The sequence below is a fragment of the Tenrec ecaudatus genome, chromosome 13 (genome assembly GCF_050624435.1).
Source record: "Tenrec ecaudatus isolate mTenEca1 chromosome 13, mTenEca1.hap1, whole genome shotgun sequence".
Lineage (NCBI taxonomy): Eukaryota > Metazoa > Chordata > Mammalia > Afrosoricida > Tenrecidae > Tenrec > Tenrec ecaudatus.
In genome coordinates, this window is record NC_134542.1 from 19,058,575 (window position 1) to 19,188,699 (window position 130,125).

General features: G+C 57.7%; 4 protein-coding genes and 1 long non-coding RNA gene across 11 annotated transcripts; 1 reads left to right on the top strand and 4 right to left on the bottom strand.

Annotated features, from left to right (window-relative positions):
• Nucleotides 1-6,977: 6,977 nt before the first annotated feature.
• Nucleotides 6,978-13,717, bottom strand: GMPPA (GDP-mannose pyrophosphorylase A). Of its 2 annotated transcripts, XM_075529387.1 has the most exons (13): nucleotides 13,636-13,717; nucleotides 12,794-12,848; nucleotides 12,580-12,677; nucleotides 11,409-11,512; nucleotides 10,984-11,170; nucleotides 10,647-10,706; nucleotides 9,314-9,444; nucleotides 8,306-8,440; nucleotides 8,128-8,225; nucleotides 7,950-7,996; nucleotides 7,690-7,782; nucleotides 7,427-7,595; nucleotides 6,978-7,245 (listed from the first exon to the last, which is right to left on the bottom strand). In XM_075529387.1, the coding sequence occupies exons 1-13, from the start codon at nucleotides 13,636-13,638 to the stop codon at nucleotides 7,145-7,147; spliced, it is 1,281 nt and encodes a 426-aa protein (XP_075385502.1). In that variant the 5' UTR covers nucleotides 13,639-13,717; the 3' UTR covers nucleotides 6,978-7,144. The 2 variants fall into 2 exon arrangements, with proteins under 2 accessions (XP_075385502.1, XP_075385503.1); XM_075529388.1 differs by lacking the exon at nucleotides 7,690-7,782.
• A 642-nt stretch (nucleotides 13,718-14,359) lies between these two features.
• SPEGNB (SPEG neighbor) lies at nucleotides 14,360-16,114 on the bottom strand. Its single transcript, XM_075529443.1, has 4 exons — nucleotides 15,987-16,114; nucleotides 15,377-15,684; nucleotides 14,644-14,785; nucleotides 14,360-14,498 (listed from the first exon to the last, which is right to left on the bottom strand). Exons 1-4 carry the CDS (start codon nucleotides 16,112-16,114, stop codon nucleotides 14,360-14,362), a joined length of 717 nt encoding a protein of 238 aa, XP_075385558.1.
• Nucleotides 16,115-18,405: 2,291 nt separating this feature from the next.
• On the bottom strand, nucleotides 18,406-70,128 carry SPEG (striated muscle enriched protein kinase). Of its 6 annotated transcripts, none has more exons than XM_075530029.1 (43): nucleotides 69,993-70,128; nucleotides 68,949-68,991; nucleotides 67,982-68,011; nucleotides 67,405-67,494; nucleotides 66,985-67,321; nucleotides 62,590-63,866; nucleotides 59,882-60,025; nucleotides 59,399-59,581; nucleotides 49,344-49,519; nucleotides 49,047-49,135; nucleotides 48,055-48,230; nucleotides 45,546-45,806; nucleotides 44,243-44,401; nucleotides 43,950-44,139; nucleotides 43,622-43,845; nucleotides 40,550-40,669; nucleotides 40,175-40,279; nucleotides 39,495-39,701; nucleotides 39,038-39,161; nucleotides 38,772-38,947; nucleotides 36,478-36,590; nucleotides 36,025-36,193; nucleotides 35,796-35,892; nucleotides 35,474-35,674; nucleotides 33,953-34,010; nucleotides 33,276-33,353; nucleotides 32,998-33,176; nucleotides 32,541-32,567; nucleotides 32,014-32,166; nucleotides 31,642-31,684; nucleotides 30,677-30,745; nucleotides 28,477-30,430; nucleotides 28,123-28,254; nucleotides 23,830-23,946; nucleotides 23,527-23,694; nucleotides 23,316-23,438; nucleotides 23,003-23,170; nucleotides 22,293-22,881; nucleotides 21,718-21,957; nucleotides 21,405-21,628; nucleotides 20,184-20,259; nucleotides 19,849-19,998; nucleotides 18,406-19,352 (listed from the first exon to the last, which is right to left on the bottom strand). In XM_075530029.1, exons 1-43 carry the CDS (start codon nucleotides 70,023-70,025, stop codon nucleotides 19,160-19,162), a joined length of 9,465 nt encoding a protein of 3,154 aa, XP_075386144.1. In that variant the 5' UTR covers nucleotides 70,026-70,128; the 3' UTR covers nucleotides 18,406-19,159. The 6 variants fall into 6 exon arrangements, with proteins under 6 accessions (XP_075386144.1, XP_075386143.1, XP_075386145.1 ...); XM_075530028.1 differs by having other exon boundaries at nucleotides 62,590-63,869; XM_075530030.1 differs by lacking the exon at nucleotides 67,982-68,011 and having other exon boundaries at nucleotides 62,590-63,869.
• LOC142424659 (uncharacterized) lies at nucleotides 69,201-77,254 on the top strand. Its single transcript, XR_012779381.1, has 3 exons — nucleotides 69,201-69,325; nucleotides 75,082-75,651; nucleotides 76,810-77,254. It is a non-coding gene; the product is annotated as an uncharacterized LOC142424659 (long non-coding RNA).
• A 10,823-nt stretch (nucleotides 77,255-88,077) lies between these two features.
• Nucleotides 88,078-95,282, bottom strand: DES (desmin). Its single transcript, XM_075528857.1, has 9 exons — nucleotides 94,534-95,282; nucleotides 93,639-93,699; nucleotides 93,429-93,524; nucleotides 93,149-93,310; nucleotides 92,939-93,064; nucleotides 92,361-92,581; nucleotides 90,816-90,859; nucleotides 88,980-89,065; nucleotides 88,078-88,865 (listed from the first exon to the last, which is right to left on the bottom strand). The coding sequence occupies exons 1-9, from the start codon at nucleotides 95,115-95,117 to the stop codon at nucleotides 88,824-88,826; spliced, it is 1,422 nt and encodes a 473-aa protein (XP_075384972.1). The 5' UTR covers nucleotides 95,118-95,282; the 3' UTR covers nucleotides 88,078-88,823.
• Nucleotides 95,283-130,125: the final 34,843 nt, after the last annotated feature.

The following is a 130,125-nucleotide window of genomic DNA, read 5'->3' on the forward strand; positions in this document are numbered from 1 at the left end:
GCTTGTCTCTCTCCTCGATCGTCTCCTTGTGGCTTCCCTTATCAGCACCAGCACAGCTGTCAGCCCCTGCGTGTGTCCCTGCGAGCGCGCGGGGAGCGAGCACTGCTCCGCCACGCCGCGCAGCCCCAGCCGCTCAGCTCAGCATGTGCTCCGGAGCCCACCCCGCGCTTAATAATTCAGGACATGTCAACAGCGTTTCGCTGGCGGCCGGGTGGCAGGAGCCCGGGCCAGGAGCAGCCCCCAGCCCAGGACTGGGATCCCCCGTTGTCCCTGCTTGAGACCTCTTCAGGCTGCCTCCCAAACTCTTGCTACACCCTAGCCACTGGTGGGGGACCCCACTTGGCCCCACTCCCAGGCCACCCAGGGGAGACTGCTGCACCCAGTGTCCTCAGTTCCTCTTGGTCGTTTTCTGGATCCCACCCTGCGAGGGTCTCTCTGCGCCACCCAACCCCCCCACCTGGCTCCCCCAGACCCTGTCTCCAGCACCCAGCCACCACCTCACCCCATTAGCCCACTCCCAGCGGCTTCCAGGAGCTCCTCAAGAAAGCCACTTGTTTGAATGAGGCAGGGGAGACAAGGTGGACAAGGGGACACCTCATGGCACCACCTCAATTCTCGCCTGCCCTGTGGCACCCTTCACACTTCACCATGCCCTCACCCCCTTGGGGAGACTGGCCCCACCCCTGCTCTCCAACATCAATCAACCCTGATCTCAGTCACCCATGCACCAGAGACAAGAGGGTGACCTCCTGACTGACCCTCGATGTCCCCAAGTCCCTTGTTACTGCCAGGCTGGGGAGAGGGTGAGGAGCAGACCCAGGAGTAGGGGGTTGCATAGGGGGAGCCCCATGTGGGGAGAAGGATGTGTGGATTGGAGGGAGAGGAGTAACTCAGGTAGAGGCACTAGGTGGGAGTGGTGTACTGGGCTATCCCAGGAGGGGGCTATTGCTCTAAGGAACCAGATGTTGGGGTGCTGGCTGCCCAGCAGCCTAGGATAGGGGGGCCCTGGGAGGCTGTCTTCCTGGGGAGGGGTAAGAGCCCAGGCAGCGGTGGGCCCCCCACCCTACTGCTAGCCAGGAGGGGCTGCACCAGTTCTGGGGTGGGGGGCAGTAAGTGAGCAGCTGTGCCCTGGGGGAGCCTCGTGGGAGCTGTGAGCCCTACGGGAAAGGAAGTGGTGTCCCTCAGAGGAAGGGGGTGCTGATTAATCGGGGCCCTAATGAGCAGCAGGGAGAGGAAGCACGGAGGGGTGGGCGGGGGAGGCGGCTCCATCGATCCAAGCCGCGGAACCAGCAGCTGAAAAAAAAGTGAGAAGGGAATCGATCTGAGGGAAACGGCGGCTGCTGGGGCTTAGAGCTGAGGTCCCCCCCTCTCCCCGCCCTGCCCACCGGCCACCCCTCCCCTTCGGCAGGCTCCTGGCTTCCACCAGCAGCAGCCCTGGCCTGGCCAAGGGGGAGGCACCCAGGGGACTCCCCAGGAGGGGCATGGAGCCACTCTGCCCACCCAGGCTGTGAGGCCAGGTCAGGTCCCTGACCAGGGTCACCAGGCATTCAGCCCACCCACACAGCCAGCCCTGGCCAAGCTTGGCGCCCTGCCTGGGTTCACCAGAGCACTCATCAAAGTGGTCCTCCAGGGGTCCCACAGCTGGGCTTCCCCAACAAGTGTCTAGAGGAACCTTGGTCAGCATCTCCTCAGCTGGGATGAGACCCCTCTAGGGTAAGAGGCAGCACGGGGCTGGGCCTCAGCCTCCCAGAGGGGAGGGAGGTGGAGCTGGCCGGAGGGCAGCCTACTGAGTCAGCTCTGGTGACTCAGATGGCGCCCTCTGCCCAGCTGTCCCTCCAAAGGTCCCCAGTTCCTAGTGCTCCCCGCTCCTCCCCTTTTTCCCCTTTCTCCCAGTATTGATTTTTCTTCACTGTTTTTCTTAAGGTGATTTAATTGCTTTTTTAAGGTTACTTCATTCTGGGGCTCTGCCAAGAAAATGGGGAGCTGTTGCCCCCCCCCAAGCTCTCCCCAGCACTCCTTGCTGCCTTTGAGCCTGCACACACCCCCTGAAAATCCCTGCCAGCCATGGGCATCTTGGTGTCACCCACTGGCCCCCACTCTGGCTTTTCTCATGAGCCCACATCACAGGCTCCTGCCTTCCGAGGGAATGGCCGGACCCCTCCAATCGCTGGAAGGAATAAAGTTGGGTGATAACTGGGCATGGGAGGGGGGAGCTCTGGCCACTCAGAAATGGAGCGGCAATTAGCCACTTGTAGTGCCCCCACCCCCTGCCCCACAGCCAGCTGTCTCCAATTGTCCCCAGTCCTCATCACCCAGTCTCCCAGGGACTTCCACAGTGGCAGCCCCCTCCCCCATCCTTCCAGCCCATCTCTTGGCCTCCCCCACCCACCCCACTTGTCCCAACCTCCCCTGGACCCCTCCCTCTCCCTGTACACCCTCTGCCTCTGGCCCCCATCCCCACTCCCCGCCCTCTCCCCGCTTCCCTGCCTGCCTCCCTCTCTGCCCGGCTGCAGTTGGGTGATAATCTCCCTCATTTAGCCTCCCGGCTGCTTCCCCGGCTCATTGCCCAGCTGGTCCCTGGGGCCCGGCCCAGCTTCTTCCCCACCCCCAGCCCCATGCCCTGGCTCCCCCATCCCCCTGCTCCACCCGCCCAGCCCCCCATTATCCCCAGGGGACCAGCTGGTCACGAGCCCCTTGCCATTGAGCTTCCAGGCTAGTGTGACTCAACCAGAAGTGGGAGTGGGGGAGGGGGGTTAGGGACCTTGGGCTGGGGGCGGGGGTGATCCTCACACACTTCAGGGTCAGGGTGTGAAATCTCAGCCAGGGTTCTGCGGCCCTCCAATTGTTTCCATTCCTCAGATTCGTCTGTAGTCCGACTCTACTCACGACCCCATTCCCGCCTGGGAAAGAAGGATGGAAGGGCTAGGGACAGAGTTTAGAATGTCCCCCACACTATTGGGTTGGTGCTGGCAGGGGTGGGAAGGGGGTGGGCAGAGGGTGGTTTAGGACCAGAAGCCAGGCGCTCCTGGCTCGTGCACCTGGGAGTGGTTTAGAGGTTTTATTTGGGCAACATTCCCAAAGGGAGACCAGAGACACCCCCACACACACACACACACACACGGACCCAACTTGGGGTTCCAAGGCAGCATTCACAAACCTTCCAGCACCCTGGTTCTCAGGGGAGGGTGCTTCTCCAGCACTGGAGCTACAACTCCCCCACTCCTATGAGTGTGCAAGCCCCTCCCCCATACTTGTGAGTGCCAGGCATGGAAAGGACACAGCCCCCTAAACACCAGAGGGCATTCCCTGGTCTTCAGCATCCTGTGGAAACCAGGGACTCTCCTGTCACCTTTTCAACCCATACACCTGTCCAGGACTGGTCTGGGAGCAGGAGAGGGTACCAGCCAGTGTGGGACAGACACAGACGTGGGCGGCAGGAAGGGACAAGCGTAGGGGGGGCCGGGGATGGGCCTGGCCTGGCTGGTGAGCGAGCGGCGGTGACAAACGGGCTGTGCGGGGGCCGGGGGGCGGACGGACGCACGGCGGCTGATTTATCTGGGTTATTTATGCCGCAGACGAGGCAGGAGAAGTGGTTAATGAGAGTCCCGGGCGAGGGGTGGGGGGAGTCCTGGACGTGAGCTGAGGCGCCTGAAGAGGGTTAGCGTCCAGCTGCTGGGCCCTGCCCCCACCGTGCGCCTGCACCTCACACACGCCACCCCACCTCCCAAGGACAAGGCCCACCCCCATCCTACCTCCTCTCAGGCCCTGCATCTGCCCCTCCTCATTCAGGTGTATTTCCAAGTCAAGGCAGTGGGTTATCAGGGTTTTTGGGAGGGGCTAAGAGAAGAAAAATCCCTGGACCCAAGTATCGGGGCGGCTTCGAGGGAGGGAAGGGATGATGCTGCGGGAGGAGGGCAAGGGGTGCCTGGCGCCTGGTCTGTGGCAGCAGGAGGCTGAGTGGCATTGCCGGGTGTGGGGAGAGGGGGGCGGTCAGGGAGCCAAGAGCCAGGGAAAGGAGGGGGAGAGCATCCCGAGAAATGGTGGGGGGGGGGGTGCGGGAGGACTTTGAGCAGCGAAAGCTGCTGGGAGCAGATAAGGCGGCGCCGCAGCGGGAGGGATTAAAGCTCCTAGGGGCCAGGGGGTGGCTGCGGTGCGTGGGACACAGGAGGGGGATCAGGGGAGGGCAAGACACAGGCCAAGGAGCTGGAAGGGGGGGTTGGGGCTGCGGACCTGGGGGCGGCCCTAGTGCAGAGGTGGGGTGCCTGTCGTGGCGCCCCTTGCCCTGCACAGTGAGGGTGGCAGGGGAGGTGCCAGACCCGAAGGGCCGGAGGGGGAGCCCAGCTCACAGCGCCCCCTGGGCGTGGCCACTGGTAGATCAGCGCGTTCCAGAGACTGCCACGGGCAGCCTGTGCGGCCTGGCAGTGCTCCTGGGGCTCCGAAGGGGGTGTCTTGTGGGGAGGTGTGTGGGCTTGGAGGAAGGGCACGTGGCATCACCGAAGGCCTGAGTCTTGGTCCCCAGAGTCCCTCCTTCTTGGCCCCTGCCCCCCACCCAAGGGTACACTTGGAGTGGGAGGCCCCCAGCTTCTTCCAGATGACAGCCAGGCCGGGAGGGTGGGGAGGGGGTGTGTGCTCAGAGGTGGCTGCGGTGGCAGTGGGGAGCGAGGGGAAGGAAGGGGAGGAGGAGAGGGGGCGGCGGGCGGGGCAGAGTAATTGCGTGTTTGTCGGTTCTCCTGTCTGCGCCCGAGGGAGCAGTCTGTGCACTGGTGGGTGTAGCTGCACCTCCAGGAGTGTCTGTTGGTGGAGGTTCCGTGTGTCTGTCTCTTGGCTCTGGGTCCTGGCTCTCCTTTGCCCCCCATTGTGTTTTGGGGAGCATGGTGGCTCTGGGCACACCCAGCTGTGCTCCGCTGATGCGGCAGATGTGGTGGGGCCCCAGCTGTGCCTGCTTCCTGGAGAAGGGGAGGGGGCTGCAATCTGCTCCCCCATAATGGCTGTTCAGAGGCAGGGGAGAGGAGCAAGCTGGGGCCGGGCCGTATCCCTGGTACCCCTGTCCGGGCCAGCCTCCCCCATTGATGTTCTTGGCGCCTGAAGCCCATCCAGATCTCTTGGCCAGCGTCTGTCCCTGTCCCCGGACACCCTCCCCCTACCGCCCCATCCAGCGTGGTGCCAGGGACCCACCCCCCTCCCCGGCCCCCAGCTCGCTCTCCCTCTCCGATTTTACAGATTCATCTTTTTATAGAAACCGAAAAAAAGCTCTAATGGAAGGAACGCACCCCTCCCCCTGCGCACCCCCACTCTCCTCCATCTCTCCCACCTCCACCCCTCTGGGGTTGTACCCTTCTACCCTGTGAGGCCAGCCCACTCTGTCTTCTCTGGAGGAGGTTCCTGCATCCTGGGCCCTGACCCCTCAGAGATGGGTGGGGCCTCAGGCCCCCTCCCATGGCAGCAAAGGGTAGAAAGAAGGGGTGTGTGTTACAATCTCCCTTCTCCGTAAACAGCCCCCCACACTCACACAGAAATGACCCCTCTAACCTGAGGGGTGGGTCATGTTGCAAAGACCTCTTCTTCACTGTGCCTCCCCCACCCCCCTAACACCCTCTCCCCTTCCAGTGCCTCTCCCACCCATTCCCCACCCCCACCAGGCCTAGGAGTAGGGTCCTGGGGGCCAGGGCCTGACACAGACTTATTGGATTTCACGGTGTTTTGCTGAGAAAATAATTAAATTATCATATTTATGATGGAGCTGCCATGGCCTCTGCCAGCCACTTGGAACAGAAGGGTCAGATGCGGGGAGGGGGCAGAAGGGACCCAGTCCCTGGCCCTGGGGCCCACAGCTCCCTGCCCCTTCCTCTCTCAGGAAGGAGCCCGCAGATCCTGAGGCAGCATCTGTGGGTCCTCCCAGCCCCACATGAAGATGGAGATGATGGAAGGTTAGCCTGGAGCTGGGGACCAGGACACAGAGGAGAGGCTGGGTGGAGTCAGATTTAGAGATCGGAACTGCCAGGCTCTGGGTCACTGCGCCTGGGTCACCCACCTGCAGGACCAGGAGCCAGCTGGCCAGGTCCCACTGCCGTTCAGCTCAGTTAGCTCCCAGAAAGCACATCTTCCTACCTGTCCCGCCAGGAAGTCATGACATCCTGGGCCCTAGACCAGTCCGGGTGCTGACTACAAGGCTCTAGCACCCTGCTGCCTGCCACCCCTGCCTGCTTCCAGGACCCCCCTCCGTCTCACCCACACCCTGCCCCCCCATTCTCTTCGGGTAATTAGATTCCTCTCAATTAGCAGATTACGATCATTACCAGCTCATCTGGCAACCATGCTCTGCACCCACAGTTGGGGAAGGGGGGCACCAAGAGGGGCACAGGGCGGTCACGAGCACACGATGGATGAGTGAGTGGGTGTCTTAGGGGCTTCTGGAATGTGGAGAGGAGGACTGAGACCTTCGTGGTGGAAGGTAGCTCAGGGCTGGCCTGCCAGGGACACAGGAGGCAGAAACATCCCCCCCTTCCTCTGGTGGGGAGCAGCCCTATACCACCAAGAGCGAGGCTGGGAGCAGATGGAGCTGGCAAGGCGGAAAGCAGGCCAGGACTGAGGCCGGCTCCCGTCTCGGGTGCCCATTTCCTGGGCCCCACCACTCATAGCCCGCCTCCCTGCTGAGTGGAGGCCCACCCTGCCTTGGGAAGGCTGGCCCAGAGAACTTGAGCCAGGTCCAGTGAAGAGGAACAAGCGGAGTGGGCTGTCGAGGGAGGGGAGGAAGGGGCGGGGGCAGGAGGCTGCCTTGCCTGGAGGCCAGGCCTTCCTCTGAGCCTGAGGCTGAGGGGGTGGGAGGGGAGACTTACCCTGGCTTGGATTCATTATTCATGAGCCCGCAGCTACGACTCCAATTTAAATGCTAATGTGGGGGGGCCTGACTCAGCTGCCCCTCTTCCGCCCCGCCCCCAGCCCAAGCCCGAGTGGGAGTCGGGAGTCAGCACCGGCTCCAAGGTTCACGGGTTTATTAGGGAGCAGCAGGAGGGAGGCCCGGGGCCACCCACACAGCTCCCAGCATGTGGCTCCCCGCGTGGCTTCCAGGGGTCTTTCAGGAGGAGTTATGGGCCAGACCTGCAGGGCAGGAGCTCCAGGGGGCCGGGGAGCAAGAGTGGGCTCCTCAGAGGATGATTTGGTTGGTGAAGCTGCGGCTGAGTTCCTTGTGCGGCAGAACAATTGAGTTCAGGATGAGCACCTCGGCGGGGATCCGTACGCGGCAGCCTGCCAACAGAAGGGCAGCAGCCCCAAGGTCATGGCCCTGGGGTGGCATCTCCAGGCGTGGCACAGGGCAGGCCCTCAGTCAGTTTGTACTCAAGAGGTGCCTACTGAGGGTGGCCAGCACCTGTGGAGAGCTGGGGAGGCTGCACCCAGGCCAGTGACGGCGCCTGGCCAGGGACCATACCCAGGATGGTGATGGCTGGCAGTAGCTTCCCATCCTTGAAGAGGCTCTCGCTGTCCATATGGGCTCGAGGGTCGTTGGGGTTGGGGTCATTGGGGGTGCCCTCCACACGAGCCCAGCGCCCGACGGTGCTCCCCCAGCCCACAATGCTGTGCAGCACACAGGTGTGCTCCTGCAAACAGGACAGTGCATGGGGGGTGGGTGCAGATACAGAGCCTGTGGGGTGTCCTCGGGCCCCGCCCTGCTGGCTGCACCCCAGCCCCTACCTGTAGTGTGGCTCCGTGGAGGACGATGCTCTCTCGGAGACGTACCCCCTCGCCCACGGTCACCCCCTCCCCGATGGAGACGTTAGGGCCCAGCTGTGGAGAGGCACGTGCAGAGCGTGACCCTTGGAAGGGCTTCAGGGGTCCCTCCCAACAACAGGTAAGCAAGAAGTGAGCTGTTTAGGGTCACCCAGCAGGTTGTGACAAAGCAGAGGCCAGCACCCCGCCACCCCACCTCCCTGGGTGCTGGGTCCTCCACTTACCACAGCTGATGGGGCCACCTTTGCAGTGGGGTGGATATAGACGTTTCCTGAAAGTAGAGACAGGGCCTGGGGGAAAAATACCCCCACATTGGATCCTAGAGGGGACAGGGCGGACCTTCCGCTCTGGGCTCCCAGTTGGAGGTGCGGGCTCAGAGGGGAGGGCTGGGCAGGTGCATACCTCGGATCCTCGGGCCTCCGGGGCTATGCTTGGCTAGCCGTTCCGGATGAGTGGACTGGTATCGGCCCAGGTAGAGGCGTGAGGCATAGAGAGCTGAGCTGGGGACCACAATGTGGAGGCCTCAGGGGTCAGCAGGGCCTGTGCCAACCACCCCAGAGCCCTCCGCTCACCCACATACCCCGCAGACTTGATCTGGCTCCAGATGCCGTCAGTGAGGTGCACGAAAATCTGGCCCTGCCCAGCCAGCGCCGAGAACACATCCTGCTCCAGCTGGATGGTGCCCGCCCCGGGCCAGAGGCCTGGCGAGTCCTCCCTGGGGGAGAGGAAGGGCACAGTCCTGGCGAGGGGGTGGGGTAGGGGCAGCTGCTTCTGGGACAGAAATCAGAGGGGTCCCCAACTCGCTGGACCCCTTCCCAGGACAAGACGGTACACCTGGCCTCCAGATCCTGGCAGGCTAGGACACCACTATAGGGGACCTGGGGACTTACCTGCTTCCCATGCCTGCCCCATGTCCAGGAGCTGGACCAGACCTGGGTCCCCACCCCCCACTACGCTCACATTCCGCTACCCAGTCACTCCTCTGACCCCCTCCCACCACCCTCTCCATCACTGGATGAAATGACACTGGGACAGACTCACCCCAGAGCAAGGCAGCTGGTGAGGCAGAGACAGTCACAGGGGGAGGGAGAGAGAGGTGGTAGAGACGCCAGCCCCAGAGAGACAGAGGCAGAGGCCAGGAGAGAGAGCAGAGATGTGGGAGTGAGAGGGGGGCTCCGAGTGGATGGGGCTGGCGGTGGGCTCACAGGGAGGGAGAAAGGGGAGGCAGAGAGGGGTGCCGTCCCCGCAGGGAGGGAGGCACCCTGGGGCGCTGTGTCCGAGGGGGCTTCAGCCCGAGAGAGAGCACATGTGTGTGCGCCCAGGTGTGTCCTCCCAGTCTGTCCCAAAGATGTCTCTGGGGCACTCAGGGCTCCAGAGAACGAGGAGGGGGCCGTGTGACAGAAAAGGAAACGGGATGGATAAGGAAGAGGGACAGAATGAGGTTGGGAGGGGAGGGACCGCGCTAGAGATGACAGAGACAGGAGGAGCAGGAACAGCCAGGGGAGCAGGTGGAGATGGAGTCTACAGACTAGGGGTGGAGGGTGGGCATCTGTGACAGGGGTCCTCGGGGTAAGGGGGCCCCCCTCACAGTTGCCTGTCCTGCTGGTTACGCTGGAAGACATCCCGAAGGGGCCTCAGGGCTTCCGGAGTAAAGAGGTAGATGCCACAGTTGATGATGTCACTCACAAAGGTGCTGGGCTTCTCCACGTAGTGGAGGACCTGAAGATGGGGTGGCAGGGTCAGGAGGGTAAGGGGCCAGGGCTACGACCCCCTGCCCCTCCGCCCTGCAGCTGAGGGGGTCTTCCTGAAATGCAGAGCGCACCCACCACCACCACCGCCGTCCCCACTGAGTTGAACCCCTGCACAGCAGCAGCCCAGTAGGACAGAATGAATTGCTCCCCGGGCTTTCTGAGGCTGCAAACCTTTCTGGGAGCAGACCGGGGTCTTTCTCCTGAGGAGCAGCATGTGCTCTGTTACCACCACAGCCTGGCTGGACTGTGGTGACTGTGAATGCGCCCTTTGCCCTCAAGAGGAGCCCCCCTGGGCTCTGCCCCACCTTGCCTGCCAGCATGGTGACATCCAGTTTGCGGGCCAGGAATGCCCTCTCCTACCTCTTCATTGGAAAACTCATCTTTGAAGCCTGGGTGCCCTGGGCCTGGCCACACCTCACAGTGGCACCTGGGCCCCTTGCACTGGTTGGTTTTCGGTGGGGGTAGGGGGATGACTTGAGAACTGGGGGTGGGGGGCTATGTCTTTTGGGGACAGTTTCTATCACACGTAGCTGCTATCTAGCGCAAAACTTGACACACCGGGACTGGGGGACAGTGGGGACGCAGCTTCAAGTTCCTGGGAAAATACCGGTCTTTTCATCTCATTTTTCCATGAACCTCTGAAATCCTCTCTGTATGCACATGGATACATGTATGCAGGTATGTGCATGTCCTGACGTATAGTTAGATAAAGGGGTTTATGGGAGTCAGGCTCCAGGGCCAGAGACAGACCCGCTGCCTTGTCATCAGATAGGGCTCCACCAATGTCGTTTAGGAGAGGCTATGGAATTCTGGAAGGAGCCCTGATGGCATCATAGTTATGCTTTGGGCTGCGATCTGCGTGGTCAGCAGTTCAGACCCCCAGCAGTGCCAATGGTTCAAGTGCTCCGTGGCTAACTGTGAGGTTGGAAGTTGGAGTCCGGCCAGAGGTGTCTGGGAGGAAAGCTGGGGCGGTCCACCTCTGAGAAACCCCCATTGCGAATCCCATGACACCCGGTTCTACACTGACACCACAAGTCATAAGATGCTCGAGATGAGGGTTCCTTTCTGCGGTTCACCCATCACCCCACACCACCTTCATTAGAGGGTGAGGGCTGGGAAGGACAAGCCCCCACCCCCCATCCAACCCCACCGCCCCTCACCAGATCTCACCTCATGCGTCTGTGGGTTTTCAACGATGCAGCCATAGTTGAGGGACTGTGTCCTGTTTGCCTGGAAGAGAGACAGCCATTACACCACGGTGACAGTGAGTGACCGGGGCAGCCAGGCCTGTTTTTTCCTTCTTTGGCCTGTAGCACCAGGCACGCAGATCCCACTGACAGGCTTCCACAGGAGTGAGAAGTGACAGCGGCCCTCCCCCTCCCTGCAGCAAACAGACAGAGGGCTCTTACTGAGGGAGTGGGGTCGGGGGAAGGTCCTGCACCTCTCTCCCCAGGCTGCCCCGTCTCCCAGGAAACACATCCACACATCCAGCCCCTAGCCGCCTCACCGTGGTGCCCAACAATAGGAAAGGGTGGGGTTGGCGTCTGTGGGCCCCCAGCATAGCGCTCAAGGGGAAGTCGGAGCAGACATCAGCATTGAGCACGAAGAAGGCCTCAGGGTTCCCAGCCAGGATCTGGTCCCGGAAATGGTAGAGGCCACCTCCTGTGCCCAGGGGGGCAAATTCCTGCAGGTACCTGTGCCCAGGGATTTCAGAACCATCTGGTGAGATCAGAGGAGATGGCTAGCATGTGCCTGGTCACCTGACCCTGATCCCCAGGGGGACTCCTGTCCGGAGCCCACAGGACATCCACTACTCAGCCCAAATCTGAAACCTCCTGGTATAGGAAGCTGAACTCTGGGAAACGCTAGCTCCACCCACTGAAAGCCCCCAGAGGCCCAGGCACCCCACTATGCGTGCATGTGCACAGACACCTGATCGGAAGGTTCCACTCGTGTTGGGCAGCTTCTAGAAAACGGGTAAGGGACTCATCAGGTTGGTAGAATCCAATGAGCAGAATCTCCTGCATTCCAGGGACCTGGGGACAAAGCAAGAGTTTGGAGAAGCATTTGGTAGGAGGAACTCCTGGGCAGACCTCTGGAAGCAGTTTCAGCCTCAGCTGCAGGGGGCTTAGCCATCAACATGCTGGGCTGGCTTCTCTTACTGTCCCTTCTCCATCCCCCACCTGAATTCCTCATGATTGTGCCTACGAAGCTGCATTAAAAAATAATCTGTTCCCTATGTTCCATTTTTATTATCTGTCAACCTGAGCCCAAGATCAGCACAAGGTAAGAAAGCAACCATTTGCCACCCAGTACCTGAAGACCAAGGCTCAGAAGGGCCCCACAGCAAGGATGTGGTGGGGCCTACATCTCAACGCATGCTTACCTGTCCTGATACCAAAACAAACACCAAAACAAACACTGCCATGGAGTTAATGCTGACTCACCGAGACTACCCTGTGGGTTTCTGAGACTATTACCAAAAGCAACACAGAAATGAGCTCCATGTTATGCGAGGGTATGAACTCAGCTGGTCAAGCCCACCAGCTGCTCCCAGGGAGAATGATGAGGCTTTCTGTTCCCATAAAGAGTCACAGCCTCAGAAACCCAGGAGAGGGGGTGTTGGTGGGTCTGGTGTACCCTATAGGAGCCCTGGTGGTATAGTAGTTACAAGTTGGGCAGCTAACCTCAAGATCAGGAGTTCAAAACCACCAGCCTTCTAGTCCTGTAAAGATTCAGTTTCAGAAACTCCCAGGGGCAGCTCAACCCCGTCCTACAGGGTCACTTCGAGTTGGCATTGACTTGATGACAGTGAGTGAGAAGTGAGTGAGTCAGAATTGTCTCAATGGCAGTGGGTTTGTCAAATCCCACACTCCATACTTTCAATACAGGGGTGAAATCTGAGAGAAGGGGTCAGATGAGAGAACAAGTTCAGGGGAGAAGGCAGCGGCATGACACGCCTCCAGAGGGCACCACTCCTACTGTCATCTGTGCGTGGTAAGAGCCATGCCTGGTGGAAAGAGCTCACCTTTGGAAAGGGAGCAATGTGGTGTGGGAGAGATGAGCAGGAGGTGAGAGGGAGAGGGAAGCCTTGTGGGGTTACCTGAGCGCAGGCCTCTATGTGGTGCTGGATCATGGGCACCCCGGCCACAGGAAACAGTGGTTTGGGCACTTCAAAAGACAGGGGCCTGAAGCGAGTCCCTGGGAGAGGAAAAGGTGAACATTACAGCCTCCTGTTCCCCATCCCACCCTCCCCACTGTACCAACCACACCGGTCCACTCCCACCCTCATTGCCACCATCCCTCTGGTTCCTCACCCTTTTGGGGGCCTCCAATCAGGATCACAGCTTTGAGCATGATGGTGTACGCTACCTAAACTTCAAATCCCAACAGAAAAATCAGGCTCACACCCCGACACTCAGCCCTCTCCAGTTCACTAAAGTCAAACTCAGTTTGGGACTTCCCTGGACAGACACCCCACAAACCTCACCCATCTTAAATACCAGCTGAGACTCCAGTTCACTCCCAAACCCTACAGTCATGCCCCCAAAACTCACCACACAATTTGAGCACCGCCCCCCTCCACCAAAGGCTTCCTTCTGGCCATGAACAAATTCAACCTACTCCTCAATTCTGTTCAGACGGCTTCCTCAAGCCCCCAAACTCAAACACTGAAGTCCCTTATACAATGGTCCCCAAATCTTTGTATCCCATTCTAGATCTCAAAGCCTGCAACCCAATAACGAATCCTGAATATTGAACTTTAAATCTTGAGGAAGCCCCAGATATTTCATTTAATCTTTAAGTATTGAACACTGATATGCATTGGATGAACCCCAGATTCTAGCTAAACCTCTGTAGATGAAAATGATAAACCCCAGATTAATAATAATAATAAAAGACTAGCTCGCTGCTGTTCCAGAGAGTGAAATTACCAAACTCCCCAGCCGTAATAATAAGGACTGGTGCTGAACATCTGGATTCCGAGGGTTGATTACTACCGACCAGCTGAATCTCAACACTACAATAAACCATCGCGCAGTGTAGCCGGGGACCCTGGATCAACGCTGGCGCAGACCAGCGGAGAGCCAACTGGGGCCTCCTAGCCCGCCCTTCCTCTGGGGGCCGTACACCACCCCTTAACCCCTCGGCGCCCCACCATCAGCTCTCTTTACCACCAGCACCCTTTACGCCAGGTCTGCCTTTCGTTTATAGCTTGCTCCTTCCGCACACGTGTCTTCTCGCAACTCGCGAGAACTTCGCAGCGTATGCCGGGAATTGTAGTTCTTAAGGGCATCACCACCACCCGCCCTTGTGCTAACGCTAGAGGAAGAGCTAGGTAGAGCTTATGGGCGTGGTCAAGGGGTTCCGGAGGCGGGTGTAAATGAGAGGATGGTGGGGGCCTCAGGGTGGTGGCTGGAACCTAAAGTTAGGAGCAAGCCCAAGTGTTCAGGAATCAGCCCGAAGCAGGAGCCTAAGTAGAGATCTAGGTCCCGGGCGGGAGAGGGGGGGAGAAGAGGAATTAGAGGTAAGAAGGGGTGGGGCCAGAACTCAAATAGCCACCAGTGGGCGGGACTGAGTGGACGAGGTCACAGCTTCCACTGCCCGTCCCCGTGGAAAGTGAATGCCTGCGAGACAGTGGAGAAGCCCCTGCCCGCAGTCCTGACGGTAAAGCGAAGCACTGGGCGGGCACTCGCCTGCCCCACCCCTCCGTGACCTTGGGCTGGAATATTTGTGGGTGCCGGTGTGTGCGGTGGGGGAACGGCAGAGCTAACAGAAGAGACGAGGGGGTCCGAGAGCAAGCTTTATTAAGCAAGATGGAGGAGCGCTGCGGGCCCCACTCGCCCCCGGCTTGTTGCAGCGGAGAGGTCCGCCGGCCCCGTTCAGGCCACGTCCACGCGAGCGAAGCTCTGGTCCATGCCCAGGCTGTTCTCCACGAAGACCTCGTACTTGCCGCTGTCTTCAGGCGTGGCCCGCCGGATGGTCAACGTGGTGTTGGTGCTGCCGATCTCGAAGAACACCCTAGGGGCCGAGCGGGGCCTCGGATCAAGTTACCAGTGTGTTCTTCGCCTGCCAGGGTCTCGCCCCCATCCCTCGCCCGCCGGGCTCCAGGGCCCCGTCCCGCCCCGGCTGCAGCCCCAGCCCCGATCGCAGTCCCCGCCCTTGCCTCTCGTCCTCCTCGATGTCCTTTCCGTCCTTGGTCCAGCCCACGTCGGGCGCAGGCTCGCCCATGATCTCAGCGCACAGCTTCACCGTGGTGCCTTTGCGCGCCTTGGTGCTGTCCGGTCCCTTTTGAATCTTCGCGGGGACTAGAGCAAGGGAAGAGGGACACGGCCCAGTGGGGGACCTGGAGGGCAGGCGGGCGCGGCTTGTCCTCCCAGATGATACCCGGTCCTACACACTACATGCCTTGAGCTCGCAGTGTGTCAGTGGACACACCATTAACCTCCGGGGCTTCGCCGCCACAACTGTGGTCAGGATTGATCGTCCCTGCCCCGCCTACTGCAAAGAGTTGATTAGAGGCTCGGAGGACAAAGATTGCGGCAAGAACGCGGCGGAATCTCGGTTCACGGATCGCGCGGGGCCTTGGAAACAGCTCCAGGTGGTGGAAATTACCCTGGATCGGGGGGGCGGGGGGCGGGGGTTAGAGCACTTGGGCTTGGCTCTGCCTTGGGTTCACGTTGTGACCTTGCGGCTCACTTTGTGACCTTGGGGCCCTGGAATCGAGTGATGGAAGCCCACAGCCACTTCTCAGCCTGGTGGGGCCAGACCCCAGAGAAAGACGTGTCTGGCCGGCGCGTCTCCGCCCGAGACTGGGCGCGCCACGACCCTATTCTAACTGGGCTAGGCCGGGAGACGCTAGCGCTGGGTGGAGCTGCAGGTGCGGGGAGCCTGGGTACCTTCCACAAGGATGCGCGCCGAGTCGGAGCACTGGCCGAAGGGATTGGTTACGTTGATGCTGTACTGGCCCAGGTCAGCCAGCTCGCCGTCCCGCACCACGAGCGCCACGACGTCGGGGTCCTCAAAGATGTAGCGGTACTTGGGCCCGTCGCGCAGCTCCTTGCCGTCCTTGCTCCAGCGGATGAACGGGTCCGGGAAGGCGGAGATGCGGCAAGTCAGCTTGGCCGCGCTGCCTTCGATCAGCATCACGTCTTTCAGAGGCTCCAGCACCCGCGGCGGCCCCTTCTCGCGGAGCTCCTTCCGGGACCTACGCGTGGGCCGAGTCAGGGCCCAGGGCGTGCCCCCCACACAGCTCCGGCTGGCTCGCAGCCCAGCCCGCCCTTTCGGCCCAGCGGACCCCTAAGAGGGGGCTGCTCCTGCCTATTATGAAAGCATCCACTCTGCTAGACCGCTTCACACCCCAGTAACTGCATACACCCCGGGCCTCCCTCAGGTCCAGTGACCCGGGGTGCGGGGGTGCGGTCTCCGTGCGCTGCCTCCCCGCCCCTGCCAACGCGGGGGCAAGTCCCTGCAGCTCCAGAGTCCTCCCTCCCTAGGGCTCCCCCTCACCTGTGGCCCCGGTAAGAGGCCTGGATGCGGATGGCCGCGCTCTGGACCTGGGGGTCGTTGATATCGATCGTGCAACCCGGGGGTGGGGCAGAAGGTGTTGGTTTTTTGGCGGGAGCTGCCTTGGACATCTGAGGAGCGGACAGCAAACAGGGGGTCCAGGCTGAGCATGCCTCCCCCACCTTCGGTCCTGCCCCAGCCAGGGTCGAACCGAGGCCTGGGCTGAGGACTGGGACTCACCGTGGAGGGGGCGACTGGGCACTTAGGTCCGCGGACTGGGCTGCAGGCTGCACGGCGTGCTTCCGGATGGCACAAGAGGAGCGCGGGCAGGTGCTCAACCCTGGGCCCCGGTTTTATACATCGCTCCCCTCCTTGCCTTGTTTGGCGTGGTTGCCCTAAGCCCCCCGGGACCCTAGCCTCCGCCCGCGACCCACGCGGGTTCCTTATTTAGCCTGAGGACGCCTGGGATGCTGGCTCAGCCGGAGCTGCAGACCCGGGAGGGGAAACCCGAGCGGCTCTGGGGTGCACCGCGCGTCAGAGCCGGACAGCTGCGCGGCTGGACGTGGCCCCATTCCCTCCTTTTGTCATCCCACTCCCGGAGGGCCAGGCCCGGCCCCTAGCGGACAGGGCTGTCAGCCCACTGCTGGGGCTGCTGGACAACCAGGCCAGTCTCCGGATAGCCAGCCCACGTGTTCTCCAGGGGACACCGTCGGGTACGGGGGTAAAAGCATTTGTGGGGTGTCCCTGAAAGGAGCCTGATTATCCGCGGGCTTCTCTAACCATATATTAACCAACCACGAGACGACCACGTGGCTGCCTGGACCAATCGGGAAGCGCCTTGCTTTCAGGGTCGTCCGCTCCAGGCTGTGCCCCCTGGCGGTAAACTGAGAGACATCCAGCAAGGACCCGCAAGGCTTTGGAGAACCTGCGCCCCTGCTCCACTTGCCCCACTCGCTACGACGTGGCAGGGTCCCCGGAAATTAGCACTGCTCCCAACGGCCCAGCTCTAGGTCTGTCGTTGGTACATCAGACCCACCCGGTGAAGGCTCAGCCGGCTTCCCCGAGGTGTTTGTCTGCCATGCTCGGACACCGTCGGGCTAGGAGCAATGTTCCAATTGTAACTGCCCACCCAGGTGTGCAGCGCTGTCACCTTTTGATCAGAGCAATTTTGACACGGCTCTAGTGACATAAATTACCTTTGCTCCTCCGGGCTTGCAACAAGCAGCTCACACGCCATTTCCAATGGCGAAGGAAAGTCAGCTCAAGATCCGAGGGTGGGGGACGGGGGAAGAATTTTGCCATTTATCAAGATATGAGTCCAGGCACCTCATTTTTATATGAAAACACTTGTAATAGTTGGGGGGGGGGACACGTGGAGATCCTCACAGGCAAACTATATATCTTCATCGCTAACATGACAGGTGGGGAGGCATCCTCTGGTCCTGTCCAGCTGGCTGGTATTTTATGATGATGGGGCTTGGCCCTTCCCTGGGGCTCTGTGAAGCCAGAGAGGAGGGGCCAGGCTGGGAGGGAGGCTGAGCCAAGGGAGACTCAACCACAGCCAGCAGCACACAAGGCGCCTGCTCTTCTCCTGGTCCTGGTTCAGGCTCAGTCTCTTTTCACTTGCCAAGAGCAGAGTTTTCAGGGGGGGGTGGGTGGGTAATGTGGAGGAATGGTCTCTCTGGGAAGGGGGCTCTGCCTCCACAGCCCCCCCCCCCAGCTCTTCTCAGAGCAGGGTGGCTCAGCTTTAAGACCCTCAGTGGCACTCCAGGGGACAGGGAAGAGTCAGGGTGCCTTGACACCAATAGGTGGCTGGCCTTGAGGACAAGCAGCCCAGGGTAATGTTTCTCCACCAGACAAACAGGAAAGGGTCTGCCTGGAGCCCCCAGGCAGCAGACAAGTTGGGTTCTGATGCCAGCAGCAAGGGCTTGGGCTGCCCTGGGGCCCTCCTTAGCTCTCACCAGCCGCTGTGATGAAACCTCGTCAGCTCCCGGGCTCAGAACCAGAGCTCAGGACCTGTCTCCTGGGCAGAGTGAAGGTACAAGAGTGGGGTTTGCCCTGGTTCAGGACAAAGGTCCAACATGCCTAAAAAGGTGTATTGAGGGACATGAGAAGAGTTGTGTGTGGGGGGGGGCAGCTACAAGACTTTGCTTTGAAGGTTAGGGGGGAATTCAGTGATTCTGCCAGGATCCCAGAAACTCTGAGGAGCAGGCCAGGGAAGGGCTGGGGGCCAGGGGAGGACATAGAGGACCCCAGGGGCTTAGCTAGTAGATCCCAGATGTATGTGGCCAGCAGGCCTCGGTTTCCTTTGGCAGAGAAAAGACAAGTGCTGTCCCAGGACTCCATGCTGCCCCTCTAGCTGGTCTCCTCTCTGCCACCCCCACCCCACACTGACTCCCCACAGACCACACAGAGACCCTGCTTGCTTGCCATTTTTATTTTCCATGTGACAGACAGACAGCTGCGAGGCAGCTGAATGGCTGGGGAGATGGTCAAGGCAACATGGACAAGAGGGATTGGGTGGAAGGGAAAACTTCATAAAAGTCAATAAATAAATAAATACGAATGGGAAGAAGGTCAAAGGCCATGAAGGGAGCCGTGGGGACATCCCTGGGCCAGCACTGAGTGCCAGAGCCCGAGGGCCTGAGTGGTCACCCCATCCTCGATCCACCCTCTGGACTTCTCCTTCCTGCAGGCCAGCAGCTGGCCGCCCCCCAACCCACACGTCCTCTCTCTTCTCCACCCCTGCCTGTCCCTCTTCTCGGTCCAGCTCTGGCTGAGTCCTGTCCCTGAGTCCTGTCCCAGCTTCCTTGACATCTCTCCCCAGGGCACCGGCTAGCTACCTGGTGGCCCTCCTCCTGTGCTCTCCCCACCACCTCCTTCCGATCCCGTCTTCTTTTCTTCACTTCCTGATACCCTTCTTGCCCTTCTTCCTGTCCCCCCCACCCCACCCCCCAGCATGGTCAAGGGCCCTCCCGCTCTGGCAGGGTGGTGGCAGGCCCAAGCCCGGGCCTCTGTCCCCAGGTCCATGAGGTAATCGCCTGGCCAGGTGTTGATGCTGGTGGTGTCAAAGCCTCAGGCCCACCCGGCTCAGCGTGGGCCCTGGAATGTCCGGCGTCCTCCATCAGTGGCATGGGAACCGAGGTGAAGCCCCAGGCCGGCTGTGGTCCTCGCCACTAGGGGCAGCCTGGGTAGGAGCGGAGCAGCACCTTATGGCGGGTGGCGGCCTCAGCCCGGCGGCGCCGCTGCTCGCCCAGGAACTCCTTGAGCCGGTTGGTGGTGAAGGTGAGCGTCTGGCGGCGCAGCTTCATCAGGTAGGCGTCCTGCAGCCAGGGGTGTGCTAGGCAGTCCTGCAGGGAGGGCCGGCTCCTGCCCAACGGAGCCAAGATGGGTGAGCCGACAGGGCTGGCTACCGGAGCCTCGCCCACCCTGGCTACTGGGGCTCAATCTCCCCATCTCGGGTGTGACAATGGGGATTCTACCTGTCTCACAGGTAGGTTCTACAACCACTAGTAGCAGCTGGAGTAAATCACAGGGGCATGGAGTGGATTCTGATTTATGGAGGTCCCCTATGTGTGACAGAGTGGAACTGCACCCTCTCAGGTTTTCCTATGGCTGTGACCTCCAGAAGTAGGTAATCAGGCCTTTCTTCTGAGGTTCCTCTGGATGAATTTGAACTACCAACCTTTGGGTTAAGGGCCGAACACTTAACCACTGACACCACTCAGAGAGTCCTAGTAGCAGTAGTAGCCGCACATCAGCGGGGCAGGGAGGAATGAAGGGTCTTTGGCAGGGCTGGGAAGGGCAGTTGCAGGCTAGGAAGGAATGCTTGGGACCTGGCAGGGGGTGGGTGGGGCCAACTCACCAGGGATGTACTGAGAGGACCTTTCGCAGGAAGAGGGTAGCGCTCTGGGATGTGTTGGGGTACAACTGGAAGGCATCAAAACGGCCCCCCACGATCCGAGCCTCAGTTTCTTGGGGGTCTGGCTCATAGAAGGGGGAGCGTCCGCTGAGCCTATTGTGAGAGACAGTTCAGTGGGCACACGGGTTGAGGCCCACACCTGGGTGAGAGGAATATGAAGGTGGGGTGCAGAGAGTAGCGGAGCTCAGGAAGAAGTGGCCCCATGCCTGGTGTGTGGGGAGGTAGGAAGTGGGAGGAGGGGGTCCTGGAGCCACAGCGGGCAGGGCCTGGGCACTCACATGATGTAGGTGAGCACACCCGCGCCCCAGATGTCTGTGGCAGAGCCGATGGGTTCTCCCTTCACCATCTCAGGAGCTGACAGGAAACAGAGGCCAAGCTGACCCTGCTTCCCGGTGGCAGGGGAGCCCCTGGGGGCCTGAGAAGCAGGGACAGTGCCTGGGTACTACTGGAGCAGCAGGACAGGAGGCAGGTGGCCCTCGGAAGTCTCCAGGGTACCCGAGGAGCCACCCCAGCCTAGGACTCTATGGGGAGCTTGAGAACCAGGGCCACCAGCTCCCTCTGGTCAGCTCCGGAGAAGGCAGGTGCCCATCACATAGAGTGTGCTCACACCCAGAATTCAAGGAAGCCTTGGAGCCTGCTAGCCCTCCTTGCCTAGCCGGGGACCCTGCTGGGGTGCTGTACTCCACCACTCTGCAGACTCAGCCTGCAGACCAGTGCTGAGTAATGCAGCAAGAGCTCAGCACGTAGCTAAATGGCAGCTTTAAAAAATTATATATATGTAAATTACATATTTAAATTATATATATGCATAATTGAGTCCCTCCAGCTTCGAACATGCGGCTCTACCGTTGATAACTGTCTGGTGTTGAACAATCTATTGACCCTCGCATCACCTCTATTGCTTCATCTGTCAAAAAACCAAGCCAGTTGCCCTCGAGTGGCTGCCGGCAGTGGCGGCCTATGTGTGCAGTGCATAACTATACTAGGGGGGCACACAAGCCAGACCTTTCTCAGGACACCCTTCGGGGTGGGCCAATTCGAACAGCCAAGGTTTCAGTGCCCAGCTGAGCACATGAATGTTCGTGTCACCCAGGGACTCTTCATCTGTCAAAGCCAAACCCCAGCCCACTCCTGGTGAGCTGATTCTGCCTCATAGCTCCCCAGGATGGGGTTTCCTGAGACTGTCAATCTTTGAGGAGAGCAGGCGCAGTATCTTTCTCCCGAGGGGCGGCTGGTGGGTTTGAACCACCGATCGTGCCATGAGTAGCCCAACGCCTAGCCCACAGAGCCACATGGGCACCTTTCATCTGTAACAGAAGTTGATACTGAGGCCAATCTCGGGGACTATTGTACAGGTCAAGGGAACACACATCCAGTTGGCTGCAGAGTTCCAAGGAAGTGCTCTGTGCCTGGCTGGAGGAGGCCCGGTCCCGTGTGTACGTGCAACTGCCCCTCTTGCGGTGTTCCATCACAGGCCGACAGCAGCCTGGCCCACTCACCCATGAACTCCAGCGTGCCTGTGCGGTGGCCCAGGGGCCGCAGGGCCTGGGGGTTGTAGGGCTGGGCACTGCCAAAGTCCACGATCTTGAGGGCATTGTCGGCGGCCAGCAGCAGGTTGTCCGGCTTGATGTCCAGGTGCAGCACGTGGTGGCCGTGGAGGTAGTCCAGGCCTTGAAGGAGCTGCACCACGTAGGTAGCCACGTCGTCCTCCGAGTACCGGAACCTGGGGGGAGGTAGATAATGTCCCAACCCGGCGGGGTAGGGGGAAGCCCGGCCCGGCCCTGCACACTTCCCGGTGGTGGGGGCCGCTACCTGTCGCTGAGCCCACAGAGCAGCTCTCGGTTGCCGCAGCTCTCAGCGATGAGGACGAGGTAGCGCGGGGTGATGTATGCCTCGTGCAGGGACATGAGCCGCTCATGGTGCAGCGTCCGCAGCACCTCGTACTCCTGCAGCGCCCGCTGCTTGCCCTCGGCCGCGTATGGCACGATCTTGGCCACGAAGGTCCGGCCTGTGGTGTTCTCCCGGCACGTACGCACCACACCAAAGCGGCCCCTAATGGGGGAGGCACCCAGGCTCAAAGGTCAGGGGTGGCTGGAGCCAGAAAGGAAGGCTCCAAGCATGGGCTTGGGTTGACGCCTAGGCCCCTGGGTTCGAATCCCAGCCTCTCTAGCCTCAGTCTCCCCATCTGTGAGCGGGCGATGATAATGTAGCCTCCCTGTCTCAGTTGGAGGGAGAAGGGGACGAGATCATGAAGCTCCGTGCAGTCGGTGCGGTGCCTGGCTCCGAGACCAGCACTGGCTGCCCACCCCACCAGGGCAGCCCTCTGGCTCCTGAGTCATTCTCCCCACCACCACCCTGAGTCCCCTCCCTGCCCCTGCCCCTCTTGCCTGGCTTTCTCCTCCAGAAAGGTGTAGGGTTTCTGAGGGGGGCCCTGTCGAAGTGTGGTGTTCTCTAGCGCTGGAGAGATTGGGGTGCCACTTCCAGGGGAGCTGATAGTGTCCTTGGATGGGCTGATGCTCTTCACCGTCACCTTGGTGGGCTGAGGAGGGGGCTCGGGAGCAGGGGGCTCGGGGGCTGGGGGCGCGGACACAAAGGACGTCACCATGTACTGAGGAGTCGTGGCAGACGCTGGTTTAGTCCCTCGAGGGGCAGAGGCTGGGGCTGGGGTCCCCAAGTCAGGGACGGAAGACTTGGGCTCACCAGGCCTGACCTGGCCATTGGGAGCGGTGGGTTCTGCCACTCGAGAAGCCAGCAAGCCCCTGTGCTTTCGTGGGGGAGTTTGGGGCAGTGGGCCCCCAGCCTTGAGCGTGGACAAGGATGGGCTGGGGGAAGTTGGGGGAGGTGAGGGGCTGAGAGGAGCTGGAGAAGCTGGGGTCCGGGGAGGGGGCGAGGGCAGTGAGGTAGGAGAGTCAGGAGGAGGCGGGGCCCTGGCTGGCCCTGAGGTAACAGGGGCTTCTGGTAGCGCAGCGGAGGAATCTGGTGGTGAGAAAGAAAACTTTCAGCTTGGCACCTGGAGGTGGGGGCAAGCCACAGGGCTCCAAGGAAGGGTGGCCCTGGGCACAGGCTCCCAGCCCTCCCCTAGCACCCATCCTCTTACCTTGAGTACCTCTGACAAGGACCTTCTCAGAGGGGTTGCTGAAGGGGCCCTGTCCAGCTCGGTTAGCACAGGCCACCCGGAACCTCACGGGCACGCCGATGGGCAGATGCGTCACATTGTAGTAACAGTCAGGGATGCCTGAGCCCACGAGGTGCCAGGCGGACTCCCCTGCAGGAGCATGAAAGGGTTCAGCCTATGGCAGGGCAGGGGGAGGGTGGCTGGTCCCAGTGTGTGGGAAGAGCCTGGGGAGGGGACTTCCATCCTGTCTCCCCCTGCGCCTCTCCCCTTTCTCTTGGCCCGGCCCCACCCTCACCATCCACGCGCCGCTCCAGTGTGTATGTGCAGGGTGCTCTGCTGTCTCCGGGCTTCCACAGCACCAGTGCCGTGTCCTGGTAGGTCTGGGGGACCTCGGGGGGCGGGAGTTTCCCTGGGACACCTGGTGTGATGCAGGGAGGCCCAGTGAGCCCCATGCCATACCCTGAGGCCCATCCCAGCCCAACCATCCCTGCCCCATTGCTGCTCACGGGCCACGGCCACAGTACAGGAGCTGGTAGTACTGCCCAGCACATTTGTTGCCGAGCACTCGTAGAGACCCGCGTGCTTCCTGCCCGCCCGGGGGATGCTCAGCAGCTGCCGTCCATCTTTGCAGGACACGATGACCACCGAGGGCTCAGCCCGCAGGGACTGCTTGTCTGTGGGCAGGAGGGGCTGCTGAGCGACCCCACCACAGCGCACCCCCGAGTCCCACCCTTCTGCCAAGGGCCACCTGTCCTGTCCCCAGGGTCTAGGCCGTCTAGCATCAGCCTTGGGCACTGGGGCATGCTCACTTTTCATCCAGGAGATGTGGGGTGTGGGGCAGGCAGCGGGCAGGCAGAGCAGAGTGGCTGCTTCTCCCTCCAGCAGCACCTGGTCCTTGAGTTTGATGTGGAAGACGGGAGGGAAGTCTGGAGGGGTGACAAGGGTGGTGTGGGTGCTCAGGGAGCCCTGCCCACCCAACCTCAGAGGAGAGGAAGGGGGGGACTATCATTGCCCACAGGGAGCAGCATGATGTGGGGAACGAAGCCCTCGGGGCACCTTCCACCCGGCATTTTCCTTGGGGTCAGCACCCGTTTCCCAAGGTGTCCTGTGTGGAACTCTCCATCCTTCAGGGACTACTACGGAAGCCACTCGGGACCGACCTGGAGCTGTCTGTACATGACTCAGAGCAAGGAGCACTCAGTGAGAGCTATGGAAGCATTTGTGAAGGAAGACAAGAACAGACAGAGCCTGGGAAGCTATGCTATGCTGGTAGAGCTCCGGCGAAGCCCACTCCCTCTGGGGCAGCGTAGGGCAAGAGAGAGATGCAGGAGGAGAGAGCGGCCTGAGTTGAGATGGGCTTTCTGGAGACCAGGAGGCACAGCTTGGGCAGACAAAGACCTCCCCACCCACCACCACCACCACCAGTGTGTCAGCTCCCCCTTGCCCTCCTCTGGGTCAACCAAGGACCAAGAGCTGAAAGGGCAAGAGATCGCAGGGGCGGGGGGCCTTCAAAAACTCCATTATCTTTTCATTTCATTTTCCCATATGGTCTTCAAAGGCCCCTTGTATCTTCTGTATGACCCCGGACAAGGCATTTGCCTTCTTAGAAGCTCCACTTAGTGAAGGCTGGGAGACATGGGGAGGAGTACCCGGTAAAAGGCAGCAAAGGCAAATACTGTTAAGACACACCACCCTGACGTCCTGGGGAACGACGAGTGAGTGGATGCATATCTGAACAGGTGTGGGGGAGAGAATGGAAGTCTATGTAACTACAGATCAGACCGACAGGCTATTTGTAGATGGGCATTTAGCATTGCTATAAATGCACCCATGAACAGAGTGGAACATACAGGGGCCAAAGTTAAGAAAAAGTCTTAGACCTAATCACACACCTTGAGGGTTTGAGGGAATGAGTCAGGGGTAGGGGGCGGGGGCTGGAGGCCCAGGATCACGGTCTCTGGGACGCCTGGGTCAACTGGCTTAATGCAGCCGACAAGGCCAATATTCTACATCTTATTTTGGGGAATAGGGTCTGGGGTCTTAAAAGCTCATAGCTATCTAAGGTGAAAATACCTGGAAAGAGGAAGTCCAGTGGACTAATGGACCATTCCATCAGCCTCCACAACCTGACACCAGAAAACTAGATGGTACCCGACTCCCACCACCAACTGGCTGGGATCAGACAAGCCTGGCTAGAGTGGAAGAAAACTATGGAACAAACCTAAAAATCATCTGAAAGACCAGGTTCATGGGTCAGAAAAGAGCTTGGAGGAACCCTTGAGACTGTGACCTTTAATCAGCCTTCAGTCTGACAGAACTCATGCGGCAGCTCCATGTTCAGTCAAGCAGTAGACAGGTCTCTAAGACACTAAGGAGATACAGCCACCCTAGAAGAAGCAACCATTTGAGCTCAACCGGGCAGCATTTACTCCCAGACATTGTTCCAAAAGGGTTAAGAAACAGGAGCACAGGGAGGGAAGAAGTGGGCTTTGTTACGTTGTGGGGATGACAATCAATGACATGAAACAACGTGTATGAATTGTTGACCGGAAAACTGATTTGTTCTGCAAACCTTCACCCAATTCCCAGTAACAAGTCTTTTTTTTCTTTTAAGCAGCAGCTCCATTTCTTGTAAATTGAGGGTGGTTATGAGAATTAAAAGCAGCATGTAAAGTACTTAGCGTGTGTCTGTCATCCAGTGAATGCTAATAAATGATGGGTCTGCCTGTTATTGCAGGGAGTTATGGTGGTGGCATGGTTAAATGCTTCGGCCCTCACCGAAAAGACTACCACTGCTGATCAAGTCCTCCAGCTACTGGGCAGGAGGGTGAAGTGCCAGGATGCTTCCCGACAGAAAACCCTAAAGGGACAGCCCTACTTTGTCACACAGGTGGCTCTGAGTGGGAACACCTCACGCTACTGGGGTGGTGGTTCTGGCTACCATCTGGGTAGGAAGCAAGTGGGGGAGGGGCTGTCGGGGGTGGGCAGCTTCTGAAAGAGGCTGTGCCAGCAGGCTGGGAGCCCCCTTCCCGGCTGGCTAGTGTGTGCTGGGGGCTCCGCACTGAGGGGGCCAGTCTTCACTGCAGTGCAGCTGGTGATGCCCAACTGCCACAGGGAGTTGAGGCCATGCTCCCTGGGAACACCTTCTAGAACTGCCCACCCCTCCCCTAATCTTGTCCTGACCATGCCCAGGAGAAAGGAATTTTAGCAGCATGCTGACAAAGCTGGGAGACTCAGGGCCTTCTGAACTTGGCTGCCGGCAGGCCGTAGCACCCGCTTCTGCTGTCCCACTCTGCCCCAGTGAGGGGCCCCCAGAAGGAACCGTCCCATCCCTCGTGGCCTGCAGGTTCAGTGAGCATTGTGGGTGGGAGCAAGAGAGGAAGAGGAGAAAGAGGATGAAAGGTGACCCCCCCAGCCCAGTTGGGCCAGCCCCACCCCCATTCTCCCAGGGGCCAGCAATGCTGGGAGGGGGGAGAGGATGAGGTAAGGGGACATGGCCTGGCCTCTGCAGGAAATCCGCTGCACCAGCAAAACCGAGCTGAGCCTGCAGTGGGGGAGGGAGGCCCCAGGTGGGCAGGGATCAGCTGTCCCCAGGCCTGCATCCCAGCTTATTTCTCTCTTTCCCCTCCCCCCTCCAGCTGGCCTCTCCTCCTCCTCTTCACTCATCCCAGAGCCCACAGGCCTCTGCTGAGCTGCCCAGCTCCCCAGACACTGTCCTCCCAGACCCAGTGGAGTTGAAGCTGGAACTGGAAGCCCAGAGGGCTGCCTTGATCTGCCCTGGCTCCTGACCCAACTTGAAGCCCCCACACTTTGACTCAGGCTTGTTCCTTTCCTGCAGGCCTCGGGTGAACCCCCTTTTCAGATGGGGAGGCTGGGGGGACCCAAGTGGAAAATATCTCCCTCCTGTGGTCCTTAATACCCTCACGGACCAGGGCCACCTGTTTTCTATGGGGGGAGGGGAGCAAAGTCCCGGTCTCCAATAGCAAAACCCCTACAAGGGGGCCAGGGCTCTCCCACAGCAGGCAGCGAGCCAGAAAGAGGCCTACGGACAAGATCCTGAAGCCACCCAGAGACCTGCCTGCAGAGGGTCACACAGGACACTCCACTTCCTAGCTCTGGGACATGGACAGCTACCCTGCCTCCTTATGCCTCTTGTTTCCTCACCTGTAAAGTGGGAATGGTGATGATGATCACAGTTCCCAAACATTGTGTGTGTGTGTGTGGGGGGGGGGCCTCAGAGGAGACCTACCAAACCTGCTGCCACGAAGTCGGATGTAACTCATAGCAGAATGCCTCATCCGCTCACTCACTGATGAGCCTCATGCAACAGTTGAGCACAGTCAAGGCGGGAGTCGTCAAGGACTTCCATCTTGCTTGGATCCATAAACAATGTTGACGGAAGAAGAAGTCAAGAGATCAAAGGATGTGTCGCACCAGGTAAATGTGCTGCCGGAAGACCTCTTTAAAGTGTTGGCAAGCAAGGATGTGTCTGTGAGGAAGATGGTGGGCCTGGCCCAAGCTATGGTATTTTCAATCGCCTCCTATGCACGTGAGAGTTGGATGCTGAATAAGGGAGACTGAAGAAAAACCGATGCATTTGAACTATGGGACCGGTAAGGAATGCTGAAAAGTACCGTAGACTGTCAAAAGAACAAGCAGATCAGCCTTGGGAAGAAGTATAACCAGCACGCTCCTTAGAGGCAAGGGCTTCGTCTCACATACTTTGGACATGTTGTCTGGAGAGACCCGTGCGTGGAGAAGGACAGTGTGCTTGATAAAGTAGTGTGGGCACAGAAAACGAGGAAGGCCCTTAACGAGATGAATCGACACAGTGGCTGCAACAACGGGCTCACCCAGAACAGGTGTGAGGATGCCGCAGGACGGGGCTGTGTTTCCTTCTGTTTTACAAGGGTTGCTATGGGTCAGAACCTACCGACAACACCTAATCATGACTGCTATTGACTGAGCTTCCCTGATTGCCACAGACCCCGGGCCTTGCTGTGGCTACCCAGGCTCATTAAGGTGGCCTGTCATGCCCACCCCACCTTCCAGAGGTGGGCTGGTTTGCTGGGTGGGGCCCTCACCCTTCAGGGCCCCATTACCTGAGTCACTGCGCACGTACTGCTGACCCAAGTCCTCCTGGATGCTGGCAGAGAGGTTGGGCTGGGACTGCCCCTTGTCCTTCCGCAGACGAGACAGGCCCCAGCGGAGCCGGCTCCGGCCTTCCCCTGAAGCTGTGAAGACCCAGGCCCAGGAGCACAAGCCTGCTCAGTACCAGGAAGCCCCTGCCCTCTTCCCACCCCCACCAGCCTGGCCCCTGCAGCCCCCCACATCTATCTTCAAGGCTCCAACCAAGGCCTCGACAATACTCTACTCCCAGAACCTCTTTCCCACCCCCACGCCCCCTCCCTTCTCCGGCCTCTGCACCCTCTTCTCCCTCTATCCATATTCCTCACCGGAGGAGCCTGAGGCGGCACTGGCCTCGGAGGCCAGGGACTCCGCTGATGGCGTGGTGGCGCCGGTCTGCGCAGCCAGCTGGTTGTGCGGGATGCCCAGGCGCCGCAGACTCTCGCCCTCCGACGTGGCCCTGCGCAGCCGGCCGAACAGCGGAGTGCTGCGGCCCGAGCCGCCGCCCGAGTCCTCGCTGCTACCGCTGCGCTGCAGCCTGCTCGACAGCCGCTCCAGCGTGGAGCTGAGCCGCCGGCGCACCGCGAGCACCGGGGAGCCCCGCGCCGAGCTGCCGCCCTCCGAGCTCTCCCCGTCGCCGCCGCGGCTCTCCCAGGCCGGTTGGCGCTGCGCGGGCGGGGTCCGCCGTAGCCGCTGGGACAGCGACAGCGAGAGGCGGCGGACCAGGCCGGGCTCCCCCGCAGCCCTGAGGTCCTGCACGGAGCGCGAGCGCTCCGGCCGTCGCACCAGCTCCAGCGGGGTCCCAGCCGGGCTGGGCCGGTATATGCCGTCGTCTTCCTCGGCCCCGCGGAAGGGACCGCGCTCCTCGGAGCGTGAGCGACTCAGCAGCTTCAGCCCTCGCGACAGCGGCGACTCACGGCTGCGCTTGAACTTGGCTTCAAACACGGCCTCTGACTCCAGGTTCTGGATGCTGCTGCTGAGGCTGCTGCCCGGTCTGGGGGGCACCGTGGGCACCCGAACTTTCTCGGCTACATCTGGGGTCACCCTGACTGATGGCACGCGCTTCTCGGGGACCCTGGGGGTTGGGGAGGCCACTCTGGCAAACACTGCCGCGTGGGGTTGGGCCTCCTGGGGGGGCGCTGGGGCGTGGCCGGGCACTTGGAGCGACTGCATGATGTGGGCATAGGGTGTGGGCAGAGGCGCGGGGCTCTTGGGGGCGGCAGGGGGCTGCGCAGCCAGGGCCACCCGGACTGGCTCCGGGGTAGGCCCCGGGGTCTTGTCTTGGGCGGGCTGGGGTGCCGAGGGCGTCGGGGCGTCTCCGGGCGTGGTAGTTGGGGGTTCTGCAGGTTTGGGGGCACTGGGCTTGGAGGCCCCCGACGACGCCGGGCTGGGTGGCTGGGCCTCGCTGAGGGCCGACAAGGAGGGGGACTCCTGCAGTTTCCGAGCCCCAAGACGAGCCACAGGGATTTCCAGGGGCGCCCCTGCGCGGCGATGCCGGCCCCGGGGCTCTGCCTCCCCCTGGGAGAAGCTGCTGCTCTTCTGCAAGCCCCGGGCCTCAGGCGGAGGCTGGTGGCGGGGTGCCGCCTCGCTGGAAGCCGCCCGCGCCAGCCGGGGGTCCCGGGCTCGGCCTCCTAAGCTCTCTAACAGGGGGCCCCTGAGGCCGCTGACCTTGCCGTCCTCGGGGCCTCCCCGAAGTAGCCGCTGGCGCAGGGCCTGCAGCCTCTGGGCATACTCGCCCTCGCCCAGGCCGCCCCGGGCCAGGCGCGTGGCCCCCGGGCTGGGGCTCCGGCGCTGCGGCAGCTCCACAGACGCCGCCTTGTGCAGGCCCCGGCCCGGTTCCCGCGGCCCGGCCTGGGGCAGGGCGCTCTCAGCCGAGCTGCCCCTTCGGAGCTCGCCCCGCCTGGGGATGGGCCCAGCAGGGGACTCCTGGCCTGGGGAGGGGAGGGCCTGGGGGCTGGGGGTCTCCAGCTCCTCAGAGGGGACCTTTCCATGCTCCTGCCAATCCATGGGGGCCGCAGCCCCCACCTCTGGGGTCACCAGGGCTTCATCCTCAGTGGGAATGTCAGTGAGGGACACCCGGGAGCCAGAGAACTCCGGCTGTAGCGGGCGGGGCACGGAGGGCAGCTCCTCCAGTTCTTCCTCCTCCGAGTCCGACGAGGAGGAGAGCCCCCCACTGGGGGGCGAGCGTCTGGGCACAGCCACCCACACCCTCTCCGGGGGTGCCCGCAGCAGCTCGGGGATGGAGCGCAGTACCAGGTGGCACTTGTAGCTGATCTGGGAGCGCTGGAGACAGGGCACTAGAGTCAGGTCTAGGACACCCCAGGGCAGAACTGACCCACCCAAGGACACCCTGATTCAGACCTAGCCCCTGGGGAAAAGGTCTAAGTGAATAGGGGGTGGAGCTGGGAACTGAGGAAATAAAAATGGGGTGGGGGCTAGATGGGTTGGGGGTGGGGGCACAGGAGGGCAAAGTTAGGGAGACCCAGGGGAGGGTGCAAGGGGCAAACGCAGGGCCTGATCCCAACTCACCTGCCACCTGCGCCGGGAGAGGAACAGCTTCAGGTGGTCTGTGCTAACCTCTGCACCTTGGGCCTGGGCCTGTGAACCCAGGGAGGAGGGCCCCTTAATACCTCCAGGGTGGCAGTGGACAGAGAGCAGTGCCCAATCTGTGCTCCATGGGGTCCTCTGTCCTGGGTCTGTCATGACAACTCTAAATTCCCCACTACCTTAGGCTGAGGCTCCGGGGGTGGGGGCATGGGGGGGGCGCCTTCTTATGTCCCACAGGAAGCTTCCGGCAGGACTCCAGGGGCTGGGCTCCCTGGGATCTGATGCAGGGGTGTCAGCACATTGGGTAGACTCCCAGCCTGTCTCCTAAGACCATAGCCCCAGAGCCATCGGTGGTCCAGAGCAGGCCACTGACTTCCCTCAGCTGCCACTCAGCGCTCTTTTGGAATTAGAGGGGGCTCTGACTTCAAGGACTGGAGCCATCGAAGCCTCATCCTTCAGCTGACTGAGCACCAGGCTCAGTGGATAGTCTGTGCAGTCCCTGAACAACTGAGGTCCCAGGGTGCCCGGGGTGTGCAGGCAGCACCCTGCCCACGAGGAGGTGCTCACACCCAGCCCAACAATCCCAGTGCCAGGGGGCCAGGGCAGGACTGCAGTGGGCGCACAGGACTCAGGAGCTCCAGGATTGGTTTGGAGAGTGGTAAGCAGGGGAAACCTAATGAGAATCCCCAGAATGAAGCCTGGGGCAGGGTTCCAGTCCAGACCGTGTCCTTTAGAGGCCACGACACCCCAACTCAATCACGGATTGGAGTCCCAGCTTCCTTCTCAACCAGATGGCCATGATAAGGGCCTCTGCAGTGTGATCGCAGAGTTTATAGGTCACAGGTGTGAGGGCCCACCCCTACCCCCCCCATGCTCAATCCCACCAAGCTGTGAATAAATTCTCCTCCACCCTATCCTTGTACCCCCTACTTTTTCGAGGCACTCACTTTGAACCATGGATGCTCCAGAGTCTCCTCTGCTGTTGGCCTCCTGGAGAACAGGAAGGATTAAAGGGGCTTACTCACTCATTCACCCCCTCACTCATTCATGCAGTCAGTTACTTATGTAGTCAGTCACTCACTCATTCATTCATTCATACAGTCTCTAACTCATTTATGTAGTCATTCATTTATTCATTCATTCATACAATAACTCATTCATTCATGCAGCCAGTCACTCATTCATTTATTCATTCATTCATGCAGTCACTCATTCATTCACGTACTCACTCACGCAGTCACTCAAGGCATATTTGTGCAACCGTGGCCGCTGAGGCACTGGGAGAAAGGATGGCTAAAGGGCAGAAGGAGGGGACTCACAGCTGGTCCTGCACCAGCACTTTGATGAGGAAGCCCCGGGCCTCCCTGCTGAGGCTCAGGAAGGTGATCTCCTCAAAGGCCACATTGTAGTTCCGGATGTTCACCAATGTCGTCCGATCATTTTCCCCAACAAAGGGGGAGATCCCAGTCAGACTGCAGGGGTGGAGAGGCTGCTGTGAGGGCCAGGCAGGGAGGCAGCACTTCTCCCAGACCTGAGCAACTAGGAGGCATGGTGTCTGCAGGCCAAGGGGATGTGCCCACCTAAACCTGAGGCACCCCAACTCTGGCCCAGGTCGCGACACTTGGACCTTATTGTTTCCCACCTACCCACCCCTGCGCCTGCACAGGCATCTTCCCAGCAGCCCCGTGTGCCCACACCAGGCCCGAGGGGGTAGCTGTTTCCGGGGGTATGGAGCACAGGCAGCTGATTGAACCGTGATGGCCCTCTTGCCCCTGGCCCTGCAGATGTTAGGATGGGCCTGTGGGGAGGTTGCTATGGGAAGGGGCCCCAACTGTAAGGTCCTTACCAGAGGAAGGCCATGACACCCACGGGCCTGCAGGGAAGGAGAGTGGCCGGGTAAGAGACGAGCCCCGCTCCTGCTGGGCAAGCCACTCTGCCCGCATTAGCCTGAGTGCAAGGAGTGCAGAGATGCCTCCTGCCCCCAAGTCCAGACAGGTCTGCAGGAGTCACGGGCCACAGCCAGGGAGTCCAGGGCCGGTGTGACCATGCCTTTCTCATTGGGGGATGCATAGCAGCTGCAGAAAGGAAGGCCACCCCCACCCAAAGCCCAGCCCCCAGGGGAGACAGGAGTCATGGGTATAGGTCATATGGGCAGGAGCCCTGAGAGCACTGCTACCACCACACTGTTGGTTAGAGCAGATTTTCTTTGCAGCCAGCAGGGCACACCACCCCCCACCCCTGCCCCCACAGAGGATGGAGGGCAGTCCCTTGGTCTGCCCCATCAGCCAGCACGCCAGCGTTACCAGATGTCAGTGACTCCGGACACAGGGGTCTGGTTGACAATCTCAGGCGCCACAAACTCGGGTGTGCCATACTGGCAGTACTGGGGCTCTCCCGGGGTCAGCTCCTGGGCGTTCCCGAAGTCACAGATTCGCACATGCTCTTCACCCTTCGCCCCGTCCCAGACCAGCAGGTTCTCAGGCTGCGGACACCAGCAGGAGGAGGAGCGAGGTGAGGAGGGGGCACCTGGCAGCCCGGCTCTCACAGGACGTGGCCACCACTGCCCCTACCTACACCTCACCTTGACATCCAGGTGAAGCACATGGTTCTGGTGCAGGTAACCTATTCCCTGAAGCACCTGCCGCATGTAAATCCGGATCTGTGGAGTCAGGAAGGAGCCAGTGTCCAGCGGGGTGGGGGGAGGTCGGGATGGGGGACATCAGGATATTTCGAGGGGGCTTTGTAAATGGAATGACAAGATGATGGGGCTGTATCCATGAACTTTTTAAAGTCCCTCCTTAGGTCTGATCACTCTCAGAGTGGTGACAAGAGGCCAGGCCAGGCTGAGGGATGGCTGGGGGCAGGAGCTGAAACACAGCCTTGAGGCTTCTGAAATCCAGGGCCACCGTGTACAGCTAGCTTCACAGGTTGGACACAGCGAAGGTCTAGGGTGGAACCACATGCACTGTCCTATGCAGAGCAGTGTGACTGAGAGGGCATGAATGGGAGGGGCATCCTTCTGGAAGAAACACCCAGGAAAGACTTACTTGGAGACAAGAAAACCACAGGGTCAGAGCTGGGTTTACAGACGCTGTGCAAGCCCTGAATGTGGGAGGCAGGTCTGTTCCCTAATGAGGTTCTCCACCCCATCACCCCTGGCTTCCTCCAGGGCACAGAGTGGTGTGTCCTCCCCTAGGACCCACCCAAGGTGGGGGAGAGCTGGTGCCCAGCCTGGTCCCTGCTTTCCTCTGTCCTCACCTCAGACTCACGCACGGTGGGCTTCCTGGCCATTCTCTCCAGCAACTCTTCTGTGCAGCTAGTCAGTCAGGATCAAGGAGAACAGAATCGCCGCACTGCCTGCCTGGTCTGTGCCCACACCCTGCACTGGGGTTCAGGTTCACCTTCCCGTAAACACCTCTGATACCAGCCAGAGACTCGCCTTCCCCCACTACCGGCTGTTGTCTAGGCACAGAGATGGGATGGTGCACAGGTGTGCGGCGCACACACACACACGGGTTCTTGGGCAGCTCGGATCTGAAGCAGGGAGCTCGCCTTCTCTCCTGCCCTCCCTGGGAAGGATCCCGAGGTCAGGTTCAAGGGGAATTCTGGACTATTTGAAAACTGCTCTGAAGGTCAACGGCATCATCGCTTTGCTGAGGGCTGGATCTGAGCAGAGCAGACCGGGAGGGTGGCGGGCACCACTCACTCGCACAGCTAGTGAGTGTACCAAGTTCACTGCCCAGCAGCTAGCTGCACCTCCGGGTGCCTGGGTTTGACCACAGCTCTGATGAGAGAATAAGACTGGTTCTGTGTATCAATGGCAACTCCCAAATAACATTTTGATGCTTCCTCTAAAACTCTGCCTTCAAGTTCATTCCGAATCATAGCGACCCTACCGGACAGGCTAAGAACTGCTCCTATGGGTTTCCAAGGTTGTAACTTCATAGGAGCCTCATCTTTCTCCCTAGGACCACCACGGTGATCACCAAAGAGCACCCCCGCCCCAAGAAACTTCTGAAAACAAACTTATTGTCTACTCATAGTGACTCTATAGGACAGAGTGGACCCGCCTCTGTGGGTTTCCGATGCTATAACTCTTGACAGGAGTAGAAAGCCTGGTCTCTCTCCCGCTGAGCGGCTGATGGTTTCCTTGCAGTTAGCAGCCCATCCTGTAACCACTCTGCCACCAGGCGATCCCAGGGCACTGCGTGCTCAGAGACTGCTGCATTTGGGGAGGGAGACACATGCCATCTACTAGCTGGGCGGGCTCAGGCAATTAAATCCCCAGCTGCCATTTACTCATCTGCAAAACGGGGACAAGATGAGCCCATGAGGGGCATGTACATGGGAGTCAGTCCCTGGTGGCTCAGAGGACTCAATGCACAACTGTGAATCAAAATGGGCGACAAGAGCACAGCAAGAGGCGCCCTGAAAGCCAGGCCAGGGGAGGGACCTGCTCTAGCTCTCAGTTGTGACAAGCCTGTGGGGGGACAGCCCCGCTCTGCACACCCACAGTCACCATGAGTCTGAAACAGAGGGCTAGCTGGCCATAGGTATGGGTTTTCGGTCCAAAGAAATACTACCTGCAAAACCCTCAGACCCACCACCAGTCACACAGTAGGTGCAGAGTAAGTTTGAGCCGAGAGGAAAGACAGAAAGAGGTTGTGGGTCTTCACCTACATCTCCAAACTTTGAAACCTGTCAGACATGTTGCCAGCCAGACACACATCCCTTCCCCCCTCCTTGCCTCCCTCCCAGTCCTCCTCCCTCTTGGGATACAGCTCGGTGACAATGACTAGCCCTCGGCGCCGTTCGAAGGCCTCGTGGAAATAGATGACAGAGTCGTGCTGCAGCCTGGCCAGCAGCCCGGCCTCCCGCCTCGCTGATGCCTTCGGCTTGGCCCGGCTGGGGATGAACTTGGCTGCAAACTCCAGGCCCGAGCTCCGCTCCACCACACGGCGCAGGTAGGAGAAGGCACCCCTGGGCGGCACAGGGAAGGGGCCAGGGTGGGCTTAGCCATCACCGCCCAACCAGCTCTCCACCCCACCCCACCTCAACCTTCACCCCAGTCCCCAGACACGGTCCCTGCCTGGCCCCACACCTGCCGATCTCCTGGTGGATGTCATAGAAGTCACTGAGCCTCCTTCCTCTGGGTTCCTCATCCTCCCCAGCCCCCTCGACTTCCATAGCTGTTGGGGCTTGGGGAGAGAGAGCTGAGGTTAGGTGGTGAGGGTGAGGGAGGGCCCCTATAGGGGCAGATGGTAGAGAGAGGGACTGTGGCCTGCATTTTGCAGACACCCCAGTGGTGGGTGCCCTCGAGCCTAGCTTACCTGATTGCACAGTCAGTTCGGCCTTGCAGGAGACCTGGCCCGCCAGGTTGTGTGCGGTACAGGTGTAGACGCCCCCGTCCTGAGCCGAAGCGCTGACCACCACCAGGGACCATTCATTCTCCTCGTCCACGAAGCTCACGTGACTGCTCTCCTGAAGCAGCGCCTCTCCCTGAGGAGCCAGGTGGGATGCGGGACTTCCAGCCTCAGTCCCTCAGGACCAGGAGCCTCCCTACCTCAGGTCCGTCTCTTCGCCACCCAGGGTCCCCCAGCATCTCCTCTGGCTGCTACAGGGCCCGAGCTCCTGCTCTGCAGCTATCTCCCCCATAGCCTCTACTCCCAACCCTTGTTTCTTAGCTCCTCCCACCCTCCTCTGCTGCTCCCCTTCCCCCGAGCTCCTCCCCTCCTACCCCACAGGATGCCTCATCCCCTCCAGGGCAAAGCCATCACCCAGACCTTGTACCACATGACGTCTGGCAGGGGTTTCCCCTCGACCACCACGGTGAAGCGCGCGGTCTCCCCAGTGGCCACCTCCACGTCCTCCATGATGGATTCAAAACGCGGGGCCTCTGGAACACGTGGGACAGGGTGCATGGGAGGGCCTGTCTCATGGCCCTGCCTGAACCCCACTCTGCCAGCACCCCGCCACTGGAGCTCCCCAGCGCGGCCCGAGACCCCTGCTCCCCGCCTGGGCCCCGGGGTGTTGCACCCTTAAGTCAGAATGTGACGTTCTCCACATCTCAGAACGGAGAGGCAGAGTGCTTGCTCCTGCTTGCTGTGACAGCCAGCGTTCGTTTGTCTGCTTTAAAATTAGGCGATTTTCATGCATGAAAGACATCGGGATTGACTGCAGCTCCTGAGAAATCGGGCGGCCCTCCTGCGCCCGCGCCCAAGTCCGCCTGCTTCACCGCACGGATCCTGGCGCGGGGCGGGGGCGGCTCGACACCGCCCCCTGTGGGCTCTCGCCCTTCCCTGCAGTCCGCGCCCAGCGGCTGCGTGCCTGCCCACCCACCTAGGACCCCTGCTTCGTCTTGCAGTTTCTCTCTTGAATCGTACTTCAGTGTTCAGAGGGCCTTCTCCCATCTGGGAGCCAGCCAGATGAACACACAGGCGACCCCCAAGAGTTAACCCCAACACCCAGCCTGTCCCTAGCATGGCTATAATTTCATTTTTTTTGCACTGAGAGCGTGGTCACACTGTGTGCTGGTTTGGCAGCTTCTAATTCTCATCGTGGGGCTTGTACACATTCAAATAGGTGTTGTGAAGGCGCTCCTGACTTCTAGGAACCTTACCCCCCCCCCCCAGAAGAGGAGGAGAGGGATGGTGGAAAGGAGGCACTGCCCACCGGAGGAACCAGCTTACTTTTACAGCGAGGTGGAGGGCATCCTTTGGGTCACAGAGACGCTACAGTAGGGGTGTGGGGGTGTAGGGTGTGTGTGAAGAAAAGGGGCCCGGCCTGGGTGGTGGGTGGATGGGGCAGAGAGAGAGGGGGTACCAGCTGTAGGCCTGCCTGGTAGAGAGGGATGCTCCCTGTCACTGCTCAGGAGAGATGGACTGCAGGGCTCCCCCAGACTCAAGGGCTCCTCCTGCATCTGGGGAAACTATGCAGACCTGCAGATGGTGTTGCTAAGGGGGCAGGGGGCACCAGAGCAGGGCACGATACCAAACCTCACAGAGCACTGAGTTGAGGGAAAAGCAGAAAGACGGACTGGGACCCATGTGTTTGTCCTCCCAGCAGGGCCAGTAGATGTCCCATTGGGGCCCCAGACTCCCCACCTCCACCCCACACACACACCAGTGCCACTTCTCGTCCTCCCAGAGACCACCCTCCACTCTAGGAGGGGTGCTGGGTAGCGTGCCCACCCACATACAGCTGGTTCAGGACCCGGGCCTCTGTCTGCTTTGTGGTGGTGGAGGTGGAGATGGAGGTGGTGGTGGTGTGTGTGGGGGGGAGGGGGGCAGTCTATGAGGACCAAAGCAGGAAGCTCCTTGCCAGTGCAGACAGTTTAAAAGGAAACCGAGACCACCAGCAAGCAGCCCTTTATCCACGGTCAGACTGCCTGAGCTAACGAAAATGTCACTTTCTTTGCGTTTGGTCGGCATTCTAGCAGGTAACCCTGTTTAGCTGCAGCTGATCTGAATTTCGTATCGGCAGTTACATATGTCTGGGTTAATTAACACCCTGCAAAACAAAACGATTACTCCCGAATGCATACTATAGTTCAGGAGACGGCATCTTCAGCATTACAGAGGGAAAATGACTAAAGGCCAGGAGTCCGGTTGAACGGGCTTTGGAGAAAGGGCAGCACGGGGTCCTCAGAGCTGGGAGTCTGGGGCTGCGAGGCCCTCCTGGGGCTTCTGCCCCTTTGGGGAATCTGTTTGGTCTCCCTCTGCTGCTTATATCTTAGTTAACTCAGGAGCCAAGAGCACGCACTGGCTAAGTCAGGCAGCTGGACTTAGACCCCAGCTCCTCTACTTACTAGCCTGTGTGGCCTTGAGCCAGACACTCAGTTTCCTCCTCTGTAAAATGGGAATAAAAACAGACTCCAACTCAAAGGGTAGATGTACATATCCAATATTGTGGAATATAAGGCCAAATAAGTTTGGGCCCCTATTCAGTGGATAGACAGGGCTGGGGAGCAGAGGGAGGACCTGGGATGGGTTCCCCAGTTATATGTGTCCCCTGGGGGATGCCAGGAGGGGGCAGGGCCCTCAAAGGGAGGAACAGGGAGAAGGCCCACCTCACTCACCTGCCAGCTCCAGGGTGACAGAGCAGGCCTGCGTGCCGTGGCGGTTGCGAGCCGTGCAGGTGAGGGGTCCCAAGTCCCGGCGGCTCACCCGGCAGATCCGAAGGCAGTATTGATTGTCATCTGGTTGGCTTGGCTCGTACACACCTGCCCGGGCCTCCAGCAGGGCCCCACGACGGCTGCGGGCCAGGTGAGAGGGAGGTTACCTGGGGCCGGCCTCAGGGAGCTCGGCCCCCTTGGGAAAGCAGGGTACGCAGGGCAGGGCCCACCTCCTCCAGACGACCTGGGCCTCCACATGGTTGAAGGTGACCGTGACACTGGTAGGCTGCCCTTCTACCACGTATACGATGTCCGGCTTGTCCAGCACTGCAGGGGCCTCCTCCAGGGGTGGGCCTGGGAGGAGGACAGCACAGGCTCTTGCTGGCCTGGGTTTGGCTCCTGGGCTCCCAACTACGGACACTGAGGCTCTGAGAGGGTTGGGACTTGGTCTAGGCCACACAGTCAGAAAGCAGCAGAGCTGGGACTAGAACCCATAGCCTCGGCTTTGTCCGACTCAGGCAGTGTTGCAGAAGTGACAAGGAAATCTCTTGGTAGGTCCAGGTTCCATCCAGCTGCTCTGTCCCCATCATAGCTGGCACACCCAAACCCACCTGGGCCAGCACCTGCGTGGGCCCCAGGGTCTCCTCCCCAGGACCCAGATCCCAGCACCAGAACCCCTGGGCTCACCATGCTCCCGTAGCTGCACGGGCTCGGAGGGGGGCGAGGGCTTGCTGCTGCTCTTGCCGCTGGTGCTGAGGACCCGGAAGATGTGCTGGGTGCCCTTCCGCAACCCCGTGGCCGCCCAACCAGGCTCCCGTAGGCCCGTGGCCAGCGCTGTCCACTGGTCGGAGCCCAGCACCTGGTGCTGTACCGTGTATGTCAGAGAGTCCGGGTCTGCCGAGGGGAGGCAGGCGGCAGCTAGAGGCTACCAGGGCTGGAGGGCACCAATTCCGCTGGCCTGGGGCTTGGGCTCAGCTGTATGTTCAGACCTGCCTCAGTTTCCCCTGCTGCTGCTTGTTGTCGACGCTTTGCTAACTACAAACCCAGCCAAGGGCAAGGCCCATGGAATATGCATTGGGGGTTCAGTTTCCAGCACAGAGACTCGCTACCTTAGGTGGGAAGCTAAGACATGGGCAGGAAGCGGGGGGTGGGGGGGCACCCCTAGGACCAGGACCTAAGCAGCCCATCCCTCAGAACAGGAGCATGCCTCCTCACCCACAGGGAGAGAAGAAGGGACCAGCTGATCTATCCACTCGGTCCCAGTCCACAGCTTCCAGGGCCTTGTCCCTGCTCCCCTTGGTGCCTGCTATCTGAGCCTGCCCCATCAACACCCCTCCCACCTCCCAGCCCTGGGAAGCCCGACCCACCGATGGCCATGTCCAGACTTCTGGGGGGGTTCCACTGGAGCTTGATCATGCGCCCGGTCACAGCCACCACCTGTGGGGCCCCGTCTGGAGGACCTGGAACCACATCTGGAAACCACAGGGTGGATGTCCACCGGCTGCTTCAGATACCAAGGTGATGCAGGCCCACCCAGCCTCCAGGGCCCAGGGCCCAGCCACAGGCCCAGGGTGAGGCCGACTGGCTCCAAAGAGACCATACTGCTCACCTTCTTGTCCAGAGGGCAAAGGAGAGGGTCAGGGCCTGTCCACACCCAGCTCCTGGGGCTACCCCACCCCTTGGCCGGGCAGGGCAGTTGGGGTCTAATAGACACAGCTGGCCGGGTGGGGTGGCTGGCTCACCTGTTACATAGAGGTGAGCGTAGCAGGCAGCTTTTCCCAGTTTGTTGGCAATGACGCTCTTGTAGACGCCGGCATGCTGGGGCCCCACAGTGGGGAACACCAAGCGGTGCACGTCCCTGTCTGAAGGGGGGTGCGACAGGGACACTGGGCCTGAGCTGGATGGGCACTATGGGAGGGAGTCCACCCCAGGCCTAGCCTCTTCCTGCCACCCAGTGCAGAGGGTTGAGGGGGAAAGGTGGGGCCCGCCACCAGAAGTGTGCTCAGGGTATAGCAGACCCTGGCACTGCAGGACCAGCTTCTCCCCTACACCTGCAGCCTTGGTCCCCTGGGGCGCCACTTTCACCGTCCCTCCAGCAGCTCTTCACGCCCACCAACTTACCATCTCCCCTCGCACCCCCCACCAGCCCACCCTCTGCAGGTGTCTAACAAGGTCGCAACCTTTACCTCCAAGTTCTGATGAAGTCTCCTCCCTCAGTCCCCTCTCCTCCGTGCCCACTGTCACCACACAACCCCACCTCCAGCCCGAGCCCTAGGACAGTGGGCTGCCAGGGTGGCCTGTCTGCACGCTGTCTGCCCGTCAGACAGTTTTGCACTAACAGGGCAGCCTCATAAGACACTCTCTCCAGCCCCCGGCCCTGCAAACATCCCTTTGACATGAAGATGACAAGCCGGGGGCTCACACACTTTGGACACTTTGAGGGAGAACAGCTTGCTAAAAAAGGAGAGTGTGTTTGGCAAAGACTCGGCTCCGTGAAAATAGGTTGGAGCAGAGGGGTCCGCACTGAGGTGGCCCGACACCACAGCCCTGCAAACTGTGAGAAGACGGCATGGGTCAGGGCCACGGTCCATTCTCTCTCTCTCTCTCTCTCTCTCTCTCTCTCTCTCTCTCACACACACACACACACACACACACACACACACACACACACACACACACACACACACACAGTCACCGGGAGCTGACACCGAACAACTCCAGCATGGCCCCCCAAGCCCTCTGCTCCACCTTCCTTCCAGCCTCATCTCCTACAGCTCACACCCCAGCCCAGGTTTCAATCCCGACAAATCATTGAATCCCCAGACAAGCCAGGGGAGCCGCACCTCCAGATCTTTGCCCACATCAACCCCTCCCTTCTGGAACAATCTCTTCTTACTTAGGGTCTCCTTCTCCTTTGAGACTTAGTACATGCCAATGATGGGGAGGGGTCCCCTCTCCACTCCCTCCCTAGGACCTTCGGTCCTGGTGTCCAAGCCTCCACCATACACCAAGCCCAATTGGGATGGGCCGTCTCCTGACTGAACTTGCACAAGTCAGAGTTTCTGGGCTGGTCTGCAGGCTCCTTCAAGCCCGGGCTGGCATGGTTCTCATCCACTGGCCCCACCAGGGCCAGCAACCTATTGCCTTGCATGCAGACGGTGCCAAATACTTGTTCTAAATTGTATTAGATTAAGAGTTACTTGCTCATAAACTCTTGCTCTCTTCCTGACTATGCCAGGTCTGGGCATGCATTTTTCACCCCTAGTTCTCCCAACCACCCCGTGCAAAAGGATCCTGTTGATCAATGAGCTCAGAGATAGTAATTGACTTGCCCTAGGTCACAGAGCTAATAGATGACATTGCTATGGTTTCTACTTGGTTCTATCTGGTCCGAAGCTCTTCACGCACACCGTGCTCCCAAGTGATGACAGGACAGGGGTGGCAAGGGAAGGGGGCCTGCATCGTCTTCTTCCACCTCCTTGTCAGAGTTGTCCCCAAACACCCCTCCCACCCCTCTGCTGCTATCTCCCCATGGTACAGCCAGCCACTCCTTCACTGATCTCAGCAGACACTATTTATAAGGAAGAGAGGCCAAGGGCCACCACTGACCCCAGATAGGGCAAGGCACAGAGACGCCAGCTCTGATGTGCCAGAGGCACCCGGCCAGGGCCTCTGAGCAGCTCAGGAGACAGAGAGCCTGGAGTTGGGGGAGGACAGACATGGGGGATGCTGAGGGGAAGGACAGACATAGTGGGGAGCCCTAAGGGGAAGGACATACATGGTGGCAGCCCTGAGGGGAAGGACAGACATGGAGGAGCTGAAGGGAAGGACAGCCAGGAGGGGGCTACAGGGAAGGTACAGGCTCACAATGGCACTGGCACTGGGTGGAGAGAGGAGGGCATGGAGGCTGTGAGGGTACCTGGGCTAGCATGCAGCTGCCAGACTCAGACCCCAGTCTTTGCCCCCCTTTACGCCTGATTTCCTCATTTTTAAATGGGGGTGATAGCACCTGCCGTGCAACGTGGGTTAGCTCATCCTGCAGCCCTCGGGCACATAGTAAAGGTGAGACTTGGCCACCGTGTGGACACTGCTGTCTCCCACTCTGGCACGGCTAGAGCCCAGACGCTCCCATGGGCAAGTACCCCAGGCTGAGAGTACAAGTCCCAACCTTGTTCCTCTGGTCCCTGCCTGGCTCCTTCCACATTTGCCGTCCACAAACACTCCCAGACACAACCTTCTCCAGCACTGCGTTGGAAGATGGGCCCCACCAGGGGTAGGGCAGGGGCTGGGGGCTGGGAGGTGGAGAGGGTACTCGGCGAGCGCACCAAGGCAGTGATGACGGCTCCGGACGGGCAGAGTGCTGTCATACAGCCAGCAGGTCTCCATGAGTGGGAGCCGGCTCAGGACCTGCCAGGAACAGCCTGGACCCAGCCAGACATGGCCTGCACTAGGGGTTTCCACACTGTATCTCCCAAGGAGATTGGCGGTAGCAATGACCCCAAGGATTCCAGTCACGGGGGCCTGACCATGGCCCAGCTCGGGCTCAGAGCCAGGCACTTCTCCAAGTGCCTGAAGGGCCCGTAACAACCCTACGACAGATGGAAGTGCTGAGGCAGGCCCGGAGAGGTTCTGCCCACTGCCCTAGGTCCCGCTGCTGGTCTGGGGCACACCATACCACCTGTCCACTAAGGCGGTGGCTGGCCCCTGCTCTGCCTCTCTCTCTGTAGTTGGGAGCTGGAAGAGCTGGAAGAGGGAGGCAGTGCCCTCAGGAACCCCCCCTGCCCTGCATGAGCGGGAGGCCCTGCCACACGTACACTGCATCATGCGCCGATCCTCGCTGCTCTGAATGCGGTGGCCGTTGTGGAACCAGCTGATGGTGGGGTACGGTAGGCCAGTCACCTGGCACTCCAGCAGGGCCTCCTTGGCCAGCCCCACTTCCAGATCCTGCAGCGGCCGCAGGAAGTCAGGCATGGACAGCCGCTCCAGCTCACCCTGCTCGGGCTCCTCAGGGATGGACGGCATCTTCTCCAGCTTCGAGCTGCAAGAGCCACGTGCTGTGCCGAGCCCAAGGCACGCCTCCCACCCCAGCCCACCCCACCGCAAGGGCAGCCCCAGCAGCCCCCAGGGGGTCCGAGCAGGTACCTGGGGCCCGAGGAGGCTGTCCGAGGCTCCTCCACGTACAGCTGGGCCGAGCAGTGGGCCTGGCCGTGCGTGTTGGTGGCGCTGACTGCATAGAGCCCCTCGTCCTCGCTGCCCACGTGGGCGATGTGTAGTGAGTGCAGGCCCCCGTCCTGCCGCAGACGCAGGTTCTCACTCTCCTCTACAGGCCGACCTGGGTGGCAGGGACAGAGTGGGATGAGAGGTAGGCACAGCACGGCGTCCCAGCCTTGGGTCCTTGGGATCCCCAAGCTCTACGGGGGAAGGGGGTGTCATACCAAAGTGAGTCCAGGAAACCGAGGGGGGTGGGGTGCCACTGATCTTGCAGTCAAAGCGGGCCGAGCGGCCCTCCAGCACCTCCAGGTCCTCCAGCAGCCGTGTGAATAGGGGCGCCAGCGAGGGTTGCACCGTCAGCCGGGCACTGCATGTCAGCTCATCTGGGGGACAGAGGGGGGACGCACTGGCGCAAGGCAGGCTAGGGCACCCTAACCCCTCCCATAGCAGGTCTGAGAGCCGGAGCCTTTGCAGTAGGGCAGCAGCCACAGAGCCAGATTGGCCCTTCTCAGCCAGAGTGGGCAGCAGGCCGCCACAGTGGGCAGGGGAGATGGACGGAGCCCCAGGCCTGGCCCTCCTCCTCCCCGCACTCCACCTCCGCTGGCCCTCCTCCTCCCCCTACCCCACTTCCTCTGGTCCACCCAGGAAAAAGCCCAGTCCCGATCTGAGATAGGCTTCTAGAAGCCGAGTCCGCTGTCTCCCCACACCCCCTCCAAGTCCCCCCGGCCTCCCAGAGAGTGGCTGGGCTGTGCCCTCAGCCCTCCAGCCCGCCTCCCACCTAGAGCACAGGCCCTTTGCCGGACTCCGTGACCCTGTCAAATCTCCCGTGCGAGACGCCACAGCCTGGAGACAGGCGCCGTTATCTCTGCTCTCCGCGAGGACGAGCGCGAGGTCAGAGACGCCATCCATAATGATAATGGCTGGCGTCCGTGAGGCGTCCCCTCGGCAGGTGCTGTGTGTGCGCTGTATGCTGGTTAACTCATTAATCCTGCCCAGCGCCCGGCAAGGTGAGCGAGCGTAATAAGCCGGCGGAGACAAATGGTCTAAAGCTCTCAGACCAAGTGACTGGTCCGAAGTCACATGGCTAGAACGCCAGTCCAACTTGGTTTCCCACACCCCCATGGGCACGTCCCCGAAAGTAAGGACAGCGTCTGGGGCCAGGCATGACTCCCAGCGCTTCCCATGCCACTGCTGCTCGTTGCCACGGAGTCGATTTCTACCCTCGAAACCTGGAGGGTGGGGCAGAACTGTTCCCTCTGGCTCTCAAAGCCGGGACCTCTAGGAAGCAGATTGCCAGGCCTGTCTTCCGAGGGACCGCCTGCTGAGTGGGTTAGAACTGCCAACCTTTCGGCTCATAGTTGAACCAGCAACCATGTGTGCCACCCAGAGGCTCCATGCATTCCACGTATTAACTCATCCTATCGGCAGACTGCGCGGGTCCCTCCCCCCTGCACCTGCTCTGGGAGATGGGGCAGGCTGTCACACAGGCTCGGGGGCGGCCCTGCGGCAGCCTGGGTAAGCGAGTACCTTTGGCTGTGCTGAGTTTGCAGGTGTAGACGCCGCTGTCATCTTCGTGCACCGAGGTCAGCAGCAGCTTGCATTTCCGGCCGTCGAAATGCATCTTGCATTTGAGCAGTGCGGGCTGCAGCAGGCGGCCGCGGCACAGCCAGTCCACCTCCACGTCGGCAGGGCCCACCACCAGGCACTCAAACAGTGCCATCTCCCCGGCCCCCACGTCCACGTCCTGCAGGGGGGCCAGCACGGCCAGGGACCGGCTTTCGGGGTGTGCTGGGAGGAGAAGGGTCACGGTGGCACACACAGAGCAGAGACACACAGGGCAGGGGAGACACACACACAGGCACACACAGAGAGACAGACAGAGAGAGAGATGCATTTTGTTCCCCTGGAGACAGGGAACACCTGCCCATCCAGCCAGGGCAGCAAGGGGCCCCCAGGCCTGGCTTCGAGCTGGCCACCCACCCTGGGTCAGGGCAGCAAACTCTTGGGAGGCGAAAGTGACTTGAGCGAGGGGAACCCTAAGGGGCCGATGGCGGCAGAGATGGCGGCGGCGGCGGGGGGAAACACACATACACCGGTTGGGTATAAACTGGACTTTATTTGAGCTAAGAAACAGGGGTTTTCAAATAGCCCCATGCCCACTCCAGCAGCCTCCCTTCCCCCAATCCCCCTGCACCAAGGCTGGCCACCCTCTCACGCCCAGCAGGGCCTGACAGTGGCCATGGGAAGCCTAGAGGATGATGGGCCAGGGCTGGACTGGGCTTCCTCCGCAGCCCAGAGCCTGGGGCGTCTGGCTTTTGATATTTTGTACAATAGAAAGGTTTGTGCCCTGTGAAGCCTATACTTGGAATGATCCCTGGGAGCCCTTCCCCCCTGGGCCCCTCCATCCTGTGGACCCCCTGCCCTGCCCTGCCCTGGGTCTCACATTGCCTCCGAGGCATCCTTCCCTGACTATCACAGACACACAGACAGACAGATAGACAGACGGACAGTGGCCTGTAGCAGCAGTAGCACATGCACTCGCTCAGTGCTCCCCTGGGGGGAGGGACTGGGGGGTGTCTTGATACCCCTTGTGGCTGCCCCTTCCCAGCACAAAGTCCATCTGGGGGCCTCCTGGCCTGCCCAGCCCAATGTCCACTTGGGGAAGGTTGGTCCATGGGGGCCCATGGGGCATCCCAGGGGCCTGATGGGAAGGTGGGGTGTGGGAGGCTGGGGCGGGAGTCCGGGCCGGCGGGCCGGCTGGGTCTGTGGGCAGGAGGCAGTGAAACACAGCGAGGTCCGAGGTGCCTGAGACAGGGGCTGGCTCGGAGGGTAGCGGGGGGGAGCTCAGGCGGCCCCCTGAACTCACTCGCCTGTGTACAGACAAAAACCTCAGTCAGCAAGCGGCAGGTTAGTGCAGCGCACGCACACACGCACGCTCACACGCACTCACAGGCACGCAGACCTGCCTAGGGCCCCTACACCAGAGCTGCCTTAGACTGCCAGATGCCACTATCATGTCCATGCCACCCCCACTTCCAGAATAGCCCCCGGGTGGGGGCGCCAGCCAGAGACTGGGTCTCCGGGTTCCGAGCACCCGAAGCGTGGAGTACTGGGACTGTGCAGACAGAAGCCCTGAGACACGTGCTAACACGCAGAAGGCAGGCGGAGGCAGGCCTGCCAGGACGAGGGGGCCAGCTGGGGCCCAAGAACCGAGACACCATGAAGGTGGTCACATGGGGGCAGAAGCCTGGGGCTTGGGGTAGGGGCCTGGTGGATCCTGGGAAGATCTCAGAGCCGATGCCAGCCAGGCTTAAGGGGCCTCATAGGAGCCAGGGTGGACAACGCTGCGTGCAGAGCTGGGGAAGGGGTCTGAGCCATGCCCGGGACAGAGTGCGGTGGGAGGCAAAGTGAGCGAGGGGGATGCCATCCCCTGGCAGAAGGTGCTACTGCCCTGGAGGAGCCTGCTAGGTCCCAACCTCCACCATCAGAGAGGGCCCCACCCTTATGCCACTGGGTCTGGGGCCCAGCACTCTCCACACTCCATGGCCATCTTCACCCTGCCACCCATGGGGCCCCTGAGATGCACGAGGCCCAGGTCACCCCCAAAGTTCCTCCGAACGGGTCCAGTCACTAGACTCTCACTGCTTCCCCTCAAACCACAATGGCTCTGCACAGTAATGGGGAGGGCAGGAGGGGTGCAGTGAGGAGGGGCTTGTGGGGGCACAAGGTGACAAGGCTGAAAGGGGGGAGGGCAGCAGCCGCAAGCAGGGTCTCTGGCTGATGTCTGGTCAGGCATGATGGCCCAGGGAAGGACTGCAGTACTGGCCACAGAACACTAAGTGCTGGTGGCCCAAGGCCAGTCACTGCCCCTCTCTGGGCTTCAGGGGAGGCAGCTGGACTTGGGGACCTCTCCGACAGGGAGGTCCCTGTCTGAGACAGGCCTTTCAGGCCAGCCTTCTCCAAGGCTCTGTGAGCCTGGGTAGTCAGAACCCACAGTCAGGGAGAGGCTGCACTGAGGGGACGGACAAGGACTCACCTCGGACCTCCAGGCGGGCCTCGCACTGCCGGGCTCCGTACTCATTGACTGCTTTGCAGGTGTAGAAGCCGGCATCGCCACGCTCCGCCGCCAAGATCCGCAGCCGGCACAGCCCACCCTCTGCCTCCTCTGCGAAGCGCCGCTGGTCTGGGCGCACGGGCTGGCGGTTCCTCAGCCTGTGGGGAGGTGGTGGGCCATGAAGCTCAGTGTAGGGGGTGGGGTGCCCAGGACCCTCCTTCTAGCCTGACCCTGACAGCCACACCCTTGGCTACAAGGCTACCCAGTTCTGCCATCCCTCCTGTCTAGAAACTTCCAGACCATCCGTGCCCACCTGCGCTTCTCCCTTATGTGCCACCTCACGTAGAGAAATGTCCCCGGGCTTTGCTGATTTACCATGGACAGATGGCATGCCTACTTGCCCCCAAAGGTTATGACATAACTTACAGTGTTCAAAAGAATTTTAAAAAGAAGCGTATTGACCAGTCGACAAAAAACTTAGGCTGAACCCACAAAAAGGGAGTAAGCTCTGTGCCAGGTGCCCCAGGTCCTAGGAGGAGGATGGACGGGGTGCCAGGTTTCACTCTGGGCTCCTGGTGGCTCAGGGACAATGTGCGGCTGTGCCTGTGCCCAATCCTGGGCTGGGCACAGCAGCCGCACTCACCCCGTCCATCCTGCGGTGGGGACGGGGCAGGTCTTCTTCTCCGGGTGGGAGAAGACTCCTGGAAATCCATCCCAGGTGGGCAGAGCTGTGCTGCTTGGCCTCAGACCCCCTCCCAGAGGAGGATGTATGGGACGTGCCCTGAACGCCAGGGTAGGGGCAGGTGTGCTGGCCCACAGGCTCTGTGCACCTGTCTGGTCCCCACAGCCAGACCAGCCTCGGCCCACTCCCTTCCCTCATGCGCTCCCACCCAAAGCCAGGCCTCAGGTGGCTTTGCCTGTTTGGAGTAAAAGGGGTGGGGGTGTCTGCTGGGTAGGGCAAGGTTGGCACTCACCAGGAGACTACCGGCTTGGGCTCCCCCTGAACACGGATGCTCATGGTGACATCCTGGCCTTCTCTTACTGACTGGTCCATGAGTGAGACCTGAGGGGAGACCCCAAAGTGTCAGGGAGCTAGCAGGGCACCCCTCAGGTTCTGAAGACTAGTGCGCTGGGCCGGCAGCCCCCCGGGCCCAGATTGACTGAGGTGAGGTTGAGGTGAGGAGGGATCATGGGAAGACCCCTGAGCAGTACAGAGCCTGGGTCCCAAGAAAAACGGGTACATAGAGGCTCGGGGGTCCCAGAGAGCTGACCTTGAAGGTGGGGGGTGCCTTGGAACCAGTGTCGGAGGAGCGGTGGTTCTGGCTGGGACTGGGCTTCATGGTGGGAGTGGGGGGCCAGCTCTCCCCGGGCTCCGGGAACTCCTCTGGGGGACTCAGGTACTCCTCGTCAGAGGTGATGGGGCTGCTGAAAGGGGACGTGGACCCACCTGGAGGAGAGATGGTGGCTCTGAGAGAGGCTTGGGGGGCACTGGGCACGCTAGGTCAGTGGGCCCTGGCGCCCCACACAGAGCCCAGTGCAGTGCGGTCTCCACCTGCAGGGGCGCCCTCCCCCTCACTTGCTGTGTAACCTGGGTCCTTGCACTTCCTCTCCCAGCACTGGCCCTGCTGGTGTCCATGGGTGGGGACAGTGCAGGGACAGCCATAGACAGCAGTAGGGCCACTCTTCGGCCTGATGGAAGTGCCGCTGGAGCAGGAACTAACATGCTTGGAGAGGAGGGGCCTTCAAGGGTCAGCTGCAGGCTCCTAAGGCCAGGGGCTCAGGTCTGGGGCCCCGGAATCTTGGTGTCAGGATACCCGCTGCTGGTTGAGCCCAGCCTGGTGCACAGGCACACACACCTCAGCCAGGCTCTATCCTGGCTGCGGTGCCAAAGCCAATGAGGAGACACACTCCAGCCTGCCCTTCCCCCTCTCCCTTCTCAGCTTCCCGCCCCAGATACCCCAAGGCCACCTGTTGGCCCCCAGACCGACATCTCAGACCCTCCAACTCTCAGGGGACTGCAAGCAGTGGCAGCCACTTGCAGGGAAGGGCTGCTGAACCTGGAGGAGAGGGGGAGGCACCAACGTCAGCCCTGGGGGAGGGGTGTCCCCAGGGCCCTGACGCCCTCCCCGGCAACTGGACAGGGGCCCAGGCTGGTGAAGCTGGCTCCCCTCCAACTGCCAAATACAGACATGAATCGGCCACAATTCACCCCCCCCAACCACTTTTCCTCCTGGTTCTCCCACCCCAAGCCCCTGTGGCCCAGCCCCAGGCAGGAGTGCACCCCGACTCACCCCGAGACTCTGCTCCCGAGAGGACCCCAGCCTGTGCCTGTCCTGAAGGCTCCAACCTGGGCCCAGGCCCTCCTGTGGCCTGCCCACTGCCCACCTTGTCCCAGGGCCCAGGGCCCTGAGGGACAGGAGCCTGCCTGCCCAGCCTCAGACGTCCTGCTTCTCGGCTGACCCTGCTGAGGCTCCACACAGGGGGGGCCCGGGGGGAGGGGCAGGAGCCTAAGCCGGGGAAGGAGGAGTGGCCGGGAGGCTGGGTGGCAGGCAGCTGGTGGGAAGGTGGTGTTGCTGAGACCACAGGCAGCCTGGCGCTGGCTGCAGGGAGGGAGGAGCGGGGAGGGGCAGGCGACCGGCTGGATTTAGCCAAGCTCATTCCCGGGCTGCCGGGTCTGCCTTTTCTCTCCTTACAGCTCTGGACCCTGACAAGGGCAAAGACCCCTCAACTGAGCACTCTGTGCAGGGTGCAGGGCCCTCGGTCCCGGGGAACCTGGAATGGCGCTGGCCCCAGGTGTTCAAGGCTCTAGTACTACCAGTCAAGGGAAATGCCAAAGCCTGCCCTCACCCCTACCCCTGCCCATGCCCTGAACAAACCACCAAGATCTCTGCCCCAGAGCAAGCTTGGGCTGCCATTCTACAGTGCTAAGCCATGCCCAAAGGGCACTGGTGGTTCACTGGACTAAGCGGTGGGCTGGGAACCACTAGGTCAGTGGTTCAAACCCACCAGCTTCTCTGAGAAAGATGAGGCTGTCTGTTCCCATAAAGATTGACAGTCTCGGAGGGAGGGGAAAAAAAAAGAGGACCTGATGCAAAGGGCTTAAGTGGAGAGCAAATGCTTTGAAAATGATTAGGGCATGGGGCTCAAGGTGAGGCTGCGGCGGAAAAAAAAAAAAAAGAAAATGATTAGGGCAAAGAATGTACGGATGTGCTTTATGCAATTGATGTATGTATATGTATGGATTGTGATAACAGTTGTATGAGCCCCTAATAAAATGTAAAAAAAGAAAATAAAGAGCACATAAAAAATGAAAAAAAAGATTGACAGTCTCAGAAATCCTACAGGGGTCGCTCTGAGTCAGGGCCACCTCGATGACAGTGGGTTTGGGGTTTAAACCACACCCTGTGTTCTCCAGGAATGAGGGGCAGAGAAAGCGCCAGGCCCCTTGGCCTGAGGGGTCCCAGACATAAAGGCCCTCGCCCCTCCATGGTCAGTTTAGCCCAGGGGGCCAACCCGACACCCAACTCTCCTACAAAACACACCCGGCAACTTTCCCCTAGTCTCATCAGCTCCAACAGCCAGGAGAGGCTGCTGCTTCCCCCAGATACCCCAGTGTGTAAAGTGGGGCAGGAGAGAAGAGGAGGTGCTCTCAGAGCGAAGTGTCCTATCCAGTGTCCTTCCCCCTCCTCCTTGCACCTCCACCCGCCAGGGCCACATTCCCAAGCTCTGACCTGTGTTTCCAGCATAGCCCTGGAAGGAGGAGGGGTGGGGTCAGCCAGGGGAGGGGCCCACTGTTCTGGTGGATTGGTCGTGAAGTGGGGTCGGGGTCTGAAAGCCACTCTGAGCGTCTGCTCTGGGCTTGGCCCTTCACTGACACGGGGGCGCAGGGTGGTCCCTGGAGGTGGATGACCTTCCTGCCCCTCCTAGAGAGTGAAGCCGGGTTCCAGGGTCACCTCCAGCTGGACCAGAGATTTTCAGGGTGTTTCAGAGACCCCTGGTGGTGGCAGGGGGAATAACATCTTGGGGGCATTGGGGTTGGAGGGGGCCTATGGGAACAGCCTATGCAGGTGCCTCAGGCCTATGAGAGGTGACACTTTGTACCCCTAACATTGCGTGGCCAAGGCAGTTGTCCAAAAACCTCTACCACTGGCTTCCAGAGGCTTCCTAGCCTCCTCAGTAGGCTCTAGTGTCTACCCCACACCCCAAGATCTCACTGTAGAGAATAGTTCTACCAGGCAGGGAAGGGAAATAGGTGGCCCCCTACATTCACAACCCGTCCCCATCAACTGGCCATATCGATTAGCCCCTTCCCTCTCCCCCACAGACACACGCTTGGTTGGTATCCACCCTGAGATGGCACAGAAGAAGGGCCTGGCTGGCTACCTCTGGTGCCCATCTCTACTCTGACCCACACAGTATTGTCAGGAATTGTAACTGCTTCCACAGCATCCCGTCTGGCCCTTTCAATGCTGCACTCAGGACAGGATCCTACTGTGAATAGGGCAGGTCTTTGAACTGGTTCAAACCGGTTCAGTCCCAGCCAGGGAAACAAGAGCAGCTCTGTGTTGCATAGCAACCGAATCTCTGGTGGCTGATTCAGGCATCAGCTCCGCCCCACGCCTCCCCCCCCAACCCCCACTGCTTGGACAGCCACAGCCTGTTTCCTACTTGGGTCAAAATCTGCCAGGAGATTTGTTTGTTATGTCCTGTGCCCACCGTCCTTTCTGCTAGCCATGACTGGAATTTTGAACCAGTTCTAAGTCCTGAACCATAGTGACCAGGGAACTCCTTACTCAGGCCAGTGACTTGGGCACCGGGCAGTTCCCAGCATCCTCTGAGGGGGTTCTCATGCTAGCCATGAACACGCAGCAGCCACCACATCAATTGTCCACCACAGACACCCCATCATACAACCCACTTCATCCCAGGGGGTCTCACAGCAGGATCACCTGGAAGTTCAAGTAGTCATTCCTGAGCCTTACTCTGACCTCCGAATTAGATTTCCCAATATGGGATTATATCAGCATATTCTTATACTTACAGTGTTTAGGAAGCCCTCATGGCACTGCCAGGTAAGCTCTGGACTGCTAACCACAAGGTCAGCAGTTCAAATCCACCAGCTGCTTAGAGAAAGATGAAGGTCCAAATGCCCCCATGAAGATTTACAGCCTCAGAAACCAACACACAGTCACTATGAGTTAGAATCAACTTGACGGTATCAAGGGTTGACCAGCAGAGAAAGATGCACTGTGGGTTAGGCACTGGGCTATTAATCAGGAGGTTGGTGGTTCAAACCCACCAGCCACTCCGTGGGAGGAAAATGAAGCTGCCTGCTCTTGTCAAGAGCGAGTCTTAGAAACCCTATAGAAGGTCACTGTGGGTTGAAATGGATCTAATGGCAATGTGTTTGTTTGGTTTGGTTGAATCTTATAGGAAGCTGACACCCAATGAGCTTGTACCCCCAAATCCCATCTCCATCAGCTATTAAACTAGGGAGCAAGAGATCTGAACCTAGGAGGCCTGGTTCCACAGCCCATGTGCTCCTCCTGCACCACATGGATGCTTACCTTGGGCAAGGGCACTAGGTCTCTGGCAGTGGTTCTCAGTGCTTACTGAGCATCAGAATCACCTGGAGGGCTGGTTAAAATGGGGTTTTCTGGGCCCCCCTCCCAGAGTTACTCATTCAGTAGATCTGGGAGGTCCAGACCAACCGTTTTCCTTTCTGACATGTTCCCAAGAGGATGAGATGAGGCTGCTGAAAGATGGTGAGGACCACCTCCCCCTCATCGCCTCCGCCACGCCATCTTCACTTGTAGGCAGACGCTCATTACCCTGTGCAGTGGGGTGTCTCGCCCAGCTTCTGTATGACCACCATATAGTTCCAACAGCCGCCAGGGCACTGGGGAAGTCATGGGGAGCTCACCCACCCATGGCCGCCTCACACAGTGCAGACTCAGGAGGTCTGGGCCATAAAGTGACCAGAGTGGGCAGGTCCAGCGGTGGCCTCAGAGGCCCCTGGCTGGTAGGGAGATTCAGACAAGCCAGATACAGAACTGCCTATAAAAGCAAAGCGATACGAGGATCTGCGAGCAGGGGAGATACAGGCTATGGGTGTTCAGAGGGCAGGAGATTCCGTGTGGCTCAGAGAAGAGGGAACTGCAGGGAAGAGGTGGCATTAGAATGAGAGGTTCCTTTAGGAAGTGGAAACATTCCAGGCAGAAGAAATGCTGCAAATACTAGAAAGGAAAAAATTGTGCGTGCGTGTGCGCGTGCGTGCATGTGTGTGTGCGTGTGTGCGTGCGTGTATGGGCGTGCGTGTGTGCGTGTGCGTGTGTGTGTGCATGTGTGTGCGCGTGTGTGCGTGCATGTGTGCGTGCGTGCGTGTGCGTGCGTGTGTGCGCGTGTGTGCGTGCGTGTGTGTGTGCACGCATGCACGTGAGTGTTAGCCTGGCCGCAGTCTGGACCGGAGGAGTAAGATGTAGAGCACGTCAGATCCCCGGGCCTTTCTCTTGTGGTACCGCTGGGTAGGTTTAAATGGCCAACCTCCAGGTTTGCAGTTGTGTGCTAACCATCAGCTGGTGGGTGGGTTGGAGTTTCCCCAGGGTGCTGGGTGCGTGTGGGCCCCGTGGACATAGAGATGAAATGTGCCAGGAATGTTTCTGAGCCGGCTGAAAACGTACACGACTCTAGAATTGAATGTACAAATTCGAGAGGCTTTGACGGGGTCAGCTTGACCTGGTGGGAGGGCTGAATGACTCTCCTGGGAGTGATGAGACTGAGCTGCTTGGTGTCCCAGGAAGCCTTCCCAGCAGCAACAGGCAGGGCCTCTGAGGTGCAGCCTCCTCTTGGGAGAGCACCCACCTGTTGTGGCAGGCCTGCCTCTGCGGGAGAGTGCGGCTCTGGTCAAAGAGCCCGCCTATTTGTTCAGATGTGTCTAAACCCCAGATGGACAACATGGGCCATGCATGTGGCATTCCAAGATCCCCCATGGCCACCACAAAGGGGTCCTCCAACCAGGCCTGGCCTAAGTCCTCAGAGTTCGAGGCAGATGGCAAGGTCTTAACCCTCTTCCCCTACCTTTGTGCTCATGGCCCCTCTAGACAGCCTCTTTCCCTCTGTGTGTCCCTGGTGACAGAACTGGGTGCGGGGTCACTAACTGGAATACTGGTGGTTCGACTGTTCTCTCCCGTCTCAGAGGTGCTGCGGAAACAAGGCCTGGAGAGCTGCTTCCGAAAGGTCCCAGCCTGGGAAACTCAACACCGCACCGAGTCAGAATCTACCTGGCCCCAGTGGGCTGGGGTTTGAGCAATGGGAAAGAGGCCCCGGGTTTGGTGTGACACCCCTGCGGGTGCTCACCGATGGTGGCGGCTGAGCAGCTCAGGCACCGAAACGGGCCTCACCTTCGTCCAAGATGAGGGTGGCCGGCGGCCGTCCATGAGGAAGTCAGGGGCGCAACGAGTGAATACTAGAAACTCGGGCTCACATACGAGCCCATGGGACCTGAGCTAGAGGGAGGAGGGAAGACAGGAGGATGGAAATGGAGTGACCTCCCCGCCATCCCTATTCCTCCTCACAGGTCCCCAGAGGGCCTCCTGTCAGAGCCCCTGCGGTGGGGGTTAGCCCAGAAACAAAGCAAGGGCAAAGCCAGGACCTGAGATGAGGCGCCCCAACCCCGCCCCAGAGGGCTGTGGGCATTCCTGCCTCGCCCTCCCAGCCAGCTCTCGGGCAGTCCCGAGTCCACCCAGTGCAACAGTCAGCAGCACTGGCTCCGGAGCCCCCGCGCCAGGGCTCCCCGGCAGGTCTCCAGCTGCGTCAGGCTCTGTCTAGAGGCTCAGTATTCAGGCATCCCGCAGGGTGGCCCCAGGCCACCCGAGACTCTTACAGAGCCCAATCCCCACAGTGAAGTTCAGTCTCCTTGGCCACATGTCACAGATGCCAAGGTGCTGGCGGCCACATCTGGAACAGTGTACACCGGCCGAGCACACTGCCGCCATCCCAGGGCCTTCTAGGGCTTGGGGCTGCTCTAGGCCAGGGGAGGCTGGCTGTTGAGACACAAGAGCCAATCCTGTCCCTCACCACGGCTTAACAATAATCCAAGAGCCACCCACGTATGCTTCCAAACAAACGAGACCCCCATGATCTGAATCGCATCCTTTGAAACTGTTTCCATTTTACTTCAGAGCCACCGTGCACGGGTGAAGCAGTCACAAACCGCGTGTCAGCCAGAGCGCCGATCCCTGGATCAGACAAAGAACCCAAGCTGCCCAAGGCCGTTTCCCTGTCTCAGTGGTCGCCGTCATGGCCACTGAGTTGATTCTGACTCCTGGCGACCCCTCGTGTGCAAAGTGGACCTGCTCCCTGGGGCTGTCCAGAAGATAGTTGCTAGGCCCGCCTCCCCAGGCACCTCTGGGCAGGCCCGAACTGCCAACCTTTCAGCTAGTGGACAAGTGCTTAACTGTCTGCTCCACCAGGGCCTCCTTCCTGGTCTGCAACTCGGTCGTGACAACAGAGCCTGCCTTGAAGGCCTGTGATGAGGATGCCACCACAGGCCTGGCCCTGGGTCACCTTCAGTAACCCCCACACCCAGGACAGGCTGATCTTCCAGCCCCGCCAGGGCCCATCCACCTCCGGTGTGGACACACCTGCTGCCTAACTCACGTGAGGCTCCTAACCGTCCCAGAGAGATCACAGATACTGCTGACCTTGCCAGAGTTCCATCTCTCTCTCTCTCTGTTTTCCCATCTGTGAAGTGGGAGTGCATACCCCTCCCGGGGAACTCTGCGGGGGGTGATGCGGTTCCAAGGAGGGAAGGGACTCCGTGGTTTGGGGCAAGTCGCTGGCACTCTCCCAACAGGAGAGCTGTGTAGAGCAATGAGGCACCTGACACCCGGGGGTGTGGGGAGGCACTCGATAAGCCAGGCTGATGGATACAGGCAGCACCAGCACACCTAACTGCCATTAGCACATCTCGCTCTCTCTACCCACCCACCCGTCCACACACCCTGTGGGCCTCGCTCAGGAGGGTTGGGAGGGACTGAAGTGGGACCTGGGAAGTTGGTGAGGCTCAGACCCTGCCCACACAGACAGACACGCCCTCCAACACTCCCCTCCTCAACCGTAGCCACTTCCCCTAGTTCTCAGTCCCTGGTTTCCATGGTTCCCTACAATGCATGAAGCACAGTGGCTCTGAAAAGCAGGCTCATTCTGATCGGGTGGCACCCCAAGAGGGCGCTGGGCAGCCAGCCCTTGTTACCATGGTACTTGGGGGTGGGGTGGGCAAGGAGACAGTGAGAAGCAAGAGAAGTGGCTTCCTGAGGGGCCTATTCCACATGACACCACACACTCCCTCCCTCGACTTTCTCCCCACCCACCCACAGCCTTACTGCCAGACACCTCCCCTAGCCCGGGAGCCCTCCTTCCCCTAATGTTTGTGCCACCCACTGGCTCCACCCATCCTCACTGCTCTACGGGTCCGTGGGCCCCCATCCAGCTGCTCTGGACCAAACAGTGCCTTGTAGGGTAAGAAACTCAGCCACCGAGGCTGAGCCTGGCCCCGTGTGCCTGCCCCTCAGGCTAGCTGGCCTGGCTTACGGGGGCTGCGTGGTAGCTGCAATGCCTGGCACAGCTGACTAATGCCCCGCAGCCTGCCTGCCTGCCTTGCTTCCCTGGGTGGATGAGGCACAGAGATGCGGGAAGGGCAGGGGACAAGGTGGCTGGGAATTACAGAGGGACTGGGGGTTGGGGCCTTGCCAGGGCAGGGGTGGCATCCCCAAAGAGCAGCGAGTCTGAAGAGAGCAGAGAAGGAAAAGCATCACCTCTTAATAACGTTAACAACCAACATTTGTCTACGGCTTCGCGGTTCATAAAGCGTGGTTCACACGTTCGCCTTCAGCCGTGAGGACGGTATAATTATCCCTGTTTTACAAACTGCACAGCAGTGGCGGCAGCAGCAGCAGTGGCTCCAGGCAAACGCAGAACTCCCAGGCAAGCGCTGACAGCTGCTTCGTCCCAGGCCTCCTTCCCGACCTTAAAAGGCTCTCAAATGGCCTTGTGCCAGCCAGCACAGGGGCACTCCCTACACCCACCTCCACCCCCTCCACCCCACTGCTGACTCTCAGCCCTAGCCAGGTATGGACTAGAGTCCTAGAGCCAGGCCTGGGTCCCCAAGGAGTGCAGGGAAATGAGTCAGAGGCCAGATCCCCGAGGTGATGGAAGGATGGAGGCATGCACAGGAGGGACCCGTATGATTCAGCGCCGGCTTGGCTCAGGGTTGAGGATAAGGAGAGGGGACGAGTCCCGGGCAAGCCTGCTGTCCCTCAAACCCCCGAGGGGGCCATCCAAAGGAGTCCACATAGGACTGGGGTTCAGACCTGACACCACAGAGAATGCCCCCTTGCGATGGAATTGAGATTCTTGGAAGTATTCTTGTCCCCTGCGGTGCTGAGCGTGAGGACGAGACAGAGCATCTTGTCCTGCCCCTCCCCTGTCAATCTAAGTCCCTGTTCCTCCCCTGCCAGACTAAGTCCCAGCCTCCTGGGGACCAGAGAAGCCTCAGTTCACCAATTCCTTGAGGTGGCCCCTCCCTGAGCCCCCCGAGCACTGCTCCACCATGATTCCCCTGCCCAGCATGGTCCTCTGATGTGGCCTTGGTCACCCAACTGGGACAGCCCTGAGGGATGAGTCTGTCTTTGGCCCCCTGGGCCCTCACACCACAGTCCAGAGTCCAGCAGCCTGCCTGCGTCAAACTGGCCATGTCCACGGATACGGGTCCAATCTGTCCCGATCCAGGAAGAGGCTGGGCACACACCCAAAGGAAGCCGTCAGACACCAGGCGAGGGCACATGTAAAAATAGAAAGCAAGGCAGCCGCGGCCACGCCATCTCCCGAGAGCTGCTCTCCACCAAGCCCTCCTCACGGCAAGTCAGTCCCAGGGGGTGATGGGAGCACCTCTCTTCCCTGGGTGGGCTGGACCTCGAGCGAGCAGAAATGCTCCCAGGAGGCGCCCGGTGACCAGGAAGTCCTGTGAGCGGAGGCTCAAGGAGAACTTGTTCTGCCCACAGGATTGTCACAGAAGCGCCTTGAGAAGATGTCAATCAATGGCCAACCTCACTGACTTCAGGAGTTGGCCTGCCTGCTGTCTGCCTCGGCCCTGTACCGAGGTCATTTTAATGCCTTCACCCGAGGCCTGACCTCAGGGCAGACTGCAGACCGACTGAGCGGCTGGAGGCCGAGGAAAGGAAGCTGTGCCCAGGCTTCAGTCTCAGCCCCACCTGGATGCTACCTGCCCACCACTCCCCACTCTGCCCAAGGGTGACGGGCTCCCTACCAGGTCTCACAGCCAGGGCGGCTGCACAGCTGGCCGTGCCCAGCTCGTTGGTGGCGATGGCCGCGTAGCTCCCGGCGTCAGCCTCCCGGGTCTCCCGGAGCAGCAGGGTGTGCCTCTCGCCTTCTGCCCGGATGAGCAGGCGGCCATTGCTTCCCAGTGCTGACCCATCCTTCTGCCAGGACACTGTGGGGAAGCGGCGGGTGAACCAGCTGGCCTTGGCCCACGGGGGCCTGCTGGGGACGATCTCCCATCCACACGTGTCCCACAAGAACCCAGGGCACTGTGCTTCCCACCCTAGGGAAATCAAGTCCACGCACACACACACTCAGACACACACACACTCAGACACACACACACACGAGTCAGGCCAGCCCCCAAGTACAGAACAAACTCTCCTCCCTGTCCGAGAGGATGCTGGGAAAACCAACCAGCGCACCCCGCACCCCGCACTTGACCTCAACCTGGCCCAGCCCTGGAGCTCACCTTGGGGCAGGGGGTTGGCTGTGATAATACACTTGAGCAGCACGTCTTCCCCTGGGGCTACCGCCACGTTCTGCAGGGGGATCTCAAACACAGGCGCCTCCAGGGGCTCTTCTCCGGCCGACACGTAGGAGTCGTCCGAAGACTCTGCCCAAGACACCAGTCGCAGGGTAAGCCGTGGGACATGGGCCTTGTGGAGAGGCAGTGGCAGCCCACCCACCACTCCTCCTAGAGAGTCACATCCAAAGAGTAGGGCTTCCTGAAGGCCAGGGTGGGGAAAGAGGGGCTCTCTCCTGAGGGCAGAGCAGGGCTCTTCCACAGGGCAGGGTGGCTGTGACCCCCGCCATATTAGCTCAGCTGCGCCTCGACTCCAGCCATAGCTCAAATGTCACTTTGAGAGAAAGGCAGGGGCTGCGTGGTATACTTCTGAATAGAAGTCCATCACCACGCAGACATACCAGGCCCTGTGCAAGGCACAAACAGGGCCCCGGTGGCACAGTCCTTAAAGCACTCGGCTCTAACCAGGTCAGAGGTTCGAATCCACCAGCTGTTTTGTGGGAGAATGATGGGGGCAGTCTGCTTCCATAAAGATTTACAGACTCGAACACTCTATGAGGCAGTTAGTTCTACTCTGTCCTCCATGGTTTCTGAGAGTGGGGATCGACTAGACGGCAAGGGTTGGGGTTGTTCCCCCCGCCCGCCCCTGCAAGACACGTTGAGGGTCACAAACGTTTATGATCTGAGAGAAAAGGCAAAGACAGGAGGATGAGCTGATAGCGGCCCGAGACTTAAGCACTAATACAGGTGTTACGGGACAGCATGTGGGGAACTGTTCCATTTGTGACGTGGCAAGGTACCACTGGAATCAGAGAGGATGGGGGAGTGGGGGTCACACAGTGCCCTGTGAGGCCTTACAGAGACCCGCTTCGATTCCCTCTGTCCCTTTCACAGGAATGCTTGGCATCGGCAGGGAGGATCACCGGGAAGACGAACGGCAATAAGACAGGCCTGACTTATAGGAAGAACCTAACACACCACTGTCCAGGCTTGCTGGTACTTGCCAACGGACACGGTTAAAAGAGGCTGGCACGCTTAGCAAGTGGCAGCAAAAATCCAACTCCTGCCACTTCTAGCCGGGCACAAACTCAATCCAATCCTCCCTGCCAACCTCTGTTTTGTTTAATGGAGCTAGTAGCAGCCACAAGCTTGCAAAGCTGGAATGCAGTTTGTGGATAAGAACCCTCCCGGGTGCCTGGTTCTCAGAACGCCTGGTATATAACCAATAATGGCTTTGAGCAGCAAGGTCTGCTGCAAAAGCTCTCTTTGAAGTGTCAGAGAGCTGAGAAGTCACTTTGAAGTCGAAGGTGCACCTGACCTAAGCTGTAGACATTGTACAAGGTGCATTGGGGAGCACTTGGTGCATCCGCATGGTGGCGCTGTCAAGAGCCTGAGGATGTGCTGTGGGCAACTAGAGGAACGAACCACTCTATTGAAAGAGGTGTGGCCAAACGCTCCTTGAAAGTGAGAAGGTGAAGAGAGAAAAAAAGAAAGAAAGTGAGAATGTGGAGATGTAGGCTCGTGTACGTTGGACGTGTTATCAGGAGAGACCAGTCCCTGGAAAGGGACATCATACTTGGAAAAGTGGAGAGTCAGCGAAGACAAGGAAGACCCTCACTGAGATGCATGGGCACTGTGGCTATCACCACGGACTCCAACAGACAATGTGCTCTCCCGGAGCAGCAGGGTGTGCCTCTTGCCTTCCGCCCGGATGAGCAAACGGCCATTGCTTCCCAGTGCTGACCCATCCTTCTGCCAGGACACTGTGGGGAAGCAGCGGGTGAACCAGCTGCTTTCATGGTGATGAAAGGCCCAGCACCGCGCAGTATTTGGTTCTGTTGGACCCTGGTTCACTATGAATCAGAACGGACTTGACAGTACCTACCAACAACAGTAGGACAATGGTCAGGGGCCTGATCTTCGCTAGACATTTTGGAGCACTAATATTTCAGTGAGAGAAGATAATTTCCATGAAGACACAGGTGGGTGCAATGGAAGTGATTCAGAGAGGGTGTCAGGAGCCATGGGCAGTGATCTAGCGGAGGGAGCAGCAGGCAGAGAGGCCCTATCAGGACTGGCGTCCTCTGTCTCTCAAGAAGGTGGGCCCCATGCGGAATGTTCAAGAGCCGGAGTTGGCAAGGGGTGAAGACATCCTGGCTTTGGGGCATTGCCTGTGGGAAGCCGGCGTGACGTACCAGTCCGCTCAGAGATGCAGGGCCACAGGATGGGAGAGAGGAAGGAGGCCAGAGATCTTCCTGGCCTAGAACATGGCGGGCCAGGGGTCGGGTGGGCAAGGAGATCACAGGACAGAGTTGGCTGGTCTCAGCTTGCCTCTAACAGGGACCTAAGTGTACTTTATGGAGATTAGCTAGTATTCCCTGTCCCACAGAGCAGTGGGGCTGAGAAGAGACTCCTTGAATTCCCACCTGGGCGTCCCCCTCATTTGAAACTTGGCCCACCTGCCTAGCAGGCCACTGGGCCAGGCCAGCACCTATGGTGCAGCCTTGGCACACACCTCAGCTCCAGCACGCCTCCATCAACCCATACACCCAGCTGCCTGGCCAGCAGGAGGTTCTGAGATAACCCTTCCCTTGGGGTCCAGCCCCGGTCCAATAAACTGCGCCCTCTCCCCTGGTCTGCAGGGAGGGCCTTACCGAGTTCGGGCGAGGTGGGCCGTGGCCGGCGACCTTTGCCATGGCTGCGGGCCCCTCGGCGGTCCCAAGCCCCCCAGGGCCCGTCCTCCTCCGGCCCTCTGCGCAACCTCTTCTCCGCCTCCGGCCCCGCCCTGTTCTTCTCCAAGGTCTGTGCTCCCGCAGCGCCCTCCGGGCCCGGCGTGGCCCAGGGCAGGAAACGCACCGCCTGGGCTGGGGGCTCTCGCTTCCGACCTGCGGGCGTTTTCGTCCTGGGCTCGGCGGGTTCCGCGGCCGCGGGGGGCACGGGGCTCCGACACTCCTGGATAGCTCTGCCACGGGTCAGTGGGAACTGCTCCCGGCGCCTCACCTCCTGCTGCGGCCCTTCCCCCGGCTCCGTCCTGGGCCCGCGGCTCCGCGGCCTCGCTGACTCGTCCTCCGGCCTGCCCGCGACCCTGGCGGGGGGCGGCGGGGCGGCGGCGGGGCTCTTAGGCGTGGAGGGCTGGGAGAAGAGCGGGGGCTCGCCGGGCTCGCGCGGGGACGGGGCGCGCTGCAGCGTGGCGCGCAGGGACTCGTGCGAGCGCACCAGCTCCTCCCGCGAGGCCGAGCGGCGGATGCGGCCCAGCTCCTGCGCAAAGCGCAGCTCGAGGTCGGAGGCCGGGCTGCGCTGTCGCGAGCGCTCGTCCAGCGAGGCGGCCTTCTGCTGGAACAGGCGGCGCCGCTCGGCCACGCTGCCCGCCGGCGCCCGCAGCTCCTCCTGCGAGGCGCCGGGGCTGCCCCACGGCGCGCCGCCCGCGGACTTGGGCTGCTCCAGCGAGCGGGCCTTCCTCAGGGGCACCCAGGGCCGCAGCGGCGCCGGCGGCGAGTCGCTGCGCTCCAGGCTGCGCCGGCGCTCCTCGAAGAACTGCAGCTTGTCCAGGATGCGGGAGCCGGCGCGCACCAGCCTGGGCGAGCGGCCCAGCGCCGACAGGCGGCCCGAGGCCTCGCTCAGGGGCGTCTGAGGTCGGGACTCCGACGTGCCCGCCAGCGAGGGCCCCGACGACCTGGCCTTTCTTCCGCGCTTCTCCTCTGCGGTGGCGTCCTCGGGCAGCACGGGCTCCTGAGGGCGCCGATGGGGCGACGTGGGGCGCGCTGAGGGCTGGGCGCTCTGTCCCGGCGGGGGCCGCTTTCCCACCCGAGGGGAAGGCGGGGGGAGCAGCGCGGACTTGGAGGGAGGTGGTAGGGTTGGGCGGCGCAGGGCTTCGCTGGCCGGCTGCGGCTGGGGGTCCGGCTCTTCCCTGTGCAATCCGCTCGGAGGGACGCTGCTGGAACCAAGACCAGGGGTGAAGACTTAGGGGGTCTCTCCTCCCAGACCCTTGGCTCGTGACAGGAACTGAGCGGTGGGCATGCTGGGCAGGCTTGGGAGTGACAGGGGCCAGGTCCTCCTGCCCCGCCCCCCGGCACCCTCCAGGAGAGCACGGCCAGAGCAGGGGCTGGGGGAGAGAGGGGCTGGAGGCTCTGGCTGCAGAAGATGGGGCTAGTGTGGGCCCAGGCACAGACGACGCAGCCCTAGGCGCTCAGGCCAGCCCCCTCCCCCAGGCCCTGAAGCTGGGAAATAGCGGGACCAGAATTCAGCATGAGCTAGAGGAAGGAATGGGGTTTGGACCCAAAGGATGAAGTGCAGAGGGAAGCATGGGATGGGGAGGGACCCTCTCTGTAATGCAGCCACCCACTCATTCCTGCCCCAGTTGACCCCACAACCCTGCTTATCCTCAGAGAACACATGTCTTGCCCTCCCCGTGGCCCCCTAGAAGAGCAGCAACCGAAGCAGCCCAGCAGGCTCAGCCTTCAGGGAGCAGTGCCAGGTGGCTGTGAATGCCTAGCACTGACTTGGAGCCCTGGGCTAGCCCCACCACCCTCACCTGCATCATGGGAGGACCCATGGTGGCTGCTGGGATCTCTGGGTTAAGGGCTCTAGGACACCCGGTTTCCCCACCCCCCACAGTCAATCTAGGGAAGGAGCCATGGTGATGGCCAGCGGTTAAGTGCTTGGCTCCCCAGGAGGTAGAGGGAGCAGGCTGCTTCCAGGCAGATTCACAGTTTGGACACCCACCACCCACAGGACAATTCTGCCCCATCTTCCCTGACTTGATGGTAGTGGATACTTTGGGCTGTCGTCCATCTATCACCAGACTAGGTCTTTGACCTTGCCCTGCCCCTGAGAAAGGTCCCCGAGTCCTTGGCAACCTCCCTGAAAAACAAGGAAGTCCCCTCACCCCAGCCCACACCAAGGGGTTTGCCAGAAACTTGGAAGGGGCCGGAGTAGGGCCTGGAAGGGGAGGACTCCTCTCACCTATTTTGATGCTCAAAAGTTAGCTCTCAGTTTTCCCTGTCTGAGTCCCAGAGAAGCAGAGCAAACATAAAGATTCGTAAGAAAAGGAATCTGGAAGCTATTAACATCATACCCATTAACTCAAAAAACTCACTGACACTGCGTGTATTCTCCGACTCATAATGACCTTACAGGGCAGGGTAGAGCTGCCCCTGTGGGTATCCAACACTCTTAACATATTCTGGGAGTAGAAAGCCTCATCTTTCTCCCCATGCAGCACCTGATGGTTTTGAACTGCTGACCATGAGGTTCACAGCCCAATGTGTAACACCAGCAGGGCTCAGCCTGTTAGAGCTTGCTTACTATACACTTGAGGAATGGCTCAGGCATGTGCCAGGCATATACATGGTGTCTACAGGTGTGCCATGAAAGCCTCACAACAGTCTTTTGAGCTAGGAACTGCCATGATCCCATTTTCAGATGCAGATTAAGGCTTAAAGAGATTAAGTGATTTACCAAGGAGGCACAGTAATGGTAAGTGCTAGGATTCAAACCCAGGAAGTCTGATTCCTAAGCCCTCTTTGTTCCCTCCCAAATGTCTGGGTTTTGGGGGGGGGCAAAGAGGGAGGAAGAATGGGGGCACAGCCTGGGCAGAAGTTCTACATTTGCCAGGTCTGATGATGTTTTCCCCTCCCTGGGGCAGCCCCTCCCTCATACCACCTCTGGCTGGCTGGGTCAGTAGCAACACAGACACCGGAGGAAAGAAGCAGAGCCGGGGCCAGTTATCTGTGGGAGGCAACGACTGCTTTGGGGAGGGGCAGGAATGGGGTGATGCATGGAGAGAAATTGGGGACGGTCTAGGAGGCCTCTTGCCGCCTTCACCACTGCCAGCGGCAGCTCAGCTCCAGGCCAGCCTCTGTACCACAGACATCACTAAGGAAATGGGTTCCTTGAAAGTTGCCATAGCAACTCCAGGCTCTGGCTGGGGCCTGGTAGAAAAAGGCAGAGAAGGGAAAGGCAAGTCCGGGGCACAGGGGCGCCTGGGTAATGCACAAGGGGGGGGGGGCACTTTCCCTGCCTGGACCTCTCCTACCACCCATCCTCTGTCACTCCATCCACCCTCAAAACAGTGCCCCCGATACACACACACACACACACACACACACACACACACATGGTGGACCCCTTCTTTCTTCTCTCTGATGGTACCTCCCACACACCCATGCCCATCATGCCATCACACCCATGCCCCCCTCCCAGCTCCCCAAATACCCCCAATTCTTTGATCACCACTCCCTCCTCTGCTAAAGCACACCCTTCTGTGATCTGCCAGCCCCTGAACCTCCAAAAATGGCTTCACCCCAACAGTCCACTCTGCCCCACCCCTGCCAGGCCAACCCTCAACCCCACTTGTGGGAATTTCCCACTGGGCTTCACTGGCCCTGCCTTCATCTTCACCAAGCCCTCTACCTCTCCCCGCTTCCCCCTCATCTCCAACCCCTGTCGCTGAGTCCCCAGCCTTCTGCCCCCCACCCCCTGCTCCTGCTCCCCAGCCAGCCGGCCCCCATCTGCCCTCTGACCACCTCACTCGCTTCTCTGGCTTGTCTCTCCGGGTGGCCCTCCTGCTCTCCCGGGAGCTGCCGTGCGGAAAGGTTCCGTTTCTCCCCGAAAAAGGCCCACAAGGGAACAGGAATGTGCAGAGAGATGAAAAAGCAGCAGCTGCTGAGACAGCAGGCACGGAGGGGGCCCCGAAGGGGGGGGGGAATCCTGGGGACAACTGGAGCCTGAATGGGTGAGGCAGGAGAGGGCCCCTGGGGAAGTGGAGCGCCTAGAGGAGGCAGAAGGACAGAGGGGTCCCGGACAGAGGGGCCATGGCATGGGGAGCCAGGACAGGTGGGAGTGGAGGAAATGTGTGGGTGGTGACAGGACAGGAGCAGCAGCGTGGGAAGATGGGTGGCAGCAGGGGGGGTGAAGAGCGCACAGGGGAAAGCACATGGGGGTCCCGGCAGTGCAGGGCAGATGGGTGCGGGCCAATGGAGCGATCAGGGGCAGTGCAGGGCACAATGGTGAGGCAGGACAGTGCAGGCCAGAGCGAGGCTGTTACTTACACGTGGATTGAGAGCGCCCGTCCTCTGTACAGACTGAATGCACTGCCATACAGGTCACTGGCCACCGAAAGGCTATCCTCTGACCCCCAGCTTGCGCCCACCAGATTAGCTCGAGATGCCCGCACCAGCGGCTCCACCCCCAGGTGCCGTGGCCCGGCCCCGGCTGCCTGTGCTTGCCTTGGGCTGCCCTGGAGACGGCAGGTGCCACCCCCGCTGCCCGCTTCCTGCTCCAGGACCGTCTGCCCGCTGCCCCACCAGCTCACTTGCTCCTCGGAGGTGCCTGTCACGGAGGTCGGGGGTGTGTCCAGGGAGGTGCCCACCAGAGTATCGGAGCCCCCTAGGGAGAGCAGCACTGTGAGTCTGTGGCCCCTCTTGTGGGAAGCCCAGCAGTCTGTCAGTTGAATGCCCTGGGGAGCTCACCCGTTGGGGTGCTGAAGGCCCCATCATCCCGAAGCTCCAGGCGCTGGGTCCCCTGTACATCGCTGATGTCATCCTCACCCGTCTCCGAGTCTGGAGAAGAAGGGGTCTGTGTGGGCTGGGCCCTCCTTCCTCTGATACAAGTTCTTCCTCCCTCACCCCCACTGCGGGCTCCAGTGTAGGTGCCCATGCCCCCTGGCATCCTGGGTGCCACACCAGGGCCCTGCCTCCATCTCTGGACCCCTAGTCACCCCACCCCACCCCCACCTTCTTGTGGCCTTCGAGGCTCCTGTCCCTTTCCCAACCACTAAATGGACTGCCAGGGTCTCCTCCCATCCCCTTTGCTCCCCAGTAAGCTTCCGTGTGGCCCGCAAAGAACAAATTCCTAGGTTCCAAGGCCCTACACGCACGCTGAGTCACCTTAGAGACGCATTGTCAGGGCACTCGACTAGCCGCAGGGCCAGCCTGTCCTCAACCCCAGCCCAGCTGGAAGATTCAGGGTGCAGCTGAGGCAGGGTGAGGCAGGCCAGGCCGGCGGGGAGAGGGGAGTGGAGGGTCAGGGCAGAAGTAAGTTTCCTACCGTAACTTTGCTTTCTGCAGGAGCGGAAAACTTCGCTTCCATAGGAGCAGCGGGAGAAAGACAGGGACAGACTGTTATCAGAGCGTTTGTGGGGGTAGGGCCCGGTGGGCAGGCAGGACGGAGGGGGCCCAGTGCCCAGAGGTGCCCTATGGGGGTGGGGTGTGAGGTGGGGACACTTTGTGTGGGCAGGTGTCGCTCCTTCTCTCCCTGACTGCAGGTCCCCCTGTGCCTAGCACTGGGGAGCCCGTGTGCCTTGCCTAGTTAGTCCAACTGCCCCAGTAATCCTGGCTCCCTTGGCACACCCCAGTGCTCCCATGTCCCCACACCCTGCGCTAATGTCACATGTACACATGTGTGAACACACACACACACTCTCTCTCTCTCTCTCTCTCTCCTACACCAGCCAGCCCAACTATAGCCACCAGCCCTACCATGAGGGGTCATGCCCACCCACTATTCCTATATTTACATTGCACTCTGACTCCTTGCAAAGCAACCCCCCACCCCTCCCCAACCTGCCTCACGAGGTGACAGGCACCTCTGAGGGCCCTCCTGGTCCTCAAACAAGCCAGATGCATTTTCTGGCTAAGAGCAAAGTTCTCCGCCTGCATTTCTCACTTTCCCAGAGTCCGTGCAGTTCTGTGCCTCAGTTTCCCTATGGGTGCCATGATGAATGGGAGCCAAAGCAAGTCAGTGAGCTCCCCACCTCCCACTTAGCCCCTCACATGGAGGACGGTGAGTCCAGGCCTGTTGGGCTGGGACTTGTCTTGGGGCCTGGCCCACGATGTAGTCCCTTCTGGACTGCAGGGCTTGCTTAGGGCCTGGGTAGGAGATTGTGTATGTGAGGGCAGGGGTCCCACATCTCATGGGCTATCTTCAGGGCCATGATGCCTCATCAGGGTGGGGCAGGGACCAAGAGGTGCAGTGGGCATGGACTATTAGCAAAGGGCAGCCAAGCTCCACGCACCATGGGTGAGTCGGCCGAAGGCCCGGCGGGAGTGGCCGGTTTTCTGAAAGAGAAACACCAGAAAGAGTTGGTGAGGGGAGGCTCCTTCCCGCCATCCTGACACCTGGCAGCGGGTACCTCCTGACCACACTTGCTACATCAAGCAGAACTCCTCCTGGAGTGGGGGAGGGGGGTTTCTGAGGCACTAGTATCCCTGTGGGCAATGGCCCCAGTCTCCCACCCCAGCCAGCCCTCCTTAGAGTCTGCAGGCGCCTCAGTCTGGCTCTCAGGAAGCACAGGCCAAGGAAAGCCCGGAGAGCAAGGGATTCTGTGGACAGTGGACGGAGGCTCCCGGGGCCAGGACAGGGCTACACCCTCTGATGGAGGACAGAGACCAGGTAGTCCGGAAGCCGGGATGGGGGTAGGATGGCGGGTGACTAGGAGACACAGCCAAAGGACCCTGTTTCCTGAGGTGGGGAGATAGCCAAGAGGAAAGCAGGGACAGGGTGATGGGGATGGGGGGCACAGAGCCTCAGGAATGCAGGAAGGAGGCCTGGGTCGGAGGAGGACAGGCCGGGCGTGGGGAATTTCCTGAGCTTCGGCACAGATTCCTGTGTGTTGCCTCCAGGAGCTTGGGAAGATGGAAGGCCCCAGAGTGGGGGGCTGGGGCCAGCTGGGCAGGGAGTGGGGAGACAGCTCTGAGCCAGGCTCTGACAGAGGCGAGGAATGACACGGTGGGCAAGTAGCAAGTGGGCAGTCACGCCAAGGGCTGCAGAAAGGGCCTCTCTGGTGGTCGTGGAGACTGCAGGGTGTGTGGGGGGTGGCTATCCTGGAGCCGGTGGGTGGGGGGTTGCAGGGCCTTAGAGCCTGGGACGCAGCGAGCGTCCCCCGCCCCCCCCCCCACGTCGCAACGGCCCGCTACTCGCTGGGGCTGGAACTGGGGTGGGGCCAGCACAGCTCCCCGCGCCCCCTGCCCGAGTCCAGCGGATGACCGCCCTCCCCCCACCACCACCCGGCGCCGGCCCTCCCGGCCCCTCCCGGCGCCGCCCGCCCCCGGAGCCTCACCTGGAAACGCTTCTTCACCCACAGCTTCTTCATGGCGGGGGAGGGGAGCGGGCCGGCGGCCGGGAGCGGAGGGGACGCGGGGGCGGGCGGAGTCGGAGGCGGGGCCGGGGGCGCCGGAGCGGCGGGCGGGCGGGAGGCGCCGGTGGCGGCGGGAGCTCGGGCCGCGGAGCGGGGCGGGGGAGGCGGCGGCGGCGGCACCCAGGGCCCGCCCCTCCCCCGCCTGCTGCACCCCACCTGCCGCCCCTTGCTTTCCTGCACCCTTCCGCGTCCCCAGGGGGCGCAGTTTAACTGCACCCCGCGCCCTCGCACACCTTCCTACTCAGAGAGCTCCACCCCCCCACTCTGCATCCTGGGCCGGGGCACGCAGGGAAACTGAGGCACAGAAGAGGGTGCAGTGGCCCCGAGTCCGGACCACTCTGTCATTGACAGCCCAGCGCAGCCTCCTCACCACCCCCGCCCCTGTCCCGCGGGACCTCTCCCGAAGGTCAGCAGCATTCCCACTTGCTCATTCCAGAAACATGCGCGCACAAGCACTGCCAGGCAGCCGCCGCCGCAGGGCACAGCGCTAGGAGGGGGGGGGGGGGGTGAGGGTGCCTAGGTTAGGCACCGGTTCTAGGTGCTCAGAGGTGCTGTGTTGGCAGGACCCCAGACCAGGGCCCTGCTAGATCAAGTGTACACACACACACACACACACACACACACACACTCATTCCCCCCACATGCTCTGAGCTTGTTTGTGCTCTTCCACACCACCCCACGAACATGCTCACACACACAGATCTACTCCCTCTATACAATCATGAGACGCCCTGGTGGTATAGCGGTCACAGGTTGGGCTGCAGTCTGCAAGGTGAGCAGTTCTAAACCACCAGCTGTTCTACCCCAGAAAGATGAGCTTTCTGCTCCCGCAACGAATTTAGAGTCTCAGTCTCAGAAACTCACAGGGGTGGCTGCTGTGAGTGTTTTTAGACATGTCACGTCATTCACAGTAACTCCAAAAGCTTCCCCAAACCCACCATGTGACAGAGAAGTGGCGTCACACAGGTTCTGTGACTCCCAGGGCTGCCCTGCCCTGCATTCCCATCCCAGCATGCGCAGGCCCTGTCGATCCTGGTTTCTGGAAGGTCACTACTGTCAACATTACTAACACGCGTGGCATTGCTTAGGGTTGCTATGAGTTGGCATCACCTTGAAGGCAGGGAGCTTGGGTTTTCATTTCGTACTTGGTGTGTACCAAGCATTCGGCTGCACAGTTCATAGGAATCGACTCAGTTAATCCTCCTAAGCTGGAGGGAGACTGAGGCATAGTGAGCGGACTTGCCCACACAGTAACTGGGGAGCCAGCCAACCCTGGACCATCATGTCTCACATGCTGATTGGCCAGTGGGTCTCCCTGACTTCTTCAAAGCCTTGGCCTTTCTGTTTCTCCTGCACAGTGGTTAGGGTGAATATGTTCCAGTTCAGTTGCTGGCAACGGCCCCTCTCTGGCTTTCCAGTACCTTCTTGGCACCTGACACTACCCGAGTTGGTGCCCCCGAGGGAAGCAGTGGTCAAGAAATCAAATGATGTATTGCATTGGGTGAATCCGCTGCCAAAGACTTCGTTAAGGTGTTAAAGAACAAAGCTATCCAAGATGTCATGTTGTACCCAATCCATGCTGGCTTCAGTCGCCTCATAGACACACAAAAACTAGATGATGAGTAAGGAAGGACCCCCCCCCACCCCCTAAAGAATGGATACCTTTGGATCCTGGTGCTGGCTAGGAAGATTGAACATTCCGTGAACTTCCAGAGGAAGGAACAAATTTTGTCTTGGAAGGACAGCCAGAATGCTCCTTTAGAAGGAAGGATGGCAAAACTGGATCTCATGTACTCAGGACATGTTATCAGAAGGGACCAGTCCCTGGAGAAGGACACTGTGCTCGGTAAAGCAGGGGGGGTCAAGATAAAAGAGGAAGGCCCTCCACAAGAAGGCATGGCGCACGACTACAAAAACCAAGTTCAAACAGTAGCCGTCGCGAGGCTGGCGCAGGGCCGGGCAGTGTCTTGTTCAGCTGCACGTCGCATTGCTTCGACTCAAAACAGACTCAATGGCACCTAACAGTGATGATCAAAGCCTTCCTGAAACACACACCACACACTCAGACGCATAACACGGGACGTGCACTGAGAGAGTATCCGTGGGTGTCCACACCAGTTCCAGCCAGACGACCCACAGGCCCTTTCCCCACCCACCACCAAACACGCCCATCACAGATGGGGGAGCCGAGTGGGGAGAAGGGGTAACTTGAGCCCCTGTTCCCCAGGAGAATCCAAGGGGCTGGCACATTCCGTCGCAAAAATAACCAATGGGCAGCAGGCGTGACTGACGGGACAGCTGGGCCCAGGAGGGGCCGCAGGAGTCTGTGTTCCTGCCCTGGGCCTGCACGGGTCACCCCCTCCCAGGCTCCCCCTACTTTCCCCTGTGGGTGAAGAGCTATGCCCCTACTGCTGTTCTAAACCAGCCTTGTCACTTTCTGCACCGTCAGCATTTCCTTTCACCCGCAGAAAACCCCAAATTCCACACTTACCTGAAGCCCCACACAGACCCACCCACTATTCCCCTGCCTCCCCTTTGCCTCCTCTCTTCCTGCCCTTGCTCAGGTGCTGCCTTCACTGACCATGCTGCCCAGTGGAGTCTGACTCAGAGCGACCCCAGAAGACAAAGTAGAACCGGCCCCTGGGGTTTCCAAGGCTGCCGTCAGTACGGGGACCGGCTTCCAGGTCTTCTCTCCTTCGCGTCTCTGAATGGGGTTCACCTCTGACCCTTTGGTTAGCAGCCAAGCGCTTAACCACTGTGCCACCAGGGCTCCTTTCTATGTTCCTAACGACCCAGTCTGTCTCTGGCACACCATCTGCCTCCCCTCCCTAGGATGGACTCTCCGGGGCCAGAGAGGGGAGTCTGTTCCTTTTGTTCTCCTTCCACCCAACCCCTCCTGCTGTCTCTGCCCCCAGAACACTGGCAGGCATTCTGTAGGCGCTGAATAAACATGGGAAGGTGTGTCAGGTGTGGGATGTCGAGGATGGCAGCGGTGGGGAGAGCAGGGAGGAAACCATCGTGGTCAGCTCCATTCATCTGGCCCTCTCCCTCCCATGCCCAGACCCAGACCCCTTTCAAAATAAATAAACAAACAGCTGAAGAAGCAGTAGCTGGGATGACATCTCTTCATAGCCCTCAGGGTCTTCCTGGAAGGGTCTGCGCAGCTCCAGGCAAGAGTGTCCTGTTGTTGGGGCCTCTCTGTTCCCCTCTCGCCTCCCTTGCTGGGGTCTTCACTGCTCCTATGATGGCCCTCCTCCTCGCTTTCCCATACCCATCCCCAACTCCCTCCTAGTTTCTTCCTAGTGGTTCATCAAACAGTCAGGCTCTGGGTGAAAAGGTGACAGACACAGAGTGCTCCTCAGCACAGGTCCTGCTGTGGCCTCCGACCTCCCTCTTATGAAACGGATTCTAGCTCCAACCTGAGAAGTCCCGTCTGCTAAACGTTGGGCTACTAACCACAAAGAAACAACATTCAACCCCACCAGCCTAGTAGCCCTGGTGGAAGACCCTGAGGGCAATGAAGAGATGTCATCCCAGCTACCGCTTCTTCCGCTGTTTGTTTGTTTATTTATTTATTTATTTTGAAAGGGGTCTGGGTCTGGGCATGGGAGGGAGAGGGCCAGATGAATGGAGCTGACCAGGATGGTTATGCAGTGGGCTGCTGTCTGCAAGGTCTGTAGTTCAAACCGGGTGCTTGGCGGGAGAAAGATGGGGCTGTCTGCTCCTGTGAGCAGTTCTAGCCTTGGAAGCTCACAGGGACAGCTCTAGTCTGTCCTACAGGGTCATTGTGAGTCATCGCAGAATCTGTCAGAAAGAGGTTTTGCTTTTGTTTTTTTAGCCAATGGAGGGTGGGGTGGGGTGGGGGGTTAAGAAATGAAGCTGGCTGACATAAGGATGTATGGATTGTGATGAGTTGTACGAGCCTCCAATAAAATGTTTCAAAACGAAACAGAGAGATGAAGCTGTCTGCTACCATAAAGATTTAGCAAGCCTCGGACACCCTCAGCGAGATGGAGGGACACAGAGGCTGGAACAAGGGGCTCAGACATCGGAACAATGGTGAGGATGGCACAGGGCCTTGCAGTGTTTCCTTCTGCGGTGCCTGGGGTCACCGGAGGTCCGAGGCGACTCAATGGCAGTGGGTTTGGCTTGGATCTCTAAGCTATCCCTCCAGGCCTACCTCTAAATTTCCAGGATTAGCCTCTGACCTTTGACCTCAGTGATGGACACCCGAGTCTTCCCCACCCCAGTTGTGGTGGAGGAATCTGATGGGGACGAGGCAGTTAAGATCGGTTCTGACTGCCTCTCCCCCAAGCTATTTCTGCCCAGCAGAGACAACACGGACCCAGTGTTGGTTCTGGGACCTCACTAACCATGTGGCATCTTTGAGCCCCTGTTTCCAAACATGTATAAACCCTAAACCAAACTCGCTGCCATCACCAGTCGAGGCCGACTCAGCAACCCTTCTGTGGGTTTCCAAGACTGTGACTGTTTATGAGAAGAAAGCCCCTGTCTTTGCCCCTCGGAGCGGCTGGTGGTTTTGAACTGCTGCCTTTGTGGATTGCAGCCCAATGCCTAACATATTGAATGGTCATACAATAATGCGGGTCCTAGGAGGTTAAGTGATTACATGTGGTAAAATTTCAAGTTCAATCACTGCCGTCAAAGCGATTCTGACTCATGGCAACCCTGCGGTACGGAACTGCTCCACGGCGTTTCTGAGATTGTCAATCTCTACGGGAGCAGACAGCCTTGTCTTTCACCCAAGGAGCAGCTGGTGAGTTCAGACCACTGACTTTTCCATTAACAGAGCCATGCTTGACCCACTGCACCACCAGAGCTCCAGATTGCATGTGATCGGGTAAAAGGAAGCACGGTATGGTTGTCAAAGAGTTGGAAAGTGTCATGCCTCTGTACCTCCCTTCTCCCCCCCATGACCCCCACTCCGCCTGTTTCTACAACTCACAGGATTCCACCCTGTTCCCCCCTCCCTATGCTCTCCAAACTGCAGCCCACCAGATTCCTTTGGCTCAGCCTCCCAGGACACGTCAGTATCCCTCCATCCTCGAGCTAACGTCTCAGGCCTCCGGAGTTCCAGCCACCTTTACATCACCCCGGGCTGCGGAGCCATAGAGCTGTGTCGGCCAGGAAATGTCCTCCTTCCCTGGTCAGCCAGGTCCTGCTGGCTTCCTCGGGTGCTCCTCCTATTCCTTCCAACCAGCAAGTTTTCCACGCGTAACGGAACGGTGCTGAGCTGCTTCTCTGGCTGCCCTGGCCAGGACCTGCTGCTAGGGGCGGTGGTGAGGGCAACATCACCAAAAGGAAGCCCCTCCCTTTCCCAGAGCACGTGGGAGGGGTGTGGTGGAGAAGCAGGCCAAGTAGGGTGGCGAGATAGACCAACATCCTGTCTCCACTCCACCACCTTCTATCTCTACCCCTGCTGCACTGCTGGGAGTTGTCATGGGGTCAATTCCAACTCATGGAGGCCCCAGGTGCGCAGAGCAGAACGGCTGCACAGGATTGTCAAGGCTGTGACCTCTCAGAAGCAGATCTCCAGGCCTGTCTTCCAAGGCACCTCCAGGTGGGTTTGAACTGTCAGCCTTTGGGCTAAAAGTTGAGCATTTGTGCCACCGAGGGACCCTTTGTACAACCAAGGCAGGCCACTTAATCTCCCTGAGCCCCAGGGTCACCAGAGTTACTGTGGGACATGAATGACACGTCAAATGATAGCCGCTAGCTCTAAATTGCCCGCCACATTGCAGACAGTAGCTATTATTACTATTATTTAAAGTTACGATCAAGAGTTATTATCCATTAATAATATCAAGGCTGTTCTTGGGGCACAGAGTTCACTTGGAGGCTAAATTCTCATGCGGAGGTTCCCCCCACTCATCACAGGTGGTCCAAATCAGAGGCCTCCTGCTGGACCATGAACCCAAGTCCAGCCTACAGGCCCAGGGTTCCAGCAGGGCAGCTCAGCCTGGAACTGTCCCCCCTGGCCTTGACCAGGGTGCCTAGCCAGAAAAGAGCTCTGTTGACCGTGACCCCACATGATGGAGGAGCTGAGGAAGCTGCCCTGCTAGATCCCCACCCCAGCCCCTCTCCCCAAGAGGATCAGAAAGATCAGACCCAGGGTCCTCTTGTACGAATTGCTCCCCATACTGGACAGCTCCCCTCCCTACTTTCCTCTCTAACCTCTGCAGCAGCCCAAGTCCCCCAGGGTCCACAGCGGGAGGACTGGGTTCTGAGTTTGGGTCAGCCATCACTGGCGGCGTGTCATAAGCAGGCCTCCCTCTCCTGGGCCTCGGCGTCCTCTCCTGGACAGAACTGTGAGCAGCCATCTCCGCAATCCTTCTCATCTCTAAACAAAACATGGCCACCACCCTCCTTCTCAGCCCTTCCCTTCCCCAGTCTCTCTCCCTCTATTCGAATTCTCTTCAGTTAGCCATGTCCAGTCCTTAGATTAGGAGCCATTGGTGGCGGTGTGGTTATGAATTTGGCTGCAGTTTGAAACCACCAGCCACTCCATGGAAGAAAGATGAGACCTTCTACTTCTGTAAAAAGTCCGTCTCAGAAACCCACAGTGGTGGTTTTACTCTGTCCTGTTGCTGTCGTGGTTATTGTCGTTTGGGGTCCTGGTGAGTTGGTTCTGACTCACAACACCCCCACCCAACCCCCGACAACAAAACAGAACGCTCCCTGGCCCTGCGCCATGCTCAGAATTGGTCTTATGTTTCAGCCCGTGGTAGCAGCCACCGCATCCATCCATCTTGTCGAGGACCTGCCTCTTTTCCATGGCCTTGCTACTTTACCAAGCATGATGTCCTTCGCCAGGGACCTTGCTCTCCTGACAACAGGTCCAAAGTACGTGAGACAAAGCCTCACCATCTGGGCCTCTAAGGAGCATTCTGGCTGTACTTCGTCCAAGATCAATTTGTCTGTCCTCCTGGCAGTCCGTGGCACGTCTTCGCCAGCACCATCATCCAAATGTATTGGCTCTTCCTTCGGCCTTCCTTACCCACTGCCCCACTTTCCGCTGCCTATGAAGCGATTAGAACCTCCATGGTTTGGCTCGGCCTCGCCTTAGTCCACCCTGCTGTCCCAACGCTTGACAGAGGGCTTGTGCGGCAAATGAACTCTATCATATTATCTCCAGGAGAAAGACAGGCTTTCTACTCCCATAAACGAGGGGCAGTCTCAGAAACGCACAGGGTGGTTCTACCCTGTCCTACGGTGTCGCGATGAGTGGGAATCAGCTCAATGGCAGTGAGTTTGTTTTGTGAGTCCTTAGATTTACACTCTATTTCCAGCCTCCTTCATCTCGGGCCCAGGGCTACCAGTACCAGTTGCTATGGCGTCAATGCAGACTCCTGGCAACGCCGAGGGGGCTCACCTGGACTTCAGTCCCATATGCTTTTTCAATGGTGGGTTTGGAGGGTAGCAGTTCTCCTGACCTTTTTACCCAGTGTCTCTGAGTGGACTCAAATGGCCAGCCTTTTTCCTGAGAGGTTCAGAGCCAAGATTCCCCCACAGGCTACTTCTTTCTCAGATCAGGCCTCTGCTAGAGCTACTCCATCCAGGACCCTGCCCCCAGGCCGGGGAGCCTGGAGAAGTCAATCTGCCCCACCTGTCTGCCCTGGCCCAGGTCTCATGGAAGATTTTAGGAGGTGGGCAAGGTGGGCTAAGGGAAGAAAGGAAGGCAACCAGGGGAAGACCTGGGTCCTCCTCAGCCGCTGCACCCGGGTGGGGGTGGGGTGGGGCTCCTTTCCCCTCCAGCTGCCATGGTGTTCCCCTCTGTGCCCAGGCTCCAGGAGTTACACCTCAAGGGCCCTGTTCAACCTGAACAGCTATCTGGGGAGGCTTTTGTGGGTGACTTGAAAATGTCCAGGACAGACTTGATGGTCCCCTTAGATCTTCGGCAGCTCCCAACTGTCCCTTAACTACTAGTCAAACCCATTGTCAATGAGTCAGTTCCGGCTCAAAGTGACCCATACAAGGACGTCTCCTAGGGGCTTAAGAGCTGTATGTCTTTATGGGAGCAGATGGTAGATCTTTCTCCTGCAGAGCAGCTAGGGGGGTGGGGGTTAACCCACTAACCTCCTCCATTCGAAACCAAGCACTCAGCCACCGTACCAGCAGGCTCCTTCAACTGCCGCTGACAGCCTGCCATGGATTGAACAGCGTCCCCCCCAGATCTGTGTCAGCCTGGCTGGGCCATGACTCTCTGTGGTCTGGTGGTTCTGTGATGATGGCATCGGTCCCCACGCGGTAACTTGATGTGCTCAACCAATCTGTTGTAAGGAGATGAGGGTGGGCCGCGACAGCACCCTTACTGAGGCTACATCTCCGACCTGATGTGGCGAGGTGCGACAAGTTTCCCTGGGGTGACCCCTACCTGCATCACCTTGTCTCTTACAAAAGAGAAGCCGAGAGAAAGGTGAGCTGAAAGCAGGGACCTGACTACCACCAAGAAAGAAGAGCCAGGAGCAGAGCAGGTGCTTTAAACCCATGCTCCCTAAACTGAGATGCTCCTAGACCCAGGGGGAGATTGATGCCAAGACACATGGAAATCTTCAAGGACGCCAGGCCCACAGTTGTTGAAAGGACACAAAGATCTTTTGCTAGAGCTGGTACCCTGAATTTGGACTTCCAGCCTCTTGAATCAGAAGGAACCAGTCCTTTGAGAAAAGGAGCCTTAGTGGTGGAGTGGGTTATGTGTTGAGCTGCTAGCCAATACATCAACAGTTCAAATCCCCCAACTGCACTGTGGGAGAAAGGTGAGGCTTTCTGCTCCTGCAAGGGAAAAAAAGTATAGTGTCGGAAACTCAAAGGGGCAGTTCTACTCTACCCTATAGGGTCACTATGAGCAACCCTATAGGACAGAATGTAACTGCCCCTTTGGTTTTCCAAGACTTTATTTATCAGAGCAGACAGCCTCATCTTTCTTCTACAGAAGGACTGGTGGGTTTGAACCGCCGACCTTGCAGTTAGCAGCTCAGGTTGTAGCCCACTACACTACCAAATCACTACTCGATGGTTGTGAATAGGGTAGTTAGGAGTCTGGATTGACTCAAGGGCAGCGAGTTTGGTGTCTTTGGTTTGGAGTCCCTGGAGAAGGGCATCATGCTTGGTGAAGTAGAGGGGAAGCGATAGAAAGAGGAGGATTGACTTTGTGACTGCGGCCATGGGGTCCCACATCGAAACAATGGTGAGGATGGCACAGGGCGGGGCGTGATTTCATTCTGTCGGACGATAGGGTTGCTATGGGTTGACAAAACCTGGACAACACCTAACAAGCCTCCTATCCCGTGAGAGCGTGCACTGCTGCTTGTGCAAGCCCTCCACTTTTGGAATTTCCCTTCCAGGGTACTGGAGAATTGAGCCACTGCCCCGGACTTCTGTTCCTCCAAGCTCTCTCTCTGGTCTAGAAAGGGACCCCTTGGATGATGTAAAAAGGCAGGGTGGGGGGTAAAAAAAGAAGCCTCAGAAAGAGATCCAAGGGGAAGCGGCCTGGGCCTTCACCCATTTCTACAAGGCCCCGGCTCTGCCTTTCCTTTTTCTCCTGAGACCATCACTGCACCTGTGCATGAGCCTTTACCTCTGCCCCCTTCTGCACCCCGGCCCTCAAACACCTGAGGGAGAGCTCCAGTAGACATGGTCCATAGGCTTCCCACACCCACCGCATCCAGCCTGGCCCTCCTCCACTTATCCCACCACCGCCTGCTCCAGACCCCTCTACAGCCCGCCGTGCACGCTGCGCCCCATCCGGGCGTGTGGGGCTGCCTTTTCTCAAACACAAGGTTCCAGACAAGGCCGGTTCCTCCTCCTGGACCCTCTTCCCGCAGGCCTCGCGGGGGGCCACAGCCACCATGCCCCTGTGACAGTCTCACAGGGGACTTGGACCCAGGCCCCCACCCCCGCCCCCAGCCTGGCCATGGGAAACCAGCTGCAGTTTCTGGTTTAAAGTACTGGAGCTGAAGAAGACCACTTTGGGGAACTTTGGGTGTCCACATTGGACTTCCCAGGAAGGTCCGATGGGGTGGGGCTTTGCTGGCCATGACCTCTAACCCTTGCCTAGGGAGCTATCCACCTGACTCCCCTTGCCTGCACTGTTTCTTGGTCTGCACTTGTGGGTCAGGGCACCTGGAAAAAGGCAGGACGCCGCCCCCCCCCCCCCAACTGCCCACACAACGCTCCTCCAGTCTCCCACCCCTACCACCACCATCCCATCCCCAGCTGTGCCCCCTCCTCCTGGCCATTACCTCTGACCTCCAGCACCGTGACCACAGCCTGGCAGGAGGCCTCGCCCCGTGCGTTCTGGGCCCTGCAGCGGTACACGCCGGCGGCCCGCGGCCCGCAGCTGCGCAGCCACAGACAGCTGGGCTCCGGGGCCGGCGGGGGCAGGAGCTGCCCGTCCCGGAACCAGCTGAGGCTGGGCTCGGGTGTCCCGCTCACCACCACCCGCAGCCGCAGGTCGCTGCCCGCCAGCACCGCCGTGTCCCTCAGGGGCCGCAGGAAGACCGGCGCTCCGGGCGCGACAGCCGGGGCCCCTCCGCTAGCCCCCACCTTGGCCCTCTTCGGGGGCACCCCGGGGCTGGGGGGTGCCCTCGTGCCAATGTCCTCGCCTCTCGTGCCCCGGGCTCTCTGCATGGCTTCTGCAAGCTGGGCTGAGGGGACGCTGGAACCACCAGGGGACGGTGCCCAGAGAGATGAGACCTGGGGGGCCGGCGCCCTGCCTTCCTGCCGCCCGCTTGCCCGCCTTCGGCCTCAGCCACCCAGAAGGTCACCGGGGCGGCCGGCGATTGCGCCTCGGGGGCTATTTTTAGGCCCCCCGGCTCGGGTTGCGATGAGTGGAGGGAGGGGGCAGCAGAGGAGGGGACTTTGGACTCTGCTCCCTCCTTCCCTCCCTCTGGGAGCCCCCATCACCCCCTGGGGGTGAAATGGGCCCCTGGGAACTTGTTCCAGGTCGCTCCCCCACCTGTGGTACACCAGCTCCCCAGCAGCCCACCTGGAGAGTCGGGTTACCCCCAGAGACCAATCCCATCCTCCTTCTCTGTGCCCACACCCCCTCTCAAAGCCCCAAGCACAGGGGAGAGGCTAAGGGAGGTGGGCTTGGGCGGGAGGGGAGCCAGGGGGGGAGGGGAGCCAGAGCAGCAGGTGGGGAGGCAAGGCCACTTGGAGGGAAGAGGGCTGGAGCAGAGGGCCTCTCCTGGCCTTGATGACAAGAAGACAGCTTGGTGAATGGTAAGACCAGGAGTCGGGGTTCAGGTGGAATGAGGCTCTAGCTGGCCACACCCTTACCAGTTCTTGCTGGCTAACCCCTGAACCTCTCCCAGCCTCCACTCAGCTGTGGAAAATGGGGGGGCTGACTGGAGGGCTAAAAGGACCATCCAGGCAGCGTGGCACAGAGAGAAGCAGACCATGATGTGTCCTGGGGATGGGAGTTTCCCTTGGCCATGGGGAGTGGAAAGATTGGCAGTAGAAGCCATGCAGAGACACTACCTCGGAAGAAAGGCCTGGTGACTGACTTCCTATGTCCAGGTCACCCCAAGGAACATGAGTGAGGTTGCCATGTATGTGTTGGGGTGAGGAGTCCCTGATTGAAAGGCTAGACGTTCTAGTCTTAGATGACTAGGAAGCAAGGTCTGATGATCTACTAAAAAAAAAAACAACACCCCAAACCTGAAAACAGCCATTGAAAATGTGACAAAGCCTAGTCTGACACTGGTCAGGTCACCATGCGGTGTCTGAGAAATGGAAGGGGATGTGAGGCCTGAGCCAGCAGGCTTTGCTTGCCTTTTCTCCACCCTAAAGACAGAGGGCGCCACTGTAGGGGGTGGGGGGTTAAGCAGAGACTTCACCTGGTCATGGCTGCATTTCAGAAGGACCTCCCTGGTGGCCTCAGTGTGAAGGGCAGACTGGAAATGGGAGAGGTGGAGGCCGAGTAATGTATGGCACCTGTTAAAAGCGCAGTTTCCTTGCTGTAACTCTGAGGCAACACTTGGGGAAACAGCAGGACAGTACACGACACCTGTGACTATACACCTGGCAGGTGAGATCTTTGGGCTGGAATGGACGTGTAACTTGACTGGGGTAGAATCTGCAGAATGCCGATTGAATTGCAGAGCCCCGACTGTAAAAGCACAGTCATAGAGAGTGCATCACACCTGGTGAAATCAACCAGATGGAGCCTGTATCCTTGTTAATCTCACAGCTATGGTATTGGCATGGTATAGGTCATGCAAGCTTCTAACCCTGGAGGGAGATGGGGAAAGGGGACACAGGCTCTCTGTCTTATTTCCTACCACTGCCTGTGAATAGACAGCTACTTCAAGACTTACCGTTTTGGAGTCCAGGTGGACAACCCATATCTGACCTTGAGCCCTGAGGGAGGCTGCCCAGGGCCAGGACATGGGACGGCGGAGAGGAGCCAAAGGAGAAACCATGAGTCATTCAGAGATGGAGACGGGTACTCTTAATCTTGCCTCCTGAGCCCTTCACTCTCCGTCTCAGAGACGTCAAAATGCATGCATGCGTGTGTGTGTGTGTGTGTGTGTGTGTGTAGAAGCCACTGAATTATGTCCATAAGGATCAGAGCTTTAAAGGGTGGGTTGAGTTGTTTTATGGTTTGCACAGATTCAAGCTGACTCTCTGGGATGCACAGTTCTCTGGGTTAGGAGAAATGCATAGACTCCAAAACCTGCTTCCCCTGTAGCACCCGGCACAGCGGTTGCTTCCTTTCCCACTGGCCTGTCCTTCTCCTGTCCACCTCTGTCAACCACTGGTGAGAAACTGAATTGTAACAAGTAGGAAAATTTGGGAGAAGTCATTGCAAGCTGACGCCACACCAAGAGCAAATACAAACACTGCTCTAGAAGAAGCTCCTGAGCGACACCACTGAGAACATGGGGACGGTTGCCTGGGAAAGCAGTGAGGTCCTAGGTAAATGTTGGCCAATGGATGGATTGGTTGAATCCATGAACTGCGTGATCTTGGGCAACTCCCTTTAAAGGGCGAGGGGATAGCCTACCTTAGACTTCATTCATTCATTTACCACACAATTTCCCAGCTCCTACCTTGTGCCTTGAAGCCCTTACTGATGAAGATCAAAGACTACAGCTTGCGATGGAGACCACGCCTCAACAGAAGAAAAACAAAACCCCTTGTAACCTGACCAGTCGCTAACAGCGTGATAAATGGAGAAAAGATCGAAGCTGCCAAGGGTCCTCTCTAACCTGGATCCACAGTCAGTGCCCAGGGAGCAGCAGTCCAGAGAGCAAACAACAGATTGTGCTGAGCAACCTGCTACAAAATATCTCCTTAACCTGTTAGGAAGCAAAGGCGACACTGGACAGACTAAGCGGTGGCCGCGGTATGTCCAGTCGCCTCCTGTGCATAAGGAAGCGGGACGTACAGACAGTGCAGAAGGAGAAGCGAAGGAAAATTGATGCCTGTCATTTAGGACGCTGGTGAAGAAAATGAACGAGATCGTGGACTGCCCACAGAAGGAAGCAGTCCTGTCTGGAAGAGAGGCAGCCAGACTGCTCCTTAGAAGTGAGGTCGAGGAGACGGGGGCTCGGGTACTTTGGACAGGTTCCCAGGAGGCTCAGTTTCTGGAGAAGGACACCGTGCTTGGTAGATTAGAGGGTCCGCGAAAAAGCAGAAGACTCTCAAGGAGATGGATGGACGCAGCGGCTGCCACAGTGGGCTGGAACCTAAGCACCCTGTGAGGATGGTGCAGGCCAGGGTCCTTCTCGACAATGTAGGGTCACGAGGATTCTAAACTGATGTGAGGGTGCTGCACCCACTGTGCGCCGGGTCCTTGGCTAGGTCCCAGGGAGACAAGCAAGACAGCCCTACCTCCTTGCTGTTGATCCATAGAAGACTGCTGGCAGGTGGTAAGAATGCAGCAGGGTGAAGGGCCTGGGGTGGGAGGGGGTGAGGGGCTGCCCTTGTGAATTGTTTTCATGGAGGCTACTCTCCTGGGAACATCTGAGTCAGCCTGGAGAAGCAGGAAGCACGCAGAGCAGGCATCTGGGGAAGAAGTGGGCCTATACCCCAGGGACTCCCAGAACCACTGCAAAGTCACAGAGGCTGGGGGGAGGCCAGGGCGGGGGCGAGGGGAAGGATGATGGGTCCAGGCCACCTACTACTATCTTGTAGGCCACGATGCTTTTATCCCCAGCGAAATGGGAAGTCATCGCAGAAAAGCTCGAGCAGAGAAATTACATGTTGTAACTTACGTCGTCGTGACGGCATTAAATTATTGTATTAAATATTAAAACGAATATTAACAATTTAAAAGGACCTGGCGCAGAGCCTGGAACATCTCTTGCTTCCATGTCCATACTGGGGCATTCACTAAGGTGCCTCTGGGGAATGCGGGCCTCGGGGCCAGGACACAAGCCCCCGGCGCCCTCTTCTGGAGCAGTCAGCACCAACTGTGACCGTCAGAAGCCAGAGGGGCTGGCCTGTCCCTGGCTCCCTCTGTCCCCCAGCCTAAGCCCCACAGTGCCCTGCGGCCTGGCGCCCATCCGGATGTGCACGCTGCCAGCCTGCCTGCTCTGCGATCACAAGCCTGTGGTGTCATGGAAAGAGATCCGGGCTCCCGGGGCCAAGTCCTCCTCTGCCATTAGGCAAGCTGTGTGACCTTGGCAGGTCACTCCACCTCTCTGGGCTGTGGGGAGTGCCTGCCATGCCATTCTGAGGGGCCACGGTGACTCAGTAAAGGTTTCCTGAAGCGATGAATGAAGTGGCAGCCCTCCACCCTCCCTCGTGAATAATGCATTTAGAGAAAGGTAAGTCCAAGCAGCCTGGTGGGCATTCATTGAAAAATGTTTAATTCTTTAAGGGGCGCCTGTTACATGCCAAAATCCCCGGTAGCACATGCGCTTTGGTCTCGACTGCTAACCAAACGGTTGTCAGTTCGAATCCACCTCGTAGCAATAAAGACCTGGAGATTGACTTCCTGAAGCTTACGGCTGTGGAAAGTTCTAAGCTGAACTTCATGGGCCACCGTGAGTCAGAATCAATTAGAGAATCAAGGGTTTGGGTTTTTTCCCTTCTGCTCTGCTTTATCACGTGCCAGGCTTCAAACCAGGCACTTCCTGTGGCAGAGTGGTGACCAGAATAGACCAACCTCCCTGCCTCAGGGTAGCTGGCATGCTAGGTGCCCCATCCGTCAGTGGTCATGACGGCAGCTGTCTGTGTGTGCTGGGCAATCTCGTGGTGAGGAAATAGAATGGGAGGGACAAAGGGAGAAGTGCCCCGAGGGACAGGGGGTGGAAGGGTGGCAGAGTGGGTCAACCGACACAGAAAGTGGCCTTGAGTCCTCAGCTTCCCTGCTGTCCCCCCGCCGTTGGGGTCAGAGCTGGTCTGGGCCTGGAAAGTGGTCAGCACTCTTCAAGTGGCCTTCTCTCCCTATGCTCTGTCTTGCGGTAGAGAAGACACCAGAGTGCCCTGTGGGGGCAGGAGGAGTTTGCCCTTGGTAGGGGTGACACTGGGGAGAACTCATGGCCTCTTTTTTGTTTGTTTTGTCCATTCTCGGTGGGGCTCCACCTCCCCTGCCCGACACTCCTGGCCTCAGCCCAGCTCCTAAGGAGACAGACCCTGGGGGAAATCTTAGCAGTGGATTTTCTAATGCCAGGGTGGCTCTTCTGAGAAAGATGCTCCACCCCTCCCAGCCTAGTGACTGAAAATCCATGACTGCCTAGCCCAGGGGCCTGCAGACTTTTGAGAAAGAAGAGCCAATCCTGTCCCTCACAACAACTTAAAAATTATTCGGGAGACATACAGGTATTTTTAAAAAAACAAACCAATGAAATCACCATTATCTGAATAATATCCTTTACATTTTTTTTTCTATTTTACTCCAGAGCCACATGCATGTCCCGAAAGAGCCGCAGTTTGCCAGTGCCTGGTCTAGCCCATTCTGACTCAACATGACCCTGCAGGATACAGGAGAACTGCCCCCGGGCATCCCAAGGCTGTAATCTGTACAGGACAGACGGCCACAGCTTTCTCAGGAGCAGCAGCTGGTGGGTTCAACCTTGCAGTTCGCAGCCACACCACTGTGTCCCCAGGCCTCCTTGCTTAGTGACCCTTCCGTACCTAAGCTTTTCATGGAAGGTGGGGCTGCCCCCTCCTCACAAAACCTTCCCTGACCCTGTGTCCTTCTATCCTTTGTGGAGATCATCAAAAGACACCAGGTGGGCTGCCAACAGCAAGGTCAGCAGTTCAAAACCACCCACTGCTCCTCGGGAGAAAGATGAGGCTTTCTACTCCTGTAAACGGTTAGTCTTGGAAACCCAAACGGGCAGTTCTACCTCTCATTTAGGGTTGCTATGAGTTGGCATTGACTTGATGGCAGGAGATCTGTGCGTTCCACCCACTGGGGGAAGGTAGAGCCAGGGCCTTCAGAAATGACTCAGGCACACCTACCTGACTGGAGTCCACCCAGGTGTCTCCTGAATAAAGATGCTAACTCAGACCCCATGGGCCCCAAAGCAAGGTGATCAGATTTTAACATTGGTAAAGCAGGACACCATTGATAAAACTCATATCCTGGCGAAATAGCCACATGGCAGCCGAAAACCATACACCCTAGCTTGTCGTGCATTCTTTCCAAAAATTGGGATTTTTTAAAAAACGCCGCGGCATGCGGGAAAATTTGTTAAAAATCAGGACTATCTCGCCAAAAGCGGGACGTCTGGTCACCTTACAAAGGGCAGGATGAAAGATCAGAGGCAAGAGAAGCCCCTGCCCAGTGCGAAGACACTGGAAATGCTGCTTCCCGTCTCATTTTTCCTGGGGGGCCTTTGCAGTCTCTCTACAGGGTGACAAGGTCCTGCAGGGTTGGCCACAGAGGGCAGGGACCTTGGATGTAGCCTCCAGGTCCTCCAGGGCAGAGGTGAAGAGTACCCCAGAGAAGGAGGCTTCTTGGAAGGAAGGCAGTACACAGCCAAGATGTAGGGCAGCCCCGACCCCATACTGTATGTCCCAGGAAGGGAAGCGAGCTGAGACACCAGAGGAAAGAAGCTGAGGGCTTTGGGAAGGGTCTGGAAAGTCAGAGCAGAGGACTTAAGACGAAAACCTCAAGAGATTCATCCCACCTACAGACTCTCCAAGTGCAGCAGCTGCCAGGCCTGCCCTCTCCCTACGTCCTTCAGGACCCCTTCAGCCCGAGGGAGACGCGTGGAGGCTGAGCTGTCATGGCCCCAGCAAGCTTCCGACATCTTTGCTCTCTGGAGCTGATCTTTTGGAAAGAGTGAAGGGACCCAATCTTCACCTTGTCCTTCCCCCCTCAAAGGTGAAACGCCTCTGTTAATACGCACTAGCGTCCCATCTGCAGTTGAGCCTATTTCCTTTCGTTCGTGTTTAAATAGTCCCTCTTGGTGAACAATTTTGCCCGACTCTTCCCAGTCTTCCAGGATCGCTGCCTGTTCTGGTCCACGACGTCCCTGGTTTTTTTCCCTCTCTCATGTCCGACATCGCCCTCCCTGGGGGACCAGGATTGGGTACACACACACACACACACACACACACACACACACACACACGGTTAACAGAGAGGACATTGCATTGAGACGAGATAGATTGATGCAGGAAAGACCAACGTCTTTCCATTTTCCCCAACGTTGTCATTTTCTCCAGAACTGGCTTTTGGGCAAAGACGGAGCACCAGGTAGGCTTGATAGATGGAGACTGGATGCTTCTTTGGGAAAGGAGTGGGGGAGCCCTGCTGCTGGGGCAATCTGTGGGGATCAGGCAATGTCCTTGGGCTCTGCTGATGGGAGGGTGTGCGAGGGGAGCAGCCCAGGAATGGGGGCCTAGCAGGTGTCTGTGGTTTCCCAGCCAAAACCCCAACTCCCTCTTGAGGACTTTGGGGACAGGAGGGTATGAGAGCCCTTGGGGACAGCCTGGCTGGGCAGGAGGGGGGCACACAGTCCATTGTCAGGGTGGTTCTTGAGGCCCAGGGAGTGGGTAGTCACAACAGCGGGGGGCGTGCTAGGCTTGTGCTTCTGTTTATTGTTTCTGACCAGAGCCTGGCAGCTGGGAGGGGCAGGTGCGGGCTGCAGGCACCCTCCCCCTGCCAGAGACCACTCTCCGCCCCTCCTCTCCTCTCCAGCATCCCACCACCCTCCTTCCTTCTGCACCTCATTCTCCCACATCCAGCACCTTCGGGGGTTCCCTCTTCTTGCCCCACCCTTTCTAAGCCCACCCTGAGAAGGGTGGGAAGGGGGAAGGGAAAGGGGCCAGGTTCCAGGCGGCCAGGTTCCTACGGTGGCAGCCCCTCTCCCATGAAGGTCTGCAGGGTTTAACCCTGCCCCTGTGCTGCCCACCCACAGCTCAGGAGGCCCTCTCCCATGCCAGAGGCCAGAGCCTGAGGTCTCCGAGGTAGGGAGACTGGAGGCAGTCACCCCTCTCACTCCAGCTCCTTCCCTGCCCAGCCCAGGACACAAAGTGGAGCAGGGCCATCACCCTGAAGGGCGGGCAGGCAGTAAGGGTGGCCAGGCTCACTCGACTCCAGCATCCAGAACTCCCATGGCTAGAGTTAGCAGAGGGGTGGGGGGTACACCCTGTGGTGGGGCGGGGGCAGGCTAGGTGCCCTGTGGGGACTGTGAGGGTGGGTGAGGAGGCATCAGAGACTGTGAGGGGAGGGCCGTGGCTGGGGGGTGGCACGGAGGAGGGAGGAGGCTGGTTTCCTGAAGCGGTGAGGAGGGCCGAGGTGGTCTCTGGCTGCAGAGTCTCTGTTCACAGCACCTCGTGCTGCTGCTGTGTGGCCTCACTGACGACCTGGGGGTGAGAAGCCTAGTCTAGCTCTGGAGCCTCCCGCACCCGCCCCCAGCCTATCCCCACACACCTTGTACCGTCACCCCAAAGTGTAAGGGCAAGACACAAGACACTGACCTCCCCGTCTCGGGTCTCGATGGTCTTAATCATCACCGTCTTCTTGGTGTGGACTTCGGAGGAGCCCCTCTGCTCAGGGCTGGTTTCTGAAACAGATCCAGCACACACTCAGTCCGACTGAGGCCCAGGGGGAGGGGGTTGGGGTACAGCTCTGTCTGCCCAGCCCAGGTGTCTTCATTGAGAGCATCATCTGCATGGCCCAGGTGGCATCCCACAGCCCTCACCATGGGCTTGTTACTTCCTCAGTTAGACTCCATCGCCCGGCCTGGAGCCCACTGCCACCCAAAGAGTCCAAGACCAAGGCCAGCTCTGGGTGGAGAGAAGACCAGGGCCAAGTCTGGGGTGCAGAGGGTCTTGCTTCCAGTGCAGGCTGGTTCACTCACATCTCCACACCTCTTCGGAGCTCCGTGGGAACCTCGGCTGAATTTGAACCCAGGGTCCCAGCCTTCCCAAGCCTCCCAGGGGTCACAGAGCTTGGTCCCAAGATCGCCTTTCAGAGGATCTTAGATAAGCCCCCCTAGGACCCACAAGGAGCAGTTTGATGTCTTAAAAAAAAAAAAGAGACAACTAAGGGACAATGGCCGGCCACTGGCCCCTCTGGGCCCATATTCCCCATCGGTGAAGCGTGGGAACAGTGGCATCTGCCCTGTCAGGGCCACAGAGCTTTGGGCGTGAAAAAGCACGAAGCCATTTTATTCCATGTTGGGAGGAACTAGCTGAGGGGCCAGGTGCTGAGTTCTACGGGGAGCGTCACATTATGGCCTCCGGTGTTAGGAGTGGGGTGTTTACGGGTCTCCTTAGCAGGCAACGAGCCCGTGATGAACGGGAGGCTCGGCGGAGCACAGCGTGTCTTTTTTCCCCCTGATGCAAATGAACATCGAAGACATAAAAAATTTGATCGAGGAAAGGCGAGGCTGCCAAGGACCGCAGCCTGCCTCGGCTAATGTATCATTACTATGTGTATCCCCGCGCTCCGGGGTTGGGAAGCCACCCGATCTGCATATTACTAATGTCACAAGTGGCTGAGTGCCCGAAGAGCTCCTTCTTTTAATTGTTTGGCTTCGCTAGGGGTTGGCTTCATTTCTTAAAAAACGTGTCTCCGACATCTTGCTCCATCAGACTGGAGGTGTTCAACAAGCAGCCAGGCTGTGGGGGTAGGGGAGGTGGAGCTTGGCAACCTGCCAGCCGATAGTGGCTGTAGGGGGCAGGTGGGGGGGCTCCCAGCCTGAGTGATTCTAGATGCTCCCATTGCCAGGCCCCAAGGAAACCTGGGCTGCAGAGCAAGGGTTGTTGCCTAAAGTCCATGCCTCCAGAAGGGGCGGGGGACATGGAAACAAAAACGAAATCCACAGGAGCGTTCCTGCCGGGGCCCCTCATCTGACTGCATGACTGGTGCTGTGGGATGCCCAGGAGTCAATTCTGTTCTGACTCTCAGTGACCCCGTGTGGTGCCGAGTGGAACTGCTCCATAGGCTTCCCTTGCCTGTCATCTGTCTACATGGAGACAGATTACCAGGCCTTTCCTCTGCGGTTCTTGCAGGTGGGGGACTGGGGGGGAGGGGGGAGAGATCTGAACTACCAACCTCGAATGTAGCAGTCAAACGTGAACCCTTGACCCCACACAGGGCCCTCCCCTGCCTCTCCATGCTGCCTATTATTATATGTAGTTGAGACATCACATAAGATCCCTCCACTGGCCACAGTTTCCACCACTAGATTCCCCATTCTCTCCCCCAGACCCAGTCTTGGCCCTGTGCCCTCTTGGCTGGTCTTGCGTGGTACCTAAGCTGACCTCCTTCCGAGTCAGCGCAGCCTCCTGGTCCTAGCACACACTCACCTCGGAAGTTGAGGGCCGAGAAGGTCTGGATGGGGAGGCTGATCCTGGAGGGGGCAAGACAAAACCCTGAGAAAGTGACCGAGCCGCCGCCTCGCTCTGTGACCACCCATCAGGGCTCTCCCCGGGTCTCCCCAGGAAGCACTCAGCTTCCCAGTCGCATCATGCTCACTACAGGCACAGTGCCAGCTGGCCTGGGAGCCGTGCCTTCAGCAAAGGGACCACAAGCTAACCCTGACTTGCTGGCATCATGCCAGCACCCCCAAGCCCACTGCCCCCACCCCCCAGCTCACCAGCTCTTGCTCCTGACACTTCAGGTCATCTCCACGGAAATACCCACCCTACAGCTGGCCTGGACCCTTGGGCTCACCCGCGTGAAGGTGAGTTCTAGGGGCAGATGACCCCTCAATGCCCACAAGCCCCAGTGGCCATCAAGTCCACTCCAAACCACAGGGACACTGTGGGAGTGTCGGAGTAGGGCTGTCTCTGGTGGCTGATTTTTCAGAATTGGATTGCCAGGCCTTTCTCCCAAGCTGCCTCTAAGTAGACTTGAACCCCTAATCTTTTAGGAAGCATCGGATCATGTCAACCTGTTGGCATCACTAGGCTCCCTACTGGTGCCTCCCACTGCCATCGAACTGATTCTAATCCATAGCAACCCTAGACAGGGTTTCTGAGGATGTGAGTCTTTGTGGGACCAGACCGCCTCATCATTCTCCCAAAGAGGGGCTGGTGGGTTTGCACACCTGACCTTGCAGAGAGCAGTCCAAGGCCTACCAGACTCCTTTCATGGGTGCCTGATGCTGAGAAAACACACCTTCAAAGGGCACCATACACGGACGTTGGTCTCCCAGACCGGAAATCTCTGTATGTGCACCTGAGTCTGCTGAGTGCTTTCACTTCCAATAGCATCGCTGTGTACCTATCCATGGGCACCAGGTGTTTGGAATGCCTGAGCAGTTGTAATGCAGGTGAAATTTACGTGCAGGGAAATGCAGACCTTTGGTGTTCTGATAACTCTTTATAGCCACGTGACTAGCTCTCCCAGACCAAGCTCATCGCTAATAGAAAATTTCCTTGTACCCCCTTCCGGTTGGCTGCTCCTCTCTGTGCCTGGGGGTGAGCTGTGCCAAGCATGTCATTGTGTCTTTTCCCAGAAGGCCGTGTGGATGGAGCCTTGGTACTCGGCTAAGGCTGGACGGGGCTGCCTGCGCGCCCTCTGTCTCTATCTGCCCCCTCCCTTTCCCCTACTCCCCGGCTCTCATCTCTCCCTTGACTGGCAGTCATCTTTTACTACTGGCTGCCAAATATGGTTTGTTTTTTTTTATGCCGGTGGTATGGGGAACACTTACATTTGTCTTTTTATAAAAGCTGGTAATTAAGCTGCTTTTTGCCCAAGTGGCCCTGGCACCTGCTCTGCTATTAGTGAAGCAAGGCCTCATGTCAAAATGTGCTCCCGGGTCTGGAGAGAGGGTCCTGAGAGTCCCTGGGACAGGAAGGGGCCCGTCGTTGGCAGGCCCGGGGTGGGGGTGGGAGGGCAGCCCTCACCGGCTCTCCTCGCCCTCCAGCAGCTTCCGGTAGGTGGCGATCTCCACATCGAGGGCCATCTTGACGTTGAGCAGGTCCTGGTACTCGCGCAGGTGACGGGCCATCTCATCCTTGAGGTGCCGGATCTCCTCCTCCAGCCGGGTGATGTTGTCCTGATAGCCGCTGGCCTCGCTGGCGAAGCGGTCCTCCATCTCCCGCATCTGCCTCATCAGGGAATCGTTCTAGGGAAGACAGCCCAGGTCAAGGGTAGGCCATGATGGGGGCGTCGGCGGGGAGGGCGCTAGGACCCAGGATGGAGAGAGATGCAGCCCGGGATCGGGGACGCCTCAAGATGCTGGGGTCCAGGAGTCATCAAACCGTTCCCGGCCAGGGGAGCCCTGAGCTCAAGGAAAGTCTTACGTGGAAGCTCAGAGAATAAGACGGATAGAGGAAGAGCGTGTCTGTCTAGGGTTCCCCCTCCACAAGAGAATCCATTTCTTTGGGTGAACCCCTGTTGTAGACCTGAGACAGGGACGCAGAGCGGGTGGTGGTGGGCTCCAGGTCACAGGGGTGGGGGTGACTCAAGGGCAGGGACTCACGGTGCCCTTGAGGGCATCGATCTCGCATGTGTAGGACTGGATCTGGTGTCGGTACTCCATCATCTCCTGCTTGGCCTGGCGCAGAGCGTCGTTGTTCTTGTTGGCCGCCTGGGTCAGGTCAGACACCTACGGCCAGAGAGAGGGGCCCTGAGCTGAGTAGGAAGCAAAGACGTGCAGGGGGCAGGGGCGTCCATGGGCCAGGCCACTCACCTTCGACTTGTACCACTCCTCGGCCTCTGAGATGTTCTTGGCCGCGATGGTCTCATACTGAGCCCGGATGTCCCTGAGGGCGGCCGTGAGGTCTGGCTTGGACATGTCCATCTCCACCTGGACCTGTTGCTCTTGAAGCTGGGCCTGCAGCTCGCGGATCTCCTGCAGGGGGCGGCTGGGGTTCAGTGCCTCCCAGCCCACTCACTTGCTTGTTGCCCAGCTGCTCCCCCACGCGCCCCCCCACGCGCCCCCCCACGCGCCCCCACACGGCCCAACGTACCTCTTCATGGACCTTCTTCAGGAACGCGATCTCCTCGTTGAGAGACTCGATTCTGCGCTCGAGGTCGATGCGAGCCAGGGTGGCCGCATCCACGTCCTGGGAGGGGCCCAAAGAGGGGCGGGGTCACTGTCCATCCAGGCAGGGGTGGGGGGCGGGAGGGAACCACACAGAGAGGGAGAGGGACGGAGGGGCGCTGTGAAGAAGGCTCACCGCTCTGAAAGCAGCCAAGTTGTTCTCTGCTTCCTCTCTCAGCTGAATCTCCTCCTGCAGCCTGCCAGAGCACAGACAGGACAGGGAGTCTGTGAGCATAAAGCAGGCAGGGGAGAGGCCAGGCTGGGGGCTCCCCAGGGAGGGGATTCGGTGCAGGCAGGAGGCCTGGCTGGTGGGCACAGGAGGGAGGCTCAGAAGGGGAGTGGTGGAGGCACCGCCCCCCAGGGGTGGGGGGAGTGGCCTAATCTCTGTCCCGGAGCCACACCCTGGAAGTCCATGTCCCCAGCAGTCTGTGACCTTCCCATGGTTAGGAAGCCAGTCTATTTTATCCACCTCTTGTGTTGCTGGTTCCGAGCCCCAGCTGGCTCAGGAGTGTTTGTGACCTGGGAGGCCTACAAGGAGTTTGCTCCCCACTTGTAAGAGGCAAGGCCCCAAGGCCAGACCTGGCTTGGTCCCTTCCTGTCCTGGGCCAGCATGAATCCTAACTCTGCAGTCCTGACCGGTCTGTCTCCCTCCTCCCCCAGCTTATTGGGCTGCACCTGCTAAAACGGCACCATGAGACATGGCCTGGCTCCCAGGGCCCCTCTCAGAGGGTCAGAGAGCTCCTGCTGGGACCCCCTGGCACCTCCAAGGGCAGCAGCTGCCCTGCCTCCTCCAGCCCTTCTCCATCCTCCCCCCTGCCCGTTCCCCCCCCCCCATCAGCATGGCGGGCACCGTCAGTGATGGGCACTGCGCTCCAGGTCTCCCAGGTCCAGCCCAGGCCTCCCCAGGAAAAGGCCTCACTGGTGGGATGAAGGCCCAGGGGAGGGTCCCATGGGCACCCCCCCACCACCGGGTGGGTGTGGGCGCTGCCTGCCCAGCTTCGCCCTCCCCACCCCGCCCCTCGGGGCCTCACTTGGCCTTGAGGCGCTGCAGGTCATCGATGAGGTTGTCCCGCTCGACGTCGACGCGCGCGCGCTGGTTGGTGAGGACGTCCACCTGGCGCCGCAGCTCCCGCAGCTCCTCCTCGTAGATCTCGGCCACGCGAGTGGGCTCGCGGCCCTTGAGGCGGCCCACCTCGGCGGCGAGCGCCGCGTTCTGCTGCTCCAGGAAGCGCACCTTCTCGATGTAACTGGCGAAGCGGTCGTTCAGCTCCTGCAGCTCCACCTTCTCGTTGGTGCGCGTCGTCAGAAACTCCTGGTTGACGGCGTCGGCCAGCGAGAAGTCCAGCAGCTCGCCCCCGCCGTAGGACGAGGGCCCGCGGGCGGTGCCCAGCCGGCTGGCCCGCAGCGAGCCCAGCCCGCCAGCCCCGCCGGCCGAGCGCGACACCTGGTAGACGCGCGAGGTCACCGAGCTGGAGGAGCCCTTAGAGCCGAAGCCCGCGCGTGGGAAGACGGGCGAGCCTAGCGGGGAGCCCATGGAGAAGGCAGGCGCACCCCCTCCGAAGGTGCGGCGGTAGGAGGAGGACACGCGCTGGCTGGACGAGTAGGCCTGGCTCATGGTGGCGGCAGGCTGGCGGGCGGCGAGGCTGGGCGAAGGCTAGAGAGAGCTGCTGCGGGCCGGTGGCGGCGAGGGGAGACGGGGCCCCTGGCCGGCCGCTGTATTTGTATCCTGACATCAGCCCCCGGTCTGGGGCCCCTCCTTCGACAGCTGCAGGATCCCTCTGTGTCCTGCCAGGAAAGGGCGGGGCTGGCGGGGAGGCCAGCTCCCCCTCAGCGGCCTGCACCCCAGCGGGTGGGGGAGCCACCCACTGGGAGGGCCGAAGGTGGACAGGCCTGCCTGCTGGCCACGGCCTCATGTGGACAGCTCAGGCTGGCGTCACTGGGGGGCTCCTGGCAGCCCTCCAGGACCTGCCTTAACTTGGCGTGAGGGGTGGGGGTGCCCTGGTGAATCCTGCGTGTGTCTGCCATTTAGTGAGAGGTCCTCCTTTTTTTTTCTCTTCAAGGAGAGACTTTGGATCATTTTCTGTGCCAACACACATGTCCTGTTTCCAAGGAAGACCCCTAGACCAGCTGAAGACTAGCAGGGAGTTTGCCAAGACCAGGAGCCTCCTGGTGTGCAGGGGTCTCTAAGCAGGGAGGGTGGGAGAGTGCTGGGCCAGCAGAGAACAATGCTGCCAGAGAGACTAACAGGAACCTCAGCCTCAATTTACACACACACACACACACACACACACACACACACACACACACACACACACACTCACTCACACACACACACACTATAAGCCCCCGGGTGGTTTCCAGAGCATCTGCTGTGTTCACAGTTTCCAGTTGTATGGTGTACCCCACCCTACTACCTTCCTCTGCCTCCTGGGGTCCCCTCAGCCTCCACCCTGATCCATCCCCCTATTCACACCACCCACGCCCCCCACACTCCAGGGCTTTGTGTTTTGTCAGGAGCTGCATGTCACCCCAGCCATCTCCCTGACAGCAGCAGCTGCCAACCCAAAATACCAGAGGTGGTATTTATAGAGAACGAACACATCAGTTGGTCAAGGAAGCAGGCAGGCTGGAGTTGACGCTGGTGGGGGTCAGGTACCTCCTCGGGCAGCATGGGTGTTGGCAGAGCAGTGGAGAGAAGGCTTGAGGTGACAACCACTTACCTCTCAATGCCTCAGTTTCCCTACAGGCAGGGAGCCCCAAAGCACATGGCCATCCAAGCCGTCATAGCCTTCATGCAAGGTGTCCTTGACCCCCGAGGACAGTCACACATCCCGCCACATCTCCACACCTCCACCTGGCACCCTCAAACGCCTGGCCCTTTGGGAATGCAAACCCTGGAAACTCACCGGGGATGAGGGGCTGGAGCTGGGCTAACCCCAACTCTGTCATCCCCACCCAGGGCCATCGTGGGCAGTGGGGTCCTTCATTTCCCTGACCTCCAATGTCCTCAGCTAGTCGATGTGGTTGGCCAGCCTTGCCACGCCTATGCGATAGGCATTCGAAGAGGTGCACAGAACAGTAACCCAAGTAATGATTAATAATCATAATAACAACAACATCCAGAGTGTCCCTACTACTAACTGAAAGGTTGGAGGTTCGTTTTCACACACAAGCACCACAGAAGAAAGCTCTGGTGCTCTATTTGGGGAAAAGCAACCACAGAGAAACCCTACAGAGCAAGCATCGAATTCTACTTAGACCCACTCAGGGTTGCTGTGATCTGAATCGACTCCGTGACATCTGGTTACCATGAATCGAGCACCTCTTGTGTGCCACGCTGCTCAGTACCTCATATGCCCTATCCCGAATTCTCCAACAACCCTGTGGAGTAGGGACTAGTGTCACCCCCAATTGCTACCTAAGGTCTGAGACAAGTTGGCTCCTGGGCCTGTGCTTTGGCCTTCAGGGTGGCTGAGTGTGGGCCTGGGGACGCGTAAGGGACATTGCTACTGTTCCCTCTTGAAAGCCCCTTCACATAACATGTCTAATTTCTGCCCATGAGACAAGCTTCTGAGGTGGGTGGGGAGTCCCAGATATTCTTATCCAGTCTCCAAGCTCAGTGCAAGCTGCTATGTTCTGGTTATTTTTGTGTCTCGTTTCCCAAACTAGATTGTACACTACTGGAGGATTTGGGAGGACGTGTGGCTCCTTAACATCCTAGGTGACACTGTCACTTTCCTTCAAAGCAGCCTGAAAGCTTTCCTTCTCATCCCCTTATTTTGGGAACAAATACCGCTTCCCTCCTCACCCCCCCCCTCCCGCCCCATGAATAGTTATGTGCCTCAGTTCCAGGCCATTCTTATTACTGCAGTGGTGATTGACTGCAGGGGTGGACCTGGTTCTGGAGAGAGCCAATCAGAGAACTTCCCTGGAGTTTATAGATGGAATTGGGACTGCTTAACTGGGAGCCTGAACCAACCCATGTTTCCTGCCCTCTGGAGAGGCCTTTTTGCAGGACAAAGAGAGATCAACATACACTGTCAACACTGTCAGAATAGCAGCTGGAGTCTTAAGGCTTACCTTAAAAGAAGCAGCCATCTCAGTGAATGAAATGTCAGCTAAGTCCATGCGGAAGAAGTACACCAGCTGGTGTGATCCAAGGATTGTAAATAATAAGATCCAAGAGCAGAGGAGGGACCAGTATTTGAGCTTAAATTCTGAACACCTGGTTAGCAGAAGGCTATGGATAATGTGAAAGCCCAAAGTCCGCTTGCAGGGGTCCCACACGGATTAAGTTTCTGATGAATCCCTTCTGACCATTGACTAGGGGTATAAATAGTCTTGCTCTCAGAGTGCATTGGAAAGTGGACGAATGCAGATGTAGATATCATTTGTTCTCCCTTTTGACCAAGTCTAAATTTTGTTTTTATTATTTTCTGCTTTCTTTGGGATTGCTTTTTGTGTTGTATTTATTGTTGTTTTGGTGTGTGTGTGTGTGTGTGTGTGTGTGTGCGTGCGCATGTGTATTTTGGGTACGATTTTCTTTATATAAAATTCAGGATAGGTAAATCTAAAGAGACAGTAACTGGATTAGTAGTGTCTTAGAGTTATAATAGGGGAGATGGGGAGAAGTGGGGAGCTAATAAAAATAAGAACAAAGTGGTGGCTTGTGCTGGTGACTGTGCAGCTCGTTTTAATATGTTTAAATCTTTGAATTATATGATATGTGAATGATATGTTTAATAAAAGTATTTAAAAATTCTAAATACACTGTCAACATACGTGGAGAGTCAGACCCCCTGGAGAGGGTTGGGGATACGGGAGCAGGAATTCCTCAGCTCTAACAGCTGGGACCCTTGTATCTGCAGCTCTTCCCTCAATTTCATGAGCTCAGGGGGTCCTTCCTGGCTTTGCTCCTTCCCACCCCACCCCCAGCTCTCCATTTTCTCCTTAAGACCCTTGGTGTTGGGGTCCTGTCACTGGCACCCCAAAAGATCCAGCTAACCAAAGGATTGGTGGTTCAAACCCACCAGCTGGTCCACGGGGGAGAGATGGAGCAGTCTGCTTCTGTAAAGATTAGCAGCCATGGGAGCCTGATGGGGCAGTTCTACTCTGTCCCATAGGATCTACTGTGAGCTGAATCAACCAGGAGTTATACCCATTTCCAGGAGGCTCCTCTCTGTGCCCACAGACCCGATGAGGAAGTGGTCTATCAGACCAGCCCCAGGCTGGTTCCTTGGTGAAATGAGGCAGGGAACAAAGTGCCCAAACCAACCAACCAGCTACAATCCATGCCATGTATTCTCTGGTCAAAGTAAACACCGACCTGGCTGGGCTCCCGACCACTTGAGGCTCTCTCCAAAAGTCAGTCCCACCCCCTTGGATGTGCTGCCTCAGAGGGCGGGCCACACGGCAGCCACTGGGCAGCATTGCCCATCGCCGTGAGAAGGGCCGGCCTCCCACGGGGACAACTTGGACCTGGGCATGCGAAACATAATAAGAATTTTTCCGGGTGGGTGAAGGCACATGGTAAAAAATTCAAGAGGCACAGAAACGGTGTGAAGGGGAAAGTGCCCCCACCCCTCTTCCTGACCCCCAGCCACCTCTCTCTTCAAAGGCAACAGTTTAGGTTGGTTTGAGGTGTTGTCCCCACCCCACCCCCACTCCCTCCAGGTCCCTGCTGCATGGAGATCATAGGCGTGGTCGGCTGGTCCTTGCACCATGTGAGGTGAGGGGCACCAGCCCCTGGGAGTCGACAATCCAAATATCCTTTTTATTCCCCCCAAATGTGACGACGAATACAGCCTAGTGTCCACCAGAAGGGAGCCCTGGTGGCACAGTGGTATGAGCTCTTCTGCTCAGGTGAACAATTGCAGTCTCGGAAACTACCCTGTGCTTCAGGGCCGTCGAGTCAGTATCCCCTCGACGCATTGAGTTCCCAGAAGCCAGACGGAGAAGTATTTGTCTCATACACTGCACCTGCACAGCAGCCCCGTGTTCAGCGTGAAGTAGGGAGGTATTTGGAAAACAGGGCAAGGTTTCCGTGCCGCTTCGTTTTGTGATGAACGGTCCTGAGGCGGGATTCCTTCCCTGATCTTGAAATTGGCGGGTAAGTCACCGCAGCTGCGCACCTCGAGCCGTGGTGCTCAGCAAGCCATCCGACTTTTTCTTGTAACCTCCTGACTTTCCTACGTCCTCGGGGCACCCCCAGCACCGTGCGTGGGCCTGGGTGGGGGTCCCAGGTGCTATTGAAGGCTCAGGTTCCGGGGAACCCAAACTCCAGGAGGATCTTGAGAGATTGCGTTTCAAGGTGAGAGGCCATTAACTGCAGAACGAAGGTGCTCATGCAAAGAAAGAAACGCCATCTGAGTTAAGGTGGGATGAATACACAGATCTGGGGCGCTTCGTTTTAGCCCTGGGGTAACGGAGCCACTTTTTAATATCGACATTCTCGCGTCACTGCATGGATTGGCCATGGTCGTTTGGACACTTCCTTCTTGATAGCCCTCTGTGTTGATGCCAGTCTCTGGAGAGTCTAACAACACTGCTCTGAACACCCCTGGGACACAGGTCCGGATCTTGAGCTTCCCATGAGACGGTTTTGTTGTGTATTTGACCAGAACAGTCGCGGTATTTTGACTCTGGCGTTCGCCATTGATACCGAAAATAAGCCGGTCCACCAAGGCAGGAGATTTCATTTAGTGCTGTCCAGGGAAAAGGTACACCTTTCACGGCTGCACAAGGAGTGTTCCCAATAAAGCTTGTGGCGTGAGTTCAGGAATTCTCTTTGCTCTCTGCAATCTTCCCAGGTCACTAGGCCTCATGGAGTCTTGGAAATTAAGGTTGGAAGTAACATCACTTGTCCCGAGGTTGACCATGCTCCCACCTCCCACTTAGGCAATGCCATTGGGCACTTGTCCAGCTGGAGGCCCTCTGGTGCCTCGAGGCAGGCCTCTCCCCTTCCCATGGCACGGAGTCTTGGAGGCTGGCGAGTGGAGTGGGCAGCTCTGCAGGCAGAGAGCATGCCCTTCTAGCTAAGCCCTGCCATACTTGTTTAAGGAAAGGAGAGAAGCCGGGAATAGGGCACCAGGTGGCACGAGAGCTACCCTCTACCCAGAGCTAGAGTTGATGACCCACCCAAGTGGGTTGGGGGTGCACTGGTCAACCAGAGGCCAATTAGTGCTTACCCCAGGGGTATCGACTACCCACCTATGCCACCTGGGGAGGCCCCCTTCCTCCCCAGCCCCGCGGGGGGCCAGGTGGGAGAGAGGGAAGCAGGTGGGTCATCTCTGAGGTCTCCTAGAAGCTCTGACCTTCTAGTCTGTGGGCCCCGAGATGGGGACAGTGACCCTTTCCTGGCGACTCCCACGCTGGTGGCCCTCTGCCTTGAAATTCCCAGGGCCCCTCTCCCAGAAGCTCCTTTCATGCCATGCCCCCCAAGCATCCACCTTCCCCTCAGCCAAAGCAGCTGCTGGATCTCCTCAGTCAAGGCGGGAGGCAGAGACTGTAAAAGGGAAGGAATGCCTTCCTGCTTTGGGGGGGGCAGTGACTGGAGAGTTGGGGGGGCAGTAGGAACTTCATCACTTCAGGATTCTCACTGAAACTCATCCCTCTTAGGCTGAAACACACACACACACACACACACACACACACAATTGCCTAGGCCCTGCCAGCACCCCGCCCCCCGTGCCCCCCCCCCTGCCCCACAGCTCATTGATGGAATATCTCCCTAACCTAGACTTCCCTATGGCCTGCCCCCACACCTTTTCCTTCAGGGGCATCCCACCCCAGGACTCCCCTTCTCCTCCCCCAACACCCTGACCCAGCGCCTTCTGGGGGAGGGCTCCGGAGGCTCGGGCCAGCCCTCCTGCCCCAGCCCTTTTACAGACATGCGTGTCTGCCGGGGGTTTCTGCCAAAGTAGGAGAAGTCTGAGAAGAACCTTACCTCACCCCCACCCCCACGGCCACTTTTCCTACCAAATAGAGCACCCGGGAGGGGAGATGCCAGCGAGAGGGGGAGCAGGAAGTAGAGGAGGAGGAGGAGAGGCTGAGCATCATGGGGGTGGGGGGGGGGCTGAAAAGATAAGGGAAAATACTTTGAGGACTCAAGTCCCAGCATGTTTCAAGTGTTCTGTCCCAAAGTAAGAGATGGAGGGGGAGAAGAGGAGGGGGCTTTGGAGGGTCCCAGGGAAGGCCTCTTGCTTGCTGAGTCTGGGCGGTGGGGGGCGAAGTCCTAAGGCCAGCTCCAGGTTGAGCTGTGTGTCTGTCTCTCTGGGTCTGCTTCTCCTGGGGTAAATGCACCCCCAGACCCACCCTTTGCTATCCAGTTGGTGCCTGCTCCTGGCAGGCCCAGCATAGTGGACACAGAGCAGAGCTGCCCGGTTGTTGTTATTTTTACTGGGGCAGATATCCGGGGCTGTCTTTCATGGTGCTGCTGGGCAGCTCTGAACCACCAACTCCTCCATTCATCCCTGAGAACAAACAACTGCTGGCTCCAGGGACCTGTTGCTGGTCCAGGACCCCAGGTGCAGTTCACACCCCTACCCCGCCCCCCCACCACGCACACACAGCTTTCGGATACAGATAGACTGGCCAGCAGAAATGACACCAACTTCCTCCTTACACACAGGCTTGCCACCCCAGTCCTCCTCCTGCGTGGTCTGTCCTTCCTCCTGCCTTCTCCCCACGTGGTGGCCCTCAGAGTCTCCACTGTCCTCCCAGCAAAACAAAAGCTGACCCTTCCAGCCCGGGGCCATGTCCACTCCCAGAGCTCCAGCCAGCCCTTCCCTCGGGGCCACCACAGTCCTCCCCCTGCCCTGCTCCTGCAGTCTGGAAGGGACACCCTGACCTTCTCCCCTCAGCCACCAGCTCTCCAGACCCTAGCCAGGCGGGAGCCATTTCCACAAGCAGAGGCGCCCTCTCCCTGACCCCCTGACCCCATGCCCTGAGGAGGAAAGGAGAAAGAGCTCCTTGTCAAGCCCCTAGGGTGTCTGTCTGTCTGTCTATCTGTCTGGCTTTAATGGCAGAAGGCAGAGGGGACTGAGGATCTCGGCTCAGAGGCAAGAGTGGAGAGAAGGGGACAGAGGGAATGGAGAGCAGCCTGGCCTTGTCACACGGCAGCGATGTGACAAAAGCACTCCAGGTCCCTTCGCCTGCCTGCCACAGACTCTCGGGCCTCAGGCAGCCTCCTGAGGCCTCACTCTGCCCGATTTCCTTTTTCATCGTGAGTTGGGTGAAGGCTTTCAGAGCGGATCCATTTTCCACCCCATCCTTCTTGCATGTCACACGTCCCACGTGCCCAGGCCTGACTCTAGATGGACAGACCGGACTCCCTGCCTTCCCCAGAACTGTCAGGCCCTTTCTCCTCCCTGATTCAGCCTCATGCCTTTCATCTTCCCTCAGAGGCTTTTTTTGGGTTTCAGCCCCTCGGTTCGGTCATCTCCCCATGGTCCTGGGCTGTCTCCAGCTTTCCTATAGCCCTCAGAGGCTGGGGAGTGTTTTCAACAGGGGCTCAGCAGGCTGGCAATGACCTCACAGGGCCACTATGCACGGCTGTTATTTATAGCTTCTAGGAACATCCCCCTTCCTGAGTCATAGGCGGCTTGGGGTCCACTCAGACCCCAGGGCCTTCTCTGGCACCACCTGTGACCATAGCCCCCTGGCAGCATCAGGAGCTAATCCTGACTGCAGAGTGGGATGCTTTCTTCTCTGAACCCTCAAGGACGTGGTCAAAATCAGTCTTGGGATCTAGAAGGTTCCCTCTTCTTGGGGCCTCAGTCAGGGTCCCCATAGCCCCAGGTTCTTCACCTCGTAGCTCATCACATTCATCCTGAAAGCAGCTACGGACTGCCCGCCATCCATCAGACAGAGGGCAGGGGAGACAAGGGAGGGGCTTGGGGGACAGCGGCTGGGCTACTGTCTGGGTTCAAATCCTGTGTCTCCTCCTCTTGGGAGAGCCACTTCACATCTCTCTGCCTCCATCTCTTTGTCTGTAAGCTGAGGATGAGAACAAGGTCGGGTTGTTTATTATCTCTCTCTCTCCCTGCCACCCAGTTGAGCGTGACCCATGAACAAGCCCCTGTGCACTTCTGAGACGGTGACTCTTTAGGAGAGTGGAAAGCCCCATCTTTCTCCTGTAGAGTGGCTGGTAGTTCGAACGGCTGACCTTGAGGTTAGCAGCTTCAATGCATAACCACAAAATGAGAACCTGTCTGCGAGGCACCGCGCCTGCCAGTCAAGGCCAGCCATGACTCACACTTGACCCCCTTTTGACTAGTGAAAAGAGAGCTTCAGCATGCCTGGGGTAGGCAGGTGTGAGGATGAATGACTCCCCAGCTCGCTCCCCAGCAGCTGGACTGCCTCTGAGAGCGAGCGAGTCAGTAGGCATTATTGAGGCGCCCAGGGATGCCCTGGTTAAGCGTTTGGCTGTGAACCCCACACTCGGGGGTTCAGATGCCTGCAGCCGCTCCTCGGGAGAGCGATGAGGCGGTCTGCTTCCGTACGATGACACTGTGGGCCTCTCCTGTAGGTCATCCCTCCTGCGTTGGAGCCCCTGTGAAAGTAACATGTGGTTGTTTTGTTTTGCTTTTTCACTATTGCCTGAGCACCTCCCGCACACCTGGACGCCTGCTGTGTAAACGCACAGCGTCTCCCATCCCCACGACATCGTGCTGGTTCATACTTGTGGACACTGGGCTCAGAGAGGTTAGGCCAGTTTCCTCATATCACACAGCAAGCGAAAACCAGAGCCCGAATCGGAACCCTACGCAGTGGACGCTAGCATCCCTGCTCCTTTCTCTGGGCTCTCTGAGTCCTCGCCCCAGCACCTGGCCTGGCACAGCCCCGTTGGGGAGCTCCGCTGAAAAGCCCCATAGCAGGCTGTGGGTCTCACTGCTCCCTCGGCTCCTCCCCCACCCCATTCCCCTGCGGAGAGAGAGTCTGGCTTTCATCACCCAGGCGCTGGGAGCTGGAGGGGGGGTTGGTAGACACCATCTCTGAGGACTAAAGAAGGCAGTGGGGGTGGGGTGAGTGCTGCCCTGGGCCACCCCCAAGCCACCCTGGTTCTGGGCCTCTTTCTGGCAGGAGTGGCTAGCCCAGCTCGCCCTGGCCCCAGACTGCCCCCAACTGGCCTGTGAGGAGATTGCTGGGGTTTGGGTGTTGTTACTGGTGGGGGCAGGAGGGCTGCACACCCCCCCACCAACCGGAGAACTAGGCCGCCTGGGGCTGGGCTTGTTCCTGAGACCTTGAGGTTGCAAAAGGGTGCTGGAGTCCACCACCCCAGCTCCTGCACCCCACAGCCAAGAGGAGACCCCTCCCCCACCCTGAGTCCCCTTTCCCGGCTCCAGGGTTCAGGCAGTTCTAGTCTTCTGGAAAGAGAGTTTGTGTTCTTGGTTCTCCCCACCCACAGGGGTCAGAACCATGTGCCCCAAATGTCTCTAAGAGTCCACCCCCACCCCAACCCCCTCTCCCCATCCAGCCCCACAGAGATGGGTCAGCACTGCCTCTGCCCTGCCCCAAACTCCCGAGCCTCCAGGTTTCCTTACTGGAACGGATCACTCCACCCCCACACCCCGGCCTTGGGGCTGGGAGGGGTCCCCAGGTGGTGTTGCCACTCAGGCTGGGGGTGAGGTGGGGGTGGGGGCAGGGTACAGTAGGGGGCTCCCAAGCATCTCCAGAGCTCCTGGGGTGGTGCACTGAGCGACACCCCCCCCATCCCACACACTTCCCAGCAAGCTTCAGTCACCCCTAGGTGGAGCCCCGGCTGAGTCTCAGCCCTGAGGTTCCCCACCCCCTCAGTCTCCACTCCTGCACTCCACCTCCCCTCCCACAGGACTGTGCCCATCCCCCATCTTCATCCTTGGTTCCTGGATCTCTGCTCCACTCCCCTCCACCCTTACCCCACGCCCCTCAGCCTCATTTAAGTGAGATTGCCCCGGCTTGGTGACCCCGCGGTCCATCTTCACTAGGGTCAGAGGCGCTTCCTGCTGGGAGCTGGGATCCCTGCCCCCTCCCAGGGCTGGAGTGGCCTCTCTTGGCCTTCCAGCTGCTGGGGCAGTGGCAGTCCCCTTCTAGCCCCCTCCCCCCCTCCTCCCCCTCCGCCCAATTTAGCTCCTTTAATCTGTTTTGTAATCCAATCCGGCCATTTCCTGAGCACACCCTGCTCTTCTCAGAGGCCTGTCACTGGAGCTGGGCCTGGGCAGTGTGGCCTCAGCACTGGCCTGAGCTGGAGCCCTCCCCCCACAACCATGTCCCACCCTCTTCTGGTCCGCACCTCTAGAAACCCTGCAGTCTGTCTGCTTGTCTTAGTGTGGTGCCCTGTGTTTGGCTGTGAGCCTGGAGCTGAACGACTGGCATCTCAGTCTTGATCCCCCGCCCCCCACTCCACCGGGGGAGTGGGGAGGGTTCAGAGCAGCTTCTTGAACAGTGGTTCTCAACCTATGGGTCACGACCCCTTTGAGGGACAAATGACCCTTCCACAGGGTCATTCATAACAGTAGCAAAACGACAGTGAGGAAGTAGCAACGAAAATAATGTTATGGTTGGGGGTCACCACCACATGAGGAACTGTATGAAAGGGTCATGGCAGTAGGCAGGTTGAGACTAAGACTGTTCTAGACTAAGACTTGGAAGAAGGGCCTGATTTCCTCAAAAGCAGCCACCAGTGGAGACTTTATGACTAACAGCAGAAGTTGCCGGACACAGGTGTGGAAGATGAGGCCCCCAAGTTAGAACTCGCTGCCATCAAGCTTAGTCTGTCTCCTAGACACCGTGCAGGACAACACCGAAGGGCCCCCAGACCGTAAATCTTCATGGGAGTGGAATGCCTAGCCTCCTCTCAAGGAGTGGCCGGTGGTTTTGACCTGCTAATTTTGCCATTAGCAGCCTCATCAAGTAACCCCCTTGGCCCCCAGGACTCCTTCTCAAGCCAGGAGGCACTCAAAATAGGAAGAGGGACAAAGCGCCTCCCCAAAGGAGAGTTGACCTTCAGGACAGAAGGAGTAAATTTGGGGGCCTCTCATTTGCTGATGAGCCAGCTGCAAACATCTGTCAGCAATCAGAACGCTCAAGGCCGGAGCAGGAAGCTTGCAACGTCATGACCAACGGAGGAAGGGTTGAAGTCAAGGGTTTCATTTCTCTTGGACCCACAATCCAGGCGCCTGTGGAGGCTTGTGGTGGTCAGGCCAATACATCAAAGGTTGTTGTGATTGCTCTGGGCAAGCCTGCCGCCAAAGATTGCTTTAAAGCGTTAATAATGCGAAGATGTGACTTTGAGGACTAAGGTGCCCCTGACCCAAGCTGTGGTATTTTCAATCACCTCAAATGCATGCATTAAGCATTGGACTGCTAACGGAAAGGTTAGTGGTTCGAAGCCACCAGCTGGTCTGTGGGATGAAGATGAGGCAGTCTGATTCACAGCCTTGGGAACTCTGCGGAGCAGTTCGGCTCTGTCCTCTAGTGTATGGGTCAGAAAAGCTGGATAATGTCAAGAAGAACTTGGCATCAGGAGTGGAGGAAGGATCATTAGCAAACTATGATGTGCAGATGACAAGACCTTGCTTGCTGAAAATGAGGAGGACGTGAGGCCCTTGCTGATGATGAGCAAGGATTGACGTCTTCGGTGTGGATTATGATGGTTTAATGTAAAGAAGACCCAAATCCTCACCACTGGACCAGTGGATGACCTCACCATCAGTGGAGAAAAGGTTGAAGTTGTCAGGGATTTTGTCTTGCTTGGATCCATAGTCTATGCTCATGGAAGCAGCAGTCACATGGTCGAAAGACACATCGCATTGGTACACCTGCTGCACAAGACCTCTTGAGAGTACTGAAAAGCAAGGATGGCAACTTTGAGGTGTGCCTGACCCAAGCCAGGCGATTTTCAATTGCTTCCTGTGCATGTGAAAGTTGGACATTAAATAAGGAAGCCCGAAGAACACTCGCATTTGAATTATGGTGTTGGCAAAAAGTATTGAAAGTACCAGGAGCTGCCAAAAGAACAAACAGATCTGTCTTGTTCCGTAGCTAATGCTCCTGAGAGGCGAGAATGAGGAGACTTCACCTCATCCACTTTGGACATGTTTTCAGGAGAGACCAGTTCCTGGAGAAGGATGCCGTGCTTGGAAAAGGAGCGGGGCGGTGACTAGGGGAAGGCCTTCAGTGAGATGGATGGACGCAGTGGCTGCAACGGTGGGCCGGAACGCCCTGCTTCCCTCTGCTGCATGTGAGGTCACGGTTGGTCAGAACCGCGTGAGGGCACCTGGCAGCCCACGTGGGTCAGAATGAGCTCAGCAGGTGTGGTGGCATCGTATCCACTGTGAAAGCTGGACCTTGCGTCAGGAAGATCAAAGAGCAATCGAAACCCCTGGATCGTGACGCTGTCCAGGAATATCGAGGATACTGTGAACTGCCGGAAGGAGGAAGGAATGTGCCTGTCTCGGAAGAAGTACCATGAGGATGCTCTTTCGAAGTGAAGACCCAAAGCTTCCGCCTCTGGGACTTTGGACACACTGTGGGAGAGAAGAGGCCCCTGCTGGGGGAAGTGACAAAGAGAAGGCCCCCAATGGGGTGGGGTGGCACCGTGGCCGCCACAATGACTCAAACACGGGGACAGTTCCTTCTGCTGTCCACGATGCGATGAAACCAGAGGAGATGGACGGAGCCAGGCCCGTGGCCAATGGCTCCATAGGCTAGGCCTGAGATCCGCCCCGGACTTTCCCACCTCCAAGCCTTTGTTCCTGGGGGTCCCACTGCCTGCAACAAACTCACACCCACAATGCACAATTGCCTGCCCCTCCACCTCTCAAGACCCCTCCCACCCAACCTTCCCCTTTCTCCTCTCAACATCCTGAGCATAGTGAAACCCCAGCTCTGCCTCCTAGTAGCTGTGACCTTGGGCAAACGGCTGCCCTTGGGCTCCAGGTCTTCATTGGAACAGGGTAAACCTCACAGCTCTGCTAGGAGGATTAACTGAGTTATTTTACGGAAAGCGCTTAACACATTTCTTGGTATCTAGTAAAGTGTGATTTAAGTGCTAAATAAAATTATCTTGTCCTGCCTTGTATTACAATGGCTTTATTTCCTATAAATGAAGACACCCCGATAGCGAGATATTTGCTTTATTCAATAACATCATCTCAGAGGGTGAAAGAAACATCGCCATCTAAAATGTGCCGATTGTAAGCAATCTCCCAATTTCAGCAACGTGGCAATTGTTCTGTAACAATCATGTCTGTGCTGCAGCGGTTTCACCTCCCTCCCCCACCCCACCCCGCTCCTGCCTCCTCCCCAACAGACTTACAGACCCTGCTCTGTCAATGTCCCTCAGGGAATACTGTGATACATCTACTTGTAAGTTGCTTAGCTGTGATAGGTCTGAGACCAGGTAACTAGTAACAGCGATTGTTCTGTAAAAGTCCTTCTACAGCAAATTGCAACAGTATCGGAACGGGGGCCCTTCCCTGGTTTTTCTCTTTCCCTATAATGACTACCTCATTCTCAAAAAAGTTATTGATTCACAGATGCTAGTGACCGCCACATTGTAACCAAGACAGCAGAAACATTGATAGCAATCAACAACGCTAAAAACACCGGGCAAGCAGGGACCCCAACCAGCTTGTGGGTGTGCTGCTGAAACCAAGTGGCAATAAGGTCGTCCTGACAGCTAATCAGGACATCTCTGGCCATCGCATATTTAGAAGGTTCACAAGAAAGTAAGTTTGCATCGAATTTGAGCCTTGTACGTAGGCTGATCTGTGTAAGCTAGAATTAGAAAAAAATTCTTCTTATAACTAATGCTGGAATCATCTATATATGATATATATATGATACATGTACGTTTCTGCTGAAACCCTGCCCCCCCAATTTATAAAAATAAAACTCACTGCCATTGTGTCTTTTCTGACTCATAGCAACCCTATAGGGCAGGGTAGAACTCTTTTTGGGGAGCAGAAAGCCTCTTCTTAATTGACTGAAGGACTGAGGTTCAATCTCAATTCTGCATTTTATTCAGCTGAGGGAATGTAGCTAAGTTCTGCCCCTTTCCAACCTCTATTTCCCCCTGAATAGCCCATATACTTCACAGCAATTGTCGTGAGTATTAAGCAAGATAGTGCCATTTGGAATATTTAATACACAGCTGCGATCATTATGACTGTGATTTTTAAAATGATTGTTGGGGTGAGTTGAAGCAAGGCTCTCCAAACAGGAGATGGAGGAGCGCCCGTATTCCGTGTTCGCAGTGCCCTCCGGTGGCTTGACACTAGAACTGCAGCTTCCTGGTGCCTTTAGGGAGCTCCTCGTTGGCTGTCCTGGAAGTCATTCAGTACCCCACACTTAGCCAACCTCCCTGGAATTCTTCACACAACCTGTCCTTTTAAAGAAGCCTTAGGCCTCCTGGCTCAGTAAAGTGGGCTATGCGTTGCGCAACTGACCACACGGTAGGCAGTTCAGTTACTCTCTCCTGGGGAGAAAAATGAGAAATCCTATATAGGTGGCTGCTATTCGGAACCAACTCCAAATGGTAGTGGGTTCGGCTTAGTGTGGTTGTATGGGACTTTCGGACCAGGCAGTAAGAGCTTGGCCCACGAGGGCACACAGACTCTCAAAGCCTTGTGGGGGGACCTAGTGCCTCCCCAGTGATAGGGAGGTGCTGTGCTGGCCCTGACACTCTGGATGGTAGCCTTGGGGAGACCCCTCCTGGTGCCCACATCCCAAACCCAGAAGTTGAGCCCACACTCCCAAGAACCTTCCCTGGTGCTTCAACAGAGCCATCATTCATTCACCATTCCTGTGCTCATTCATTCGTTCACCCATCAGTACTTATTGAGCACTGCAGTGTGCTGAGCCTCACGTCCCAGGTGGGGTGTGTGTGTGTGTGGAGGGGGGAAAGATCAATCCAGCTCAGACTCAGACAGCCAGTGCTCACAATGGCCCAGACACCACCTGCAGAGTTAATCCCTGGGCTGAGTGTTTACAGCTTTCCCACGTGGCTGGCAGGCAGGAGGCCCAGGCAGAAAATCTAGCCCCATCCCTACAGGGTCTGGGCTTCCCTAAGGACTGTCCAAGGCGGCAGAGCTGTCTCTGGCCAAGTTTGAGGGCTGCTCCTAACCATTCATTCTGCTCTGATATTGTCCTCCTCCTGGGCCCCCCTCTCAAATGAGGATCCTGACCTGGGGTCTTCCCTCCGTGCCTCTGCTTCCCCACCCAGGGCCCAGGGTGCTATTTAGCCCACCTTTGCCATGGATGGAGAGAAAAACAGGGCTGTCTACACCTGTAAAGACTTAGAGTCTTGGACCCACAGGGGCAGGTCTACCCTGTCCTATAGGGTCGCTATGAGTCGGCATCCACTCAATGCCAATGAGTTTGGTTTTTGGTTTTGCCATGGATGACTTGGTAAGGGTTCAACCTACTCAGTTCTTAGCCTCCAAACACCACCCCCACCCCCCACTGTGCAGGATTGAGAGGGAGGAGCCTGGGCTTGGGCGGGGTGGGGGGAGCTGGAGAGGAAGCACAGGGAGGATTTTGAGGGTCTGTTACTGCTGTGTCCAGTATCTCTGGGACTCTGTGGACCCTAAGGTGCCCTCCTGCCTCCGTCCTTCAGATGCCACCACCCACCCCACTCCCAGCAGGCTTGCTCCTGATGATATCGTGTTTTGGTGTCTTTCTCTGTCCTGGGCTCCTGGTGCCTGCAGCCCCTCTGACAATGCATTTACTTCCAGAGACCCCGAGTAAAAGCAACGGTTAAGTGCTCAGCCTCTAAGCCACAGGTTGGCTGTTCGAATCCACCCAAAGAAGTCTCGGAAACCAGGCCTGGCAATCTGCTTCCAAAAAGCCACAGCTTTGAAAATCCAACGGAGCAGTGCTCCTCTGTACCTGTGGGGTCGTCTCTAGTGAGAGCCTGCTCCATCCATGGAGTCAACACCCACCCACCCACACCCCCCCCCCAGCTGCTCCTCCCTCCAAAGAAGCCTCCCCTGCTCCATGTCCCCTTCCTTGGGTCGGAATTGCACTTGCAGGCTTATTTGTAAGTGTGATTCCTGCCCACTCCCCTCATGGGGCAGTAAGCTCACCCGAGGGCAGGGACTGGGACCTTCCTGGAGCCTAGAATGAGGTGCAGTACGTACGGACCAGCCGGCATCAGGCTGATTCCAACTCACAGCAGTGTGTCCCTGGGTGTCCGAGCAGACCTGTGCTCCAGAGAGGTTTCAATGGCTGGTTTTCAGAGTTCGAGTGCCAGCCCTTTCTTCCGAGTGGCCTCTGAGTCGAATGCACTATGTTTGTACCATACTGGGACTCCGTAGCTGCTAAGGCGCTTAAGGCTTAGCAAATGCCGAGGGCCCCATAATCAATGATTTCCCACCAGAAGCCTTCTCTGGGACTTCGAGATGCCTCCTGGAAAGCATGTTGAAATGTGGCCCTCCCTGGGACCCCCACCCCCCCATGGCGGCTCCTCCTTTGGAGGCGGCAGGTCTCGCAGCGCCCACACTCACGGCTCCAGGCCCCTCCTCGGCCAGGTCAGCCCAAGCCTCTGGGCTTCCCACTGCCCTCTCTGCAGACAAGGACGCAGCCCGGTACAGAGACCTAGCTCAGCCTCTCTCCTCTTGTCCCCCATTTCCACCGGCTCTGCCTGCAGATGGCCAAGGCTACACCCTGGGCCCCTCCCCACCAGCCGGCTGGCTCAGGAGAGAGGTAACAGAGGTCACACCGATGCCATCATCGAGGTGCCACCTCTTCAAAAGACCAAAGAAACAGAAATGACTTTATTTGATGCAGTTCATTTAACCCAATGCCCCCAGGTGCCACCATGACCGATATGACAAGTCAGGGCGCTATTTTGTTGTTGTGTTTTATGTGGGAGCTTTGGGGGGAGGGGCAATCCCTTGCCTACCTTATTTTATATCCACCGCCTGGCTTCATTCCATCTAGCCTCCTTTCGAGGGCTCGTGGCCACTGGTGACTGGTGCAGAGCAGTCTTGGAACCTTCTGCTGCTGCTTAGCGTCCAGATGCTGTCATGGTGTGGTTAGTCATCTCCTCCCCGAGTGCCCTGTCTCCCCAGGGAGAGAAGAAGTCCCTGGGGGCAGAGTTCTCATTTGACTCATCCCTGCCTCCTCATGCTCAGAGCACCGCGTTGATGGGAGCGAGCGCCGGGGATTGATTTTTGTGGTTCGGTTATGGCTGTAAATGGTGTTTTATAGATTGCTTCTATAGAAGCGCCCCGCTGCAATATTAGCAGAAACGCGCAGCCGTGGCTGTCAGCAAAGGCAGAGGCCTCGGGGCAGACGGGGAAATCCTGCCAGACAAGATGCCATTTCTCTTGCTTAAGAGCCTGTCTGTTCCCACAGCGAGCGCCTCCTGCAAGCCCAGCCCCTTCAGATTGCGGGCACGGGCCTTGTCAGGGTGCATTACACCGAGGCTGTGTCTCCGGCATCCCACCGCCAGGCCGGGAGCGCCTCCCGCGCATCAGGATCCCGTGATTCAAGTCGACAAGAGCCCAGCCCATGCCAGATGTACAAAGCGTGTTTGTCGACTGGATAAAAGAACGGGTGACTGGAGAGTCTTGTCCAGGCCTCTCTACTGGACACTTACCAGGTGTCGGGTGCTGTCCTGGGCACTGGGGATGCAACCAACACGGACAGTGGCCCTATGCAGGAGTTCACACTGGGGGAAGCCAGGAGGGGAACCAGATGGGAACACATGGTTGGAATTAGCTGCTGTCCGAGTGACTGTCTCACAGAGATCTCTGTGATCCCATGCTCAGCAGAACCAGACTGCTGTGAGCCAGAGGGCTTTTGTGGCTGGACCGTTGGCAGATCACCAGCCTTCCTAGTCTATTTTATCCTGGATGTTCCACTAAACCCTGTGGAACCTCATAGCAATACACTATGAGGTTAAATTCTGAGCGCTCCGTTTGCAGAAGGCTCTGGACAACAGTGAACACCCAACCTCCACTTGCAGGATCTCCACATGGATTAAGGCTTCAGTGAATTCTTTCTGACTACTAATGACGGCTGAGAACCATGTTATCCTCAGGCAGGTGGGACAGTGGATAGTCTCTGCACCCGGCCAGCCAGCTCAGGAGAGGCGGCCTCTCACAGGGTGTGTCCTGGCAGGGCTGGGGATCACAGTCCTGGGTCCGGCCCTGATGTCTTGGTCGGCAGGTCCTGGAGCAGTGTGTCAGCTCTAGCGTACTGTGCACGCCCCACTCCTGGCCTGTCCCCCCTTCTGTCGTCCCACCTGTAACTGTGATGTACTGATCTGCCGCCAACCATGACCTGTGACCGTTTCCTTTGTTCCGTAGTTATAACTAACTAGTTAGTTATAGATAACTAGTGTCCTGACTACAAGTCGTCAGGATGCCATTTTGCCCTCATGCTAAAGTCCCCCTCACTCAGATACCGTGTCTTCGTCCCCTTGGGACTTAACATGTTATTCTCAAGGTTAAGAAGAGCAAAATCGCCACGGCTGACCGATAGATACCGTCATGATCAATGGGCAAAGATCGAAGTTGCCAAAGATTTTGTCTTGCCTGGACCCACAATCCGTGGCCCTGGAAGCAGCCGTCAAGAGGTCAGAGGACACGCTGCCTCGGGTCAGTCTGCTGCCCAAGGCTTCTTTCGAGCACTGAAAAGCAAGACGTTTACTTTGAAGTCTAAGTCAGGGCATTTTCATTTGCCTCGTGCACATGTGAACGTTGGCCCCTGAAGGAAGAAGAACAAAGAGGAATCGGCGTATTTGGATTTGTGGTAAAGATGGCTGGAAGGACCACGGCCTGCCAGAAGGACCAGCAAGTCTCTTCTTGGAGAAAGCGCGGCCAGCGTGCTCCTGCGAGGCAAAGGTGGCGAGACTTCGTCTTACAGACTTTGGATACATTGTCCGGAGACACCAGTCCCTGGAAAAGGGCACCATGCTTGGTCAAGTACTGGGGCAACGAAGAAGAGGAAAACCCTGCAGGAGATGGACTGACACAGCGGCTGCAACAAGGGGTTCAAAGCACGGGAACCACTGGGAGGATTCTGCCCCACCGGGCAGTGCTTCGTTCTGTTGTGCGGAGGGGCGCTATGGGTCGGAACCGACTCCACAGAGCACCACCACCACCAACAACAACAAATGTTCTCCTTAAACTAGCTGCGAGGGTCGGGCCTCTTCTGGACCCCAGAATGATGCACAAGCCTCCACTGATGGGCAGTGCCTACCATGAAGCCCGTGAAGTGCCTGGGCCGGGGATCAAACCGCAGCTTCCTTCTTCTGGAAGGCAAGAATCCTACCTCTGAGCCACCACCTCCGCAAGAAACAAGCAGCCACCTACAAATCAATGCTTGGCCGAGGATGGAGGGGCCGGGGAAGGGTTCTGCAAATGAGGAAAGTCTGCAGCAGAATACAGGACACACACATGCTCACACACACACACGCACACGCATGTTGGAGTTCTTACAAACACCTCGCCACAGGTTCGCCTGCAGTGCTGTGAATGTCCTCTGCTTCCAGCTGAACTAATGAGGTGCTAATGGAGCCCGAGCAGCTGGAAGCTGGGGTGGGGCAGGCACAAGGCACAGGGATGACCCAGCTGTGCCCTCTTCTTGCCACAGACCCAGCCTTGGAAGGTAGGAGGCAGGTCACCATGGTGCTCAACCACGGAGGCATGGAGATAACGAACCTCCCATGGGCTGTGTCCCAGCCAGGGCAGACGCAACTGCCAGTCTTGCAGCTGAAACCTGTGAGCCAGTCACTCCCTCCCTCAGGCACTGTGGGAGCTGAAAAGGGCGTGAGGCTCCTCCCTGCCCTCAAGCAGCTACAAACTTGACCTTGAGCAAGGACAGTGGCCTGACCCAAGGGCTTACTTGCTCTGTAAAAGCGGAGTGTGTGAGTTCAATCATTGGAAAGGGCCCTTCCCCAGCCTCACTCCCTGAGCCGGTAGCAGGACTTCCAGCCCCAGCACAGCCCACTGGCAGGACACGTGTCCCTGAGGTTTAAGAGGGGTGCTTCTCAGGTGTGCTAGGGAAAGCGGAAGTATCCGCAGCCCGAGTTACAAATGCAAATGCCCAGGCCTCAACCCAAACCTGCCACATCAGAATTTACAGTCGTGGCACCCATGAATCTGCATCCCAAGCACCGGAGTAAACCTCAGCCTAAGCATTGGCCTACAGTTAAACTCCACCAGCTCCCCAGTCCCCAGGTCTGGATGAACAGCAAGTGTGGTGGTGGTGGTGGTGGTGGGGGTGGTGTCTCTGATCTCCAAGGGCTTTGACTTTTGATATTTTAATTGCTGACACAAAACCACTGACCAGCAGCTGTTGGCTTGGCAAGAGTCAGGGGCCCGCTGGGTCACAGACACCCCCCATCTTGTGGGCCTGTCTCTAACTGCTTACCTGAGCAGACAGACACTATTTAAAGGCCATTAAAATACCAGACACAGAGTAACCCAGTCCCTGAAACTTTATAGACATATTTACTCAAAGCCAAGTGCTTTCAAAGAGTAAATAAAAAGGAAGCCAAATGAGCAGGCAGCCCTAGAAATACAAACTCGACGAGCTCAGCCCTCATCACTAAAATCAACAGGACAAATCCAGCCAGGATTAAATGACCTCCGGTCCGACGAACTTGGCCTCCTAACTGGGAATACCCCAGCCAGACGCCTGGAGGAAGGACCGTGAGACGGGCCCCTGGTCCCTGGGACAGCGTGGAGGCAGGAGCAACCGTCCTCCTAGGAGGCTCCGACCAGGCCTCACACATGCACCCCACCCCGGGAGCAGAGTACCCTGGACCTCCCAGGTAGTCTGGCTCAGCCTGCACACCCTCATCACTCAAGACACAGAGAAAAAAGCACCCAGCCTCACGGCCATCAAGGCAATTATGACTCAAAGAGGCCGTGTAGGACAGGGTAGAACTTCCCCTGTGGGTTTCCCAGGCTGGGAAGCTCTATGGAAGCAGAAAGCCTCATCTTTCTCCCAGCAAGCAGCTGGTGGGTTCAATCTGCTGACTCTGTGATCAGCAGCCCAACCGGTAATAACCCCGGATGCCACCAGGGCTCCTGAAAGATGGAGAAGCGCTTCCGGAAAGGCCTCCCCCACAATGCAGATGCTCTAGAGGTGCCTTCTCCCAAGTTACTAGTGTGTGTTCCTTTAGCAAACACCCGCTGTGGATTGGGCCCCGTGACAGGCACCGAAGAGAGCCAGCTGAGGTTAAGAGGCAGCGCTGTCCTCTAGAGGCTCACGGGAGGGACCTGCAAGTTGCTGAACACGAGACCCTAGCTCACGTTTCTCGCTTATTATTCATCACCTCCACCCAGTAGGTCCCCAGCTCACGGTGGTCCCTTGTACAATGGGAAGGAATGAAACCCTGCCTGATCTCCCAACATCCCTACTGGCTGAGGCTCTGACCACGGGGGTCCCTAGCACTTCCCCCGAGGGGCCTTCAGGAGTAGATCACCGGGCCCTTTCTTCCTCACCCATCTCAGTCTGGAGGCTCCCCTGGGATGAACCAGAAAACCAAACGTGAAGCTGCAGAGTCTTCTCAGAGACATAGCGGTCACTCCTGCCGGGCAGGTTAGAACGTTCCCTCGGGCTGCCAAGGCTGCCATCTTGACAGAAGCAGGTGGCCACGGTGGCTGGTGGGTTCAACTTGCCTGCCTTTCACGTCTGCAGCCAAGCGGTCAACGAGGGCACCAAGGGGGCTCCTGGACACCACGTACCATGGGCAGGTACACTGCGAGCGTGGTCTCTGCAGCATCTGAAGGCTTTGAGGTCATTGTTCCCGTTGTCCAGAGGAGGAAACTGAGGCACACAGTCAGTGGTGTGGCAGCATAGGTGAAAACAAAATAAAAAGGGCCCAGCTTGCTTTGTAGCGTAGGAGCCCTATTGGTGCACTGGTTACGCACTGGGCTGGTAGTGGCGAGGTCAGCAGTTTGAAACCACTAGCAACTCCTCGGGAGAAGGATGAGCTTTCTACTCCCATAAAGAGTCACAGCCCCGGAAACCCACAGAGGCAGTCCTACCCTGTCCTGTAGGGTTGCTAGGAGTCCGACCTGACTCGATGGCAGTGAGCGTTTTGATTGGTAGTATCTGCCAATCTCTGTGGTGTAAACACTGCCAGCATGACGTCGCTGAGTGAGGGCGTTGGGAGGACGGGTGTGTGAGCAGGCTCGACACAGCCTTGCAAATAGGGCCCCTGGGTTTACACACAGGAGAGGCTGGGTTTGAGTCCGGTCTGTCTGATTCCCAAGCCCTGCTCGGAACCACTGTGGGGCACTGCCAGTAACTGCAGTCAGTTAACAGCACTGGAGAGAGAGACCGCTCAGGACCTTGGTGCAGTGTGTTTCCATCCACCATAAGTTTAATAACCAGCACTTTCCTCTGCCTGTTCATGGCCGACCGGAGCCATTGGCTTTCTTCCGAGGGCCGTTTTTAAGAACATTCTGTTTTGTAATGATTATCTCATCCCAGGCTGCTGGCCTGGGCCAGAGCAGGGCGCCTTCGGACCATTAACGTCACCCGGGCAGGGGAGGGGGCAGGGGCTCCAGAGAAACAGCCCACGGCTGACGGTGCCTGTGAGGTGGCAGTCAGGCGGGCCTGCGCCCTCCAACCTTTTGTCCAATTCCCACGGCACCCTGGGCTTCTCTGGACTCGTCACCTGTCACTTCCTTACAGGTGGACATTATGGTAAGCAGAGAGTTTGACCTTTGGTTCTGGTGACCACACCACACTCAGACCAGACGCACAGGCCGGAGGTTATGAGAGAAGTCGTTGGTAGGTGCTATGGAGTTGGTTCTGGCCTGTAGCGACCCTATGCCTGGCCCTGCGCCATCCTCACGATTATTCCCATTTGTGTCCCCACCGTGTCCATCCATCTTTTCCAGAGTCTTCCGTTTTTTATCAAGCAGGATGCCTTCCCCTGGGACTGGTCTCTCCTGCCAACATGCACAGCGTGAGCTGAAGTCTCCCCCTCCTGCCTGGAAGGGGCATGCTGATTGCACTGCTTCCAGGACAGGCGAGTCTGCTCTTTGGGCGGGCTGCAGAACTTTTGGTATTCCTCTCTGGCACCACCGTTCCAACGCAGCTGTTCTTCTTCGGGCTTCTTATGCAATGTCCAACTTTCACACGCACGGGAGGCGCTTGGGAATACCAGGACACGGGCTGGGTGCACCTTAGTCCTCAAGAGGTCTTGGGCAGCAGATTCACCCAATGCAAGGCGTCATGTGAACTTTTGACTGCTGCCTCCGTGAGCATTGACTCTGGATCCAAGCAAGACAGAACGCTTGACGACGTCAACCTTTTCTCTGTCTTGGTGACTCTCCGTTCATCATGAAGTACCTGTAAGGAAATAACAGGTTACAAGCCAAGATTCTTTGGTCAGGACACCGTCTTCTCGGCTGTGCCCCTGGGCAGGGCTCACTCTGGTCACAGCCACCCCAGCTGCTCACTGCCCTTGCCCTTTCTGCTCTGATAGCCCTCTCTGGGCCCCGGATCTAGGAGGCTCACAGTACAGGGATCCCCAGTCCAAAGGACGTGCTCCCCTCTTGGTCCCCTTTCTTGGTGGGTGTGAGGTCCCCCTCCCCACCTCTGGGATGGCTCACTTTTAAACCAGCACCGCTCCCTTCCTCGGGGTTCTGTCCGCCCTCGCCACACGGTCCATGCCCACTCAGAAAGGAATCCAACGGTGCGTTGTATGGGCAAATCCACTGGCAAGATCGGTTTGGAGCATTAACAAAGCTAAGCTGTCACTTTGAGGGCCAAGGTGCCCCGGACTCAAGCCGGCAATTGAATAAGGAAAAACCCACAGAAGAATTTACGCGTTTGAATGATGGTGTTGACCAAGAATATTGAAAGTCCCACGGCTGGCAGAAGAACACGCAAATCTGTCTTGTAGCAAGTACGCCAAGACGGTCTGCAGAGACAAGGAGGGCCAGGCTCTGTCTCACGAGCGGAGGGTTCGTGAACAAGAGGAAAGCAGGACCGGCAGTGTTTCGTTCTGTCCATCGGGTCCGTATGCCTCACAGCCAACTCGATGACCCCTGACAACCTAACCTAGTAGAAGCAGACCACCTGTTTGCAAAAGGGCCTTGACCAGTCGGCGGAGCTGTGCGACCTTGCACACAGGGGCTCGCTGGAGTCAAGTCTGCTTGCTGGTGACCAGCTACGACAGTAACAAGCCCCCGGCGGTAGTTGAGACATACTGACACCAACCACCATTCCTTGTTTTTTGTGAAATTGAAACTAACTTGAGGGCCGGGATTTTAGGTGGCAACCCGAATTGTATGCCGTATTTCAGTGCCTGCGGCGGCATCGCCACCGAGACACAGAAGCATCGCATCCAAGCCCAGCTTTCATCCCAAACGACAGGCCCCCCTTCATCACTCCTCCATCTCTATGATTTTGTCATTTTCAGGGTGCAGAATAAATGCAATCATCCCGTGTGTGACCTTTAGAGACTGGTTCCCCACCCCTTCCTTTCACTCAGCATGTGCCTGTGAGATCCATCTAAGTCTCTGCATTTATCAATAGTTGATCTTTTTATTGCTGGGTGGTAGTCCGTGAGGGCTTTTTTCCACCAAGAAACGTTTCTTTCTTTTTTTTTAATTTCATTCATTCGACAGATCGTCGTTAGGTATCTGAGATGTGCCAGGCACCGAAGATTGCATCAGCAAAGTAAAAAAAAAAACAGATTGCCTGTCATCTCCCGTGGGGTTATTCTGAGTTCACGCGGACTGACACGTCTTCCCGTCAGACCCAAGCCTGCGGACAACAGGCCTAGGAGGGGAGGGCACAGGGGCAAGCAGCTCCCTGGGAGGACACACTAGGGCAGGTTAGGGACCTGGAGAACCGGCTGATGGGCCAGATGTGGGGTATGAAACAACCCCAGGGGAAAGGTAGCCCCAGGGAACTGGTCTGTAACCCAAAAGGACACAGTTGTCATTTGCTGAGATGGCGATGAAGGTAGAGGGAGCATGTTTGGGACCACCAGTTCTTATTAAAATACAAGAAGGAAGAACGCGTTTGGAAAATGATTGTACAACACCGATAGGACTAAAGTATGGAATGGGATGATGTCTGGATTGTGTCCTAATAAAATGGGCATTTTGGGGGGCAGGGATTGGAAGACAAAATAAATAAACATAAAATACTGACTTTGGAATACCCATGAGACCTGCAAGGGAGAAAGATGGGGCTTTCTATTACCATCTTGAGTTACAGTCTAGGCAAGCCCCAAGGGCGGGTCTGCCCTGTCCTCTGTAGTGTCGCTGTGAATCGGCATCCACAAGGAGCCCCCGTGGTGTGGTGGCTACGTTCTCGGCTGCTCACCAAAGAGCTGGTGGTTTGAAACCACCCGCTGCTCCCCGGGAGAAAGACGTGGCAGGTTGCCTCTGCCAGGACTTGCTGCTGTAGGTGGACGGACAGACAGACAGACAGGGCTTACTACCTTGGAAACTCTATGGAGGACGAGTGCGTTGTCCTGTAAGGTTGCTGTGATGGGGATTAGCCACGGCATTGGTTCAGTTAGTAGGTCCACATGGGAGATTTTGAATAGGATATGTAAGTTTATAGTTCAGAATAGCTGCCTGGGCTCAAGAGATATAAATTTGAGGGTTGTCAGGGTGCCGCCTGAGTTATAGTCAATTAATATGACCCTCCTAGCCATAATTCCTTATGTGATATGTGAGAATTCTGGATTCCTTTTTCTTCTTTTTTTAAATCACTTTATTGGGGGCTCAATACAACCCTTATCACAATCCAGACATACATCCCTTGTGTCAGCACATTTGTTGTCCTCATCATTCTCAAAACATTTGCTTTCAATTTGAGACCCTGGTATCAGCTTCTCATTTTTCCCCTCTCTCCCCCACCTTCCCTCCCTCCTTCCCCGCTGATAATTTATAAAGCATTATTTTTCCATGTCTTACACTGACCGATGTCTCCCCTCACCCACTTTCCTGAGAATTCTGGGTCCTATGTGTCTATGTCTACAGTCCCATTTGGGGGAGAGTTCCCACCACACTAATGGACAGGATTCGACTGAGATGAGGATCTCACCTTAGTCGAGGGTGTGGACCAAGCCACACCTTTCTTTCCTTCGGGACATGATTGACTCCACGTTAGTGTCAAGGGTGTGACTTAAGACACCATCCCCTGCCATCCTTGGATGGGGTCTATATGAATTATGAAGATCTAACCGCTTGTCTGTAGTGTGTCCTATCGTGGTGGCTCCTGTGCTGCTGTGAGGCTGGAAGCCATGTCACTGGCATTTCACACACCAGCAGGGTCACCCAAAGTGAACAGGTTTCAGCAGAGCTTCCCAACTAAGGACAGACCACAAAGAAGGTCCACTTCTGAGGAACTGGCCACTGAAAACCTTGTGGGGAGAATCAAAGCATTGTCGGCTACTGAAAAGCTCATGAGGAGAAACAGAACCCTGTTGGAGACAGGGCCAGAAGAAGAGCCCCTCAGGGTGGAAGGCACTCAAACTGGGACTGAGAAAGAGCTGCCTCCTCAAGTTAGCTGACCTTAATGAGACGGACGGAGCAGAGCCATTGGGACGGTCATCAGCTGCAGACATCAGTTCGTAATTAGAACTTGGAATGTGTAAAGTATCAATCTGAGAAAATTGGAATTTGTAAATAGTTCAATGGAATGAACTCTAGGTATTCAGGAGCTGAGATGGACTGGTACTGGCCATCTGAATCAGAAAATCATGGTTCCCTATGCTGGGAATAGAACAATCCAGAGGAATGGCATTGCATTCATGATCAAAAAGGATATTTCACGATGGATCTTGGAATACAATGCTATGTGATAGGATTGCATCTAACCACTCCGACCCTCCATTCAAGGAAATCCAGTCAACACAACTGTTATTCATTGTGTGCACCAACCACAAAAACTACTGAAAAAGCAGCTGATAATCCTACCAACTTCAGTCTGAAATTGATTAAACACACAATTAAGATGTGTGTTGGCCAGGTTAATTAGAGAAACAAATCCATACACATTCATATGTGTATAAGAAAGAGCTTTATATAAAGAGCAATTATATATGAAGAAAACATCCCAGCCCTGTCCAGATTTAGTCCATAAATCTGATATTAGCCCATATGTCCAATACCAAACTATAAATTCCTCTTCAGACTCATGCAAACATGCAATGACACCGAATGCAGGAAGATCACAGGTCAGTGGGTGGAAAATCTTGTGGATCCAGTGGCAGTGGAAACATTCAGTGTTGACGTGGGTCTCCACGTGACTCCTCCAGCTCCAAGGCTCTGGCTCCATCAGGCTTGTCAACAGGAATGTGTAGCAGAGAGTCAGTCTGGCTCCCAGTGAGCTATTTATTTCCATAGTGCCTCCAAATGAGGTCATTAAGCTGTGACCTGATTGACAGGCTAAACTCCACCCCTTCACTCTTAATAGTCTCAAATTGACACCAGATTATGTAACTGCCACAAGATACATTGATAATTATTGGTCACTAGAATGCAAAACTGGGAACAAAGAGGAAGGTACAGTAGTTGGAAAACATGGCTTTGGTGATAAAACTGAAGCCAGAAATTGAATAATTGAATTTTGCAAGACCGATGACTTCTTCATCACAAATACTTTTTTTTCAACAATGGATAAGGTGACTGACTATACACGCAGATTTTCCCAGATGGAATACACAGAAATCAAATTACTGCATCTGTGGGAAGAGATGATGGAGAAGCTCAATGTCAGCAGCTAAAACCAAGCCAGGGGCTGACTGTGGAACAGACCATCAATTGCTCATGTGTACGTTCAAATTGAAGCCGAAGAAAATAAAAACAAATTCACAGAACCCAAAATAAGCCCTGAATCTCAAGAACAGATTTGTTGCATTGAATTCCAGTGACAGACAACCTGTGAGCTGTGGGATGACATTGAGAACATCATCCATGAAGAAAGTCATGAAAAAGGAGAGGAAAGACGGAAAGGATGAATGTGGATGTCAGAAGAGACTCAGAAACACGTAGAGTAGCTAAACCACATGGAAGAAATGATGGTGTCAAAGAGCTGAGCAGGAAATGTCCAAGGGCCAGCTCAAAAAGACAAAGTCAAATATTATCATGAAACATGCAAAGGTGTAGTTAGAAAACAAAAAAGGAAGTACACATTCAGCATATCTTAAACTGAAAGAACCCAAGAAAAAGTTAAGCCTTGAGTTGAAAGATTCTGTGGGCAAAATAGCAAATGATGCAAAAAAACATCCAAAAAGATGGAACGTACAGAGGCGGGGGGGATGGAAAGAATACAGAGTCACGGTACCAAAAAGAACTAGTTGACAGTCAATCATGTCAAGAGATATACATGAGCAAGAACCAATGGTGCTGAAGGATAAAGTTCAAGCCACACTGAAAGCATTAACCAAAAACAAGCCTTCAGGAATTGATGCTTCAACAAGCTCATGAAGCCCTGGAAGCACTTACTCATCTATGCCAGGAAAACCGGAAGACAGCTACTTGGCCATCTGATGGGAAGAGATCCCTATCTATACCCACTCCAAAGAAAGGTGAGACTGCTCAGAATGCTCACATTTTAGAAGAATATCATTGATAGCACATGCAAGTCCAAGTTCACTGAAGATCCTCCAATAACGGTTGCAGTGGGGCTTTGATAGGGAGCGGCCAGAGACTTCAGAGGAGGGCGCGGAACCAGGGATGTCATTACTGAAGTCAGATGGATTTGGGCTGAAAGCAGACAATTCTTGAAAGACGTGTACTTGTGTCTCGGCATCAGGAAGTGAAGATCTGATTTAACCCTTCTCTCCCCCACAGCAGAGCCTCACTCTTCTCGATCCCAAATTCCTCTGGGCAATTACGCAATGGATGACTACTTATACATCTCTTCTGACACACTGATGGATCAGAAAGGTCATGCATACCAAATCAGCTCACACCAAAGTGTACCTCACTGATCGATGTGTTAAATCGTAGCGTGTTTGCACCTTACTATTTGCTAGCTCGGGGCTGCTGGGAAAGGTGTGGGCTCCTAACCGCTGTCAGTAAGGTCAGCTGTTCAAAAGCACCAGCTTCTCTTTGGGGAGAAAGACACGGCTTCCGACTCCTGCAAAGAGTTAAAGTCTCTGAAACCCACGAAAGCAGTTCTACCCTGTCTTGTAGGGTCGCGATGAGTCGGCGTGGACTGGATGGCAGGGAGTGTGGTTTTTTATTTCATTTTTTTACAGCTCCTCTGCTCTGATGCTCCCATCCAGTAATACCATTTTCTTATCAGAGGGGACCACTCTCCATCCAAACCTGTTCCCCAACATTTACACATACATTTATACAAAACTTCTGATAGACCTTTCACCTAAATGCACCTGCCCTATAAAGAGTTATTCTGGAAATTTCTCCTCTCACCCACCCGCCCTGACTCCATAGTGTTTGGAACCTTCTCCTGGATAGTACAAACAGATCAGCGTCACATTTACATTCCCCTAGACGTGGTGTACTGAAGCACCACGTCTCAGCGCGCCTTCAAACCACCCACAGACCGTGTTAACCTGCAGGTCCCGGGGCTGTAGGGCTGGGATGAACACAGAGGTGGCTGTGGTCCTCCAAAGCTCCCAGGGGCGTCGAGTTCCAGGGGTGGTAGGAGACGGGTGCCTGTTGGGTGCTGGTGCCAACTCATACCAGCTCATGAGAGCTGACTGTCAAAAGTTCAGGGGGGGTTAATTAAAATTAAATTATGTCAACTCGTAAGAAATCAATGATACTCAAAGCAGAGGTAATCAATACACAAACACGATCGCTTCCTAATTATTTTACTACCTTAAAAAGATCCATGCTCTTGAAATGATTTGGTGTAGCGCTTAAAGCACTTGGCTGCTAAAGCTGGCCCAAAGGTCGGGGGTTCGAGCTCACCAGGCGCGCTGCTGGAGAAAGATGTCGCAGTCTGTTTTTGTGAAGATTTATAGCCTTGGAAACCCTAAGGGGCAGCTCTACTCTGCTGTGCAGAGCAATATAAGTCAGAATCGATTCCATGGCAGTGTGTGTGTGTGTGTGTGTGTGTGTGTGTGTGTGTGTGTGTGTGTTGAGGTTAATGAGGTCTCCCGTATCTAAATGGCAGAAACTCACAGAATGTTATCCTCCTGCAAATCCCTTAGTAGCCCCGTGTTCTGCGAGTCCTCTGCAGTATCGACACCACGGACACAGGGCACAAGTGCAAAGGCGAGCAGTAGCCCAAGCCTTCTCCAACGACCGCTGCTATCGAGCCGTCTCCTTTTTGTGACTCTGATCAGCAATCTTCAGCTTGCATTTCCCTGCTGCCAGGGATTCCCGAGCCACTCCTGTGTTTCAATTTCCTAGAAATGGAATCGTTTTCCTTGCTCTTGTGAAGAGGACTTTTTTTTTTGGCTGTGATGTTTCCTAGTTGATTATTGTACAGGGAAGCGGATTTTATTTATTTATAAACCAGGGCGCATTGCCAAGTTCTTTTACCAGTGCAACTCGCTTGTTAGTCTTGATCTCTGGACTGACCAAGTTTTACGCTTCCATCTCATCACGGTTTGCTTCTTCTCGTTGCGTTTGGCTGGGGTTGTTCTCCTTGGCTGCCACAGCTGCAGCTCACCAGCATCGTACTCTCCATCCGAATGGGAGCCCCCTGATACGTGTCTGGCAGGCGGCCGTATCCTTCCTCTGCCTGGTTTCTCAGGAAGAAACACTTTGTTCTGCACAAATGGATGGTGCATTTCCACTCAGCGTTTACTTTCACTTTCTAATGTGTGCCTTCTAGTGGTGTTTGCATTTCTCCCATGGACACGTCGGGACTCCTTGTACTCTGACCTAAGACGAACCTCTCCCTTTCAGCTGTGGTTAGGTGCCATTCACGTGGTTCGGATTCACAGCGACCCGAGGCACAAGGGACAAACACGCCCAGTCCTGCACCTTCCTCACCACCGTCCTTGTGCTCCAGCTCATTGCTGCAGCCACAGTGTCCATCCGTCTCGTCCAGGGCCTGCCCCTTGCCCGACCCTTCTGCTTTGCCAACATAATGTCCTCTTCCAGGGACTGGCCTCTCCTGGGAAGGTGTCCAAAATACGCGGAGATGAAGTCTCGCCATCGTTGCCTCTAAGGAGCGTTCTGACCGTACTTCTTCCAAGACAGATCTGATTGTTCTTTTGGCAGCCGCAGTCCTTTCAATAACCTTCGCCAGCAGCGTAATTCAAATGAATCGATTCTTCCTCGGGCTTCTTTATTCAATGGCCAACTTTCGTAAGCATATGAGGCGATGGACCATGCCCTGGTTTGGTCAGGTGTACCTTCGTCCATCTTCGAAGTGACCTGCTTGCCTTACCAGCACTTTAAAGAGGTCTTGTGCCGCAGATCTGCCCAGTGCACGGGCTATGCCTCCTGCTTCCACCTCTCTCCCCGTCCTTTAAGGAGCCAGTCTTTGGCTCTCAGAGAACAAAATTATTCTATGGGTCACTCAGCATTGAACTTTATATGTCATGACGTTTCAATGAATAGGGAATTCTATGGATTTCACCCATCACCACATGCTTACGACGAGACCAAGAAGCAACAAGGAAGAAAAACAAGGAAGATAAACAAGGAAGAAACTGAAATTGTCCAGGATTTCATTTTAATTGGGTCCACCATCAGTGCCTGTGCAAGATATCAAAATGACTAAAAGTAAATAAATAAACAAAAAGGAACCAAGTGGCTTATTGCATTGGGCAAACCTGTTTTGCTTTGTTGTTTTTTTTCAAAGCAACAATCTCATTTTGCGGATTAAGGTGTGTCTGACCCAGGCCATCGTATTTTCCATCTCCTCGTCGGCAGGTGGAAGCTGGGGAAAGGAATCAGGAAGGTCGAAGGGGACTGATGCCTTGGATCTAGGGTGTTGACAAAGAACACTGAGCATGCCAAGGACTGCCAAGGGACAGACGCGTCTTGGAGGAGGGAGAGCCAGCTCTAGGATGGAAGCTATCATCTCAAGGGCTTCAGCCATGTTAGCAGGAGGGACCAGTCCTTGCAGGGCCTCATTAGCCGTACAGAAGAGAGAGAGTCTGAAAACGAGGAGGCCCTTCAAAGAGATGGATGGACATTGTGACTGCTACTCATGGACTTCAGCAGAATGCTAGTGGCGAGGCTGCCACAGTAGGGCCAGGCAGAGGCTTATTCCAGCGTACACAGAGCGGTGCAGAAAACAGCCCTGGGAACTGTCGCTGGCCCCTCTGGCTCCCTATTGCCGAGAGGCAGGGAGCGGACAGACCTCCAAGCTCTTTCCTTCTTTACCTACACTGACACCAACTATTCCTCCCACGGCACCCTAGGGCTGTGCTGGGTGCGGTCATTCATTACAATGGCCCCGTGGAACTCACAGACAATACTCACTGGTATAGGAGCCTATTGGTGAAACTCATCTGTTACCACAAGCCAGGATCAGGACACAATTAGGATACAGTCATTGGCTCACAGCAATCTCTTACAGCCAGCAGCCAAGTCTCTCTATCTGGTCTTCAGCTTCTCAGCCACATGGCCCCTTGGCCTCTGCCTCCCTGGATCAAGAAGCACACCTGTCGCTGTCTTGCACATCCTCTGCACTGCTCTTCTTGCTCTGGCCCATGGTCTCCACGCCTCACTCGTTGGTGCCTCTGCCGCCACTTCAGACAGAGATTTTGAATGGGCTCTTCTTTCTTTGATAATTTTTAAATTTTTTATTTTATTAGGGACTCATACACCTCCCATCACAATCCATACACACATCAATTGTGTAAAGCACATTTGTACCTTCATTGCCCTCATCATCCTCAAAACATTTGCTCTCCACCCAAGCCCCTGGCATCAGGTCCTCATTTTCCCCTTCCTTCCCCCTTCTTCATGAACCCCCGATAATTTGTAAATTATTACTTTTGTCATATCTTGCTCTGTTGTCCCAGGATTTCCCTCTGTCTGAGACGGCGCTTATCCACAGAGAAATGGCTTTGATGGAAGTATAATTTTTGTATTTTAGTCAACTGCATCTCCCAGGAAAACGAAGGAGGATGTCTTATGTCACACCCTCTCAGAACCAAAACCAAACCAAACTCACTGCCATGGAGTTGATACTGACTCATAGCAACCCTGTAGGACATGGTAGAACTGCCCCTGTGAGTTTCTGGGTCTGTAACGCTTTACAGGAGTAGAAAGCCCATCTTTCTCCTGCTGAGCAGTCAGTAGTTTAAACCGCTGACCCTGCGGTTAGCAGTCCAATGTGGAACCACTATGCCACCAAGGCTCCTGCAGCAGTCAGGTGGCGGTGAGTCCTGACCTCAGGTGGGAACCAAGTCACACCCTTTGTTTCCTTGGGAATATCTTTACCGTCTACCCGCTAATAAGCCAAGTCAGCATCTTGCATCTTGAAGCCATCAGCCACTGCGCACAAGAAAGACGGGGCTTTCTCCTCCCATCGAGAGTCACAGTCTTGGAAACTCACAGGTCCAGTTCTACCCTGTCCTCTAGGGTTGCTATGACAGAATCCACTCGATGGCGGTGTTTGTTTGTTTTTAAGCCTGTCTTTTAGCAAAGTAGAGAACTCCCTCCAAACTGGGACGGCAGCGACAGACTATCATTGAGCCCAGGATTCTGACGCATCACGTGAGGAATGACAGCCAGAAGGGCTACCTTAGTTGACTATATCTCAGGTCACTGTGAGTCAGGTCGCTGTGAGTCAGTACCAGCTTGATGGCACCTACCACCCACCGCTCATTGCCAAGTGTATATTCGTGCAAACTCCCTGGCAGGCTCTACTACCAGCACCCCTTCCACCCCAGAAACAGTGACGGCCCGTGGCTGCACAGTGTCACAGTCTTGGAATCTGATGGCACCGCTAGGGACTAGCCCTGCTTTGAACAGAAGGGCCACCAAGAGCCCCCGATCTGAATCTATGGCTAGGCAGGTGCATGGGGTTTTATACCTAATCATCCCTGTTGACATAGGGCTATTGGAATTGCCTCCAAGAGCAGATGGAACTGTTTTCATTTGTCACCAATGTCACCCTGCTGGACATTCTTGAAAAAAAACAAAAACAAACCCTCACAGCCCCCTGCCTCCTTCCCAGGAGGAAGAACAACAGAAATGTGGGTGAAAGGAGACAGTGAGCGGGCGGTGTAAGATATGAATATAATAATCATTTACAATTTATCAGGGGTCCATGAGGGTGGGGGAGGGGGGAAGAGAAGCTCACACCAAGGTCTCAGAAAGAAACAAAGAAAATGTTTTGGAAATGATGATGACAACTTACGTACAAATGTACTTGATACAAATGATGTAAGGATTGTTATGAGCTTTAAGAGCCCCCAATAAAATCATTAAAACAAACAAACAACTTCACAGCCATCGAGTCGATTCCAACTCACAGCAACCCTATAGGACAGGGAAGAAGCCTAACTGTTCATAGGAATCAAAAGCCTCCTTCTTCTCCTGAGGAGCAGCTGGTGGCTTTGAACTGCTGACCTTGAAGATCACAGTACAATGCATAACAACTACACCACCAGAGCCCCTGTGGTACATTAATACTGTGTTACTAGTTGCTACCCAGTTGATGCCAATTGCTGGTGACCCCACGTGTGCCAAGTCAAGCTGTTCTAAATAGATCCCAAGGCCATGCCCTCTTGGAAGTAGGTCTCCAGGCCCGTC

Coding starts and splice junctions, on each gene's coding strand:
- SPEG (XM_075530028.1), bottom strand. CDS start 70,025: ATGAAGAAGCTGTGGGTGAAGAAGCGTTTCCAG. Junction 22,882..23,002: donor CCTTGTCAGAGGTACTCAAG/GTAAGAGGATGG, acceptor TCTCACCACCAG/ATTCCTCCGCTGCGCTACCA. Junction 19,353..19,848: donor GTCCTCTCAGTACATCCCTG/GTGAGTTGGCCC, acceptor TCCGTTGGGCAG/GAGCCGGCCCTCCCTGCAGG.
- GMPPA (XM_075529387.1), bottom strand. Junction 7,997..8,127: donor CGGAGGCCCGAGGATCCGAG/GTATGCACCTGC, acceptor CTCTACTTTCAG/GAAACGTCTATATCCACCCC. Junction 7,246..7,426: donor GCCAGCCATCACCATCCTGG/GTATGGTCCCTG, acceptor TTCTGTTGGCAG/GCTGCCGCGTACGGATCCCC.
- DES (XM_075528857.1), bottom strand. CDS start 95,117: ATGAGCCAGGCCTACTCGTCCAGCCAGCGCGTGTCCTCCTCCTACCGC. Junction 89,066..90,815: donor CTCGGCCCTCAACTTCCGAG/GTGAGTGTGTGC, acceptor GATCTGTTTCAG/AAACCAGCCCTGAGCAGAGG. Junction 88,866..88,979: donor TCGAGACCCGAGACGGGGAG/GTCAGTGTCTTG, acceptor TCTCACCCCCAG/GTCGTCAGTGAGGCCACACA.
- SPEGNB (XM_075529443.1), bottom strand. CDS start 16,114: ATGTCCAAGGCAGCTCCCGCCAAAAAACCAACACCTTCTGCCCCACCC. Junction 15,685..15,986: donor GCCTCTTACCGGGGCCACAG/GTGAGGGGGAGC, acceptor GCCCACGCGTAG/GTCCCGGAAGGAGCTCCGCG. Junction 14,499..14,643: donor GACATCGAGGAGGACGAGAG/GCAAGGGCGGGG, acceptor CTCGGCCCCTAG/GGTGTTCTTCGAGATCGGCA.